Here is a 144,179-nt window from a genome sequence, read left to right on the forward strand (position 1 = left end):
ATGGATTCATAAATAAATTTAGCATGATGTCCTGGAACAGAAAAAGGTAATGAGGGCATAGGAATAATGTGTAGGCTTTAGTTAATAATACTATATTAATATTGGCTCAGGGGCTGGGGTTGTGGGTCAGTGGTAGAGCGCTCACCTAGCACATGGGAGGGCCTGGGTTTGATCCTAAGCACCACGTAAAAATAAATAAAATAAAGGCATTGTGTCCAACTACAACTAAAAAATAAATATTTAAAAATATTGGCTCAATAATTATAATAAGCACAGCATACTGAACTAAGATGTTCATAATAGGGGAATTGATACAAGAAGCATGGGAATTCTCTGCCTTCACTTTCCTTGCAAATATAAAACTGTTTTTTAGGGCTGGGGCTGTATCTCAGTGGCAGAGCGCTTGCTTTGCATGTATGAGGCACTGGGTTAGATCCTCAGCATCACATAAAAATAAACAAATAAAATAAAGGTATGCTGCCTATCTACAATTACAAAAAAAATTCTAAAAGATACTGTTCTTAAAAATGAAAGTGATTAATAAAAAAATAAATATAGTATAGCCATATCATGGAATAATTCTATGCAATGCTCAAGAAGGAATAAGGAAGCTCTTTTAGAACTGATAAGAAAAGATCTTCAAGGTTGTTAAGTAAGAAAAGCAGTTGCATAAGACCTTGTAGTTGCCTAAATAAACCCTGCATGTACATGCAGATACCTAATAGCAGTGGTCATCTGTCAAGGGGATGTGGAGAAAACAAAGTGGATGGAAAAGAGGATGAGCAGAGGGGCTGGGGATGTGGCTCAAGAGTAGCGCGCTCGCCTGGCATGTGCGCGGCCCGGGTTCGATCCTTAGCACCACATACAAAGATGTTGTGTCTGCCGAAAACTAAAAAAAAAAAATTAATAAATATTAAAAAAAAAAAAGAGGATGAGCAGAAAGAAGCCAGGAAAATACCTCAGGCCCTGTGAGCTGGGAATGCCTCTGTCTTGGTTACTTCGAATGTAGACTTTGAGGTTACACAGGCTCTGAGTGGGAACATCCCCTCAGCAACACAGACCAGACCTCCAATGGGAGGAGCAGACCAAAAAGCTAAAGTAAGATCCTTAAAATTTCAGGGCTCCAGGTCACTTTTCTCACCCTGCCCTAAGGGTAATACTGCTTCAGATAGGTATTGGTAATGAATCACCAAATTCTCTTTTCTAAATAAAAGAATAGAGAATAAAGCTTTCACTTGTCTCGGTCCTTTGGAATATTGCTTTGGAACACAGATTTTTTTTTATTGGAATATTGACAAATAGAGATTTAAAAAATGCAGTGATTTGTCTTTTGGCATCATGCAGTATTGGGATTTTCTGAAATTCAAGGTCATATGTAAAATAAAATAAGGTGATGTGGGTTGGTTCTTATTGTTTTGTGTGGTTTTTACACAGTATGTTATTCAAAAGATAATCTCTAGAAAGAAGGAATAAAAGGAGAGGAAGAATGAAAAAGGAGATTTATTCATCAGTTAATACTATTTTGAACTGTGGGTTTTTTCTTTTACAATGTAGATATATTGCATTTACCATAACACACACAAACACACACACACACAACACACACACACACACACACACATACACACCACCCAAAATCAAGACCTTATAACAGTCCCCTTAAGCAAATATAAAGGTTAGAACTTTGAATTTATTTATTGGGTATAGTCTTTTCATCCACAGATGAAACATTGCCAACACAACATATTAGGTAATGTGATAAATACAGAAACTCTATTTTTTCTTAATGGCAACATTCACATTTGAAGCAATCTGTCAGTAGCAAACAGCTTTGCCTGAGTTGCCTGGTTTAGCAGATGTCTTTGTTAGGAATGTGACAATTATCGCCATTATTTATTTCACTGAATATCAATTGGTACAGAGGGAAGCCAAGTCCACATCAATAGTGCACATGGTTAATTATCATGTATCTCCTCACATGCCTTATTCTTTGTTACTCGTTCTTGAAAATATCATAAAAAGACACCTGACTCTGACTCAAAAAGTGAATGAAGTTCAAAGTTAATATCACCTGTCACACAAAATTATGTAGACTACATAGGAAAAAGAAAATTATTTTTTCCAGACACTTTATTATATAATAATAATAAGTAACATTCACTACCTGCTTATTCTGTACCAGATAAGGAATAAGTACTCTATGAACATTCTCTCTTTCAATTATTATCAGAAACTCCCCTAATAAGCACATATTCTTTCACCTGCATTGAGTCTTCCTTTTAACATGCTACTATTTGTTATATTAGCCAATGACTTGTTTTGATATGGTGAATTTCATAAGTTTTTTGTCCACTGAACAATTCCTACTGTTAGAAATTTGAGTGGAGGGACTGGGGGTTGTGGCTCAATGGCAGTGTGCTTGCCTTGCATGCATGGGGCACTGGGTTCAATCCTCAGCACCGCATAAATAAATAAAATAAAGGAATTGTGTCCTACAGCTTAAAAAAAAAAGTAAAATTAAAAAAAAAAGAAATTTGAGTGGAAGCCTTAACATTACAATGAAGACCAGATTATTGATGAAAAAAAGATAAAAAAAAATTTCTCCCTAAAAATAAATAAAATTTACTCTTAATTTTACAGATTAAATCAAGGAAACCCTTGATATAGAATTCAACATTTCAATAAGCAATAAACACCTATTATGGGCATGCTTCACTTTCATTGGGTTGGGTACAAAAATGGACTACTCTGTTCCTCTCTTCCAAGCTTTAATGAAGAAACATTTGGGTGCCAAGACAGATTCTGGTAAGATTTTTGTTCCAGATATCAACCAGGTTTTTGATAATGTGGGGAGGCTCCTATTCAGATTTTGTTGATGGGAACAGAGTATTTTGGAGAATGATTTGAATCTGGCTTGGAAGGACACTGACCCTGGGGCTTGAATGTTTAAAGACCCTACTTTGGTCTTACAAAAACTGATCGGGGAAGAAGGCCACCAGACAGAGGCAATAGTTAAAGGAAAGGCAAGTAAGTACAAGGGCTATTTGGGGGACTTGTTACAATTAGGCTGCAAGAATGGGAAAGGAGGTAAGACTAGAGAGAGATGAATTCAGACAGAATCATGGAGGGCTTTGATTACATAGAGCCCAATGAACAGGAAATGAACGTCTTTGAGCTGCAAGTGTGACATGGTCATATCTGATCCTTAGGAAGATGAATCCAGCAGCAGTGTTTAAAAAGCAACATGTAAAGTATTGGTGGAGAAAGATAATTAAATAAGCCAAAGAATAGCAAAGTGCTTTCTAATATGCAAAATCACTTAACATGTGATTTCACTAAATGGAGGAAAGACAAACTGAAAGCAAGGAGAGGAAGGCTATTGCAGTAGCCCACACCAAGAGTTAATAGGCTTTTGAAGGGTAGTGAAAGGAGCAGATTGATTGAAAGATAAATGGTGGAAAGATACTTCATAGGATTGATTAGACAAGATAAAAACCACAGGAGTAAAAAGAAAGGCATTGAATTTAGATCAGAGTTTAAGGTGTCTGCAATACATCACTATGGTATGCTCAACATTTAGTCAGAAATAGGGATCTGATTAGGGGAAGACAGATGAGGGCATAAGGTACAGAGCTGGGAGTCATTCTTGCAAAATGTGATAGGTAGAGAGATTGAGCCAGAAGATAGGATGAGATTCCCAAGGGACTGTTGAGAGTTAAAACAGAGAGGACTGAGCAACTAAATCTTCAGAAACCCTACATCCCTGCATTTAAAGTTTTTTTTTTTTCTTTTCAGAGAGGAAGCAGAATCCTGGAAGGAAACTAAACAGGAGCAGTTCACAAAGCAGGAGAGCCAGAATAATGTAACATGGACATCTCTCTCCAACTGCCTGCACTGACGAGATGAGCTGGATTCAAAAGAGCTGGCTCAACACCAAGATAAGAAAATGGTGAAGAAATCATGCAACACATGGACATGAGTTTCTCAGGTCGAGTAGGACGGCTCTGTGACCTTAAGGGTCAGCTTCTACACCGGACAGTTCTGGGAAGAGAGCGTGCACCCGGAATCTCTTTATTTTATAGGGGGGACACACAAAGGAGCTTAGATGGAATGTTCTTTACCAAATAAGGCAGGAGTTAGGGTTTCAAAAGGGGAGTTGTCCAATCCCATTGGGTAATGCTCAAGTCCAGGGCTAGAGCAAACGTCTTTGCCGAATGAAGGTGGAGGCCACTTGCTTCGAACAGTGCATGGTGTGTGATGCCAGAACAAACTCCCCCCTTATTCAAGGCTGAGACAGGATGCTCAGCCCATGGGCAGGGTAGCCCCCCACAGACATCAGTGGAGATAAGAGTTCTAGTAAGGAAAGGATGGCCACTGTTGTCAAAATCTGCTAAAAACAGAATACAAGCTGAAAGCCTAGAAAATGTTTGGCCTTAGGACTTTACATAGGCTGATGGTGCTGAGAATTCAGTGGAAGAAGAAACCAAAATGGATGAAGTTTGTGGATAAAGAAGGAGAGAGAACACCATGGATGGAAATTAGAGTCATGAAAGACTTTCATTAGGGCAGAAGAGCAAAGGGTTGTATGTATCAAGGGAGGGACTTAGAAGCAGGGATGGCCCAGAAATATATGGGGAGTAGATTAATAGAGCAAAGTCATGAAGAACATGAGAAAGGAAGAGAACAAAAGGATAGGTTAAAAAAAAAAAACAACAACCCACTGGCTTTACAAGGAAATAGGAAAATTCTTCAAACAATAGAGGGAATGGGAGATCATTTGGACAAAATGAAATTTATAAGTATTCATATCAAATGACCTCTAGCTTGTCATAAAATAGATGGCAAAAGAGGTGGAGATAGGTGTAGAAAGTTAATGAGAAGGCAGAAGATTGATATGGTACGGTTATTATGAAAGTAAATCATGAAATAGCCAGGTACCATGGCACACACCTGTAATCCCAGCAACCTGGGAGGCTGAGGCAGGAGAATCACAAGTTCAAGGCCAGCCTCAGGAACATACTGAGACTCTGTCTCAAAATAAAATTAAAAGGGTCGGAGATGTAGCTCAGTGGTAGAGCACCCCCTGGGCTCAGTCCCTAATAAAACACACACACACACACACACACACACACACAAGTGGATCAGTACAAGGTGAGTTCAGGATGGAATATATTTTAGGGCATCCAGTCAGCCTGAAACATTCATCTGCCTAGAAAAGGGAAGAGAAGATACAGATGGATGGTTTAACCAGGGCAGAACAGGGGTGAGGGAACAGAGGTGATAGGAGTGAGCTGAGTCATGAAGATGCAGATGAGAGCACGTGGAAAGGATTGTCCCTGAGATTCAGGAGGGGTCTTATGATGTCCTGTAAGGCCAGGAAACCAGGTGGATCAGGAAAGGGGAAAGGGATTGCATCAAAAAGTGTGAAGCCTTTATGTATTTATAGAAAGAACCAATCAAAAATAAATAAAAAAAAACGAGTGAAAGGAAGACCAGTAGCATCAAGGAAGGACTATGCGGGAGGGAAGAGGGGAGAGAAAAGAATCCACCATATCATGTGAACGAAAATAAAATTCCATGCATGCATGATTTTGTTGGGATGAACCCAACTGCTATGTATAACTACAATGCTCTAATTTTTTAAAAGTGGAAGAGTGGGTCAGAAGGAGTGAGGTAATAGGTAAAGAGAGATAGGGAGTGATCAAAGGAAACTCAAAGCTTGAGTTTCCAGTGTGGATAAGTTGTGGGTAATGGTGAAAAGTAGGGTGTTGCTGGCTTCACAAAGGAGGAGCTGAGGCAGAATGCTGTGAAACTCCCAAAAGCCACCTTAAGAAACTGATAGGTCAGAGAGTTAGAAAGGACTTAACAAAAAATACTCTCATATATAGCTGAGTTTTATTTATTTTTTGGTATTACAAAAATTGTACTAAAATGGTATTAAAATGAGTGGCTACAAAAATACTTGGAAAGACATTCAACCTGTTCATTCAGTAAATATATATTGAGTGCTATGATGTGTTCGATGTGAAACTACATTCAATACACACTACATGACTGTGTCACTGTGGTATGCTGATTTTAAGTCCTTTGGGTATAAACCAAGGTGTGGGATAACTGGGTCAAATAGTGGTTCCATTACAGGTTTTCTGAGGAATTTCCATACTGCTTTCCAGAGTGGTTGCACCACTTTGTAGCCCCACCAGCAACGTATGAGTGAACATTTTTCCCCACATCATTGCCAACATTTATTGTTAATTATATTCTTGATAATTGCCATTCTGACTGGAGTGAGATGGAATCTCACTATAGTTTTAATTTGCATTTCTCTAATTGCTAGAGATGTTGAACATTTTTCAGATATTTTGACCATTCATATTTATCTTCTGTGAAGTTCCTGTTCACTTCCTTTGCTCATTTATTGATTGAATTATTATTATTATTATCATTATCATTATTTTGGTGTTAAATTTTTTGAGTTCTTTGTATACTACAATGACACAGCCACATCAATTCAAGCTATAGAACTGACCTAGGTGCACTTCAAAAGATGAGTGGATAAAGATAATGTAGTATATATTCACAATGGAATATTACTCTGCCATAAAGAAGGAAGTTATGACATTTTCTGGTAAAATGGATGGAACTGGAGAATATCATGCTAAGTGAAATAAGCCATTCACTCCCCAAAAACCAAAGGCAGAATGTTCTCTTTGATATGTGGATGCTAATCCATAATAAGGGAGGGTGGAGGGGAAGTATAGAAGTTTATTGGATTGACAAAGGGGAATGAAGGGAGGGAGGATGGGAACAGGAAAAAAGTAGAATGAATTGGATATAACTTTCCTATGCTCATATATGAATAGATATGAATACATAACCAGTGTAACTCCACATCATGTTCAACTACAAGACTGGGATCAAAATTGTAATGGATTGCACTCCATGTATACATAATGTGTCAAAATGCAGCCTACAATCATATATATCTAAAAATAACAAATAAAAATAAAATGTCTGCACAACAAAAAAATAAGCATGATATGGTGGATTCTTCTTTAAGTGGTGGTTTAATTAACTTTTCTGTCAGAGCACAATTTAGCACCTGATGGATGACCCTGCACTAGGAATAAAAATACAAACTGAATATTTTGAAGAAAAAGAGGGGAAAAAAGACAGGGAAACTAAACCCAGTAATTATGAAATATCACTCTACATGGAAATAGTCAAACCAAGTAAATAATACTGATTCCCAAGAAATTACTCATATTCATTATGAAATTGCTAATTGTTCCCTAATGTTTTGTTGTGGAGTATAAACATTCGCACTCAGAAACTCTACAGTCAATGAACCCAGAAATGCAGCCTGTCTCAACTACACTCCCCCTGGGTTGTCATAAGACTAGCCTGGTGGTGGCACATCTGGAGCCATTGAATGCAGGAACCACAACAAACTGGGCTCACTGGTCCTTTGTACCCCAGATGGGGACACAGCCACAATTTTTTGAAGTTTGCAAAATAAATAAGTTGTTATTTTTAGAGACAAGTACAGTGACTCTATTATATACACTCATTAGGAGATTGTGCAGAGTTTGGGATGTTGTAATCATCCAACTCAAAGAGGAATTGTTAGCCAGATGTTGAAAATATATGTAAATAGGCTCTGGGAGTACATGTTATCTTTAAATCTTCCCAAAGAATGTTGACCTAGTCCCAGAGCATCTATTTACACATTCTTTTCAATCTTTAAAGTAAAGCGCCCTAGTTTGCATTACTTAGTCCAATATAGACAAAATTTTAATTGCTAAGCTGGGTGGTAGATATGAGGGTTTATTATACTCTCTTTTCTTCATTGGTATATATTTGAAATTTTCTATGATAAAAAAAATCTAAAAAATTTAAAAGGTAGGGAGTGGATAAGTCTGTTTATTGTGCTTATATAGCTAGTAGTAATGAGGCTCCTTTCTTAGTTTTCTCCTTCCTGTTGATACCTGCTGTAACCTTTGAGAAGCTGCTTACTCCAGTTCCTTTTTCTCTAGAACAAACTTGAGTGCACTGAAACTAATATTTGGATAGGATTACATCATTATTATTCCTATGGTCCTCATGCTTTATAAAACTCTTTTGATGTACCATCAAATCATTTACTTCTGTGGAACCTAGGTACTCATAGGTATTCTCCCAAACAGTTCATTCATTATAAATGAAACAGGTTTTATCATTCAGGAAACAAAATTTATTGAGCATCTAGCATGTGCCATTATTTTAAAATAATTTTATAAATACATACAAATACATGGCTACATGTATTTGTAAGGAAAAAAATAACATCCAATAGAAAGCTTTGAATCGCTCAATAAGTATCTATTAAACATGTATTATCTGCATAGTAGATTCCAAGGCCTTGGCATGCTAGGAACTTCTGCAGAGAAGCAAGAGTAAGTGAAAAATAGTGAGGTGGCCCTTCTAAGTGAAGGAAGGGAGGCTTTTAAAATGTTGATTCCCAGTTACCACCCATAGGAGGATTTGAGTCTGGGGTGGTCCCAGAAAGAGTTGCAAACCACTAGACTAAGTCATCAAGTCTGAGGGGCCCACCAGATTCTAGTTTGACTGAAGCTGGCATTGCTTTCAACTTGGAGTTTAGTTGGCAGGTGTAGGCAGGATATGTGTTTAAAAGTGCATCCTGGTGCTGGAAGGAATATTAAAATAGGGTTAAGGCCTAGAGGAAGGAGTCATCAGGATATAGGCAATAGGTCAGAACTCAAGAGTTCATGGGGTGTAGTTTCAAGGCTGGGCTTTGGTACTGGTGGAATAGTAAGCAGAGACCCTAAAAAGATCAATTGTATATTCTGCCCCTTTTGTGTAGCACTATGCAAAGTTCTTTACTTGTATAATCTCATTTAATCTTCATGACAAGCTGTGTGACTTGTTGATTTGCCCAAAGTCAGAAAGTGTTGAAGCTCTGATTTGAGTTTAACTTCATTCTAACTGTAAAGGCCCTGCTCTTTCTGCCTTCCATAGTGTCTACAAAGATGGGCAAAGTCTTGTTGGGCTCATCCAGGTGATAGCTAGCAAGACCATTCAAGTATGAGGAAGAATCTGGCAGTTGACTATATCCACATTCCATTCACTTGAGGGTAAAATAAATTTTCAGTGACTCCTGACTTCCAGGGTTCTCATTTTTTTCAGCATCATGTCCAGGCAACAAAGGGAAATTAGAGTTTTTCTTTGTGTCCACCACCTTCCTGATTTTACCTGTTTCTTCCCCAATTCCTTAGGAAAGACCTATATGCTGTCCTCATGATCTTTACTTCCATTCACCTCATGTAACACATGTCTGATGACAAATAAAAGCATTGTGCTTTGGGGACCCTCTGCCTTTGAACGAAGACCATATGCTCAGAGGAATGAGGGTGACATGAAGAACAGGATAGAAAGACTTTGGATGATATGCTGAATTCCCTGAAATAACTCTTGTAGATAGGCTGGAGCCCCTTTGAAAACTGATTCTATTGATATCTGAAGAGAAATGATAAGATTTCAGGAGATGGGATGATCAGGAGTTCTGCTGCTTCAGAGATTCTCTTGAAGTACTTTTCCTACCACTGTACAAGCGGATTTGTACAAAGTCCTCAATTTTCACAGGGAACAATAAGTGTGTGTACACTTCTCACAAAGGCAGGTCATCAGTGGTCATAATCCATCAAAGCCTCTTTCTTTCAAAAACTAAAGTTATAGACCCAGACACTGCTTTATTAGTATTCCAAATACCAGTGTGCCCTACCCTACAATAAACAGAGTAAGCATAGTGACTCTGGTGCTGGTGGAATACCAGTCCACCACCAACATAGTCCACAGAATTTTCAATTTATCAATATCACTTGTGAGTTCCACATCATCCCAGCAAATACCTCTTACCAGAGGCTAGCAAACATATTTACATATTGTTCAAATTTAGAGGTGGTAGTGTATTTGCTGAGGGAATATATTAGTAATCTGTAAGTGATATTCTAAGATAATGTCAAGCTGGATGATAACTTTTTGTATCCTGTATACGTAACAGGAAAAAGTACTCTTATGAGGCAGCATGATAAAGCTGATCAAAGACTTGGCTTTGTTGCTTATTAACTGTGCAACTTCTGCAAATTACTTATCTGAATCTTGCTTTCTGCCATGACCAAACAAGCAAACAAAACAAAACAAAACAAACAAACAAACAAACAAAAAAACACCTTAATTATTGCTTTGAAAAGATTTTGTGAGGACTGGTTATAAAATATGTGAAGGGGCTCAAAAATATTTGTTGAATGAATAGGTGTTAATGCTTAATAAGGGTACCTTTGATTATTTAGTCTAGTGTGTGTCACGCTTTAGATACTTTCTGTCTACTCATGCTTCTCAGGGAGAAGATTTAATTTAAGAATTATTAAATTAAGATAATTTAGGAATTATTGTTTTCACTTTAAATAAACAAAAACAAAAAGCTGTTGCAAATTATATAAGTGGACAAATCAAAAGTAAAATATCCCACTGCTCAACCCATACTTTAGAGGTAACCATTCTTAAATTTGATATATATCCTTTTAAATATTTTTTTAGTATGTATAAATATAAAATTTTAAAACACAAGTTTGGGCTCTACTCAGTATTCTGCAACTTGAGGTTTTCACTTAACATTGTGAATATTTTTTTCAGGTCTAGTATTCTCTTCACATAGTTGAACTCTGTAATTTATGGCACAACTTTCCTATTAAGAGACGATTGATTAGGTTATTTCTTATTTTTTGCTGTTTCAACCACTGTTGCTGTGAGCATCCTTGTGTAAACATTCTTTGAGGTAGGTACTAGGATAAATATCTAGAAGAGGAACTCCCAAACAGTACACGTATTAATTAGACTTCACAAACTTGCAGAGATAATGTTATAAGATGAATTGTGTCCCTCAAGAATTTACATTTGAATCCCTTTAACAACACCCACCACATACCCCCCCCCCAACACTGTATGAGTCCAGATTTAAAGATGGGGCCCTTAGAAGGGTGATTAAGCCAAATTGTGATCATTAGTGCTGTCTTAATCCAGTCTGATTGGTGTCAGAAAAGGAAATTTGGATGCACAAAAAGAATCAAAGATGTTCAAGAACAGAGAAAAGACTATAAGAGGACATAGAGAAGATGCCCATCTGCAAAAAAAGGAGAAAAGCCTCAGCAGAAACTAAACTTACTAATACCATGATCTTGGAATTTTAACCTCTGGAACTGTGAGAGAAAATAGACTTTGGTTATTTAGGCCACCCACTCTATTTTATTTTAGATGCCCTAGCAAACTAAGAGTTCTTCTCAAAGCCTTGAAGGCCCTCTTTGGGTTAAGGCCCCTTTGATATAAAGGAAGCTGTTCTAGTCACTTGCACCCCACCTCTGTCCCTCCCTTTATTGTCCTTACCCTCCTTCCTTGTTACAGTTTATTTAATAAAGTATTTATTATGAAACTTGGAGACTCTCCAGGATCTTTGGGGTTTTGTGAATAATTTATTTTTTTAAAAATAATTTTAGTTGTAGGTGGGACACCTTTATTTTATTTATTTATTTTTCATGTGGTGCTGAGGATCAAACCCAGTACCTCACATGTGCTAATGCTCTACCACTGAGCTACAACCCCAGCCCACAATTTATTTATTTTTTGAAGTATCTCCTTTTGTCATTAGATTACAGGAAGACATTATTAAGATATTTTCCCATTCAATTATCCTTACCTTTCATTATATAAACTACAAAATAGTAAGAAGAAAATTAAGAAAATCTTTATCACAAAATGTCTCCCACATTTCTTTCTTTGATTGATGGGAATAAAGAGCTTACTTTTGTAGATCACTTTAAGTTCATTAAATAAGTCTTTTGATTCACATAATTAAATCATCCTAAATAAACCTAGTGACTAAGATAATGTACCCTTTAAATCTTAACACATTTCTTTTCCCTGACCACCCCTCTTCCCTCATTACTTTGAACCTTCGTTTGTGCTCCTTTGAGAAAGATGTAGGAAGGAAACTTAAAATTACTTGAGGATTTGCATTCTGCTCTGTAGCCATCCTCAGTAACCTTCACATATTTGACATTCTTGTGATTTCCTGAAGAAGTGACTCACCCAAAATTATAGCAAGAGTAAGTACTAATAATTGGTCTCAAGGTCTTCTGATATTTTTTTTTCCTTCAGCAATTCATTTTACCCATAAAACAAAAAACTGCTTTGCTGAAGATTATTGCATACTGGTGAAAAAAGGAGAGAAAGAGAGAGTGTACTTGCCAGGGATTGAGAAGAGGCTTTTTACTTTTGTGCTTGTTTTTCCCCCTTCTCTTTTCAGAGATCACTTTGGTTGTTTAAGTACCTTAGGTCTGTGAAGGGTTGTGTTTACTTTTCACTAACAGGTTACTATATCTTTTGGAAGCTGAGTCAGGCCTGCCTCTTATCTAGAACTGTGCAGGAGAGAGGACTTCAAGTAGCTGGGCTGAAAGGCAGATTTCTTTCCTTAGCCCACTTCTCCAATGGCAGAGACAGCTAAACCTTTCATTTGACTGAATGGAAATGGTGTGCGGGAGAGAGAGGAAAAAAAAAAAAAGCAGAGAAAACTGCCATTTGAAAACTGGGAGGAAATTATTTAGGAAAAATTTTGTCCGCCCCACCCCCCTTTTTTTCCTTTCCCCCTCAATATATTTCTTTCTCTCTCTGTTTTTTTTTTTTTTTTTTTTTTTAGTAGTAAGGATTGAACTCCAGGATGTTTAACCACTGAGTCACATTCTCAACCCTTTTTCTATTTTTTGAGACAGGGTCTTGCTAAGTTGCTTAGAGCTTCACTAAGTTGCTGAGGCTGGCTTTGAACTTGTGATCCACTTGGCTCAACCTCCTGAGTTGCTGGGATTACAAATGTGTGCTACCACACCCAGCCTCTCAATGTGTTTCTATGGATGTACAATGGAAATTGGGGATAAATGAAGGAACAAGGGCTGGGGTTGTGGCTCAGTGGTAGAGTGCTTGCCTAGCACATGTGAGGCTCTGGGTTTGATCCTTAACACCACATAAATAAATAAATAGAATAAAGCTATTATGTCCCTCTATAACTAAAGATATTTTTTTTAAAAAAGAAGGAACAAATATGAAAATACCATAATAATCTCTATTTTGTAATATTCAAGTTCTATTTTTTTGCCTTTTTGATGTTTTTAAATTCAATTTTCTAAGCCATATATGAATCTCTACAATAAATGCAATCATTTCCAATAAATAGGAGTGCCTACTATGTACAAGGAATTATACTAAATTATATTAGGTTCACTATATTAGATTCTGCATTAGACAGCTAAGATTTAGTCTGCCTCAGGGTCTGCAGTCTCAGTGAAAGTCATGCATGGTCATGGTCATGTGTGCTCACATGTTTGGAAAAACAGCTATTTCATAAGAGAAAACATTTTAATTGTTTAGTGCTCATTGATAGCCACTGTTGCTGATGCTTAGCTCAAACCCAAACTTATTTTAAAATAATGAACAATTAAATAAGCACTTTTATAAGAAACAAGGATTTCAGAAGAGTTTGCTCACTTGTATGCCATAAATCATGAAAGGGGGAGTTACAACCATGCCATATGTAGATCACAGAGCTACACAGTAATATCGTATCATCTGCAATACAGCTGCTTCATTTAAATTCAAATTCTAACATTTATAGCTGTGTACATGATACAAAAAAATCATATTTGAGGAAGTAGAAGATTTGGTAGGTAGCTGATTTAGAGTTAGAAAGTCTTTTCTAACTCTGTATCTTAGATTCTAGGAGGACATAAATATAGCCTTTGGGAATAACAACTAAAATGGAAAATATCTACAGTTGAACACTAGTGTTTAATCCTGTATTGCTACCATTCTGGATGATAAAGATAGTCATTATTTTGATTTCATAAAATGTTTATCTGTTTATATTGTTCTACTGGCAGGATGTTATTATTTGTAATAACATCCACAAATTTCTGGAAGCTAATAAAGGCAAAAAGAGTATTAATCAAAAACCATAAATAAGACATGATAATGATTTCTTCTATAGAAAGGATTATATCAGGAGTAACAATTACAAATACTACCATGTGTTCTTTTACTTTTTATCAGATGCTTATGTACCTCTTTAATACTGGATTCAATCAATATCAAATGATTAGAGGTATAGTATAAGAATCTCTGTTTCTGGGAGCCTCATGAAGGAGGGGAATAAGGACATACTCTTTTAAATATTACTAAGCATTTGTCCTTCAACAGTCAGTCTCCATGGTAATCCAGTGCATTTGTTTCACTTATGGCAAGCATATTAATCTGGCACAGGGATTTCCTTCTTCTCTGCATTTCCAGTTTTCCTGGATATGAGTTCTCTAAGGTTCACCTTCAGAAAACAGTCACTCATGCAGGCCTAGAAAAAGGACAATTGGAGAGGGCTGTTTTCTTACTGCTTGCTAAAATGATAGCCAAGTTCTAAGCGATTTCATCTACATAAAGTTACTTAAGTTTAATTCAATTCACTTTCAGGAAACTCTTATATAGCAGGAGATATTTAATCACTGCCAAAGTCAATATATTAAGTCTGGTTGTTGAAGGCAGCTAGTTTCCCATAGAACCATGTGTCCCTATTTCCTATTTCAGTCAGTTTCTGATTCAGTAGTAGGAAACACCAAAGGGAGTTGGCAGCAATGGCCTTTCCACTTATAATAGATTTTCTTTTATGTACTTTGGATTTTTCTCCAGTATTGTTTTCAGGGGTATTTCTACTGTGTAATCAGATTGGATAGCTCTACAGCAAGGTGCTGATTGGCAAGAAAACTCTGAGGTAAATGATTTCCCTCTTTTCCTTTACTCCCAGAAGCAAGTGTGTTGCCAGTCTATTACCAAGTATAGGAGTCCTCTCCAAGGCAAGTGGGACTGTCATCTGAATGAGAACTAAGTTTCCATAAAACTTGGAACTTCAAAACTCCTTTGGACTCCAGTGATAAACTGGGATAAATCTGACCTTCTGAGGCAGTCTGGCTGGTGGTGGTGGGGTTGGAGGGAAACCCTCCTGAGGTAAAGAATTTAAGAATGGGAGCTATTTATTCTAACTTTTTTTTTTCCTTCTTCTGTTTTGAATCTCTGAGCTTCAAGTTGCATGGTTCTTTGATTTTATTTTGTTATCATTGCTGTATCTTTTGTTTTTCTATTGTGAAGTTTGATCTCTGAACCTTGTCTTAGGCCCTTACAAAATTTTAAAATCTTAAATAAAATCAGTTTACTTCTCTTGTGGTTTCTTCAACTAAAAATGAGAATAACACCCACTTTACAAAATTTTATATGGATTAAATTAGATTGTTGTGAAATGATTGGCTGTAAAATTATCATTTTCATGTCAACTATGAGGTTATTACAGGTAGTCTTGGTGCTACCACTCAAGACAGCATTTTGGTCCATTTTTAACATAATTATCAAAATAAGAATATCTGTGTAACACTCTGTAGTTTACAAAGTACATCTACCTAAAAAATAGTTTTACTTATGCATACTTTGTTATTAACCCTGAGTTTTGATTGTTTTTAATTGAATATAATATAAATTCTGGGATTTTGGAGGAAATGTTTGAATTAAGAAATATTAAGATAGCTGGGAATGCAACCCAGATTTGAATTCATGCTTAGCTTATGTGAGGTCCTGGATTCAATCCCCAGAATTCTCCCTCCCATCTGATAATAAAAAATTAAGCAGCCGTATGCTAGAATTTTGGCAAACTGACATTCACTAATTATTTAACACATCTACACTGAACACATAGTGCTGTTGCAGCAATTATCAATCTTGCAGTCTCAGGACCCCTTTTCATTCTTAAAAATTACTGAGAAATGCAAAGAGTTTTGTTTATGTGTAATATAACTATTGATATTTACTTATTAGAAATTAAACGTTTAAGGATAGGATTGTGACTCAGTGGTAGAGCGCTTGCCTAGCATACGTGAGGCACTAGATTTGATCCTTAGGACAACATACAAAAATAAATAAAATAAAGTTATTATGTTCATCTACAACTAAAAATATTTTTTAAAAAATATTATTTACTAATTCATTTTAAAAAAGAATTCATTACAATTCGTTAAATACAACATGCACACATAAAGAACACATTTTTTTTTATGAAAAAATAATTGTATCCTCCAAAATTAAAAAAATAGTTTGAAAAATGGGGTTTACCCCCAACTTTTTTTGCAAATCCTTTTAATCTATAGCTTATCAGAAGATAGCTTTATTGTTTTGTGTTTTTGCATTCAATCTGTTGCAATTATATACTTTATGTAGCCCCTAGAAAATGCTAGTATGTGTTCATTAGAGAATGAGAATGAAAGTTTTCTTTTTTTAAAGTCTGGTATTCCAATTAAGATTGACCTTAAATTAAAGATTAATAATAAAATGTTGACTATAGGGACAACTGCACATCTCAAAGATACCTCTGCCAGGGTTCCCCCTTCCATACTTTAGCTACTTTTCTAGTACAGAGTATCCAGTTATCACTGAAAAATGGTTGCTGAATGAAGTAACAAATACCATACCTTGTGCAGGGGTTACACAGGTGAATGAGACAAGAGTCCCTGCCCATAAGGAGTTTAGCCTCCATTGCAAGAGAGGTATTTACAAAACTGATTTTAGTACCACTATAGGAATAAATACAAAGGTGTTATTGGACTCTTGGGAGATCAAGGAAGGCTTTTAGAGAAAATCATGGCTAAACTGACATTTAAAGGAAAAGCTAGGTAAGGAATATAAGGATAGAAATGAAAATGGAGTTCCAGATGGAGGCAGCAGCAAAGATTGCTATAGTTTAGAGACATGAGTCATAGTAAGTTGGCCAGAAATGTGTTATATATCATGTAAGTTTCCTGAAAAAAGTCTGAAGAAATTAAACAAGAAACTGAAATAGAAAAAGCATTGAAAGTATAATGTGAATGAGTTATAGGCACCACAGAAAGGTTAGGACTTGAGGCAGGTGACACTATTGGCTTAACTAAAATAGTAAAGATGGAGAGAAATGGAGATAGTAGATCGAGATAGGAAGGCAAATACAATAGGACTTTCTGATGGCTATAGGAAGAGGTTAGAGAGAGAGAAGGACTGTATAATATTCAAATTTTTGATTTACATAAGTGTTTTGATGATGATACTAGTTAGAGATTGGAAACATAAAAGCAGGCATAAAGAAAATGAGAGTTTTAGTTTGGGATATATTGTTTCAAGATATTGTGGAGGGCTGGGTTGTGGTTCAGTGGTAGAACACTTGCCTAACACATATGAGGCACTGGGTTCTATCCTTAGCACTGCATAAAAATAAATAAAATAAAGGTATTGTGTCCATCTACAACTTAAAAAATATTTTAAAAGATATTGTGGAACATCCAAGATAAACATTTTGAAGATAATCAGGTACATATACTTGTAATCAGAAGAGACAATTGGACTAGAAACTTAGATTTAGGAGACATTGGCACATATAATAGCATACTGAAGATAAGGAGAGCACAAAAGGAAAGTACAAAGAGATAGGGACAATTTGACTAGACCACAATTCTGAGGCACATTTACACTTAACTGACAGGCCAGAAAGAGGTCCTGGAAGGTAAAATAAAGAGGCCAGAAATCTATGAGGAAAAGTAAAAAATTGTAGTTTCATACTATCAAGGGGTGTGAATTCAGGAGGCCAAGGTTATCAAACTCTGCAAAGAGGTCAAGCAAGGGGTCCACTTGATACTCAAAGTTGCTGGTGGCCTTGTTGAGAATTTCAGTGAAGTGGCATGGACAGAATCCAGAAACTCACTGAATAAATAACCCTTTGAGCAAAATTCCAGGGAAGGCAGGAGGAGACAGAATGCAAAGAGACAGATATATGTACCTCAGAGGATGGCAGGGGATTAGGGGAGGTAGTTTATCCATAGTGCCAGGTACAGTGTGGATGCAGGTAGGTTTATGAGTGTGAAGACAGGGAATTGTTAGAGTTCCTCTTTCATAGTTTGTATTTTTTTTTGTTGAGAATAATGAGGAAGGAGTTTTGAGAATAATAAAGAAAATATGAAGAGACTGATGTAGAAAATGGGAAGAGAGCTAACTAAGAAAAGAAGCATTGCTTGGCAAAGTTGAAGGCTCATTCAATGTTGGACACTATAAATATGTAGTGGAAACAATCTATGTGGTTTGTCTGGAATTTCAGTGTTTATTTTTTTTTCTTTTAGACCTATATATGAATTAAAAGGTTAGGATCTAGGCTATATTTTTTAAACAAATGTAATCCTGTAGACTGTACAATATAGATATTTATTGATTGATTTTATACAATATAAAATCAATAAATTCTCTCATTCTTTGTATAACCCCAGATATAATTTACAACACACACACACACACACACACACACACACACACACACCCCAACACTGGCTATTAAACCTCTTTATAGAAAAAGTTCCACAGGATATCATCATGTTATTGTCTGTAATCCTTCATGTAATTTCCATGGAAAGTCGTGAAGTTACTGTGTGGGGTGAAATTTGTATGATAGCATGAACAAATTTCAGGCAAGTTACTTATTAATATTTACATTAAAAATGCATCCTTTTCAGAGCATAAGATGACAATTCATTCTCTCATACCCATTAAGAGATCTTTCTCAAATATTCAAGAGAGATGGGGGAGGGGACAATATTTTTTTCTTCACAGACTATTAAATTGTATCAGCAATAGTACATGATTTAATTTTATATTCTAAGTCAATCTATATGTAGGTAATATTATTAAGCATTTATTATGCACCAGGAACATGTTATTAGTCTATTCAACTCTTACAAAAAAACCTTGTTAGGCAAACATTATCTTCATTTATAGATAAGGAAACTAGATCACAAAAGGTTAAGTCACTTGTCCTTAGTCAAATGCCTAATAAATGGTGAGCTAGGATTTGAAACCAGGTATTCTAACTTCAGAGTCCATAGATTTACCCTCCCTACTAAATTGCTCTTTCAAAATAGAAACTTATGAAAGTTCCCAAAGTAAAATACTTTAAGTTTCAGAAATTTAACACAATGGTTGGGCAGATAAGTTCTAACAGACTAGATCAGCAATTCAATAAAAATGTAGACTTATGAAACAGCATATATCAAGACACAAGTTGTTTTCTTAAAAAAAAAAAAATCCTTCCTTAAAAAATTTACTTGGAGGGGCTGGGGTTGTGGCTCAGCGGTAGAAGGCTCGCCTAGCATGTGTAAGGCGCTGGGTTCGATCCTCAGCACCACGTAAAAAGTAAATAAATATAATAAAGGTATTGGGTCTAACTACAACTAAAAAAATAAAGTTCAAAAAAATTTGCTTGGAAATATTTCAAGCACACAGAAAAGTATAGAAAATTACAACTGAAAAACTATGTACCCTTCACCTACCTTTAACAAATCTTAATGTTTTGCCTGCTACATTTCCTGCAGATTACTTTTAGTAGAAAATAAAACATTAGAGATACAATTAAACCCTTCCGGTTACATTCCCTTCTCTTCCTCTCCGGAAGTAACCATTATTCTGAATTGATATGTATTCTTTCTTCATGTAACTTTTACAGTTTGATTTCAAGTTTTTATTTTTAAACTTTTGTGGAATACTACATATATCTTTTTGCGACTTGCTCCCCTCCTCATTATCAAGTTAACGCACTCTATGTTAACTAGTAGCTTTAGTTCATTTTCATTTTTTAGTATTTATGTATGTCATTTTTTCCAACAATGTAACTTATTTATCCATTTTATCAGAGGACATTTGTTGTTTCACTAATATAAACTATGTGGCTATGAACATTCTTGAGCTGCTCATGGCAACTTTGTATATATATGTACACAAAATTCCTTAACATGCGGTTGAATAAAGAAAGATCACACACATGCATGATCTTTATAACCAAGAGAGCCATCAGTTTCAAGAATGGTACAAAAGTCCATGAGTTGTTTTGGGCAAAGTGAGGCCACTTTCAGTAAGAAGCATCTGGGGAGGGTTCACATATAACAGTGATATCAATCGCTACAGTACAAGATCACACAGCCTTTCATGACTCTTTTACTGTTACTCAATAGTTTCACGTGTGCCCATTCATTTCCTCAACTAGAGCGTGAAGACCGAACCAGGCACTAACAAGGCAGGTCAACACTAGAGTGACCGTGAAGCCTGGAAAGGAGGCTGCGGCACCCAATCTGTGGCTGTGCCAGGCCACTAGAAACTGACAGCGAGAGGGAAGAGTCGGCCTAATTTCACTGTGTCCGGAAAGTCAAAAAAACGGGGATGGATGGGGGCATGGACACCTGCTTCTAATTGTCTCTTAACTTTCACAAATACGCCAGGAGGCTAGGGGCCCACATAGCCCCCGCCCGGAGGGCAGTTTCCCAGCCTGTCTCTTTCAGCGGCGCCTCTTTTTGCTTTACGCCAATTCCGTAAGGAAGAGCTGAGGCCAACCGGGCGGCTCCCGCAGTTACAAAGTTGACGCGAAATTTCGCGGGGCGGCACTGAAGGCAGCCATCTTTAATCCGGGCAAGACCCCACCCTCGTACCCCACCGACCACTCCTCAGTATCTCCAGGATTTTCACCGAAAAACGTAACGCAGTAAGCCTTAGAGGCACTGCTGAAGAAACTTATAAAGAGGCCCGACTATCCACAACCATGGAGATACCAAATGCGGCCAGCTGAAACATGGCGGCTAATCCCGAGCAGCGAAACAGCACTAACGCCAATGAAGTCATACTCGAAATGCGGTGAGCCGACGGGGTTGGGGAGGGAGTAATCTCGCGAGATTGTAGGCAGCCGCGGCTCGGCCCGGAAGCCTCGTCTGAGGGGGCGGGGGGCGGAGGAGGGAGCGGAGTCGGACTGGAGCCAGTGGAGGAGTCCGCCTGCTGTCGCTTGCGTAAGCGGGACGGAGACGTCGGGAGGCTACGCCGCGGAATTGGCGTAGGCGGCTTTGGAGAATCGGCGGGCTGCGCTGCGCCGGGGCTGGTCGCGGAGGGGGGAGGGGATGTCGGTCAGTGCGAGATCCGTTGCTGCTGAGGAGAGGAGCGTCAACAGCAGCACCATGGGTGAGTCTCAGCTTCGGGCAGCCGCGGCTCAGGGTTGGCGGCTCCGGATGCGGGGGGCTCTGAGACCGCTGTGCCGAGCTAGGGGAACGCCCTGAGGCGAGGCGGGGGGCAATGGCGAGGGGAGGGGAGGTGGGAGCGACGGCGGGCCCGGGGCGCGGCGGCGGCGGCGGGCCCGGGGGGAGGGGAGGTGGCGGCGGTGACAGTTTGAATTGAACGTGTGGAGAGCCCAGGCGGCGGCATTTCCTGTGCAACAGCGGGCGGGCCCGGGGCGCGGGGAGACGTGAGCCGCGGCCTCCACTGCCGGAGCAGCCAGAGCGGGGTCCTGTTAGCTAGCCTTCCCTCCCTCTCTTCCCTCAGCCTCCTCCCGGGCCCACAGCTCCCGCGGCCCTGCTTTCTCTAGTCACCGTCCGTAGCACCCTGGGCAGACGTCCTCTTGTGGGGAGTGGGCCTGGCTAGGAGGATGGGGATGTGTGTGCGCACTCGGGCGACGGTGCTGTGTGGGCCGGCCCCGGGAGGGCGGCGGCGGGGAGGGAGGAAGAAGGATGCACCAAGCTGAGGCTGCGGTGGAGGCAGCGGCAGCGGCTGTAGCAGTGGCAGTGGCAGTGGCAGTGGCGGCTGCAGCTCCCACTACTGCGTCGCCTACTCCCTTCCCTTTCCCTGCCTCTCGGCGTTGCCTTTCCCTGGGCGCAACCCAGAAGGCCAGTGGCTGGCTGGCGAGTATTGAGGACCGAGGATCCGGGGCTTGGCTCGAGGTTTGGGCTTAATTTTTAGGAAAAGGGGAAAGAGAATGTCTGGAAGGGCGCCCCCCGGAGGAGGTGGAAAGAGTGGGAAGGGTCCCTGGAAAAGGGAGGGAGTGGAGATAGGGATTGGTGAAGGTTAAGGAAATTAATTTTTGAAGTAATTTCAGTTATTTTTAGTTATTCTCTTAAGAAGTCCTTTCATTTCCTTTCCTCCCCCACATATTGGAAAAAGAACAGCCCATTTCATTCACATTTTCCACTCCTGAGTTCCATTTCATACTGTGTGTGTAGTATGAAATAAGCAACTGAGTTTTTTTGTTTTTTTTTTAAACACATTTCCATTTGCTAAGTTACTTTTTTAGAGTACACTGTTTCAGATCTGGTTTTTTATAGCTGTAGGGAAAGAATCTGTGATATTCGCGTCCAGGTGTTTGCTTAGTTACTGAAATGATAACTTATTACTTAAATTCTTGTGAGCGTATTGTTAAATAGTTCAGGTTTAGGAATTATTTCTTTTGGCTTTGTTTTTTTTTTTTTTTTTTTTTTTGGCTTTGTTTTTGATGAAATAAGAATATCTCCCGGAGTGCCCTTGAATCCAAATGAACAGGTAATCTAGATTCACAGGATTTCGCTTGTTTTACATATTTATATGTGTATAGGGGATGGGTATAATCAGCCCTCCCCGCCATGTGAAGATTATACATAGGTTAAGAGGAAACTCTTAGGCTTTAAATCTTGTCTCTTTTTAGTGATGAGATTTAAAGAATCCTGATAGATTGTAGGATGGATATAAACAATTACTAAACCAGTTACAGATGCCTGGATTTCTTATTTCTCCAAACAGCAGGGAGCTAGGGGTAGTATATTAGGTGGGGGGTGGGGAGCAGGAAACAGTCTTTCATCCCGCCCAGCTGTTCAGTGGGTGGGACTGAAGGAGATAGGGTTGAATGGAGTATGAAATAAACGTGGAAGTTACATAGATGGTTTACATGATAGCATTGTATCATTCTAGGATAGGACGATGTGATGGAGCCTCGTCCTTTTAATGGTTGTTAAAAATGTCTGTTTTAGGCTTACAGAATTGAAGTTAATAATTGATAACAGCAATTTATTTTGTATTTAAGTTGATTAATTTACAGAAAAGATGTTCTTCATACATATGTTTTCTTAATGTTTGATTATTGGTTTTTTAGTATTAAAAGATTTTGTTTCTGAAGTTTATTATAAAATTGGTTGTTTGGATTTGTGCATTTTTCTATAGAAATGATTTGAGGGAACATCTGAGCAAGTCTAGGGCAGTTTAAAGGGTTATGCTATAACAGCAACAGGAAGGAAAAAGAGTTAGATCTGTGGTTTTAAGGTCTTAGTAACGGGGAATGATCAGTTGAGGGGACCAGTCAGTGAAGGTAGAGGGAAAGAAGATTGATTTCAGACATATATGATGGTATTCATATTCACCATAAACTGTGTTCTGGTGGTAGAGTATTGTTAATTTACTTGATTGCCAGCAGAGATCCATGTTTCACATTTTAACAAAATAAGCTAGCTATCTTCAATTTTTTATTAGAAGTTGAAAATTTTTATTTTAACTTTAACGAAGCATTTGTTTACATATTTTACTAAGTTTTGAAACAAAAGTATTTGTATATTTTTATGTGCTAAGTTTGTACTGCAGATAACACAAGATTTATTGTATGGTGGGAATCTGGTGTACAAAAATTGTTTTATGGGTTTGGCTTGCTGGATGAGAGCATACTGTTAAATGTAGACAGTTGTACTCTACAGCAGTGTTTCAAAGACTGAAGGTTTGACCCATTAGTGGATCTTGAAATCAAACTTGTGAATTTCTACTGATACTTTTTTCTTAAAAAACAAAAATAGAAAATATCAGGATATTATACTTACATTGTGGGTTCTTTGGAAGGAAGTTGGATTTTTTTTTTTTTTTTACAACTATTATATTGAGTTGGAATGTAACTTTTTTGTTAGAATGTAACTTTTTAAAACTAGGGATTGTCATCAAAAAATGCAGTATGGATAGGTCAAATCTAAGGACTTTAATCCTTATGGTAAGGGTTGGTGCTCTTGGATTGAGGAAGGAAGACTTTAGTAGATGGCTGTTAAGTCTACGAGTGTTTTTCTTACTTTGGGTTAATATACCATGTGGTTAATGTTAGAGAGATGTGGGACCTATTCCTCCTTGAGAGGAGGTCATTCTCCCAAAGCAGGTAGAAACAAAGGTGTGTCCCAAGAGAAAATAGTAGCATTCAGTGAGTATTCACTGGGCTTTGAGGAAAAATGGTCTTTTGTTTTCTCTTGTTCTTTTGTATCATCATATATCTGGAGACTTAAGTTTTGAGCTTGAACCTGAAGAAGAAACAAGTGCTATGCCTGGCTCATTTGCACTGTTGGAGGCCTTAGGCCAGATACACAAAGTCTTTGTGACTCATTCTGGTTTTGTCTAGCTCTTCAGAAGTATATGTAACATACTGGGGCTTTGAGTTCAAAATCTTAATGATAATGGAAGTATACATTATAATGATTAAGAAGGTGGGCTTTGATGACAGACTGGAGTCATCTTGACCTTGCCAACTTACTAGACCTATCTGTCAGGATAGGTTAGTTCCTTCCTACTAATGGACTGTTTCTTTTCTTTTCTTTCTCTTTTCATTTCCAACTCACTGTGGACTGATATTGTAAAATATGTTTTCTAAAAAAGGCCAAAAAAATGTAAATGAAGATGGACTAAGAAAGACAAAATAAAAGCCCTGTCTTTTTATTAGACATAAAATTTTCTGAGAATCTAGGAGATGTGGCTCAGTGGTAGTATGCTTGCCTAGCATGGCTGATGTCCTTAATTTGTGGTCCTCAGCACCACCAGATTTTTTTTTCTATATTTCTCTAACATAAACTGATATACATTTCACACACTGACTCACTGGTCTATAGACTATACTTTTAATAGTTCTGGGTTAGACTATTCTGCAGTAACCAGTAGCCTTAGAAATCTCAGTGGGGTTAGCTAAGATGAGGTATTATCTGCCATGCTGAGGTTTATGTACTATGTTTTAAAATAGCATTTCTTAACTTCAGAAGTACTTTAAAGGCTGATAGGAGAATAAGTAAGTATACTCTGTGACTGAGAGTATAGCATGAGGCTGATCCCACTTAGGGTATTTTGAAGTTTTAAAAATCTTCGGTATTTATATGATATTTGTGTTTTATTCTATATTTATTTGCTTTATTGATAGAATGTAAAGATGATGATACCCCTTCTTCCCTACTAATCTAGAAGTAAAAATGGACTTGCTTAAAGATAGAATAGTTAATTTTGTTATTTTGTGCAACTCTGTAACCATTACTGAGTATTTTGGTAGCTTCACTTGAGGTGAGATCAGTTTCTCATTCTTGGTGATATTGACATTGAGTTTGGTGATATTGAAAATTGAGTTTTAATTCTTTGTTGGTTGTGGAGTGCTGTCCTGTATTGTAGGATGTTTACCAGGATCCTTAGCCTCTCTACCCACTAACATGCCATTAGCACAATCCCCCCTCTAGTTGTGAGAATGAAAAAATGTATGCAGACATTGTCAAATGCCATGTTGGCAAGCAGGGAGGTTGCAGAATTGTCTTAAGTGAGAATCACTGCACTGGTTGATGGAGAACCATTGAAGGATTGTAGAAGATGGGGAAGAAGTGTTTCTTAACCATATTAGTTCATAATTCTGTCTTCTGGAACTCCAATCATTTAATATTCTTAGTGTTTTCCAAAATTGAAAATTACAATCATCTAGCTAGATTTTTGTTTTTGTTTTCATTTTTTGTAATTGAATCATTAATGCAGATTTTTTTTTTTTTTTTTGTAAAATGTTATCAGTAATTACTGGACATTCAACATTATTATAGGTTAGTGTTTTTCAAAGTATAACTGATGACCCTCACCACATGAAGGATTAATCATGGCCTGGAGCAGATTAACTGGTTTCTACCACAGACCCACTGAGTCTCTGGGGAGAGGGCCCAGGAATCTGTATTTCTAAATGGTTCAGAAATTAAGTAACTTTATTGAGGTTTCATACAATCAAATGCACATATTATAAATATTTGATTAATGAACTTTGACATATAGATGCACATCTTATAGCCTATATTCAATCAAGCAAGATATAGAACATTTCTACTGTCCTGAAGTTTCTTTATGTCCCTTTGTAGTTATTCCCTGACTGTTCCAGGTAACCACTCATCTCTTTTGGTGGGGGTGGGTACTGTGGATTGAACTCAGGATGATTTACCACTGAGCTACAATACCCAGCCCCTTTTATTTTTATTCTTGATTTTGAGACAGGGTTTCACTAAGTTGCTGAACCTGGCCTCAAATTTGCAATCCTCCTGCCTGGGTCTCCCATGCTGGGATTACAGCATGAGCCAGAACACCTGGCGAGATCTGATTTTTATACAGCCGCAGATGATTATTATTATTTTTAAAAAACAGCTTTATTGGGATATATACATTAATTGACTCTTGAAGTGTTTTTTTCTGGGTATTTTTTTGAAGTTTTTTCCCCCTTCTCTAGCTTCTTTATTATATAAGATTTCACATGTGTATAAAACATGAATAGTTAAAATGATTCCTTTGGTTCTTTTAAAAGAATATAGATTTTATTAGTGTTCCAGAGTTTGGTAAATAGTAGGCTTGGGATGGGCTCCTAAAGATCTTTGATTCTGATTGTCTGTTTTTCAATAAAATAAAAAACATTTTTCCCTAGTTTTATTGTTCTTTGTAAAATATATACGAAATATTTCTGCGGGAACAGTTTGAGATTTTCATAAACCTTGTTCATGGATTTAGATCAGACACTGAATTAAGACAGCTATGTTCCTTGCTTTCATGGACGTTCTGGTGTTTTGTGTTTTTATTTCTGAAATTGTTTTTATTTATTGGCAGTTTATTTTTGAATAGGTAATATAATCACTTGGTTCAAAATGCAAAAGATTAAAAAGGGATAAAATCATATTACTTTCCTGCTTCTAGCTTCACATCGCACAGTTTCCTACTTTTAAGCAATCTATGGTAACAGTTTCTTCTAAAGGTTTTGTTTCCTTTTTTTGATGGGAGGGGCATATGAAAATAAAAATGCATGTCCTTCCTAGCCCTACCCTTGGTAGCATATGACAGATTCTTTCTTTTTTTTTAAATATGTATTTTTTAGTTTTAGGTGGACACAATATCTTTTATGTGGTGCTGAGGATTGAATCCAGTGTCTCATGCATGCTAGGCGAGCGTGCTACCACTTGAGCCACATCCCCAGCACCTGATGTAGATTCTTTCTTACCTAATTTTTTCCCATTACTCCATCTTGAATTACTTCATATCAGCATATAAAGAACATTCTTATTTTATACAGCTACATAAATTCATTTTATGGTGTTTCACTCCATTTGTAATGCTGCTATAACAAAGTTCCTCAGGGCAGGTAGTTTTTTTAAAATTTTTTTTTGTAGTTGACATAGTGCCTTTTTTTTTTTTTTTTAAAGAGAGGTGAGAGAGAGAGAGAGGGAGAGAGAGAGAATTTTTGATATTTATTTTTTAGCTTTCGGCAGACACAACATCTTTGTTTGTATGTGGTGCTGAGGATCGAACTCGGGCCGCACGCATGCCAGGCGAGCACGCTACCGCTTGAGCCACATCCCCAGCCCCCATGGGCAGGTAGTTTATAAAGGACAAAAATGCATTTCTTAAAGTTCTGGAAAGTGGAAAGTTTAAGAATGAACATGGGCAGGTTCAGTTACCTGCTAGTGGCCAAGTCTGTTTCCCCTGGAGGAGACAAATGCTGAGTACTCTCGTGGCAGATGAGGTAGGAAGGGGGAATAAATCCTGGTTTCTCTTCTATAAGGTTATTGATCCATGAATTCTATCAAATTGGTGATTAATTTTCAACATGAATTTTGGGGACATATACTCAGACCATAGCATATGGATAGCATATGATTTGTTTGACATGTCCTCCTTTTGAGAGACTTTCATTTATAGTATTGTGCTATTACAAATCATGACATAATGGGTAGCTTGGGGACAGTAGAAATAGAGGCATGGTGATAAAAAGCTTAGGTTATGGAGTCAGACCTGGATTTAGATGTCATCTCTAAAGCTCACCTGAACCTAGGGCAAATAACAGACTTCTGTTTCCTAGCATAAAGTGGGATTCATAAGGTTATTTTGAGAATTAAATGAGTTTATATGTGGAAAAATCCTTAGACTGATGACTGACATATAACAAGCACTCAGATATTAGATACTGTAAAAATATATCAGATTGTGTTGCATTTGATTTTTGACTTTTCTATCGCTACAGTAAATTAAGAACTGTTTTATATCCTTTTTGTATCCTCAGGCCTAGCAGGTACTTAATAAACAGTTATGATTTAAAGGTATGTAGTATATACCTTTAAAGAAAAGAAACATTTTAAGATTGAAATGTATTCATTTGTGCTTTGAATTTTTATGTCATAGCAGGTGAATTGTGAGCAGAATTGAAGGAAATTGGAATAAAGTGATTTGTGTGAAACTTGAAAGTTATCCTTGAAAGTTAGACCAGAGTCACTAGTTTCTTGTGTAGTACTAAAAAAATGTTTGTTTACTTAAAATTTCAGTTGGTACATTGCATAGCAGCAATGTTGTGCATTAGCACAACTAAAAGTTGTGCTAATGTTTCTTCACATGAGTGACATTTCATATCTTTATATATTATACAAATTGTTTTCAGATTATAATATAGTTCTTTTCTTTTTGAGGATGATTTTATTAGGTACTGTCAATCAGTTTTAAAGAACACTAAATATTTTGAGTGAGATTATTATTTGTGAAAGAGGAGGCAAAGCCGGGAATGGTGGAGCATGCCTATAATCCCAGCGGCTTGGGAGGCTGAGGTAGGAGGATCTCAAGTTCAAAGCCAGCAACTTAATGAGGCCCTAAGCAGTTCTGCAAGACCCTGTCTCTAAATAAAATATAAAAAAGGGCTGCAGATGTGGCTCAGTGGTTAAGTACCCCTGAGTTAAATCCTTAGTACCCTCACCTCCACCCCTGAAAAAAAGAAGAGGCAAAAATCTTTGTAGCAGTCTTACTTTTGTGCTGTTTATAATATTTAAAAAAATAACCAGGGTACCACCTCATTTGTTACATGTAGCATTCTGGGATGTAAATTGATCAGTACAAGAAGAAAATTCTTCAGTAACTAATATACTCTCAAACATCAACATTTTAAACCATTTTTAAGAGTAATTCAGAAAGCTTAATGAATACTTCCATGATTAATTACAAAACATTTCACCAGGAAGGGGAAAATTCCCTGAAATTCTTTTAATCATTTAAGGTTAATTTGTATTTTTTCTTAATGACATATATTTTTTCACGGTTGTTATTAGTGGTATATTAGTGGTTAGTGGTTCTAAACCCTAATTGGGCATTTGAAACATAAACATCCTTGGAGGCTCATTAATTTACTAGGTGGGAGGCATGGCCCAGAAATTTGCATCTAAAATGCTAAAGTTTTATAGGTAATTCTGGTGAACAGCCAGGATTGAGAACCTCTGTGTATATTATATTCCAAGGTAATATATGTAAATGTATTCTGTAAACTCTTTTAATGTTTATTTAAAGATATTCAATTGATATTTAATATAGTTTTGATGTATCAAGATATATGCAGACTTAAAAAATGTGTATATGATATTACAGTGTTATAATTTGTTTAGTAATTTTTTCTGGGCACTTCATAGTATTAGTATTTCAGAATAATAAATAGCATTTTTTTAAATGTATATTTTAGTTGTAGTTGGACACAATAACTTTATTTATTTATTTTTATGTGGTGCTGAGGTTTGAACCCATGGTCTTGCACGTGCTAAGCGACGCTCTACCACTGAGCCACAAACCCAGTCCAATAAATAGCATTTTTAAAAGTGTCTTTAACAAACCTCGTTATCCTTTTCTAGTTATTTTTTTTAATTTTATTTTTTTATTAGCTACACCAGTTATTTTTTTTAAGCTTGTTTTAATTTACGTATTATATTATATATAAACTGATTAATTTCCGTGCTTTCAGTAGAATACACTGAACTTTTAAAAACCATTATTAGGAATATTTGATTTTCTGCTGTTACTTATGATATGGGGTTATTAAATAATACAATATGAGTTTTGTTTTAAACCATATGTAGTTTTTCAACTGTTGTAAATGTACCTGCCTTCCTCTCAAAGTTTGCTGTTTAAAAAGTCTTGTTTTAGTTGCTCCTTTTTTTTTTTTTTTAATTTAGGTTCAGCCTTTCTAATAATTGTTGAGCTATTTTGTCATCTGGTTCCCAGCTTTTTATTCTGTATAATCGGTGTGCTTGGTGAAAAGGAAATAAATCTAAGTAGGAATAGTTACTATTCTATGGATGTATAAAATGATGTGTATGTAATTCAAAGGACTATCAAACGAATGTAGGTCATTGTTTGTAATTTGCAAAAACTGTAGATAAAGGACAACTTGTATGCAGCTTTCTCATTTTTAGGGAATGACAAATTGAATACTCTACAGTATACTGTATACTGTATAGAATTAGTCAGTCTTGTATTGGGGTATTTGTATTAGAATAAAAAGTTGGACTGATGTAGGACCATTAGGTGTTACTTGGGAGAGATGATTCACCTGTGAGCCAGCAAGATAACTAGAATGAGTTAGCTGGCTTGTAGCACCCTTCCGCTTAACACTTAGATTTGTGTTAGAGCATGGTGTTGTGCTCTTAGATAATTACCAAGTTATAGTCCCTTCCTTTTTGATGTTTTGAAATAATTTTTAGACTTGCTGAAAAGTTACAGCCTCTATCTTATGAAAGTTAAATATTTGGTTTAAATAAAGGAAATGCAGAAATAATTCCACAAACCTACTTTCATGGCATATGCTAGTATATCTCATATAACTGGTCTATGAGATAAATGCACTATCTGCATTAGTACTGGCCAGGATTAAGGGAAATGTCAAGGGGATAGGCATTTTATGCTTGATAGGAGCATCTTTTTTTCTTTTTTTAAAATTTTTCTTAAGTTGGTACATTGTAATTATACATAATGATGGGATTTGTGTCACATATTCATACCTGCATACCATATAACAATATAATTTGGTCAATATCGTTTCCTAGTATTTTCCTTTCCTTCCTTCCCCTCCTGCTAGTCCCTTTCCTCTCCTCTACTGATCTTTAATTTTCATGTGATCCACCCTTTCCCCCCAACCTTTCTTTTCTCTTTTTCTTTTCTTGATTCCACATATAAGAGAAAACATATGAACCATGACTTTCTGAATTTGGCTTGTTTCCTTTAACATAATGTTCTTCAGTTCCATTCATTTTCCTGCAAATGACATAATTTCATTCTTTTTCATGGCACAGTAAAACTCCATTGTGTATAATTACCACAATTTCTTTGTCCATTTATTCATTGTGGACACCTAGGCTGGTTCCATAGTTTGGCTATTGTGAATTGTGCTGCTGTAAACAAGGGTATGCATGCATCACTATAGTATGCTGACTTTAATAATAAGAGCGTCTTTTATTTGAATGTGTGTTGGAAGTTTTTTAGTAGACTTGGGAGGTTATACTGCTTTTTAATCGAAGGTTGGGTATTCTAAGTATAGTTGGTCACTTGGATTCTATTTAACAAATTAGAATGTAATGAAGATAAACACAGGACTTTCTTTCCTGTAGATTCCTCATTGATCTTATTACTTCCAATCTCTTCCTACTTTAATTAATAAATCTTTAAAGATTATTATGCCTACAACTATACTTTTATAAAATAAACAGGTTTTGCAGAACTTTAAATATTAATTTTTCTTATTTATAGTATGGACTTCTAGGGTTATTGTTTAAAAAAAAAAATACTGTTTCTTGGGCTATAACACCAAGATTTTGATTCCCTACTTTAGGCTGAGGCCCAGGTATGTGTTTTTATCAAAAGCTTCTCAGATAACTTCTGATTACAACCAAGTTTGGGAATTATTTACAAGATAACAGTCCAGCTGCTATCATCTATTGCACAACCCCTATAACAACTATAATTTATTTATCATTTTTTGTACTTTATACGAAATGTCAAACTCTTTATATTAGTTATTTCATGTATGCCCTACAGTAATCTGATAGGAATATCATTCTGGTATAAGACTCAGAAAGGTTGTATAATTTACCCACTAGAACACATCTCTCAGTTTCAGCAGATACTGAACTTCAGATTTCTGCCTCATATTGTCTCATATTTTCTTTGAAATGTTTATCGAGTCATTTTAGGACCTTCTTGATTTGGCCTTCTCCTAACTCAGATTGAATAATATTTAGTATTGCCTCTGCTTATGATGTTCTTAAGGTCCCATTATCCATTAATTGAAGGCCCCCTCATAATTACCCATTCTGGAAAATTTTCTCCAACTATATGAATCCTTCATTTACTTTGAACTCCCATAACACTGCTCTTTTAACAGGTAACAGCATAGGTGCACTATTAATTTTTATGTATTGTCAGTTATGTTTATGCTTAATGTTGTAGATGTTGTTGGGGTTGTATTGCAGAATTCTGACAAATGGCATGCCCTTTTGAGCTCCCATAGTCTCTAGCTTCAATACATGTAGTACTGACCTTGGATAGAATCTTCTTTTTATAATGAAATATAAGTTGAAGACCTACATTATTGGTAAAATTAAAATTTGCTATAGTGAGATAATCAAATTATTTTGTACTTCAGTAACTTAACAAAGCACTTTTCAAATCTTGTAGCTTAAATTTACAAACACAAAAACATTTATCATAGTTTATTAAGAATTTAAATAATATAATTTTGTTTGCTACACAGTTTTTTTTTGGGGGGGTACTGGGGATTGAACTCAGGGGTGCTTAACCACTGAGCCACATCCTTAGCCCTATTTTGTATTGTATTTAGAGACATGGTCTCACTGAGTTGTTTAGTGCCTCACTTTTGCTGAGGCTGGCTTTGAATTCCAGACCCTCCTACCTAAGCCTTCCAAGCCTCTGGGATTACAGGCTTGTACCACCGAGCCCAGTGCTACATAATTTTTTAAAAAGCATTTTCCTAGTAGCTGTTTCAGTGTGTGAGGGCTGCAGTAACAGTAGTAAAAATTGTGTGGCTTTAACAACACATTTATTTTCTCTTGATTCTGGAGGTTGGAAATCCAAGGTCAACATGCCTGTTGGTTGTTTTTTAATCTCTGATTTCTTTTTCTTTTCTTACATAGGAGTCTTATTAGATTAGGACCCCACCCTACGTCCTCATTTGACTTTAATCACTTCCTAACAGGCCTTGTCTCTAAATACTATAGAGTCACAGTAGGGTTAGGGCTGTAACAGAAATTTTAAGGGAACAATGTTCTAGTTCATACCATTTCAATTTTTTTGAATGGCATTATATTAATATAGAAAAGTTGTAGAAAATTTTGAAAGTACAGGGAACCACTAATATTTCACTTATATTTATATTTATTAGGTAGGTAATGCTAGGATGACTATCGAACATTTTATGAGCCATAGGATTTGAAATTCTGACAAAAAATAATTTTGATGTCTTTAAAAAGCTTGGAGGAATATATATATATATAAGGTAGTAAAAATAACTTGAATTCTCTTATGAAATTGGTAGGTTTTGTTCAGAATGCTACAATAAAATAAAGAATGCATATATATCATGTGAGGGCATAGAGTACAATAGTGACTGATTAAAATGGAATAAAGTTAATTTTGAGTATTGCTGGCTGATGATTGGCTCACAGCGGCCCCAGCAACATCTAGCTGATTGGCTCCTCGGCCCCAGCAACATCTAGCTGATTGGCTCCTCTGCGGTGATGCTCATTGGACTGTTTCCCTGCCCTTTCAGACCACGGAGCTGCTCACTGGGGGACTTTTTTGGCTCCGCCCATGAGACCCAGCCAATCGGCCTCAAGAGGAGGATTGTGGGAGGTGGAGAGAAGCTTGGGTGGGAGAGAGAGGCTTGGGGAAAGCCGGTGGTGGCAGTTGAGGCTCTGAGGGTTTTTCCTGAGAGACTATTTTGTTTGTCGTGTGTGGTTCTAAAAATAAAGTTAGTTTCTTTTGACAAGTGGCTCCTGATTGTGCCCAGCCAGACTGCGGCAGAGTATATTGTTGATATTTGAGTATGTCTTCTGTTATTTTCATGAGATCTCAGGATTGCAAATGCATTAAGTCATTTAGTTTGGTCATGCACACAGTACTTTAATTCCTCTGCAGTATAACTGCTAAATAGTTGTCTAACCCCAAACTGTCCAATAAGGTAGTTATGAGCATGTAGGGCTATTGATCACTTTAGATTATGCTAGCTTGAACTGAGTTGTGGATCATAGTTAGGATCCATATATTCCCATATAAATTATCTCGTGTTATAGTAATTGTATGTTGAAATAATACTTTGGATTTACTGAGTTAAAGAAAATATATTATTATAAATTAATTTTAACCTGCTTCCTTTTGCTTTTCTAATGAAACTAATAAAATATTTTAAATTATGTATGTGGCTTGCATTATATTTCTAATGGACAGAGCTGGTCTAACCTATTTTAGAAATTCAGTACCTTCTGAGGAAGCAGATTTTATTTTTGAAATTTCATTTTCATTTTCTGAAACTTTATTGCTCCTATTTTTAGATGGAGCCGAATGTTTGTATTCAAAGGTTCTCATTTGCCTCCTGAAACCAAAAAAGTCTAACCTCCCTATTTAATCATTTTAAGACAAATTGCAAGTCTTTCTGAGTCTTTTCATTTCCATTAATAATATTTATATGCAGAGGGTTATATCTCTCTAATTGTTGTTATACCCTTCTAAACTTTATTTTGCACATATTCTTGCTGACATCAGTAACTGTATATCTGTGATCTTAAAATTACAAATCTGTTGTTGAGATCTTGTTGGAATTATCTCCTATAAATGGTTGAGATCTTGTTGGCATTATCTCCTATAATTTTTTACTTGACAGTCATATGAACTTGTCAGAAGTAAAAATAAAGAACATCAGACTTACCCTGTTGAAAAGTAGACCCATAGTGATTTTTAATGTATATTACGTTAGTTTTTTTCTATGTGATTTTTTTAAAAATGGAAAATTAAAAAAAAATTTCAGATTTCTTAATAATTTTAACTTGGAAAATGGAGAATTATAGAAAACTGAATTACCTCTAAACTCAGCAAAATAACAGTGTTAAAATTTGGGGAGTATTCTCTTTCAGTGCTTTTATTTTATAGACTTTTTAAAAAGCTGTAATAAGATGGCTCATGATTTCATTTTTCGTAGGGAAATAATACTTGGGCTATGTTATATGGTAGATATATGTTTATCCTTTTAATAAATTGCAAAACTATTTTTTGATGTACTTGTAACATTTTACATCACTATCAGCAGTGTGTGAGAATTCTACTAGCTCTATATACTCACCAACCCTTGGAATGACCCTTAATTTTAGTTGTTGTAGTAGATCTGTAGAGGTAACTCATTGTAGTTTTAAATTGTATTTTCTTGGTGACTAATAATGTTGAGGATCTTCTTTGCGTATTTGCTGTCCATATATCATCTTTGGTGGTCTATGGAAATCTTTGGTCCATTTTTAAATTGGGCTGTTCATCTTACTGAGTTGTAAGAGTTCTTTGTATATTTTAGATGCTATTTTGTTGAAATGTGCAAATACTTAATTTCTCATTATTAATATTTTTACTTTCTAATTTTAGCATCTGTCAATAATTCTTGCCTGTGGCAGTTGTTACTTTGTTATTTGTCTTAATAGTTTCTGTTTATATCATGCTACATTTTAAGGGGATTATATTGTAAGGAAGAACTTTTATTCATTAATTCATCAATTATTAATATTAGTATGGACCCATGGATAGTAATTGATTGCTCTTTCACATTGGCTCTCATATCTTTTTAATGTGACCCTGTCATTTTTTGAGTTCTTCCTTATTTTCTGGCTTATCTTGATTTTTTTCCTGATTAAGGCTTGGAATCAACCATTGCCTAAGGTTCCTTTTGTTTGAGAATAGTATTTATATACTAAATCTGGGCATTAGAAGCATCCCTATTGGAGTATCATGCTTCTACTATTTTGAGCAGACAAAGGTAGGGAACACATGCATTTATGTACATAAACACACATTTTTTTAATTTTTGGTGGTGCTGGGGATTGAACCCAGGCTTTGTGCTTGCCTCACATGCACAACTGAGCTATATCCCCAGCCTCATAACCACATTTTTATTTCTGTATATGTATACAGTTATGAACCATAAATTCATAACTGGTATACAGATTCCCATCTAACATTTTAGGGTTCACGCTAGTATTTGTTTTTCTTATTTGTAACTCCTTTGTCTTTTAGAAGTTGCAGTACTTCATGTGTACAAGGCAAGTGTTCTACCGCTGAGCTACAACTCCAGCCCCTTACCTAAATATTTATAAAATTGTTATACAGCTGGGTGCAGTGGCATATGCTAATCCCAGAAGTTTGGGAGGCAGAGGCAAGGGGATCTGAAGTTCAAACCCAGCCACAGCAATTTAGCGAGACCCTGTCTCAAAATTAAAAAGAAAAAGGATGTTATACACAGATAAAACTTCAGAACTGCTCTAATACACGTTTACTTATTAAGTATAGTGTTTGTGTATACTTCTTTTTGTTTCTAGCCTTATACCATTATAGTCAAAATACTGTTTTCTGAAGTTACTTATCTTTTCCTTAACTCCATTCAGTGTCTTTATGTTCTTAATCTGAAATACAGTTTCACTTGTTATTTTTTGTATTCCATTTTGGGTTCTTCTCAAATCCTGGTTGATTTTGATTATTTCGTTGTTATTGTTGGGATATATGAAACATGGTGTTAATAGTCACCTCTTTATAATGAGTGTACTCAGAAGTATACTTCCCTCTTTTTTTTTTTCCCCTGTTCTCATTTCCCTTTTCTTTCTACCACTTTGCAGTCTGTCTGTAGAGGTAACCAGCTGTATAAGTTTCTGGCTTTTTCGTCCTGTCTTTTTGGATAAATGAGAAGATAATGTGTGAGAAAGGGGACATTTACCTGAGAGGTAGCAGCATATTATACAATACATTCTTGTTTTTATACCACCTATATTGAGATATAATTTATATACCTTAAAACCCCTTTTATGTGTACTGTTCTGTGTTTTAGTATATTAAGGGTGTGCAACCATTGCCATTATCTGCTTTTAGACATTTTCATCACCAAAAAAGAACTCTGTACTCATTAGTAATCAGTCACTGGACCCTCTCCTTCTCAGATCCTGGCAACTACTAATCTACTTTTTGTTTCTATGGATTTGTCTATCCTGGACATTTAATATAAATGTGGTCTTTTGTGAGTGGCTTCTTTCACTTAACAATGTTTTTTAAAAAAAGATATTTTGTTTTCATTGTAGTTGGACACAATACCTTTACTTTATTTTTATATGGTGCTGAGAATTGAACCCAGCGCCCTGCACATGCTAGGTAAGCGCTCTACTGCTGAGCCATAACCCCAGCCATAACATAAGCCATGTATAATGTTTTAATGTTATCCATACCTTAGGAGTACTTTATTCTATATTATTGTTGGTATTATTCCACCGTATAGATAATACTTACATTTCGTTTATCCATTCATCAGTTGGTTATAGGCATTGGAGTTTTATTTATTTATTTATTTTTGCTATTATGAAAAATGCTGCTGTGGACATTTAAATAAGTTTTTATGTGGACATATTTCCAATTCTCTTGGATATGTATACCTTAGAATAGAATTTCCCAATTCTAGGGTAACTCCATTTCAATTTTCTGAGGAACTGCAAACTATTTCCTAATTACCACCAGTTTATGGGAATTTTAATTTCTCTACATTCTTGTTCATACTTGTGATTGTCTCTTAAATTTTACTTATCTTTGTAGGTATGAGGTGGTTATCATTGTGATTTTAATTTGCATTTCCCTAACAGCTAATGATGTTTGACATATATGTTTATCTTTGTAGGAATATCTGTTAAAATTTCTTGCTCAAGTTTTAATCGTGTTATTTGTCTTTTATTAAGTTGTAGGAATCCCTTATGTTCTGGATATAAATTTGTTATTAGATGGTTTGCAAATATTTTCTTTAATTTTCAGTTTTCATTTACTTGGTGGTGGTATGTGAAGCACTAATGTTTTTAGTTTTGATGAAATCCAGTTTATCTGTTTTTAAAAAAAATTGCTTGTGCTTTTGATGTTCATGTTTAAGAAACTTCATCCAAGATCATGAAGATTTACTCTTTGTTTTCTTCTAAGAGTTTAATAGTTTTATATCTTATATTTAAGTCTTTGGTCCATTTTGATTGTTATATGTGATGTGATCTAGGAAATCTTTTTATGTAGATATTCATGCCTTTTGATAGGCACAGTGTTGAATTTATAGATCAATTTCCTGTTTATAAGATCATGTCATTTGCAATTAGAGATAATTTTACTCCTTATATTTACAATTTAGATACCTTCTTTTTATCTTGCCAAATGCCTTTTCTTGAACCTCCACAAAGTGTTGATTAGCAATGACATGAGTGGACAACTATGTCTTGTTCTTGATTTTAGAGTGAAAGCATTCAATCTTTTACCATTAAGTATAATATTGTGGGTTTTCTTAGATGCCTTATGAGTTTGAGGAAGTTCCCTTCTGTGCCTCATTTGTTAAGTGTGTTTATTTTGAAAGAGTATTGAATTTTTGTCAAATATATTTTCTTTTTCTACAAAGATGGTCATATGGTTGTTGTGTGTATTTACTTAATTTAGTGTGTTACATTGATTAATTCTTAGATGTAAATCCAGCATATTTATTCTGGGATAAATCCCACTCTGGTCATGGTGTAATTTCTTCCATATTGCTAGAATCTGTGGCTAGTATTTTCATGATGGTTTTGGGGTCTATATAAAGAGCACTGGTTTGTTGTTTCCATTTGTGCATTTGGTTTTGGTATCAGTATAAAATTGGTCTCATAAAAGAAATTGAGAATTGTTTCCTCCTCTTGTGTTTTTTGGAGTAGTTTGTGAAGGATTGGACAATCTTTAAACATTTGGTAAAATATACCAGTGAAGACATCTGGGCTTGGGTTTGTCTTTGTGGGCAGATTTATGCTTTTGTTTAATTTTTTGTTTTGGTTATCTCTGTGTGTGCACACATGCATGTGAGAGAATTTTTGATTCTAATTTAATCATTTATTTGTCATAGGACAGTTCCGATTTTCTGAATTACTTTTGTTTTTGCAGTGCTAGGGTTGGAACCCAGGGCCTCTCACATGGTAGACAAATGTGCTAACACAGAGCTACATCCCCAACCCTTTTGTTGATAGACAGCTTGAGTCAGTTTTGGTAGTTTGTGACTTTCTAGGAATTTTTATATTTCTTCTAGGTTATCTAATTTGTTGGCATATAGTTGTTCATAGGTTCCTTTGAAATATTAAAAAATTTTTTTTTCTAAGAGGGTAGTGCTTTTTCCTTTGTTATTAAATAATTTGAGTGTTACTTTTTTTTTTTTTTTTTCGTCAGTCTTGCTAAATTTGTCAGATCTGTTGATGTTTTCAATGAACCAAATTAGAGTTTTGTTGACCGCCCCCCCCCCCCATTGTTTTCATGCATTTCTTTTATTTCGCATCAAACCTTTATCATGTTCTTATTTTTGTTTGTTTTGGGTTTAATTTGTTGTTTTTCTAGTTTCTTGAGAAGAAACAACTGCACATGGTCAGTTCCTTCTGACTTGCTTTTTTCAGGGTTCTCTTTGTCTTTGCTTTCTTTTTTGACAGTTTGAGGTTTGGGTCTCATTTTATCCTGTTTGGCATTTACTGATCTTTTAATGTGGAGACTAATTTTTTTCCTAACAAATTTGGGAAGTTTTCTGCCATTGTTCTTCAATACTTTCTCTCCCTTCCTCCCCCTCTCTTCCTCTCTTCTCTTTTTCTCTCCTACTCTAGGAATTCCCATTATACACATATTGGCATGATTGGTTTTGTTCTGTGGATTTCTATGGCTCTTGTCCACTTTTCATATTTAACTTAGATTGGTTAATGTTATTTGATCAATTTTCAGTTTTGCTGAGTTTTTTCTTCTGCCACATCTAGTCTTTTGAGCCTAATGAAAAGAGGAAGCCAACTCCACATCATTTTTAATAAGTGTAAAATGTATTTTATCAGTAAATAAATATTAAAGTGATGGCTCAAGCACAACTAAGAAGACGAGACTTAAACTTATGAAAGACTTTACACATAGGTGCTAAAAATATTCTGGAATGTCAGTTTGGAGCAGAAAGGAAAACTGAAATGTCAGATATCATCTTTAACAAACAGAAGAAAGCAGGAGTGTAGTAACTGACAAACTTAAGAAGCAGGGGGAGGAAATATACTACTATTAAACAGTTTTTTTTAGAAAGCTAAATTCTAGCTGTCCAATAGAAACATAAGGTGAACCACACATATTAACAGTTTATACAGTTATATAGTCTAGTAGACACATTAAGAAAGTAAAGGTAAAAAGGTGAAATTAAATAATAAAAACTTTAATATTTTATGTTACCAAATGCAATCCATAATTCTATCATTTTAACATTCAGTCAATATAAAAAGTTAAAGACTTTATTATTCTGCATTCTTTTTATTTGTAGTAAACCTCTATAATCTGATGTACATATTAAAAACTTTAGAACACCTCATTTGATGGGGGTAGGAAAGACAGTGGAATGAGATGGATATCATTACCTTAAGTACATTTTTTTTTAAAGAGGGAGAGAGAGAGAATTTTTTTTTAATATTTATTTTTTAGTTTTCTGCGGACACAACATCTTTGTTTGTATGTGGTGCTGAGGATCAAAACCGGGCCGCACGCATGCCAGGCGAGCGTGCTACTGCTTGAGCCACATCCTCAGCCCCTTAAGTACATTTTTGAAGACATGAATGGTGTGACTCTACTTTGTGTACAACCAGAGATATGAAAAATTGTGGTCTATATGTGTAATATGAATTGTAATGCATTCTGCTGTCATATATAACAAATTAGAATAAAAAATAAAAGAGAAATTAGAATTAAAAAATCATTTGGAACTGGTCACATTTCAAGCCAGGTGCAGTGACTCATATCTGTAATCCCAATGATTTGGGAAACAGGAAAAAGGATTGTAAATTCAAGGCCAGCCTAGGCAATTTAGTGAGAGTGTGTCAAAAATAAGAAAAACGTGGACATAGCTCAAGTGGTTATCGTGCTTAGTTCTCAAACTGCTTCCCTCCAAAAGAGAGAGAGAGAGTGTGTGTGTGTGTGTGTGTGTGTGTGTGTGTGTGTGTGTGTGTATATGTGTATAACTAGTCACATTTCAAGTGCACAACAGGCCCATAATATAAGTGGCCAACATAATCAGCACAGATAGAGAACATTTTCATCATTGCCAAAAGATCTGTTTTGAGAGAATAAATTGAAATGAATAGAAGGACCCAGTACTGGCTGAGAATGTAGAAATGTAAGGTACTCGGTTACATGATTGTCAGAATTTAAATGACTTACTTGAGGAGCAGTTTGGTTTTGTGGACCAAAAGCTTAAATCTTCATTCCCTTTAACTCAGCAAATTCCAGTTCTACAAATTTATAATCTTGAGAATATGTAAGATTTAAATAGCAGCATATTTTTAAAAAAAGCCCTGTTAATAAAAGTGAAACATTATAAAACAAGTTCCTTGAACAAGTGAAATAAAAAACATTATGGTATGTCCATATATCAAATGCCATGCAGATATAAAAGCACGGGTTTAGAAGAATAGACATGGACAGATAAGGGCATACTGAATAGAAGAACCATTTTCAGACATTTGGCAGAGTGACAGTCAAAGAAATTAGATCTCAGAAAATTCTCTCCACCACTAAAATCAATGAGAAAATAGGCAAGAATGGTCAAAATTAACTTTCTTAGAACTCCTGAAATTAACCAAAAGCTTGTAACAATTCAAGGAATATTTGGAAAACAAAGCTGAATTTTCAGGAGAAAAAATTTTATTTTTTTGTAAAACAGTGTGTCATATGTGCATCTACATATATATTTAATTTTAAAATCCAAAGGTGGAAAGACCAAATGTTTATCATTGAATTTGAAAGTAATTGATATAATCCTTGGATCTGTATAACCTGATTTTTAAAAATCGTAATTACCAAGAGGTGAAATAGAATTCTAGCATATTAAGGAAATTTGGGTTGTATGTTATTATTTCTAACCACTTTGATTTTTTATTGGAATCTTGTTTTGTGAAGATTGGGGGAGTTGAAGGTTGATGAAAATCCTTCCAGGATAATTTTTATTTTTCCTGAGATTTTGGTCTTTATTAGGCTTGCATTCTTTTACAATTCCCCTTGCTTAATTTTTTTTTATTGTTGTTACCAAAAAGCATGTTGAGCAAATTTCAAAATATGTTGTGATTTTCTACTCTGATGGAAAGATTTGTTAGAGCAAATATAATACCATACCTTTAAATATAATGATGGGATTTTAGGTATCAAATTTTAGTGACTTTATTCTGTGTAACAAGAACATGGCAAAAGAACATGAAGAATTCTTGAAAAGTTTCAGTTATATAAGCATCTTTTTCTTTAAGTAGTTTTGATTTCTAGAAATAAGGTTAGATAAGTTAAACATTGATCTTATTCCACATTTTATTTAATTTCCAGCAAGCAGTGGCATTGTAGTTTTTTCTTCTTTCTTTCTTCCTCCCTCCCTCCCTCCCTTTCTTCCTTCCTTCAGGATTGAACCCAGGGCACCTAACCCCTGAGCCACATCTTGAGCAGCCTCCCCTGCTCCCCCTTTTAAAAATATTTAGAGACAGGGTCTCGCCGAGTTGCTTAACTCGCTAAGTTGCTAAGGCTGGCTTTGAGCTTGAGATCCTCCTATCTCAGCCTCCCAAGCCTCTGAGATTACAGGCATGCCCTACTGTGCCCAGCTCTAGGTTTTTTTTTTTTTAAATATAAATTTTCGCAGAAATAGAATATAACTAAAAACTATGAATATATTCATCTGGAAATAGTGATTAAGGTTTCTTTTTACAGAGCTGATGTTTAAAATCAAAGAATACTTTCAAGACCTTAAGGTTTTAGGTAGAAGCCTGGGTGAATATACATTTATTTATAATTCTCATAAATACCATGGTTATATCACTTACATCTATAAATAATGTTTCCTTATCCAGCAATTATATTTCCCAACTGGCACTGTGAACATTTTGTTTGTTCAGGAAAAGAATCAGTGGGTGGTTAAGTCTTCAGAATTACAAGCTGGTTATTTTAGAATTTGGGGTTAGGAAAGATTCTTATGAGATATGAAAAGTTTGTGCCTTAGTCAATCAATATTGTGAATAGTGTACTATCTAAATAGTATTTGGAGCCAGGTAGCTTTAGACTTTTATTTTTCTATTTGATGGGATACTTTTATGCAAATTCTGTGATAATTTATTTTACAGCAGTAGTCAAACCAATTTGTCTTTGATTTTTGAACACTTTTTTCAGAAGAAATGATTCTGAATATGCAGTCCTCCACCATTTTTGGTTATCAACTCTGTAAATGACACTTTGCTAGTACTATAGAGATGAATATGACAATTCTACCCATCTAGGATATCGGTCATATGAGGGAACCATAAGTGTTTCAAAATCATTTGATTTTTGAAATAACAAAATGTTTTAATAAGTAAGTGCAAAGAATTATCTACTGTAAACCAAACTAGTCACTCTTCTTACTGTGTAACAGTTACTGCATTTCTTAAAAGTTACTGGCAACTTTACTTTCAAATTTTAGAGTCATATTTCATTTGACTTCTTTTCTGTAGCATTCCACACAGTTGATTGACTAGTCCATCATTGAAATGGCTTTGGTTTTCCTCATACCTTCTCATTGTCTAATCTTTCACATCCTAACTATCAATATTTTAGGGTTATAGGGCTCTGAATTCCCTTCTTTTTTATCTATAATCTCTTTTTGGGAATTTAGTCCCTTCCCAGTCATAATCTGTATTTACAACACTAACTAGTCTTGGAATTTCTGGAGCCATGTATTTAAAGCTGCCTACTGGACATATCAAATAGATAATAGGCACCTCAAACAACCATTTCAAAGCTGTTTTTGATTTTGTGTTTCACCATTCAATCTTTTCTTCTACCATTACTCCTTTTTCCCCTAGGAGATGTCAGTAGCCATTGAGTTGTTCAAGCCAAAAATCTAGAAATTATCCTTCATCTCTTTTTCCTTCACTAATCACATCCAGTCCATCAGCAATATCCTCTTAACTTTATCTTCAAAATATTTTGAATCCTTAATCTGTCATTGTTTCCGTACCATTTTAGTTCACTATATCTTTCTTTTCTGGACTATTGCAGTAGCCTCTTTACTAGTTTCTTATTTCCACTCTTCACCTTGCAGGGAGAACTATCCTTAAAATACTAATCAGGTCACTTGCCTGTGGAAACCCTCCAGTGGCTTCCCATCTTACCTAAAATAATATTTAGACTTTCTGCTTTGGCTGAGTCCCACATGATCATACCCTGCCTACTTCCCTGACCTCATTTCCCATCACTCATGTCCTTGTCCATACCTTCCTTTGTTCCTTTATCTTCTTTTCTACCTCAGTTCATATACCCTTTTTTTGTTGTTGTTGTTCCTAGAAATACCAAGTTTATCTCTAATTTAGGGTCCACTTTTTACCTAGAATACTTTCCCCTCTTTTCTTAGTATGTACCAAAGACTATTCTGAAGCTAAAGCAATGAATAAGACACAGAGCCAGGCTCTTTAGATGTTTTTGTTATGTCTTTTGTCTGGTGGATTCTTTGAAGATGCAGACTAAAATACCATAATTTCTGAAGTTTTTCAACTCTCCCAGATGGCTTCTTTTTTGATACTGCAATTTATGTAATTCATTTAATCTCTGCCCTGATGGAGCTTACAATCTTGTTAGCAATGGGGTAGAGAAAACTAATAAACAGTATGATTAACATACATGTTAGATGGTGGTAAATTTAAGTACAAAGCAAGCAGCAAAGTACTAGGTGAGGAGTGGATTAAATAGGGTGGACAGGCACATCTATCTTTGAAGGTGACATTTGTGTAATGATAATCTCTTACAGAAAGAAAAAGCAATGAGTGTAAAAGTCATGAAGTTAAAGCATCCTAGTGTGTTTGAAAAGTGGTTAGACATTCACTGTGTCTGGAAGAAAAATTAGTAAGGCGAGTTGTAGGAAACTAGGCCAGGATAATAGCAAGGCTAGATCTTGAGGGCCGGGCTGCTTGTCAATTGGTGGTTCTTAGCTCTGGCTGTTCATGGGAACTATCTGAAGAGCTTTAAAAGTACTAATGGGTGAGTCCTACTCCTAGAAATTGATATAATTGATCTGGATGGAGTATAACCAGTGCATTGGTATTTTATCAAAACTCCCCAGATGATTTCTAAGATGCAGCTGAAGTTGAGAACCACTGTAGGTCTTTTGTTAGGGATTTGAATTTGACTTTTGAGGGAGAAGTCATTGGAGGGTTGTGTCATGGGGAAAAATAATTTTGTAATTAATTATGTTTCAAAGTAGATTTTCATTTACTAAATTGAATTAACTATAAAACTACAGTAATGCCTTAACTCTCTCAGATTGGTAGAAATAGGTTACAGATTTGTATTTGTGTAAATATGTACACTTTTCACAGCAAGTTTGTCCAGTGATTGTCTTTTCTTCTCTGTTTCATTAATTTTCACAGCTCACAGTTTATCCTATCTTGCCATATGTTGCTGCTTACCATCTTAACTTTCTTCCCTTTCCTGTATCTAGTCTACATTTCTTTTAACTCTGAATTTCACTTTAATAGAATTGAAATGTAGCATTGTATGAGAAGATTTTTAGTTAAAACATTTAGGTTTGTCTGATTTGGGCTGCTATTAATACAGTGACTGACCCAAAAAAAAAAAAAAAAACCCACAAGAAAAAATAAACTATGAAAATATTTATATTTTTTTTCCTTATTGAAAATTAAAAGCTTTCGCCTGTGTATCTTCCTGAAACTATACTTCTGTCATCTTTCAACCATTTCATGTGGAAGACTTAAGATGCAAGGCATAGTAATTGGCCTTTATAAAAACATAGGAGTCTTTTGTTCTATATTTCAGCAGGATAACTATTGAAAATGAATTTTAACTCACACTACAGGATAATAGCAAGGCTAGTGTGAATTTTAACTCACACTACTTGATGTCCCGTAAACACACAAAAAAAGACCAAAATGTATAGAGAAGTCTGTTCTCAATTTATTTGTGATTTACATCTATTTTGTTGAGTTACATGTAAGTAACTTTTATTTTTCTACCTTTTGTTGTGTTCCAATGGATTTGCCACTCCTGTTTGGATTGAATTGTCATTACAATTCTTGGAATTCCTCCTTTACTGTTCCCCTGTGAATTTGTTCTGTTTGGAATCTGGAACACTGGAATGATGGAAATGTGTTCTTTACAAAGTAGCTGTAAGTATACTACATAATTTATACAGAGACATTTTTTCATTCTAAGTTTACTTAAATTTAACTCACAGTTGGATGAAATGTATACTCAGGAAACCTTAAATTTAATACATATTTTAGCTGTACTTATAGTAAGCTTTCAAATATTGACTTTAAAATGCTATGTTAAGATGAGTTTCCTGATTATTAGCATTAAAATTAGCTTTTCAATTTAATCAACTGAGTTGGCTTATCAATACTTGGATTAAAAACTATGAGTGAAAAAAGATTATTGATAAAATATTTTGCTACATATGTGATTCTAGTGAAGAATGTAGATGACTTTGTTAAATACAAATGTGTTGAATTAATGCTTTGATCTCCTGAGTTTTTATTAAAGTACTGTTGTAAAAGTGGCCAAAACTTTTAAAGAAATATGTATCTCTAAGTAGTATTTGCCATTATATTGTCATAATGAATAAGACTTAACCTCCAAAGTGAAATTAGCCAGTAAGACTCTACTCCCTCAGATGGTCTAAACTATGGGCAGTGTTTCTTACCAATGGGCAAGTTATAACTCAGACTTATTTACTATACCAATTTAGAATTAGATTTTTAAAAGTTACTTATTAAATAATCATTGAGGTCATCGGAGAACAAAAAACTCATATAGCAAAGAAATTATGATGTACTTAAAAATCTGGATAAATTTGATTTCCTTGAAGATTGGCAAGATCATGTGAAACCTTGAAGTGGCATAATTGGACCTGGCATAATAGCTTGAAAGTTATTGTTTGTTGATTGACATTGATCATGAGAGCTTTCAAGAATTTATGAATAAATTGCTTTAAACTAAACTTTATTTCATTTCATGATTCAGAAAACAGATTTCAAGAGACTCATACCTGTGGTAATTAATCAGTGAGAATAAAGGTTATAGTTAAAAAATATTCATAACACATTTTTAGGGGATTTGAGTTTTTGTTAGTAAAAGTGCTTTTTTATTTTGTTTGGATTAGTTGGTTAGAATCTTCTTACTAATTTATCATCAATTGAAGTCTGCTCTGAGGGAGGTCTAATTTTTATGTCATTCCCTTGGGGTTTTTGTAATTAGCCATTATGTTATCAATCAATTTGAGCTCTGTTCATTTCATCCATTCTGCCATTAACTAATACTTTTTATTGGTATCAACCTAAAAAAAATGGATTTTCTATGAATAATATTTTGTATAATTTTAAAAGTAGATTAGTAAATAAAACTTGAAATGTCTGATAGGATACTGTTGTTGATACATGAATAACTTGCCTCTTTTTACCTTTCTCAGCAACCGAAGAACCTTGAAGGCTACGTGGGATTTGCCAATCTCCCAAATCAAGTTTATAGAAAATCAGTGAAGAGAGGGTTTGAATTCACACTTATGGTAGTAGGTAAGATATGATTTTGCACTAAAATGGAGTTTTGGTTTCAGTTAAAATATTGATTAGCTCTGAATAAATTTAAGACAATAATAAAAAAATAGCGCAAATAACTACAGTGAATGTATGTTATCGTTTATTTTTTATATGGTTACATTTTCAAATTTAACTTAGTGGTATAATGAGATTTATATATCTTATCTATTGGGAACCAAAAGTTGGAAATGATGGGCAGTAGAGGTGAAATAGAACCCAAAAGAGATTCTCTACAATTGATATTGCAAAAGAAAATAGTGTCTGGTGGTTACTTATTACTTTAGGATAAGTTTGTTCTGTGCTTTACCTACTATAATGAAGTCATGTCACATGAGCGTTTAACAGAAAAAAATATGTGCTCTAAATTCAGAGATCGGGTGAAGAAGCATAATCCAAATGATTATGCTTAGAATTATATCCATTTTGAGTATGAGCCCTTGAGTGAGTTAAATATTACCCTTCTTGTTCTCTAATTCAGTCTCATTTTTTTCTTTTGTGTTTTATGTCATGAATATCTTATTCTGTTTTATAGTCCATTTGAAGATTAAGGACTATTTTGACTGTAGTTTGGTAATATTATTACGTATAAAGAAACATATTCTGCATTTTACTATGAGTAAGATTAGTAATTTAAAGTGATGGTTTTATTCTTAAATGACTATTATTTTTACCTCATGTAGACTGACTTTAGAACCTTTCATGAGTATGATGCAATTTTATTGTACTTTTATTTATTTATTTTTAAAGCAGGTAAAAAGGAGAGTAGTGGATTAATTATCCTTGACAAATAAAATTGATTTAATATTGGCATGGGGGTAAAAAAGATGGTGGAATGAGAAGGATATCATTACCCTGAGTACATGTATGAAGACATGAATGGTATGAATATACTTTATATACAACCAGAGAAATGAAAAATTGTGCTCTGTGTGTATAATATAAATTTTAATGCATTCTGCTGTCATATATAATAAATTAGAATAAAAAATGATTTAATACTGAGCTTTTAAGGTAGTATTTATCAGGTTTTGTTAATCATGTTTTACCATGTAGTATTTTTATTTTGGTATTAAATTGAATTCATTGAATCAGCTATGAAATACTCCTTTATGGAGGGGAGAAAATATTTTACCTGTTTGTCAGTTTGTGGCTGTTTGGAAGTTGTACACATTGTGACAGTACATACATTTAAAACTTGGCTCAAAGTTGTAAATTTGTTGGTTAACTTGCCCCACTATGGTTTGGTAGAAATATAGTATACCTAGCTTGCAAATTCCTGCTGTGGAGCAGAGTTGGGTCTAGATATATGGATAAAATAAAGGAAAAGTGTGCCTTTTTTTCTGGAGGTTTATAGCATCATCATTATATATAAAGAAACATTGGGTCTTACCTTAGTAGCTGTAAATGATAAATTGTTATAGTTCTCTGATATAGGTCCATTAGGAGAATTATAACAATAGAAAAAAATTTTTTTTGATATTAGAATTTTAGTTTGAACAATAAGTTCTTGAACTTAGTAGAATAATGTGTGGTGATCAAGGCCAGATGTTTTAAAATTTGTCAATTTTTCAGATAAAAATTTGATAAGCTATTTTTTTCTTTCTTTTTGAAATTTAAGTCATCGTATATATTTAATTTTGTTCTTTAACAAAGCCATTATTACTATATTTCCTACTACTTTATTGACCTATGTAGGAAATCATTGAAAAGTATTATAAAATCTGATAAGTCTTTTGATCTTGCTTTTTTAGACTAAATATATAGTTTGTAAATATATCTTCTCTATAAGCTTTTATGATAAACCCTTCTGGGAAATTCAGCTTTTTTTTTTTTTTTTCCTCCTTCTTAAACCTCAACTGAGGATAAAGGAAAAGAGATATCAAAGTCCTTACATCCTTACTTCTGCACCTTGAACTTGTCTTTTTTTTTTTTTTTTTTTTAAGTATTGGAGATCAAACCCAGGGCCTTATGCATGCTAGGCAAGTGCCCTACTACTGAACTACATCCCCAGCTCTTGAGCATTGTTTACTTAGCTATGTTTATATAGACTTGTGTGCGGAGACTAAATCTTTTCATCTGTGTAGTAATTGTGCCTAATATATAGTCAGTCATCTTTTAAATGTCTCAGTATGTTGATCTGTTTTTCAGACTTAGACTGAGTTTTACAGCATTAATCATAGTAAGCCAAAAATTAACCTTTGTTTTAATATTCTTGACTTAAATAAAACTATAAGCAATTCCTTAGAAGTCCTCATTTTTGGGATCTAAATTCAGAACATTTCTGACTCTTAATAATTCTTAAGACTTAAACATTGATTATGTATATCTATGATGAACATCTATAACATTGATTATGTATATATCTCTATATGATAAGTCAAAATACATTCTACTGTTATGTATAACTAAAAAGAACAATAATTAAAAAGACTTAAACATTGGCACAAATTGAGAATCTATATCAGTGATTTCCATCTAAAACTCTTTGTACTTCGTTGTAAAGCCTTTGTGCAGTAATCTTGCCTCAGATAATATATCCTGAGTACTTACTTGAATACCTTTTTTTCCTATTTAAGAGGTATGGTGTGAGTTCCCATATTGTGAGTCTTAAAAGGAGCATATAATTGGCATGAGAAGATAAACTACACATAAAGAAAATAGGTGGCATTTCCAGAAAATGAAGATAAGTCAGTAGACTCATACAAAAATTGAAAATTTGTAGAAGTTTAAGAATACAGGAGAGTTTGCCCTGGTTACAGATTATTAATGCCTTATTGTAAGATTGGGGTAGAGGTTTTTTTTTTTTTTTTTTAATTTAATGTTTTTTTAGTTGTAGATGGACACAATACCTTTATTATTTGTTTTTATTTTTATGTGGTGCCGCGGATTGAACCAGTACCTCTCACATGCTAGGCAAGTGCTCTACCACTGAGCCACAACCCCAGCCCCTTAGGGCAGAGTTTTGAGAATAGAATTGAAGTTGAGATCAAGTGAGCATTCTAGTTTTGAAAATAGTAACCCAGCATAAAATTAATGTGGCATACAATGTTTATTATGGCTATTGATATACTCAATAAAATGATTTTATGAAGGAACCCAGTTTAGAGATGAAGAAACCAAAGTATTAGATTAGCCTTTTGTTGCATAACTAGCAGGTGACAGAAGCAAATTCATTTTGCTCCTTAGTTTGTTTTGTTCTTTTTTTTTTTTTTTTTTTTTTGAGATAGAATCTCACTAAATTGCCAGGCTGGCCTCAAACTTGTGATACCCTCCCCTACCCCATCAGACTCTTGAAGTAGCTGAGACAGTGGTGCCCAGTTTTGTTATGTTCTTAACCATGATTCAGAGGGTCATTTTGGAATACTGGTTCTAGTGCACAATTCAGTAGAGGGCAACCATAATGCTTTGAGCTCACATGAATTCAATTACACACTTTTGTTTCCCCTAAAAAAAACTGTGGGAAGGGGGAGAGAGAGAAGTGTGGGTATATGTGAGAGTGGGGTCATGATTTAAGAATGAAAACTGTAGAACCTTTTATGATGTCTTTTTTGATGTCTTTTATGATGTCTTTTTTGATGTCTGCCTAGAGTGTCTTGAAATGGGAGAGGAGATTTACTATCCCACTAGTCACTTTCATCTTCCACATACTTTCATAGTGTATGAGCATCACCTTATTGAATATTAATCTGATGACAGTATGCCACCCCTTTTTTTTGTGGTACTTGGGTTGAAGCTAGTGCCTCAGGCATGATAGGCAAATGTTCTACTACCGAACTACATCCAAAGGCTAATTATTAAATCCATTCACTGTGTAACTGCTCAGAGGAATAGTTACTTATTTTAGTGCAGGAAGAAAACAAGTTGCTAGATTATATTTCATTATGCTGTATGGGTGATAAGATTAATTTTCATTTCACATTGACTTTAGGATCTGACCCCTAAGTTGTGACGTTATCTTTGAATCTTTGTTTTTGTATGCTTCCTAATTAGATTTAACTATAATGCAGAATAAAATGTTAATTGTAAAAATCCTGATTTTACTATAATCCTTGAAGGAGGCAGAACTCAGAAAACTGTACATTGCTATGTCTCTAAATATTTTGAAAACAGGTGGTATCAAAACTATTAATTTCTTTGAAGATAAAATTCTAATTTTGAGGGTTGGGGCTATAGCTAAGTGGTAAAGTGCTTGCCTAGCACATGTGTGGGCCCTGCGTTCAATCCCCAGCACCCCATAAAAATAAATAAATAAAGTTGCTATGAAGAAAAATTCTTAAAAAAAAATGAAAAGCCATCATCAAGCCACTTTAAAGAAAAAAACCCAAAATTTGATTATTTCTGTAATTTTGAGATTTGCAGGATTTCTATGATAGAGATTTTTTGTTTTAGTTTAATGATATGACATGTATTTGACCTATACCAAATATCTTTAGTAGCAGATTAGCATTTCTATTTTTTAGTAGGAGAATGCTTAGAACATTGGTTTAGCCATTTTTGGAATTCAATGTTTATCATAAAATGTTTTTTGTAGATATGCTTTATTAGAGATAGTTTATGAGGTAGTCAGTGTTAGTATATACAGTGACTGTCATAGTTTCTGTTTTTCTCCACCATACTATTGGTGTTTGAAGTGATTTTAGCTTTTTCCGAATACTAAAAGGTAGGTCTGAGAATGTAAGTCAGTGGTAGAGCTTGGACTTAGCATATTAAATGCCTTGGGTTCAACCTCCATCATCTCAAAAAAAAAAAAAAAAAACACAATAATAGCAACAAAAAAATCCTCACCCAAACCAGAAAGGTAATACTGACTCATTTTATATGTAGGCTGTTGGGTAGTTAGTGGTATTTTTAAGAGATTAGTTTGTTGGAATGCTTTAAGTAGTGTTTAAAAAAATTCTTCCTTGAGCTCTCTATTCTTATTTTTAAATAAAATAACTTAATGACTGTACAGCATTCAGTAAATATACTGAAAATCACTCAATTGTTTAGTTGATAAAATAGTGAATTTTCTCTCACTTAAAAAAAAGTAATTTATCACCCATACAGCATAACAAAACATAATCTAAGAAAAGAAAGTTCAGAGGAAAAAGCAATCGTGAAATTCCATGCATCTACTATTTTAATTTTGTGCATTCTTTCCAGGTGTTTAATCTGTTTCATTGAGGAAATTAGGAAATGCAGAAAAGCAAAATGGGAATAAACATTACCATTTCACCCATCATGACACTTGAGTATAGAAACATGTAGTATTCCTGTTTGTGAGCGTCTGTAATGTTCTATGATTGCTTTTTTAAATTTAGCAGTAAATTGTGGTCATCTTGCACTGACTGTGGGTCAAATTGTGTTTTTTAATATTCATTTTATTTTTTTGAAAAAGGGCTAAGTAATCATCCTAGAACTCTTTATTACAAACTTGATTTTTGAAAACATAGATGCTTGGTTTTATCTTTCTCTCCCTTTGGTTTAGTTTAGTTGTAAGAGTGTATATCTATTATACTTGGCCATGTTGTCAGAATAGTTATACTTGATAGCTAATAGTAATACCAGAGTAAACATGATTATAATTGTGTTTTTGCTTGCATTTGCAGTTATTTACTTTCAGTTAAAGCTTTGGAAGTGTGAATTGCTGTTTTTTAAGGCCATTTTTAAAAGGGGTTTGATACAAATAAAAATTGCCCTAAAATAGATTGTACCATTTTACCTACTCACTGTTATTAATACCTCTTTTTCTGAATACTGCCAACATTGGATATTATATTCTTCTTTGCCAATTTAATGCCCCAAATAGGTGTCTTATTACCATCTATATTTCATCATTGCTATTTTTTAAATGTTTATTTATCTTTGATATTGCTGTATTTGCTTGCTTGTTTGTTTTTATGGTGCTGGGGAATAAACCCAGAGCCTTGAGCATTCTAGACAAGCACTGTAGCACTGAGCTCTACTCCTAACCCCTTGCCCTATTTGTAAATGATATACAGTAATAACATACAGGATGAGATCTTTCATAGCATGCTTATCATAATTCAGAAAATAGATTTTAATTGAGAACAGATTTTAATTCAATTAAAATCTATTCTCTGAATTATGATAAGCATACATACACTGCATAACAGTAAATGCTAGGAATTCTGGATCAACTTGGATGATATAAAAATGAAAATGGTTAATTCTACCTTCAAAGGAATTTCCAGGGAAGAAACACACACTACTAATTGCAATGTAATAAGTGATATATACACATGTTCGTGTGTGTGTGTATATGTGTGTGTGTGTGTGTATGGAAGTTATTTTTTGGATTTAATGGTAGTAACATCTTACTGGTCTGATAGATATATTAGAATCCCTAAAGTAGTAACTTATTATTGTGTTTAAATTTGAAATATACAAATTATTTTGGAAATTTTATAACAGAACTCCTTATACTCATGTTTTGGTTTACATTTTTCATGAAAATTAGGCATCTGTATTTAAACAACTTTTAAAATTACCTTATAATACCAAGTACAGCAACTATGATACTTGAATACTGTACTTATTCTAGTTTTAAACTTCAGAGCTATATAGCTTTGGATAGATAATTTCAATCTATTTCCTTCTTACAGCAAATTCTTATGTAGTCTTTTCTAAGCCAGGCACTGCACAGTGATGCAATAATAATAATAATAATAATAATAGCAACAACAACAATAATGATAATAAAAGAATTACAGCATTAGGGTGCCTTCAGCACCTGTAAGTATTGGATGATGGTGAAGTGAAGACACTTGTGTGACCATAGTGTAAGTAATGGATAATGGTGGAGTGAAGACACTTCTATGACCATAGTGTGTTCTGTGTGACTACCCCACCTCATAGAGGGCTTGAGATAATCACATATGTTAATGTATATACACTGTATATAGAACGTACATACTAAGTTAAGTGTCAATTTTATACCCAATTTTTTTATTATTAATTTTTAAAAATTTATTTGTTCTAAGTAGGTATATGTGACAGCAAAATCTATTTTTATTATTACTTTTTAATGACAGTTTTGAGATCTACAACTAGAAATGAAAAAAGAAAGACAAGGGATGCATTGTATCCCTGTATACAAAATATGGTGTTTTTACTTACCTATTATGTATAGATTAGGGTCCGTAGGTCATTTTGGAATATGAGATTTATAGAATCCTTAGAAATGGAAAGACTGGGTCATTGTTCAGTTAAAGACTGCCCCCTTCTAGGTTGAAAGCCACTCCTTAGCATCACTGTGTAGAAAAAAAAAAAAAAAAACACCTTCCTCAAGAAAAAATTGACACCTTGTTTCCCCTCTTTAATCCTTTAGATAGGCAAGTAAAAACATTTCTTTAGTATTCTCCTATCACCTTTCCTGACTTCCCTTTATTTACCTCCTCATTTTCCCAGTGGCCTTTAGCGGATCTCTAGCTTCATAGAGCCTTCCAACTTTATTTCCACAAAATCTCTATGTTCTTTGATTCAGATAAACCAAAAGTAGCCCTGTTTCCCTTAAACTAAAATTTAGTGAATGCTGACCACAACTAAAAGTTAGAGGGAAAGTCTTATTTTTTCCAAAATCTGAAAGACTAAGAGCATTCAAGAGAATACTGGATTTTTAAGGAAGAAAGTTTATTGAATAAGCAGTTACAACTTCTGGTAATAATAGGAAGAATTTAGAGTAACATTAAAGGAGAAACAGTATCCAAAAAGTTGATTTCATCACATTTCAGTTATGTAAAATAACTTATATTTGTTATGAAAGATAGATCAAATCAAACAATATTTTTAGCCTAAATCAAACAATATTTTAACCAAAAAATGGTGGTAACCTTTTTTAAAAATAATTAAACATGAAGAAAATGTTCCAAGTAGCTGTTTTTTTCTCATAATATGAGGATTAAAAAATGTAGCTATCCATGTGAACCAGGCTATATAAAGAGTACTTTTTATCTCTGAATATACTAAGAAAGAGATAGCAAATGTACTAGGCCAGTGGGGTAATTACTGAGTGTCTGGTTGGACTCTTTGCTTCTAGTTAGGTAGAAGAATTGTTTGTTAGATCTTAGGATTGTTGGTCAATTATTGTAACTCAAATGAACTTACTTTAGGATAATTGTAGAGTCAGCTCATAGAAAACCTTATTTAGCTTATATTTGAAGAATAGCATGTGTATCAGTCTGCATATTGAAGGCTACCTTAATAGAATTTAAGGACGTGATATAGTCTTTCAGCAAATTTCAGATCACATATTTATGGAATGTCTTGAAAATAATCAGTGTCTAATTATAGTCTGTTCTTGAAAATCTTTATCAGATAAGCATATTAAAAAGCAAAACAAAGAATAGTATCCTTTCTTGAGGACACATCTTTATCCCATGGGTGGTATCTTTTCTTTTACAGCTAGATGAAAGGAAGGATAAATCTACTTTTTAATTTTGCACCCATACTTAACTCCTTACCATTTGGCTTCTTCCTTTATTTTATTTATTTATTTTTATGTGGTGCTGAAGTTCAAACCCAAGGCTTCTAATGTATTAGGCGAGCGCTCTATCACTGAGCCACAACCCCACCCCTGGCTTTTTCCTTTAATTTAAAGCTGCTTTTTACTAAAAGTTAGTAGGCCTTTTTCTTGTACACTAATCACTTTTTCTTTAACCTCTTAGATGACATTGTTGACCTTGTTGTTGTTTTTTTTTTTTCCCTTGAAATTCTTTCCTTTGAAGAATTTCTAAGAATTTGTGGTTAACTGGTTGTTTTAAAGCCTCCTTTATTAAGATTAATTTTCCATTGGCCATCTTTATGTTGCTATAATTTGGCATATTTCCATGCTTTCTTCTTTGTTAGATTGTCTTAATTGTATCTGTTGTTTGAATCATTTGGACTGCTTCATCATCATATACCCGAAAATATTTGCCTGGATATTATGGGCTTTAGAGGTCTGGGGTGTGATATAGTCATTAATTTTGAAGTAGGTCCTTAGCTATTAAATGACATCAATATGAATTCTGTTAAAAACTATAGTTTGCCCACAGCACCCCTGTAATCCCAGCTACTTGAGAGGCTAAGGTAGGACAATATGGAGTTCAGAGCCAGCCTTTGGAACTTAGCAAGGCCCTAAGCAACTTAGAGAGACTCTGTCTCTAAAAATAAACATAAAAAGGCTGGGAATGTGGTTAAGTGGTTAAATACCCCTGGGTTTAATCCCTGGTACCAAAAAAAAAAAAAATTTTAATGGAATAAAATATTCTGAAAAGTCCTTAAATCAAACTATAGTTTGATGCTGTTTCATCTCTACTTCAGTTAAAATGAACACCTGTATCTTAATAATAGGTAACATTTGAGGTATTTTTGTACTTATGTCAAACACTGCTAATTTAATAAGTTTCTTATTGAAGTCCTATACTTGTATTGTGATTCAGTTAGGATTTGAATTAAACAAAACTGTTTTCAAAACCCAGGAAATGTGAGAGAGGGAATCTGAAGAACAAAATCGAAAATGGTGTACAATGTGGTCATCATTTTCACAAGCACCACCAGGCATTTATTCCATCATGACCAAAAATCTAGAAGAACTGAAGATCCTGCTTTTAAACATTCTTTGCTTTCTTTCCCACACTATTGCAAGATGATAAAAGTAACATCTTCTAACCACAAATATAGTAAAAAGTTGAAATGCTTACTGAATTGGCACTCCCATCTTTCAAAGCCTCATTGAAATGTGCTCTCTTTTCCAGACTTCTGTGATTTATCAAGTTTTTGAAATTCTATTGCTCTTGGTTATATCATTCATGGTTTAGATCAAATTCTGCATTGTGTTAGTTTATTTGCATAGCTTACATTTCCTACCATTTTTGAGGGCAACAACTACATCATATTTTGCATTGCCTATTTATGTGAAAAAAATTTAATGATCACTTAAAAAGTATCTTATGCTCTTCTAGTCCCTGAAGATCTTATGGCTGCAAACTGAGGAGATGCTAAACAAAACAAAAATAAACATTTGTCTTTGACTTCAGGAGTTTTCAGAATATGTAATTCTATAAATTTTGGGGTGGGGAGAGTAGTAGGGATTCAATTTAGGGGCACTTAAGTACTAAGCCATGTCCCCAGCCATTTTTAAAGTTTTTTTTTTAGAGACAGGGTCTCACGGAGTTGCTTAGGGCCTTTCTAAGTACCTGAGGCTGGCTTTGCATTCACTATCCTCCTGCCTCAGCCTCCTGAGCCATTGGGATTATAGGCCTGTGCTGCCACACCCAGCTTGTCCTGTGCTGCAGACAGTCTGGCTGGGCACAATCAGGAGCCACTTGTCAAAAGAAACTAACTTTATTTTTAGAACCACACACGCCAAACAAAACAGCCTCTCAGGAAAAACCCTCAGAGCCCCAATTGCCACCACCGGCTTCCCACAAGCCTCTCTCTCCAACACAAGCCTCTCTCCACCTCCCACAATCCTCCTGCTCTTGAGGCCGATTGGCTGGGTCTCATGGGCGGAGCCAAAAAAGTCCCCCAATGAGCAGCTCCGTGGTCTGGAAGGGCAGGGAAACAGCCCAATGAGCATCACCGCGGAGGAGCCAATCAGCAAGATGTTGCTGGGGCTGCTGTGAGCCAATCATCAGCTGGCAGTCTGAAAGGGCCGGGAAACAGCTCAATGAGCATCTCCAATGAGCATCACCACAGAGGAGCCAATCAGCTAGATGTTGCTGGGGCCGCTGTGAGCCAATCATCAGCAGGCAGCTGGAAGTTTGCTGGGGCCCCTTCGGCTGTGGCTCTCAACAGTCCTATAAATCTTGTAGGGTCCTAAAGGATCTTAATCCCAAGGACCTGAAAGAATCTGACCTTGACTCTTATAAGTAAATATTGCAGTTTTCTTCAAAATCTCATGTGTAGACATTTCATGAATATTTTATTCTTAGACTAGAAATTTAATATTCTTGAATATGGTAGAATATACATGGCTTTCATGGGCTAGACCTCAAAGATGAGAAAGACAGGTGATTTTAACCTTCTTAATGTTAAAGTACATGTGTTATATTACAGATTTTAGGTACTTTTATTTCATAAGGCATTTAACATCTTAACTCTTAAGTAATAAAATATTTTGTTTTAGCAAAGACAAAAAATTAATCCAATTATTTCCCCTTAAAGTCTAACAAAACAAGGGAATGATAATGACTTTGTTGTGCAGCATATATATAGGGCATATCAAAGTCAAGATAATATAAAATAGACATTGATTTGAATCAGTAAACAGATCATCCAGAATTTTAAAAAATATTTTTTATAAGGAAATATAAAATGTTAGATTTACTATTATATTTTCTTAAATAATTTTTCTTAAGCCAGAATATATAATTCCAAACTTTATTATTATTAAATGTTTCTCAGTAGTGCAAAAGTTAACTTGATTAGGATTGTTTTCACAAATTCTTTGTTCAAGTAGTGCTTGAGTTATAGTCAAGAATATACTGTACTAAGATATGGTTCTAATAGATAATTTCTTTCTCAAAACAATTTTGTGATGTTGTAGATATTACCTTTATCTCATTTTATTGATAAGGATACTGAGGTGTTGAAATTGTGGTTTGCTGAAGGTCACAAAATCAGTTTAAGATGGAAGCGGGATAAGAAATTTCAAAGACATTTTAAGCTTTAATGGACTGGTATAACCTTTGCCCATAGCCTTTTCCAAAGTTATACAACTGCTTTCTTAAAACTAGGCATACTTTAAAAAAAAAATATTGTTGAGATAATTTGGAGTATGGGTACGTGGTACTGAAGGAAGCATTGAGAAGGCTGGAATGCACTTAATTACAGACTATTTCTGTAATATTTCTCAGGTACTGTATTAACTGGTATACCAAATAAATGAACTACTTATTTATTACAAAATAGCTTGTTCTTAGAGTTCCCATATCAATGTCACATTGGTCACAATGATTTGAATTAGGTGACCTTGCTTATAAACTTTATTTTATCAGTTTTATTTGAATGACATTTTGGTAACCTCTACAGTATAATAGAATCATTAAAACACTACAGTAGCCTGCTAATCTCATTTGTCTGAGCTTGCTTATTTTTCTTTTTTCTTTCTGGTAGTACTTTAGAAGAAAGTTCACTGAAACAGTGTTACTCTGGCTGAGTATAATTATGTCTTGTAAAGGTTCTTTTTTCTCTTTTTCTTCAGCCTGCTAAAGGTTCTAATTTGGGTCCACTTCAGATGTGGAATTTGATGCTTGGGTAGGTAGAGAGTATTTAGTCTGAAGAGATCAAAAGCTGTTTAGCTTTCTCTTTTCCCCTTTTAAATTTTGAATTGCTTTGACCTTTTCTTTTCCCATTCAAAACTCTTTGGGTCTGTTCTCACTATTAAGGCTATGTAGGCCAAGACAAAGAGAAGAAGCATGTTCTTTAGTCTCTTCAGAGTATGGGCAATATAACCTGGTGGTTTAAGAAATAAGCTTTGCCATTCAGGGTGAGATGTAGCTCGGCTATTTGACAGATATTTGTCTTTGGTAGGTTATTTAACCCCTCAGAGTTTTTGTTTATTCATCTGTAATATTTGGATAAGAACCTTAATAGAGTTTTGATTAAATTTTTATTGTTTTCTGTCCTGAATTCTTTCTTTTATGTATCCTTTCTTAATGTTGCTAAGTTTTATTTATCCTTCATGATTCACCTTTGTTGTAACCTCTCCAGACTGTCTAATCCCCTCTGCAAAAGTTACGGTTCTGTTTTCTACCATCTTAAATATACATAAATATAGAGCTCGTGGTATTTTTCTTATCTGCCTACCTGCAAGTCTGTGGTGTAAGTTGGAGGTCTGTTCTGTTTGTACTTTTAATTTCATAACTGATAAAAAGTAGGTGATTAATTAGTATTTACTGAATGTATTTTATGCAAAGTGGTTTCTCTTTGCCCTATGAGAGTGTTTTGTATTCAGAATTTGGCAGTGTTTTCAATTTTCAATGTGATTATGCAGGGTTTGTCATGATAAGTAAAAGAAAATTATTATTAATTTCTTATTGGCTACATGTTTATGGATATTTGGTCTGTGTGAGACCTTATTTGTGAGTTATTGATTGTACTCTTGTGAATTTTGTTCATGATGAGGATGTTTAAATATCTCAGAGCAGAAATGGCAACTTATCCAGTTTTTTAGTGACTAGAAGTTAACTTATAACTATTTCTCTGTAAAGCATATTTGGCAATACTTATTGATTATTTTGACTATTCATAAAGAGGAAAATACATGTTCCTTTTAGAAAGTTTTGGAAATAGAAAAAGTTGATGTGAGGGAAAAGAAAACTAGGTCTATAGTACAACCTGGGTTCCCTTTCATGTCAACAATGAAACATCCCCAATTTCTTTAAGAATCTGTAGTAACACTAGCCTCCTCCATTTCTCATATTTAATCTTCCTTTTATGCAGAGTTGGGTTCTCTCCTGTATTTTTAGGCTCTCATCCCTTGCTCAGCCACTCTACCAACCTCTCCATGATTTTTTTTTTATTATTAGTTGTTCAAAATATTACAAAGCTCTTGACATATCATATTTCATACATTTGATTCAAGCTCTCCATGATTTTATATGGATCTCCCATGCCACATATAACACATTCCCTTAGTTTGAATAATTCTTCTTTTTTTTTTTTTTCCTTTACTCTTTTTTAAGACTTTTTATGTTTTTTTAGCCAGGCATGGTTGCACACACCTGTAATCCCAGTGGCTCAAGTGGCTGAGGCAGGAGGATTGTAAGTTCAAAACCAGCCTCAGCAACTTAGTGAGACTCTACCTTAATATAAAAGTGGAAAAAAAAAATTAAAAAAAAAAATGACCTGGGGATTTGGCTCAGTGGCTAAGCACTGCTCAGTTCAATCCCTGGTACTGAAAAAGAAGAAAAAGGCGGGGTGGGGGGGAGATTGCTTTTAGAGCAGTTTTAGGTTCACAGGAAAATTGGGAAGAAGATACAAAGATTGTTCATATACTCTTGTTTTCCCACACATGCATAGCTGCACCCTCCCCTCACCTACCCACAGGGTTACATTTGTTAAATTGTAAACCTAAATTGACACATCATGATCAACCAAAGACATAATTTACCTTTTCACTCTTGGTATTGTACATTCTGTGGATTTGGACACATATAAATGGTTTTCATCATTGTAATCTCTGTTTAGAGTATTGTCACTGCCCTCAATATCCTCTTCTCTTCATATTTATTCCTGATTATTTTACAGTTTCCCTGGTTTTGCCTTTTTTATAATGTCATAGAATTGGAGTCATACAGTATGTATCATTTTCACGTTGACTTTTGAAATTTAGAATGCGCATTTAATGTTACTCCATGTTTTTGCCGTGCGGGGGATTGAGTGCAGGGCCTCATGCATGCCAGGCAAGTGCTCTCTCTCTCTCAGCCACATCCCCAGCATCTTAAAATAGCTCATTTCTTTTTAGTGCCGAAGTTTTCTATTATCTGGATATACTAGTGTTTGTTTATTCATTCACCAACTAAAATACATCTTGTTTGCTTTCAAGTTTTGGCAATAATAAATGGAGCTACAATAAACATTCACTTGCAGGTTGTTGTATAGAAGTAAGCGTTCTACTCCTTTGGGTAAATACCAAAGAGCATGATTGCTGAATTGTATGGTAAGAGTGTGTTTTAAGAATCTGCGAAACTGTCTTCCAAAGTAGCTGTAGTGTACATTTCTATCAGCAATTATTGAGACTTTTATTACTTCACATCCTTTCCAGCATTTGATATTGTCACTGCTGACTTTGGCCATTCTGATAGGTATGTATTGGCTTACTGTTTTATTTTGTATTTCCCTAATAACATAGGAAGTGAAGCATCTTTTCATATACTTACTTGCCTTCTCTTTATCTTCTTAGGGAAGGTGTCTGTTAAGGTCTTTGGTCCATTTTTAAAACATGTTATTTTTCTACTGTTGAGTTTTAAGACCTTTTATATTTTGCATCTTTTATTTTGCGTCTTTTATCAGATGTTTTCTTCTAGTCTGTGTCTTGTTCTCTCATTCTCTTAACATTGACTTTAACATAAAGAGCAGAAACTTTTTTTTTATTTTAATGAAGTCCAGTTTATCAATGATTTCTTTTATTAATGTGCCTTTGTGTTACATCTGAAAAGTCATTGCTATATTCGAGGTCATCCAGGTTTCCTTTTATGTTATCTTCTAGGAGTTCTGCAGTTTTCATTTTAAATTTAAAATTATAATCCATTGGGTTTTTTTTTTGGGGGGGGGGTACTGGGAACTGAATCCAGGCGCCCTTAACCCCTGAGCCACATTCCTAGACCTTTTTAAAATTTTGACACAGGGCCTTACTAAGTTTCTGAGGCTTGTCTTGAGCTTGCAATTCTCCTGCCTCAGCCTCCTGAGCCACTGGGATTACAGGTGTGTGCCACCACACCCAGCTTTTTTGGGGGTATGTTTTTACAAAGGGTTTGAGTTCTGTCTCTAGATTCATTTTGTTGTATATGTATATACAGTTCTTCTGGCACCATTTGTTGTAAATATTATTTTTTACTCCACTGTATTGCCTTTGCTCCTTTGATCAGATCAGTTGACTATTTATATGTGAGTATATTTCTGAACAAAATATTCTCTTAGACAAATTAAGAATAAGAAAAAATCAATGTTTTTATTTTACTTATTCTTTCTTCAGTGCTCTTTCTTTTTGTAGACCCAAGTTTCTGACTATTATCTAAAGAATTTCATTTCTCGCAAAGTATATTTATTTTCAACAAATTTCTTCAATTTTTGTCTTGAAAATCTATTTCTCCTCCACTTTTTTTTTTTTTTTTTTTTTTTTTTTTTTTTAAATCTAGGGGCAGTCTACCAATGGACTACATTCCCAGCCCATTTATTTGTTTGTTTATTTATTTATTTATTTATTATTTTGACATAGGGTCTCACTTAGTCGCTCTAGGGTCTCACTTAGTCGCTCAGGCTGTACTCAATCCTGCCTCAGAGGCGTCCACCACTGTGCTTGGTTTTATACTTTTGAAGGATAATTTCATAGTTTACAGAATTCTAGGTTGGTTGGTTTTTGTTTTTTTCTGTCTCTCCTGTCCTCTCTTTCTCTCTCTCTGTGAACACCTTAGATTTTTTACTCTATTCACTTACTCACATGGTTCTGAGAAGTCAGATGTGATTCTTTTGTTGTTATTGTTGATAAATAGTTTCCTCTCACCCTGTATTTTTAGTTTTTTGCTTTCTTTTTACAAATGATACACCTTGTTTTAGTTCTTTTGGCAGTTATCCTGCTTTGGTGTCTCTGAGCTCTCTGTGATTTGGTGTCTGACATATTTTGGAGATATTATCAGTGATTATCTCAAATAATCTGTTCCCCTCTTCTTATATTCTCATTATTCATAGTTGTACCTTTTGTAGTTATGTCAGTCCTTGAATAATTTTTTTCGTTTATAAATAGGTCTTTTGCCCATTTAAAAAATCTCTTTGGTTTTCAGTTTTGGAGGTTTCTATGGAGATGTCCTCAAGTTCAAAGGTTTATTTTTTTCATCTGTGTCTAGAGTCTACTTACAAGCCCAGCCAGTCATTCTTCATTTCTGTTAAAATGTTTTTGATCGCTGACATTTCTTTGTGGCCTTTCTTCGGAATTCCGTTTCTGCTTATATCGCCCATCTGAATATGTAATAAAATATTATCTATTATGAAACCTAATCAAATTGATATGGAAGAGGTAAGACATAGTGTAGTAGATGAACATTTTGATTCTGAGACATTTGTTTTTAAATATGTTGTTGGGGAAAATGTGTATCTTAAAATTGTGGAAATTGTGATGTTCTGTGAATCTATCATTATAGTTTACTTTGCCCAAATGAGCTTAGAAATAAATATAAATAACTTAGAAGAAATAACTGCAAGCATAAATTTTGGAGATAATAGAGAAATACTAGTTCTATGTGAGTACTCTTAAATGGAATTCTTAAATTATTTTTTGCTTTACCAAATGATAACCCTGTGTTATTTGAAGTTTTATTTTGGTAGAGATCACCTAGTTAGTATAGTCATGGTCCATATCGTAAATATATCTTAAACATATGAAATATAGAGAATAAGTTGGTAAAATAGTAAACTTAATTGTTCCCCTTTAAAATGTTGTTTTTCTACCTACTAATTCTTAACTCTTTTTTGGAAACTTCCATAAAGCTTTGATAAAGTTTCTTGAAATAATACTCTGGTTTTGAGCAACATAGCATGTCTCTTCTTTATATATCCAACCTTAGAGGATGTCACATGCGAATTGATTTGGGAGCTTTGGTCTATAATTTCAGTATAAGTAATCCAAGAACTGATAGACATCTGTTGACATGACAGAATTGCTCATAACTTAGTTTTAATTCAGAGGGTTTCACATAACTAATCTAGTTTAAAAGTTTCAAAAAAAAAAGAATTTGGTAGGAAAAAATTTATTTTTAAGTGAAAATGTAGTTTGTTATTTTTAAAAAAATTTTAATTTGTTATATATAACAGCAAAATGCATAACAATTAATTACACATATACAGCACAACTTTTCATATCTCTTGATTGTACACAAAGTAGAGTCACACCATTCGTGTCTTCATACATGTACTTAGGGTAATGATATCCATCTCATTCCACCATCTTTCCTACCTCCATGCTCCTCCCTTCCCCTCCCTCTCCTTTGCCCTATCTATAGTTCATCTAATCCTCCCATGCCCCCCCAACCACATTATGAATCATCATCCTTAAATCAGAGAAAACATTCTCCAGCTCCATCCATTTACCTGCAAATGACATGATTTTATTCTCTTTTATTGTTGAGTAATATTCCATTGTGTTTATATACCATATTTTCATTCATCCATTGAAGGGCATCTAGGTTGGTTCCAAAGTTTAGCTATTGTAAATTGTGCTGCAATAAACATTGATGTGGCTGTGTCCCTGTAGTATGCTGTTTTTTAAGTCCTTTGGGTATAGACCCAGGAGTGGGATAGCTGGGTCAAATGGTGGTTCTATTCCCAATTTTCCAAGGATTTTCTATACAACTTCCATATTGGCTGCACCCAGTTTGCAGTCCCACCAGCAGTGTAAGAGTGTGCCTTTTCCCCTACATCGTAGTCCATACTTATTATTGTTTGTATTCTTAAATTCTGACTGATGTGAGATGAAATCTTAGTTTTGATTTTCATTTCTCTAATTGCTAGAGGTGTTGAACATTCTTGCATATATTTGTTGATTGATTGTATATCATCTTCTGAAAAGTGTCTGTTCATTCCTTGGCCTATTTATTGATTGGGTTTTTTGTTGTTGTTGTTGTTAAGATTTTTGAGTTCTTTATATATCCTAGGATTAGTGCTGTATCTGATGTGTGTGTGTGGTAAAAAAAATTTTCCCAGATTGTAGGCTCAGGCTCTGTTTTCACCTCATTGATTGTTTCTTTTGCTGAGAAGAAGCTTTTTAGTTTGAATCCATCCCATTTGTTGATTCTTCATATTAATTCTTGTGCTATAGGAGTCTTTTTAAGGAAGTTGGAGCCTAAAGAGTATTTGAAAAACAATGTATATATGCCCTTCCCATTCATCCATGTTGTCACAAATGGCAGGATTCCCTTCTGCCATAGATAGACAGATTGATAGATTCCACAGTTTCTTTGTCCATTCATTCATTGATGCATATTTACCTTGATTCCAAATGTTGACTGTTGTCAGTGGTGCTGCAATAAACACAGGGGTGCAGAATTTCTTTGACATAGATTTCATTTTCTTCAGTTATATCCCCAGTAGAGGGATTGCTGGAACATATAGTGTTGTAGGGACAGAGGAAGCAGGGCACCAAAGATAGCAGGAAACAGTTTTATTTGTAGCCAGGTTCAGAGGGTACAGCTTTAGCTATAATCAATTAATCCCCTGAACCCTGAGTTCAGGAAGTTTCAGAACTTTATATCCAGCATGTAAGAGGAAGAAGTTCACAGTCTGCAGAAGTTCACATAAAAGCAGCTTTTTCTTTCACTGTTCTGGGCAAGTTAACCCTTCAAGGACAACATCTGAGAAGGGGAGACCTTCTCCCCTTTTTTTTCTTCTCCTTGCCAGCAGTTACCATGGAGTGTAATTGGTAACTTCTTTTATCTTAGAAATGTAGACATCTCTGTGAAGCTCCAGCTCAAGGCCAGAGGCCTTGTTAAAGGATTTCTCTCTCTCTCTCTTTTTTAAGACCTTTATTTCATCCATTTATTATTATTTTTTTAATGTGGTGCTGAGGATCGAACCCAGCGCTTCACACATGCCAGGCAAGTGCTCTACCACTGAGCTACAACCCTAGCCGAGGATTTCTCTTAATATTTATTATCACATTTTGCATTTGTAAACACACTTCTACAAACTACTATACTGGATATATGTTTGTGAAAAACTAGTAAAGGGGCATTCAGGACCTGGAGTGCTGATTTCTTCCAGGCCAATGGCCAAGTAAAATAGAGCAACAGGGAAATACAAAGTTTACAGTGTTTGATTGGGTTGACTCTTTTGCTGATAGTCCTAAAATCAATTATGGTGAAGATTTCTGGAGAAACTTAGTTAAGATTTTCTGTGGAGGAGGGGGTGCCACTACAATAGTCATTCTAGTTTTATTTGTTAGAGGAGCCTCATGATCATTTTCTAACCATATTTATATTTCCAACAGTGTGTAAGGGTTCCTTTTTCTAAATCATAGCTAAACTTATTTTTTATTCTTTTGATAATAGAAATGTTAACAGGTGTGAGGTGATAATCACATTGTGGTTTTAATTTGCATTTTCCTTCTTGATAAGTGAGGTTTAGCATTTTTTCTATGCTTATTGGCCATTTGTGAATCTCCCTTTAAAAAATGTCTATTAAAAGGTCTTTTGACTTTTTTTTAACTGGGATTTTTTTTCTATTGAGTTGTTTGATATTAAGTTGTTTAATATTTTGAATATTAAGTCCTTATCATGTGTATGCTTCGCAGATATTTTCTCACATTCTGTATTTGTGTCTTTGTTGATTTATTTAGTTTTATTTCCATGCAAACACTTTTTTAATTTGATGTAATTCTCCATCTTCTCTAGACCCCCCCCCCCCACTCCCACCTTTTTTTTGCCTTGGTTGCCTGTGCTATTTGAGGTCATATCCAAAGTCATTGCTATGACCCAGGCATGGAGTTTTTTTTTTTGTTGTTGTTTGTTTGTTTGTTTTTCTTAATAGTTTTACAGTTTTAAGTCTCACATTTAAATCTGTAATTCATTTTTTTAATACAGTATGGGATGTAGGTCTACTTTCATAATTTTATGTGCAAATACTCAGATTTTAATAACATTTATTGAAGTCACTATCCTATCTTTAACGTGTGTCTTGACATCTTTGTTAAAAATAAATTTAATTTTTTGTGAATTTTATTTTGGGCCAATCTATTCCATTGGTCTTTATGTCGTTTTAATGCTAGTATGTTGTTTTCTGTTTTCTGCACTATTATAGCTGTATAAGATATCTGAATCAGGTGGTATAATGGTTCCTGCTTTGTTCATTTTAAGATTTCTTTATTTGTGGTCTTATATGGTTCTGTGTGAATTTTAAGATTGTTTTATCTATATCTGAAAAATGTCATTGGAATTGTAATAGGTATTGCACTTATGTCTAGTTTTCTTTTTTTCTTTTTAAGGCAGTATGGTCATTTTATCAGTATTTTTGAATCCATAAACACAGGTTTTCTTTCCATTTATTTGTATCATCTTCAATTTCTTTCTTAATTGTTTCAGAGTTTTATTGTAGAAATCTTTAACTCCGGGTAAATTTATTCCTAAGTTTTACTCTTTTGGTAGCTACTGTTAAAGGTAACCCCCCTCCCCGCCATTTCTTTTTTGGGTAGTTCTTTGTTAGTTCATAGAAATACGACAGCTTTCATGTTTTTTCTAAGTATAAAATCATGTCATCTGCAAATAGGCAGTAGAAATGATGAGAGTGGACATCATGTCTTAGGTTCTTAGAGAATGTTATAAACATTTTGCAGTTGAGTATGACATTAGCTGTGGGCTTGTCATCCTTTCTTTTTAATTTCTTGGAAGAATTTCAGGAGAATTGGTTTTTAATTCTTTAAATTTTTCGTAGACTTTACCAGTGAAGCCATTTGGTCTAGGACTTTTTTTTTGTTAAAAGGTTTTTGGTTACTGCTTTAATCTCCTTACTATAATTATGATCTTTTTATATGTTGGGGCGGGGGTGTACTAGGGTTTGAACCCAGAGGAGCTTTACCACTGAGCCACATCCCCATCCCATTTTTTTATTTTTTACTTTGAGACAGTGTCTCGCAAAATTACTCAGCCCGACTTGAACTTGTGTGGTCCTCCTTCCTCAGCCTCCCCAGCTGTTGAGATTACAAGTGTGTGCCACTGCACCTGGCTAATTATGGATCTTTTACATGTTTTCTTTTTCATCATTCAGGCTTCATAGGTTATATGTTGCTGGGAATTTGTCATTTAGGTTCCCAATTTGTTGGCATGCAATTACTCACAGTACTCTTTCTACCTTCCTAGTAATGTAAAATAGAATTAATTTTTAATTTTAGTAATTTGAATCTTTTTCTATTCTCTTTCTAGTTAATGGTTTGTTAATTTTGTTGATCCTTTTGGATAACTGACTTCTTATTTTCATTATTTTTTTCTATTGTTTTTTAAAATCTATATCTGCACTGACCTTTTTAAAATTTCCCTCTTTTTGATGACTTTGGGTTTAATTTGCTGTTCTTTTTCTAGTTCTTTGTAGTATAAAGATAGACTCTTGAATAAAATCATTATTTTAATGTAATCATTTTCAACTATAAATTTTCTGTCTTAACACTGTTTTCTGCATCCTGTAAGTTTTGATATGTGTGTTTTCATTTTGATTTGTCTCACTATATGTTCTATTTTCTCTTATGATTTCTTCTTTGACCCATTTATTATTTAAGAATGTGTTAGTTAATTTCCAGTAGGTATAAATTTTTCCAGTAGGTATAAATTCATTGTTACTGAGTTTTAGTTTCATTTTATTAAGAAGGAATAAAAATTTGATTTTAGTCTTTAGTTTTTGTTTTTTTTTTTTTTGTTTGTTTGTTTGTTTTTGGTACTGGGGGTTGAACCCACAGCACTTTACCACTGAGCTGCATCCCTGGTCCTTTTATTTTTGGTTTTGAAATGGAGTCTTGCTAAGTTACTGAGGCTGGCTTTGAATTTGCAATCCTCCTGCCTCAGCCTCCCTAGCTACTGGAATTACAGGAATATGTCACCGCTCCTGGCTCTTTTGGCTTTATTAAGACTTCTTTTAGTCATTCCTGAAAAATGTCTTGTGTGCATTTGAGAAAATTATGTATTCTATTATTGGATTCAAAGTCCATTTTTACCCATAATATAATAACTTCAAAGTGTACATCATGTAACCAAAAGATTAAATCTAGCCAGATGCATTGGTACATACCTATAATCCCATGGCAGGAGGATCACAAGTTTGAGGCCAGCTTTATTGAAAAGTTTTTGGTTACTGCTTTAATTATGGATCTTTTTATGTGTTTTATGTGTTGGTTATTCTATTCATTATTGAAATCAGAGTATTGAAGTTTCTATTATTATAGAACTATTTCTCCCTTCAGTTCCATCAGGGTTGGCTTCATGTATTTTTAAACATATTTAAACATATTTTTTTTAAAATTGTATATGGACACAATATATTTATTTATTCTTATTTGTCGCTTAGGTTAGAACCCATGCCTCACGCATGCAGGTGCTCTACAACTGATCTATAACCACAGCCTGGCTTCATGTATTTTGAAGTGCTGGTGTTTGGTTTATGTAGATTTTATGTCTTCTTGGTGAATTGATACTTTTACCAACATACAGAAAGTCCTTTGACTATCATAACAGTTTTTGACTTAAGTTTATTTTGTCTGACAGTAGTAACATGGTAACTCTTTTAGTTACTGTTTGCTTGGAATATTTTTTTATTTCAATCTCTGCTTTCAACCCATTTGAGTTCTTAAATCTAAAGTGAATCTAATAGATAATATGTAGTTGGATATCTTGTAGCAGTTTTGTCCCTCATTTCCATCAGTTTTGTGCTGGGCAGTCAGTCCTCTGCTAATAGAGTGGGCATGGCTGGGCATGCTTAAGCTTAAGGATCATCTCAAGGTGAAAGCTTAAGTTTTTAGGACTTCTCTGAAGGTAAAAATCATAATTTCCAAAAGACTTTCACCACTGTTTCTTCTGGGTCTTTAGATGATCTGTTGTAGCTCTTTACTATAGTCTGTGGCCCCAGGCTGCAGACTTGTAGTTTCCTTGTCATTTTCATAAATGGTTTAAGTACCACTTCTCCCACCTGAGATCCAAATTAGGCAAGATATGGATCAGTCCTTACAGAGCTAAGACTGATTAAAATGTTAAAAGAAAGGTCAACTCTTTTCTCTTCTCTTTGAAGGGAAGGAATTCATTCTACAAGGCTTTTGTTTTTTTGAGACCCAGACAAACCTATGGAAGGGTTGGAACAAGAACTCAGAAAAATGCCAAGCTCTCTTTTGCCTATAACTTTTTCTCAATTGGGCATTTTTTATTGTTCCTATAGGTCTTTCACTTTTTAAAAAATATACTTTTTTATTTTTTAGTTGCAGTAGTTGGACACAATACCTTTATTTTATTTATTTATTTTTATGTGGTACTGAGGATCGAACCCAGGGCCTCATCCGTGCTAGGCAAGAGCTCTACTGCTGAGTCAACCCCAGCCCCTCTTTCACTGTTTTTTATCACTCTTATAAGGTCAGTTCAGCTGATTTTGTTTTGTTGTTTCTATGAGGTATAAGAGCTTGGAGCTTCTTTATTTGCCATTTTGATGTTTACACTTGAATGTTTTTTAATTTTACAAAAATAATAGAATATTATTAAAGGAAATTTAGAACACACAGAAATGTAGAAAGCTTAAAAAAACAACTCCCTCTCCCCAGCACACTTCTACCATTGTTTTTGGATTCTGGCTCATGAAGGAGAGATATACTTAAACTCATTGGTATGTGGGTAGATAAATTAGAAAATATTTTTTGTGATTTTAAGTTTTATACTGAGGTGCATTGTGATTAATTTTTTTTTGTATCAGCAATTTTCTACTTTTATAGCTACATTATTTCTTACTGAGGATATTCTTTTTTTAATAATAAATATTTATAATTTTCTAGATTATTTCACTGAAATAACAATATATAATCCAACTAGGATTTTTTCCATAATGATCGACTTTGGTCTTTAGGAGTACATTACTGTTAAAATTGCCAGTTATAGCATTTGGATACACTACTTTCTAATAAAAATAATTTTATTTTTATTGGCACATTATAATTATACATAATAGTGGGATTTGCTATGCCATCTATGTACAATACAGTAAAAGACAAATGGGGAAAATTATTGAACAATTATAAAAGAATCCTTGAATATATAAATTTCATTTAATTAATAACAAACTGAGGACAAGATACTTATTCTAATAGTGAGTTTTTGTAATATATTTTTTAATGTTATTAACTTTTCCCATCAAGAACTACTTGCATGAAGTAAATTTGTTTATAGTATTATGTATACATTGATTAAAGTGGTTGAGTTTGATAGACTTCTCTCATTTCTTTTAGGTGAATCTGGACTGGGAAAATCAACATTGATCAACTCATTATTCCTCACAGATTTGTATTCTCCAGAGTATCCAGGTCCTTCCCATAGAATAAAAAAGACTGTGCAGGTATGTAGATTAGTATTATTAATTAATGATAAGCTGAAATAATGTTAACACAAGAGAGAACTCATGCTGTATCTTTCATTCACCTAGAAGTAGGATGCAAATTTGACTTTAGCCAGTGTGTAAAGTGAGAAACATGACTGTCATAAAGTTAAAAAGAAAACTTAAAAGTACAGCTCATCAAAGAAATTGTCTTGATTGGGACCTTCCAGAATTGTCCTGAGGACTCCTAGAAATGACACCATGGCTCTCAGTAACCTTAGAATTGTTCTGTCTAGTATGGAAGCCCCTTGCCACATGGGACTAGGTTTAAATCAATTAAAATTAAATTAAAAAATGCAGTTTCTCAATTGCAACAGATATTTTAATCTGTTATGTGCTCAGTAGCCATAGGTAGCTACCATTTGGGGTGGCACATATATAGAATATTTTAACCATTGCAGAAAGTTCTGTTGGACAGTGGAAAGAAAGCATAATTTAAACAAAGTATTTAAATAAAATATTATACAGAATTTAAAGGACCATATGATGATAATGTCATATGATAGTTGAATGGCAATAGCAATTAGGTAAGACTCCTGAGCTATGTTTTATTTAATTTAGTGATTATCAGTGTTTAATATGTGTCTAGATCACCTGGGGATCTTGTTAAATTAGTTTCTATTCTAGAAGGTCTGAGGTAGGACTGAGTTTCTGTATTTCTAACAAGATATCAGGTGATGCCAATAGTGCTGAGTGGTGGACCACACTTTGTATTAATTATTCAGCAAATCAGAGTCTAGGCTCTAGATTTTTACTTTTCACCACTGCAGCCTCTTGAGCTTTTGAAATGAGAGTAGTCCAAGTTGAAATGTTCTGCAACTATAAATTCTCCCTGGTTTTGAACACTTGTCAGATACCTCATTAATAATTTTTATATTGATTATTTGGTTCAGTGATAACATTTTGGAAACATTAGGGTCAATATATTTATTTCTCTGATTTCTTGTTTTAAAGTGGCTACTAAAAAATTAAATTTATGTGGCTCACATTGTATTTTTATTTGGTAACACTGCTTTAAACTGTTGTTTGAAAAATTTGTTGGTGAACTGATTCAGTACTACACAGTACATGAGCAGAGAAGAAGGAAGTGAACCGTTTCTGAAGCAGGCTTTATTGAGGTGGTAAAAATTAGAAGTGGATTTGGAGAAGTCATGATTATTTCATTGTCCAGATGGAAAAACAGTTTTCATAAGTTGGATAGAAACTCACATATATCAAACTGCAAGATTCAGTTTAGTAATTAGATCCCTAGGGAGTAATTTTTGTGAAGTAAGATTTTTATTTTTGCCTTATTAAATTTTCTCTTAGTCTTAGTTTCCTTTTTTTTTTGGTAACCTTCATAGGGCTTGATTTAAAATTACTTGCATAAATGTTCTCACATGGCTTATTTTGGGATCAACATTGAAAATTTTAATCCTAAGCAAAAAGATGAACTTAACGTCTTAATTTTGGTATTTAAGTTCAAGATCAGCAAACTTTCTAAGTTCTTGTTATTGTTCTAACCTATGCATATTGCCAGACCTATATTAACAATAAAAGTTAACATTTAGTTATTATTTTCTGAGCACTTTAGATGTATTAATTTATTTTATTAAAAAAATTTTTTAGTTGTAGATGGACACAATATCTTAATTTATTTAGTTTTATGTGGTGTTGAGGATTGAACCCAGTCCCTCACATGCGCAAAGCAAGCGCTCTACCATTGAGCTACAGCCCCAGCCCCCTTACTTGATTATTGAAAAAAATTTTATGTAGTTGTAGTAATGTTATTCTCAGTTTACAAGTGAAGAAATTGAGGTACAGAGATGGTGATATGACTGAAATCATGTAGTTGGTCAATGGCAGCGATAGAATTCAAAACCAAGCAGTCAGGTGCAGTCTATACTCTGTCAAACTGTATATAGTATGTATCTAAACCTTAGCTACTTAGTGAACTTAGTGAAATGGTACCTGAATGGATTAACCAGTTCTTTTTTTAAATTTAACAAACCTTACCTTTATTTAAGATTATTTCTCTGTCCAAGTTTTCTAAACTGGGCCTTATCCTGGGAATTTTATTATCTGTTTCAGAAAATTATGGTCTTTAAGACAACCAGTTCTTAATAAGTAGATTATTTTTTCTTTACTATTTCTTTCCCCTATCGGTAATGTTTAATCTTACAAATTACCACTTATGTTTTGGTTTATTTTGGATTTTCCTTTTAAATTCTGACACAGTGACATAGTTTTCCCAACAAGGCAGTTTAGACAAAGGCAAAGTGAGTTGATTAGTGAAGTCATCTCTTCATCATAGGTATATTACGCATGAAGGTAATTAAAAGAATATAGAGCCAGACATGGTGGCGCATCTTTGTAAATCCTAGATACTAGGGAGGCTGAGTCGGGAGGATTACAAGTTCAAAGTTAGCCTCAGCAACTTAACAAGATTCTGTCTCAAAATAAATTTAAAAAGGCTAGGGATGTAGCTCAGTGGTTCAGTCCTCCTTAACTCTTTTTGGTATGGAGAGTTTAATTCCCTGTATCAAAAAAACAAAAACAAAACTCATAGAAAATACCACTATAGGCCACATGACTGACCTGTGTCTAATGCTACTTAGTGAAAGATACTTAAAATAGATGGGACTTCTATGTTTTAAATCTCAGTTGGTACACACATGAGGTTTAAGGTTTGGGTTTGGAAGCTGACTTAGGGGAATGTCTTGACTTCCATTTAGGTACTAGATAAGAAATTTTAGTAAATTGCTGGGTAGAGGACGACAATCACTGAACTCATAAAAGCTTTGAACTTTACATGTTTTATTTTCCTTTTTTTAAAATTAAAACAATAGAAGTACATTTCAAAGCTCTTTTGATTCACCCATGCAGTAACCTTTGCTGGTATCTGAACATGTATTTATTATCTCAGTACTTCAACACATAGAAATCTAGTTTGTTGTGCACAACAAAATATTTACTCAAATAATGAAAGATTGCTTGTAATATCATAAGTGTGCTTATTCTATCATGGTATACATATTACCATGTATGAAATTGTCATCACTGATTCTCTACATTGTATGATTATGAATATGTTTTTCCTTTTTTTTTTAAACTCAGTTGTATAGTGGACATTCTTTTATAATCAGAAAAATGCCTTTTAGGGAAAAAGGGGTACAAATTTTAAGCAGATTTATGAATTTTCAAATATGTAAACATATACTCATGTAACCACCACTTAAATTAAGATATAATACATTTTCTAGCATCCTAGAATGCTTTCTTGAGTTTCCTTTCAGTGTTATATCCCTCAAAATAGACATGTTGCTGACTTCTGTCTCTGTAGATTAATTTCACCTGTTTTTTGAATTGCATGTAGACACTTGTAGCTGGTTTCTTTCACCAAAGATTAGTCTGTGTTATTTATACATGTTGACTATAGTTGTAAGTTTTTTTCATTATTCTATAATATCTTTTGTAGGATTATATCACAGCATATCTCTTGTTTCTTATTTTTATTTTATTTCATTTTAATGTTGTGGTCCAGGTGATTATACCCAGAGGCCCTCTACCACTGAGCTACCCCCTCAAACCATTTATTTATTTATTTAAATTTTTGAGACAGGTGCTTGCTAAAGTGACCAGGCTGACCTGTTACTCGTGATCCTCCTGTTTTGGCCTCATAAATTGCTGGGTTTACAAGTGGGTACCACCACACATGGCTTCTCTCTGTTTTAGATAGCCTGTGGGTTTTCAGGTTCTTAGTAATAGAAACATTCTTGTATATGTTTTTTGGTGAACATAGCCCTTGCATATGCATAACAATATAAAAGTGTCTCATCATGTTGATATATTTCTTTCATTGCTAATGAGATTGAACTGGTATTTTCTACTCATTTAGTGCTTCGGTTTCATTGAATTGCTGTGGTTGTTTTAATATTTGATATCTTTTCCTTACTGATTTACAGGAGTTTCTTACCTAAATAGTAATCCAAATCCCTTACATTTTTGGGCATTATATGTATCTTCTCCCAGCCTAGCTACCTTTCTAGAAGATGTGACACGCTTAAAAAATATATCATCTAAACTCAGTTTGCCTTCCTTTAAGAAACTTTCCAAATATATTTTCCTTTTGTGACTATGTTTTTGACTTTCCCATCTTGAGGACAAAGGAGTAATGGGATTTGAGTATATCCCTGGCAAGATCTTTTAAGGCAGAGGTGTTTGTTTACCACTGTCAAATCTTCCTTCTTTATCAAAAATAAGACCTCTAATACTGAGAATCAGAGTGATCCTAACTAGAATCCCAGAGAAGTATCCTTTCCTGACTGAGTCTTATAGATATTCCTTTATATGCTAGGAACAAATTGAAGATCATCTGTACTCTTCTGTTCACTTATCCAGGAAAAAGCCTGGCATATGCTAGACTGGAATCATTCAAGAGACCTAGAAAGTAGATTATGATCATCTTTTACAGTTGACTGTCTCTTCTCTAGCCTAGTAGTCTAGCAGATAATCTGCCCTTGGAAGCCAATGAATTCTTTCAGCAGGGAAGCATGATCACCAGACACATTAAACATACAATTTTGAGTTTCAGAAGCCAGTCCTGACCTGAGGCTTTCTGGAATACTGACGTCTGTCAAAAACAAAACAAAACTAAAAACAAGGAAAAAATCCTCTCCTGCAATGTGCCCAAACAGGGAATGAAATTTTCATAAAGACCACGATTTCATATTTTCCTTTCTAAGGATTATATATTTACAAAAGACTTGTATCTTAAAGAGAAATTTGTTCACATTTATAGTCTTGGAAGACAATCATGTATTACACTGAATGGACAGCTAATTCTAAGACTCCTTTTTATCAGTAGTTCTGTTTTAACTGTTAATTATGAAGCTCTCTGAGATTGATTCTTAACTTTCTATCTTGAGCGTAAGGACACTGAGATGTGCATTTCCAGATGTGAGCTGATATCTCAAACACCAGTGTGCATCACGGTCTCCTGGAAGGCTTGTTAAACAGGTTGCTGATTTCTTTCCACAAAGTTTACTATACAGTTGGTTGAAGGCAACCTCCCTCCATTTACATTTATTATTTTGCTACCACTGACCTGGGTATTACACTTTAAGAATTCTTGCTATGGAGTTTTCTTGGCCTACTGCAAACTGGTATTATCCTATCTCTGTGGGAAAGGAGAAGGGGGAAGTGTTTTGTCTTACTTCTTTTGGAATATTTCAAATTGGATGAAAAAGTTCCATGTTCCTTATTTGGAGATATATATCTTTTTTTCCCCCAATAGCTGACTAAAATGAAGTGTGAGAAAAAAAAATTGGACATATGAGCTCCACATCATATTCTAAATCTCTTGTATAGATCCCTGGACAAAGTTATTAAGAAAAGCATCACATATGTTGTATCTGTGATAACAAATTTTATCTCACAATTTTGTTGTATTTGAAAATCATATGTTAATTCAGTGAAAGAATTGTCAAGTTGACTTTCTTTGGGAAAAACTTTTATTCAAGATTAAGTCCATTTTAATTTTATCAAGAGAATTCATGGGGCTAGGAAACTGGGTTCAATTTCTAGCATCACCGAGAGAGGGGTGGGGGGGGCTGTGGGGGAATTATTTTGTGAAAACTACAGTGTTAAGATTTTTTGTTTGTTTTGAGTTCTTAGTTGGCAACTTTATGTTGATCTACTTTAAAACCTTTTCTTGGTCTATGAAGTCCTGTAAATCACTACTTTAGATTAAGTTGGTACAAAATTTGTGGAAGTAAGAAAAGGTGAAAGCAGTGTATCCTAGTCTTAGAAAAGCATGTTTTATAGATGCCTTGAAAAAATTTACAGACTCCAATTAGAAAACTCTCCTGCAGTTATAAGTGCAGTTTTGATTTTTTGAACCAATCAAGACATTTGAATGCTTTTATTATCAGGCTTTGTGGTTACAGTAATGATGAACAGATACAGTTCCTTAAGTTCTCAATTTAAAAACTTACATAAACAATTACGATTTAGTGGGTAACCCGGATGCTACTCTCATGCTAAAGAGATGACCTGGGTATAGTAGATATTAGTGAAGTGGGAAGGGGATGGAGAAGAGGAGGCAGTGGGTTGAGAAGTGAAGATAAGTGGTAGCTATCAAGAAAAGGATGAGAGAAGTATGTGTAAAGAGTTGAGAGAGTAGTGTGGTTATTTCAAAAAGACTCAAGAATAGTTATATTCAGTTTCTGAGAGATGAGAGGTTGAATATACAGGGGAAATAATTGTCAAGATGATTAAAACATGGGAAGTTATCAGATCCCCAGTATGGACTGAGAAATTAGCTTTAAGAAAAATCAAATCTCTTTCATTGAATAGTAGGGAGGACTCAATGCTGATTCAAACAGGTTGAGAATGCTCTATCTTTAAAAGAGGGGCAGGTATTTTGACCAGCATAGTTGACAGACATGGTAGAGAAGAGGACTTTAGGAAGACCGTTCTGGGAAATGAGAAGCATGCGACTAAGAAGCATATAAAAGGAATATTAGAGGTAGCCGATTGAGGTTGACACTCATGAATTTTATGGTACAGAAACAGAAGGGTGAGTAGATAGACTAATCCAGACCGGAATCGGAACTGGAAAAGGAAAGAAAGGTTTTAAGAAGTGGAGATTGCTAATAGAAAATGAAAGGAGCATGGGATTTGAGGTCTCAGAGTAAGAAGACAGAAATAGTGAGTAGTGGTTGAGAGAGTAGAGGCAGAATTAGAAACTTGGTATCAACTTTCTCTTTTATAAACTAAAATAATTCTGGGTCTTGATGAGAAAGAAGCAGTCTTTACGTATAACTATTATACTGTAGGTCATTTCTACTTTTCTGTGGTAGATTTAGAAGCATTTAAGATGATATTTATCTTAATAGTTCTTATGTTTGAACTCTGTGGAATACAAAGTTTTTTCTGAGCTTTGGTCGTAATGTCATTTACAGAGCAAGTGTTAGTAAGAAGTGAGCTCCTGACAAAATTGTAAACTTCTCGCCAAAATTTTGTGCATTTAATTAAATAATGATTTTAATTTACTCTAATAAATGGCTTATAACCAATAGCTTAAAAAAGTTTAGTGTACTTAGCAGTCTTTTGGTTATGAAATGGTAAACATTGAAAGTTTGATTTTTTTCCCCCTCTCAGATTGAAAACTAAATAGCATTAAAAAGGAGAGAACTTTAGATTTCTGAAATCTAGGAAGCCAGAATAAACCTCTAATGGGCTTTAGTTTTATTTACTCTTCAGGGAGAAACCATTGAAAATGTCCTTGCTTCATTCCTTTGGTATTAAATTATGCATTTAATCTTAGAATTCTGAGTGATGCCATAAAATATGCTGATGTGACTGACCTGCTTAAGGAAAGTGCATGGGAAAGTGGCCATTTGGAATAGATTTGTTAAGAAAAGTTTGAAATTCCTGGACTTGAACTAATTTGTTTTCCATGGATCTCATGAGGATACTTGAAAAACCAGATGATAGGATACAGTTGGATCCTGTGAATGGCACTTGTTTACAGTTAAGTTTTTTGGATCTCTTCCATATGTTACTGACTTTGTATTTGACCATGTATGGATATACAGAATTTGATAGGTGAAAGAAGAAAAGAAGATTTATAAACCCACTCTTTAAAGTACATATAATATTCATTTTTCTTATCAAGTCAATAGACAATTAGATTGAACTGATTTTGTTCATTCTTTCCTTTTTTGGGATGGCGGTGGGCTGTGTTGGTGATCAACTCCATGGTCTTATGCATGCTAAGCAAGCACTCTGTCACTGACTGATCTACACTCCTAGTCCCTTTTTTTACTTTTTATTTTTTTTAAAATAAGAAATGTCTTAAAATTAGCCTGGTACAGTGGCACACACCTGTAATGCCAGCCTCAGGTGTAGGACTTAGCAAGACCCTATCTCAAAATGAAAAGGGCTAGAGATATAGCTCAGAGATAAAGCACCCCTAAGTTCAATCTCCAGTACCCTGAAAGAGAAAAAAAATTAAAATTTAAGTTGTTGTATTAAGGTGTGTAATATGTAGATCGCATTTGGGTTCTGTTTATTAATAAGGAAAACAAATGATTTCAAATAAAACTGAGAGAATATTCATGTGGAGTAAATATTTTTTAAATCAAGTAAAAGGACAATCTGATTATTTAATATGTTTTTGCTTAGTGACAGTTATTAATAAATGACCTGTCTTTATGAAGGATCTGGAAAATAATCCAATAATAATAATATTTTAAAATGTAGACTTGACCAGGTTGTCCTTTAACTAGAGGACCACTAGATAAATAAAATGTGGACTTCCTAAGCCAGGAGAGAGAGCACAATTTAAAAATTTGTTTTAATACTTACGAATATTATAACTTATATTGATGTTTGCCTTTTAAATATGCAGATAAATTAATACTTCATATTCAGATTACCAGTTTATTAGATTAATATGCTTGTATTTGGGATGCTCAAAATTTTTACTGATAGCTTATGCCAAGATCAAAGCAGTTTGAAAAATCATTGATCTAAAAGATAAGACCTTGACTTCTTAATTGTCTAAAAGATAGGAAGGTCCTCCAGAGACATGCATGTCTAAATCTTATAGATTGTTTTCTTTTCAAGATTTAACAAGTTTTTTCTTAATAATAAACTTCTTTTATTGGTAGTCACTAGCCACATGTGACTATTTAAATTTGAATTAAATTCAAATAATGTAAAAATAAACATTTAGCTCTTCAGTTGCACTAGTCACCATTTTATGGGCTGAGTAGCTACATTACCAGGTGGTTACAATATTGGACAGAGTGGATACAGAACAATTCCACTATCTAGGTATTATTTTCTTGGTACTATTGGGTATAGTTGCTGCAGTGTTCTTGCTCTGCAATTTTAATCTGAGCTTCTTAGTCTCTTTGTATGCAAGAGCAGGTATCTAAAAATGCAACAGAGAAAATAGAGTTCTCATTTCCATATTCTCTAACAGTATGCCAAACTTTTTCTACCCAGAAATTAAACACTTTCTTTTCAAATCCTTTTAGTCATCGTATATGAAGTTGCTTTTTTCTTGGTCATGATCACATTTTATCCTTTAATTGGGTAGAAAACAAATTGTGCCAAGAACCATTGTTGTATAAGTTTAAAGCCTTTAATCAGACAGAACATATTTGAAAATTGGAAAGATAACTGAAGATTTTAATTAGTAAAGTTTCAGTCTTATGAGAATACATTTTCACTACCTGGGCCTTTATTGATTGTGTTATTCAGAATATGGAGCATATAAGTTGACTGACTGAAAAATATTTAGGGATGGCAGTAAGTTTGCTTGAGTAATTAGTTTGGATAAAACTATATGGAGACTAGTCCAGGAAGTTGTTTATTATAAATGCTAGATGAAATATGCTTGTATAATTAATCACATTTGAACTCAATAAATTACCAAATTATTCAAATAAATTATTTATTTATATTGTTTGTGTATTTGGGTCACATAGTATTTAGCTCTAGTGGTTATTACTACTTCATTACATAAAGAAGGAAAGTTCCTCTTTCCTTCTTTATGTCAAGTATGAACCATAAACTCAGTATGAGTTACCAAGAGAATGGTATATTATATACATACATGCTTTTCTTTCAAGTATTGAGGATTCTAATGGCTGCAATAATTGATTCTAAAGAAAATTGTGGAAGAGAGTAGATTTAATTTGTAAATAATTGCCAAATTGGTTTAGAAAAATTTGATTGTCACTGTTTATATCCCTTGTAGGAAATACCTGGTGTAATGCATGATACTAACATCTGCACCAAATGACTCTTACAGGTGGAACAATCCAAAGTTTTAATCAAAGAAGGTGGTGTCCAGTTGCTTCTCACAATAGTTGATACCCCAGGATTTGGAGATGCAGTGGATAATAGCAATTGGTAAGAAGTGTTTGTCCTCATTGCTTTCTAAGGCTTTTGAGATATCAGCATGGTTAGACTTCTTTTGCTTACCACTTACGTTAGCAAAGAGCATTGAACTTTAAGTGATGTGACTTGAGTTCATATGTCAACCTTGCCACTTATTTGAAAATATTGTTTCCTATAAAATGGAGTTAATACCTGTCATATAATTACTTTTAACACAAATCTTAAGCAACAAAGGTAAGAATTTTCATCATTGTAATAAATGTGTAATAAATAAGAATTCTCATTATTGTAATAAATGTCATACTTTCCCTTTACTATAATTTATAATTGTATAAATTATTTTCTAAATAATTAGCTAAATTACCCAATTTTTAGACCTTCAGTTTTAAGTAAATTAACTTATGGAATTCTAGTCTTAAGTAGTTATCGTAGTTTTTTTTTTTTTAAACCTCTAATTAAACCCAGGGGCACTTAATCACTGAGCCACATCCCCAGCCCCTTTTTGTATTTTATTTAAAGACAGGGCCTTAACTGAGTTGCTCAGGGCGTCACTAAATTGCTGAGGCTGGCTTTGAACTTGCTATTCTCCTGCCTCAGCCTCCTGAGTCTCTGGGATTACAGGCACCTGTCTCTCTTAGTGTTTTATAAACAGAATTTTTTTTTTTAATTCCACATTGTTTTTGAGGTGATTTTCTCTCTTAAAACGCACAAATAAGTTTATCCTAATGTTTTAATATTAATCTCCATTTTTAAATTGTGTATAATTGTTTTCATATTGGAAAGTATCTTAGCATTTTTGTAGTTATCAATCCAAGTAATTTGTTCATAATTAACTAGGTCTTCACACTTACTGCATTTTAAATCTTTTGAAATAATGAACAAGTTTTATTCAACATAATTTTTACCTGTTTCTGAATAGAAGTAGAATAGTTTGAGATCCTTTTATTAGTACATTGGTTTTTACCTAATTAAAAATATTGATTATTATCTTATGGTTATCAGTTTTTCATTCATTTATAAGATTGCAACTTAATTGTGTTGTTTATCTGCGTTCCACAGTTGGCAGCCTGTTATTGACTACATTGATAGTAAATTTGAGGATTACCTAAATGCAGAATCTCGAGTGAACAGACGTCAGATGCCTGATAACAGAGTGCAGTGTTGTTTATACTTCGTTGCTCCTTCAGGACATGGGTTAGTACCTTGATTGTTCTGATGCATTTGTTGTTGTTGTTTAGTATTTCTCATCTTTATGTTCATATTTTAGAATCCTTATTCTAGGAAGCACATGTAACTAAACTAGACCAATGATAAAGGACCAAATTCCATGCAGAAATGACTTACAGCAAACTTTTTAAAGTTCTAAGTAAACTAACAAGTGATTTTATCCCTTAGGTCCTCATGTGTAAGTATCGTACCTGCTTCATGGAAAGTAGCAGGGTTTTCACCATGGTTTGAGGTCTCAACGTGACTAATTCAGTGTTTGTTTTGACCATACTTTGTCACTAACTAAACTACCAAATAAGCAGGAGTAGCAATAACAATTGTCTTTCGACTTATGCTAAGAAATTTTAAATAATTTTGCCATTTCTTCAGTAAGTCCATTTGGCTTCTGTTTCATCTTAGCTACCAAAGTCACATTATTTCCATTTCATACCCATTAGTACTAACCTTCTTTTTATTAGGAGTTAGGACCATGTGTCTAGATGTACATCTGATTTGATTATTCTGTTTGTTAGTAGTTAGCCTGTAAACTCCTCACCCCTTTTTTCCCCTTGGTACTCTTCTGTCATTTTGAGTAGATGTATGTGTTATTATCAACTGCAGATGCTTTTAATTACTCTTCTTCAATCTTTTTGTTTGAGTCAGTAACTCAGGGTAATTCAGTCACTTAATGATAACTCCACCTCTTCACCAAAAAGAACTAGAACCAATGATATTATGTAGTATAACATTTTCCTTTGATACTCAAATTGCAGTAATGTAAAGCAATTTCCTTATAAGCCATGTTGAAATAATGAACAAGGTTTTTGGTTTCTCTCTCCATCTTTTCCGTAGTCTGATGTCCATTTTCTCTATTGGTAGAGCAGGGAACCTTAATTATATAGTCAACATTTTTGCACTAGCAGGTTAGAGAGGTGAAAAGTGTACCTTTGGATATTCTACATTGTTCTCAGAAGTTTTTAAATTTATATCATTTAAATGACTCATCTAGTTAAAAGGCTCAAAAAAGGTAATCTTAAAAAAATAGAAGACTGTATAAAGTTTTTTATAAGTACCTAGGCAGCTACTTCTTGAATTTAATTTTTTAAAATATTTTTTTCAAGTTGTAGATGGACACACAATATCTTTGTTTATTAATTTAGTTTTTTATGTGGTGCTGAGGCTCGAACTCAGTGCTTCACACATGGGAGGCAAGCATTTTCCTACTGAGCTACAGCCACAGCCCCTTAATTTTTTTTTTTAATCAACCTAGTTTAATTTGTTAGGACTTAATCCTGGAAGTCAGCTGAATGAAATTTTAAACCTGCAGTTAAGTCAATAGAAATTAGTAAGCTCATAACCAGTTTTATTATTTTAGATCTTTTGGACACTCTCCAAGCGTTAGTATTTCTCATGAAATTACATTCCTCCCATCCCCCCTGGGGAAATTTATTTCTTAAAATTGCATGGGAAATATGAAGGTTCCCCCAATGCCTTATTTTTTTTTTTTTAAGATAAAGTTTTATAATTGAAATGATATGTAGAGGCTTTGAGCTGTTTTTTGTTTGTCACAGGAATGGGAGTTAAAAATTTTTGTTTCCTATATGCAAAAATATGCTTTTGAACAGTTAGCTTAATTATTTTTAGAAATGGAGCAAAGTTTTGCCCATTATGTGATACCATAAACTAAGTAAAAGAATATGACACTGAATTTTATGTAGAGTTCTAAATCCTCTGCTCACTCAAGACTGAAAATCCATGCAGTTTAGTAAATGAATCAAGGCTTTTTTATCTTGTTTGAGTAGTTCCTAGATTTATTTTTTAGAAGGACTCCTTTTTTGAAGAAGAAATAAATTGGTCTAGTAGCGTATTGATTTTATTGTCTTCTACCTCATCCTACCAAGTGGATGAGGATATAGGCGTAACTTCTTATTTCAGTTATTATTGTTCCATTTTTTTACTCACTGTTAGGTAGCTGCTGTTAAAATCAAACTCAGTACTTCCATTTTAAAATCGTCTCATTCTTTTAATACTGACCACCACTATTTTAAAAAAGTAAATATAATTCAGTGAGCTTTATACAGAACTTTTTTCTTCCTGAGAAACATACTGTACTTTATTTTGTGTGTGTGTGTGTGTGGGGGGGTGTGTTTATCATTTCCCCTGTGGTCAGTGATTTTGCTATAAATAGGCTTTGAGATTAAATAATCTTTTCTCTCTAATGGGGGTTTATTTTTTTAAATTTTCACAAAGGACTTTCTGTTAGTTAAAAACAAGATTTAAAAATTAAATTTGTTAATGGACAGATATACCTGTTCAAAACTGAAGGGACAGAGGAAAAATTTCAATCAGCATGAATATAGTCAACATTGAATGAAACGTTTTTCTGCTGTTGTCATTTTGTAAGCATGTGAAATTTGTATACTAATTTAAGAAGAGTTTTATTGAGACTTTTATAAGGTTTTACCTTTTATCCTAAAGGAAAAACTGATTTAAATGTTCATTGGCCCTCGTTTTATACTTAGAAAATTGACTTCCCTGATTCCCTGTCATGATTATTTTTAAATACCTTTCTCTTTAAAGTTGGGATATTATAAATAAATACTCAGTTTAAAGTAACAATTAAAACAGAACTCTCAAGGGATAATTTTGCATGTTCATTTGCAGTATATTATTCATAATAGCTAAAACATGGAAGAAACCCAAGTATCCATTGACAGATGAATAGATAAGCAAAATCTAGTATAGCCACATGTTGAATATTATTCTACTTTAAAAGGAAGAACACATAGATTTATGGTGCAATATGGATGAACCTTAAGAATATTACATTAAGTGAAGTAAGCCAGTGCTGTGGTCTGGATTCGTTCCCTCCAAAACTCATGTGAATGATTCCCCTCATGAATAAATTACCAGTGTAATAGAAAGCCCTTTGGAAACTGAATTGCCCCCTCTAGTATTCTGCCACATAAGGAACAACACTCCTTTTATATGGGGGATGCAGCATTCAAACCATCTTAGAAGGGGAGAGCGGGCCTTTACTAGACACACCTGTGTCTACCTTGACTTGGGCTTCCCAGACTGCAGAACTGTGAAAGAACACATTTCTTTTTTTTTTTTTTAATAAATTACACAGTCTCAGGTATTTTATTATAGTAGCATAAAATGGACTAAGACAGCCAGTCATAAAAAGACAAATACTGTATGATTCCATTGAAATGAAGTACTTACAGTGGTCAAAATCATAGACACAGAAGTAGAATGGTAGTTACCAGGTGCTAGGTGGAGGGAGAAGGGAATAGTTATTGTTTAATTTGGTATAGAGTTCCAACTTTACAAAATGAAGAGTTCTTGAGGTAGATGATCACACAGCATTGTGAAATATCGCTAAACTGATCACTTAAATTTATGTTATCTGTAAAATTTAAATAATTTTATCTGTATTTTAAAATATACTAATCATTATCTGGTTTTAAATATAAAATCTAGTTAACTTGTATTTTGACTTTAATGTTTTATATTAAATGCTCTTAAGATTTCATAAAAAAATTAACTGAATTCTGCCTTTAACACTGGTTTATATAAGCCTATCTATATAGCTTAATAAAGCAGAGGTAATTTAAACTTTTCATGGGTGTAAATTGGAAACTGTACCATATGTATTTAGAAATCTGAGATTGAATAAGCAAATTTTAATTTTTTCGCAAAGATGGATAGGTTTGGTTTTTTTTCTGTTAGTATTAGTGAGGTAAATACACTGTTATACATAGTATAGTGTTATTTCAGCTATACTCTTTCCCATGGTATTTCCTATTCTCTGAATGCCAGTAATGAATTCCAAGGAACTCAAGATAGAGAGATTTGCAATAGGAGGTAACCATCTTAAATTTTCATATTTGTATCTTCTTTTCTCTTTACCTCTGTTTTTGTGCTGGTGAGCCTCACTACCACAATGAGGTATAATAGTTTTTGTTAGTATAAAGGAATATCTTATTACTCTCTGGACTCCTATCTTTCCAATTTCAACTATTTATTTATTTAAAAATAGTATCAATGTAATTATTAAGTCAGTATTAGTCAATAGAATAACAGACCTTTATTCCAGTTTCTCTTATTGCTTTATAAAAATTAAGGAATATTACTTTAGAATGGTATTGCTATGCAAAAATATTTCTTATTATCTTTACTTACTTCTTTGGAACATTAATATTTAGTCTTAAGTAGGATGTAGGTGTAATATTTAGTCCTAAGTAGGATATAGATTTAAGGACTTTCTTTGATTTTTCACTTATAGTTCCTAAATAGCATAGAGAAAATTTTAGTAATTTACTTTTTTTGTTCATAAATATTTGGGCCCCTTCACAAGTGTCCAACATTGAGCTAAATGCTGAGGATACAGATGAATGAGATAAAACCTTCACTTGAGAAGATCTTTTAGTGAGAGGATGGGCAAAATGAATACATATTCAGGAATTAATATGCAGTTCATTGAGTGTTTACCACTTAGAAAATGCGTAGTCGTAGATTAAAGAGGATTCCCAGAGGAAATTGGCCAGATTCAAAATGAAAAGTAGGAATTAAACCAAATAGGAGGAAGATGGGATTGAAGGATGTTTCAGGTAAAGGTGGTAACCTGTGGCCAACAGTTGAGTTATGGTACTTTCAAGAAATTGTGAAAAATTAATAAAGGATGACACATTGGAAGTGGGAGATGGCAAAAGATAGGCCAAGAATGCTGAGAAATGAGTCCAGATGGAGGATCTTTGTCTTTACTAGCCCTGTAAGCCACATAACCTAAGGAATGTGTCCTTCAGTAAGGCTTTTAGTCAAATAATGATTTAAATCAGATTTGGATGACTGCAGTGTAGATGGTTTATAGGGAAACAAAAAGGCTCATGTGGCTCTCCATTCCAGAGGTCTTGGTGGCCTGAACTAAAGTAATGGAAATGGAGGTGTGTGTACCTGTGCATACATATTTGTTTGAATGTTTTCCCCTGTAGCAGATCTTGGTGAATCTTCAAAAGTGAGAATTAGAAGAGAGAGCTATTCTAGATTTCAGGCTTGAGTAATTGGTTACATTCACTGAGCTGGGAAGCATACAAGAGGAGGAAATACTGAGACTCAGGTTGTTTTAGTTTTTGCATTGCTGTGAAGAATATACCTGTCAGAAACAATGTAGAGGAGGACAGATTTATTTTGGTTCACAGTTTCACAGGTTCAGTCCATGATAGCCAACCCCATAGCTCTGGGTCCAAGGTGAGGCAGAACATCATGGTAGAAGGGTGGAGTAGAATAAAGCAGCTCAGAATGTTACAGCCAGGGAGGAAAGAGAGATCTCCAGTTACTAGGGACAAAATATAAACCCCAGGGTCATGCTCCCAGTGACTTACTTCTTCCAACCACAACCTACCTACCAACAGTTATTGTCTATTTAATCCCTATCAGTGGATGATGAATCTACTGATTAGATCATGACTCTTATAATCTAATTATTTCACCCCTGAACATTCTTGCGTTTTTTCACGTGAACTTTTGGGGGATACCTCATCCCACAAAATCCAACTCTCATAATCTAATTATTTCATCTCTGAACATTCTTGCATTGTCTCTCATACATGAGATTTTGGAGGACACCTCATATCTAAACCATAACATAAAGCTTTTGATTTGAAGGAGCCCATGAGATGTCTCAGTTTAACCATTGGGTAAACAAATCTGGTCTTAAGTGAGATCTAGATTGTGTAAAAAGATTTGGGAGTTAAAGGTCTGTAGAGGAAAATCAAAATCTATTGAATGATGATAATCATACAGAATATAGAATTTTTTAAAAAGGGCCAGGTAGAGAATTCTAAGGAATGTACTTCTTTAAAGGACCAGCCTTACACAGAGGATCCTATAAAATACCTTAAAGGATCATAGAAGAGCTTATGAGGGGGTGATGACAGATATACACAAAGGGCAATTTGTGATGGTAAGCATCCATATGGAAAGATTTGTGACTTGAAAAATACAATGGCAAAGTGATGGCAGCAGCCAGATTGTAATGGACAGAATGAATTTTGAAAGTTTTCTTAAGTATCTTGTCTGAGAAGATTGTGAAATTTAATAAATAGCTGATTCTAAGAAATTCTACTAGGAGCCTTTCTGGTTTTTTTAATTCTTTATTAGGGCCAAAACCCTATGAACTGGGTGTTCAAGGGCAGGAATCAAAAAGCCTTCTTAGTCACTCCAGTGTTTCTTGATTGAAGTCCTGTTCTACCTAACTGTTGGCTGGCCTAATACCTCATCAGAGAGTGTTTCTGATAAGTAAGTCAAGCAGTTAATTGTATTTACTGGTCATTGGGAATGTGAAGAATCTGTTTCCCCAAATTGGTCAGTTCAGTCATATTAAATACTATGTATTTCAGACTTAAACCATTGGACATTGAGTTTATGAAGCGTTTGCATGAAAAAGTGAATATCATCCCACTTATTGCCAAAGCAGACACACTCACACCTGAGGAATGCCAACAGTTTAAAAAACAGGTGAGCAAAATAAGTTAACTCCTGGGTTTCTCCCATTATTCATGTAATTTGCAGTTTTTACCATTTTTCACATAATTTGTTGCAATACATTTCTCTTTCGGATTTACAGTATTGTCAAATTGTATTAAAATAACTCCTGAAAATAATCTTCTGCCTTAGTTTTCTTCTCAAATTTTTATCCATTATCATAATAACCTGATGCTTTGTCAGTTTTTAAATAAGACTGTTTTAAATAACTCCCATCACCACCCCTCCTCACACCTTATAGAATTATTTTAGAATGAATTGCCACAGCTAGGATTGCTCATTGAAAGTATCTGCTTATTTTTATAGCCCTTTAACCCTGACTCTGCATTTTGTATAATGTTTTCCCAATAAAACAAACCAAATTTCTATAATGAGTATATTCGTTTCACTTAATCTTACCAGCTTTTAATTTTACTTTTCAGAAAGACTGAACATTTTTTAAAGCAGATATGTTCATTTTAAAATTTCTTTCATGAACTTCTTGTTCAAAACCTTTGTACTTTTTGAAGAATAATATTAAGTATTACCTGTATGTATTTATTATAGATTCTTTTTATTTTGGATATTTAGTTTTCTCTCTTCCTCTCCCCACCTCCCTTGCCTTGCATGCGTTTCTCTCTCTCTCTCTCTCTCTCTCTCTCTCCCTCTCCCTCTCCCTCTCCCTCTCCCTCCCTCCCTCCCTCCCTCCCTACCTTCTTACTTATCTCTCCCTCTCCCCCATCCTCTCTCGAACCCAGAGGCATTTAACCACTGAGCCACATCCTCAGCCACCAACCCCCACCTTTTAAATTATTTTGAGTCAGGGTCTCACACAGTTGCTTAGGGCTTTGATAACTTGCTGAGGCTGGCTTTGGACTTGCAATCCTCTTGCCTCAGCTTCCTGAGCCATTGGTGTACGCCACCATGCTCTGCTAGTTTTCTCTCATTTTTACTGTGTATTTTCTTTTTTCTCTTTTGCTCTTTATATTTTAATTTTTATTGCATTTTATGGAAGACATGTTTTCCCCATGTATTAGAGATATATATGTTCCATAGTTTAAGCTTTTATCTAAACTCATACCCAGTTTTATCACTAATATTGAGTTAAATAATGACACATTTTCCTCATTATCTTGTCTTAATTTATTGTACATGACATTTTATGAAATGTAGGGTCAATTTGTGGAATTATCTCCCATTCTAGTAGTTGTAGTTTCTGTTTTAGGCCTGTGTTGTATTTTTTTAAAACCACAGAAACTTTGTATTATATCTAAAAAAATAAATTTTTGAGTTATTATCTCTTACTGTTGTTATAGTTCTCTTTATTAAAAAAAAATACCGTTCTTCACTTTTCAGTATGAATTTTAGATTACCTTGAAATTTTTTACAAAAAGAAAAACCTGTTGAAATATGCTTTCAAGTTGTGTTAAATTCATGTAAATTTTGAGAATATTTTGTATATTGTTTTTACTAGACTTATTTCCATCAGGAATATGTTTTTGTTTGTTTGTTTGTTTTCCATCATTCCTGTTTTTGTCTTATACTGTGGTGTAAATTTCAAATACTAATCATGTAATACATTTCTCCCTTTATCTTGCATTATATCTCTGTTGGGATTTGTACCGAGAACTTAGAGATAAAAAAGACAAAGAAGTAATGATCTCTACTTCCAAATTGGTCACATTCTAGTAGTTGCACAGTTCCCTTTTTCTTTTTTTCCTGTTTTTCTTTTGGGAATTGGTAATTAAAGCAAGACCGCATACATGCTTTCGCACTGAGTTATACTTCTAACCCTAGTGGTTGTTATTTTTCTTTTTTTTTTCTTCTTTTTTTTTGGGGGGGGGTATGTTTAGAATAATGATTTCTATCCAGGAGTCTATCAAAATCATCTAGAGAACTTTTTCAAAATGAGTTGTTGGGGCTTATCCCGACCAGTTATTACTGGCTTTAGTATTTATTTTGAAAATGCTCTCTCAGTTCATTTTAATATACAACCTGTACTCAAGAACTACTACTCTTAGAGCTTGATACTATGACTTCTTTTTGTGTGCTAGTCATTTATTTGTCATCTCATCAATTTTTTCTACTCTTTTTTTCTATGTAGGACATGTCCCATTTGTGAAAGATATGTGGTCCTGTTTTTTTCCCCCCAGGGGCAATTTTTACTTCTTTTTGTTTCTATCTAGTATAGTAGCCATGTAATTTACTTTGTTTACTGTCTGTGTTATTAAGAATACCTTCCTTGAGAGTAGCACCAAATGTAAGCAAGGACGTGAGTTCTAGGTACATTAGCTGTTTGTTGCAAATTCAAATACGGTAAGTAGTTGAAAATTATTTGGATGTCTGTGTTCCATTTTGAATTTGAAGTCAAGTTGTCTTCTTTGATCTTTTCATTTTTGTTAACTCTTGAGCTTCTTAATTTCTAGGGCATATTTTCATCCTGTGGGTTGTCCAGTCTTGTATATGTTGCTTTTTGATTTGTGTTACACACTGTACATGCAAGGATATTTACCTATCAGAGTGTAATTTTTCTCTTGGAACCAATGTTATATTTAGTTTCACTCATTCTGGCCACATAGTATAAAATTTTTAGGTGAGTTTTAGTCTGCTGAATAAGATAGTTGGTGAGTTATATCTAGAATAAGAATCTCAGTTATTGTAAATAAATGGCCTAAAGCCATTATGGTAGAAACCAACTGGTGAATCCCTTTCTGGTTTTTATAGTTTTGGAACTCTTGGTTTTATAACCAAATGACTTTTACATTTTTAAAAACTTTTATTAAATTTTATTATATTTTTAGTTGTAGATATTTTTATGTTTTGCTGAGGATTGAACCCAGTGCCTCACATGTGGAAAGCAAGCACTCTACCGTTGAGCCCCAGCCCATGACTTTAACATTTAAAAAAAATTTTTTTTAGTTGTAGTTGGATACAGTGTCTTTATTATTTATTTTTATGTTGTGCTGAGGATTGAACCCAGTGCTTTTGCACATGCTAGGCAAATCCTCTACCACTTAGCCACAACCCTAGCCCCAACTTTTAACATTTTTAAAGCAATTGAATTTTGGGTTTTATTTGTCAACATAATAGTTGTCTAAAAAATAGAACTTGGGAGGCTAAAGCAGGAGAATCACAAGATCAAGGCCAGCCTCAGCAACTGGTGAGACCCTGACTCAAAAACTAAAAAGGTCTGAGGATGTGGCTCAGTGGTAAGGTGCCTCTGTGTTCAGTCCCCAGTACTAGGAAAAAAGACTAGCATAGTTTTTTTTTGTTGTTAGTTTTTTTTTTTTTTTAATTACAGTTTTACATCATTGAAAAACAGTAAAGAACCAGAAGCTATGTGGTCTCGTGTAAGAATCCAAGAAATTTACTAAAAATAGGGCCAACATACTAATTATGTATGGAGCTCTTTTGCTAACTGTTTCTTCCATTTTAGATAATGAAAGAAATTCAAGAACATAAAATTAAAATATATGAATTTCCAGAAACAGATGATGAAGAAGAAAATAAGCTGGTTAAAAAGATAAAGGTAGATTAATTCATATATTTTTATATATGTACATAAATATATATACATGCATGTACATGTGTGTGAAAATATTTGGGAACCTTTTCCACAGAAAAGACCAAAAATATCAATGTTTTAAGGAGTTGGCTTATAAAACAAGATTGTTTAATGTTGAATTCAACTTTGGAGTTAACTTGGTTGATTAGCTGTTACATGTAAATAAGGCATTGCTTAAAATAGGTGAATAGCACATTCATATCTTAAATGATTTTAGGTACCCTGGACTTAAAAATGGTATACCAAATAATGGCATATGTAGGCTAATAACCCAGTTATCTTTGAATTAATGAACAATGTAGAATTTCTGGGGTTTTATAAAATAGCTACTTAGGTATTTTTGAAAGCCCCAAGAATTTTGAAAGTTTTATTCTCCGAGTTAATGTGGGTGAACACAAATCAAGTTTCTTGGATATGAAATTTTGAAGTTAGAGTTTAGCAAATAAAATATTTCTTGTTTCTAGTATTGTATTGTTTGTTGGTTTATGATAGGGCAGATACAATTAATCACAAGCTTCATTTTTTCTTCCCCTAAATATCAATATATTTTTTATTCTTTTCCCTCACAGTGTGGGCCAGTTTTTTGGAGTGACTTTTAGCAAATAATTTGATAGCATCTGCCTTAGTATTTTTAAATTTTCAGAAAAGATATAACTGTATTCACTGATTACCTTGGTGGTAATATCCTATAATCTCAATTTATAAATATTTATTAATGGCCTACAAAAAATGTTGAATTATTATCAATTTTCTTGTTAATTTGTTGAGTAATATAACTTTATTCTTGGATTTGTGAGGACTACCGAGATGTATTTGAACAAGAATACTTTATTTTATAGGACCGTTTACCTCTTGCTGTGGTAGGTAGTAATACTATCATTGAAGTTAATGGCAAAAGGGTCAGAGGAAGGCAGTATCCTTGGGGTGTGGCTGAAGGTAAGGTTTTCTTCAGTGAATGACTTGTAAGATCTCATAAATGCAATAAAACTTTGTATTTATAATTAGTATAATATGCATACTACATTGAAACAATCCAGATTTTCAAGGATAGTTCTGATTTTATTTTCCTTTAGTCTTGTTTTCTTCAGAAGTACATTATGTTTTTCAAACTTTCTGTATTTTCAAACCTTTAATACATACAGGGAACTATGTGTTAAATTCTAACATTGTAGTAATACTTTAGAAGTCAGTTGTCAATGCCCCACCCCATTTTTTATCTCATCATTAGGTCAATTTCTGTTTTCTTGTTTGAAAACATTCTTATAATTCAGGACTTCTATACTCAGGGCCAAAAGATTGCTTCCAAGAGTTCTGCTGAACCCTCTGAAATAGAACAATTTGGAGAGAAAACCCATCACATTTATTTTAGTCTCAGATGGGTCGTGTATCCTCAAGAATCATTGAAAATATTTATAAACTCAGTTCTCAAAGCAGAAATCACTTTTTTTTTTTTTGCCATCACATCTTTACAAATTATTATAAGAGATCCTTTTTACTAGTTTTATAAAAGCTTTTAAATGCCAATAAAATGTTATTGCAGCAAGCCTTAGAATATCTCTTAGCAATACAAGTGTGTCCTCAAATTTATGTTTCTTATATTGGTTTGATCTAATACTTTCTGTGAATTTTAGTATGTCCTTCCAGATTATTGTCTAGATATCCCACCAGTGACCCTGTCCTTTGTTCCTAGCTATCTGTTGGACCCAGTGAACCTCTAGTTGCTGGCCTGAGACTTTAGAACTTATGCTTATGTACCCCTTAGAAATCTACACTGGAGAAATTGTATCTCTGGTTTGCTGCCTCTCCCCTCCCTCCAAGTGGTGTTCTTAATACACACACACACACACACACACACACACACATATTTATTTGTTTATAAATATGTATATATACATTTATTTATTATTATTTTTAAAATAAAATAAAGAATCTTAAGTTCGTGGCTCATCTTTTTATTCTGTTTACCTATGAAGAAAGTGTTTATGAAATGACTCTCCCCTCATCCAGACTACTAACTTTTAAAAATATATTTCATCACAGAATAAATATATTCTTTACCAATGAGAAAAAACATATTTTTCCTTTCAAATTTTTAGAATTGTATGTTTCCACATAGCTCATGTATTAGGTTCACTTATCTATCACTGAGGATTCAACTATAGTAAAGTAATATTATAATGCAATTATTTGTCATTCCACTGAGTGCTATATTAGAATTTTACCTTAATGAAAAATTGATCTAAGCAGTTCTACATATTCTTTCATTGTTTTTACCCCCAAGTTCCTGTGAGATTTCCTTTGGAAAGACTTGGTTTAGTGGAAATAATATATGTGGTCTATTTTTTTTCTTATAGTTGAAAATGGTGAACATTGTGATTTTACAATTCTAAGAAATATGTTGATAAGGTAAGTACAAACAGTGATGAAAATAGCATAAGTGTTTTGTTTCCTTAAATAGAGTTGTACAGATTTACTTTTTACCTCTATAAATGTGGCTAATTTAAATTGGTATTTTCATCTTAGCAATGAAGTAAGTACTTGATGTAGACACCTTGGATTCTTTCTCCAAGGTTTGTTTTAGCAAAAATACAAAATAAGTTGCATGACTAGGGATACAAAGGAAAATCAGTCTATCAACATACATTATGTTGAGGTTTAGAACTGAAAGTAAGGATAAAGAGTGGAATATACAGGAAAACTGTAAAAGCTAGACTTTGAATGTTAAAAGGTGCAGAGTTCAGTAGCTGGTGGAATGAAACAGTTTTTATACTGTAACACTGTGAACAAAACCAGTCTTCCTATCTGGTGAAAAAACAGCCCTAACTTGTGCATTTCATACCTGTTGAAAGAAAAGCAAAGCCTAGGATGTTGAGGTCATTTTGATAAGAGGCCCAGGGACTTGAATTAGAAAAGCAGCAGCAGGAGGGTTGGGAACATAGCTCAAGGTTGGAGTGCTGGCCTAGCATGTGTGATGCACTTGAGTTCAATCCCTTGATTGCACCCCACCCTCCTCAAAAAAAAAAAAAAACAGCAGTAGAGAGAAGAAAATATTAATAGTGCTAGAGACATTAGCAAGAAAATGGAACAGAATGAGCTACAGTGTTGTTGAGACACATGGTTTCCTCTCTCTACCTAATCCCTCTTTCCAGTGCTCCTCCCTTTCATCTTACTTTTCCAGGCTCTCACATCATATTCTCTTCAACCACCAGTTATGTCCCTATAATTAAATAGAAATAAAGACTGCCCACTTTCCCAGTGTACAGGAATCTTTTAAGCTATTTAGAGACAGTAATATACACATGGGTGATAATTGGAAATCATGGAATAATAAAAAGCCCACTCTTATAAATGAAGAGGAAATTTTAAGAAAGTGTGATTACTATCTCAAGAAATACATTAGGAAAAATAGTAAACTAGAGAAATTTTGAAGTAAAAGAAATTGGCATATAATTGGTATTTTTTCAAAGGAGAACATAATCAGATGTTTCTGATAGAAAGTAGATGATAAGATTGATTAAACCCTTGCGGTTGCCAGGCCTCACCTTGTGAGAGGGTATCCTCAGGGTTTTGAGAACACAACACTTCAGGTTGTGTTACAAGCTATTCTCTTTCCCTTCCATTCTTAAGGTATGATTTTAAAAGAGGTAATAATGCAATCTCTCGTGGCAGTCTGTGTGTAGGAATTGTTTAATAAATATTAATTGCCATTGTATTTCCTCTGTTTTAAAATCTGCTGTGGTGCTTGACACAGTGGTACTCTATAAATTTTTTGTGTACTTTGAAAATATATAATCAACCATTATCTATATTCCTTTACCAAGGGAAGGCTAATTTTACTGAGCCAGAAGCTACTTAGTTTTGTTTTGTCCAGGGCCTCCCAACAAGCAAATGCTCTGCTACTGAGCTAGACCCTTCAGTCCAGAAGCTACTTGGAATGTTTACAGACTGGCAGCTGGTGAGGAGAACTCTCTAGTATAAAAGTATTATAGAGCAAATTGACCATGTCTATAGGAACATTTAATCAACAAAGCAGCAAGACAGTATGCATGTATGAAAATATGAAAAAAAAATCTTGAGATTATGTGCTACCAGAGAAAAGTGTGTATTTTGTAGCTCATGTCTTCAAAATAAAAATACTTAGTGAATATTTAACAGATACTTGAGAAATAACAATACTAATATTGCTGATGTCTATAAATCTTAAGTAATTGAAATCTTGCAGACCAAAGATAGGAATAGTGATTGCTTCTAAGAAAGATTCAACCTCAAAGAAGTGTCATTTTGTTACTTAAGAGAACTGGTTGCTGCAGGCAAATCAAGGAAAACGAGAAAGAAGAAAATGTTGCAAATATTTTGAGGGTGTAGGAACGGGATGGTACAGAAGTAACAGAAGGAAAAAAAAGAGAGAACACTTTGAGATCAGTAATGGGAAATGGAAACAACATTCCTGAAACTAGGGAAAACTATATAGCTAATTATCAAATTGTTTTAAGAATGGAGAATGGATTGAGACTTAAAAGGATAAAGTAAAGCATGATTAAATAGAAATAAAGGCTTTTATATCTGGCAAAAGTTAAGAGCTATAGATGTAGTTCATTGATAGAACACCTGCCTAGCACATGAAAGGCCCTAAATTTAATCCCCAGTATTGTCCCCCACCCAATAAAGTCAGAATTATGCAATCATATAAAAGATTTACTGCAAAGGAAAATCTTTCATTACCTAAAATGTTAAGTGAAACTAACAAAAATAGGTTAACAATAAGTTTACCTTGCTTTTATTTTATACATCTTGTATTTTACTATACTTTTCTTCAGGTGTTTTGAAGATTTTTCATTAATAGAGTGACATGTGATGTATAATAATTAAAATTATAAAATATTATTTTTATATTGGCACAATTTATTTTTATTCTCTGCTTACCGAAGCTAGTAACAGTAATTTATTCCCCAAATCAACATTAGTTATATTTTAGCTTCATTCTTTAATTGTCAGTTTTTTTTTAAGTTACTATGTGTCTATAGTCAGGGTACAAAAGAAATAACATGTTTCTGGCAAAATGGATTTCATAGTAGAAGAGGTAAGATAGTATCACCTATGACATGTATGTTCCCAAAAAGGATTGGAGTGCCTTTACTTCTAGGCTGGGAAGAAAGTAGAACTCTTCTAAGGATCCATAAGAAATTAGCAACCAGTTTCACCTACCAGATATGCTAGGAATTAAGAGCTCTCTGACTTGACTGTAGAACAGATCTTTAAATGTAACTGTATGGCTCAAGAGAGTATGAATTATCAAGGGACAGAGTATTACAAGAGATTAGTACACTATCAAAGAACTATGGAAATGTCAGAAAGAAGGAGGTGAATCAGTAGTTAAATGTTACATTCTAAAAATACTTTGCAAAACTGGGTGGTGAAGTAATCATACATATTTTCTGGATATAAGGAAGTTCGTATAGCATATCTTTATGTTATCTTTAAGGGAAATGTGATAAGTGGTAAGGATGGAAGATGGCAGATGCAAGAAATTAAAAAGTAATGGGTGATGAGAAAAGAGAAGATTGGATAATAGAGTACTATGATACCACATATCTTGTGAGAACACTGTTGGTAAATGATATCCATAGAGCAGCTTCAGAGTATCTTCATTGAACTCTAAAGAATGATGAAATTATTTCATATAAATTGTATAGTTTATCTTCTATGTATTGATTTTATATCTGAAACAAATATGGCAAGAAAAATTTATTTAACCAAATAGGTCATCATTGGAGAGTTTGAAAAAACAAAAATTTACTCTAAAATGATTCCCCTGTTTGAAAGCAACTTGAAGTGTCCCTGTGTATTAATCTGGTAATAGTTGCTTAAAGAAAAGCAATCTCTCTTAGATTTTATGAGCTAATCTCCTTTCCCTTCTCTAGTAAAATTAAATATGTACCATCAGGGTCAGTACTCTCAACAGTTCATCCTTCAGAAACTGCTTTAAGGGATTTGTGCCTCTTAAAATCTCATTTGGAATCTAAATTTCTGTTGCTTAAGTTGGTGTATTTTACCTTGGTCTGCTTTAAGTATGAATAAAGATAGATAAAAAAAATATCTTCATTAAGAATAATCTTTTGCTTTATTTAAGTATGAAATTTTTGTTTGGGTAAAACTTGCATTAGTAAAAGCAAACTCTTGCTATTTGTTTATGACAGAACACACATGCAGGACTTGAAAGATGTTACTAATAATGTACACTATGAGAACTACAGAAGCAGAAAACTGGCAGCTGTGACTTACAATGGAGTTGATAACAATAAGAATAAAGGGCAGCTTACAAAGTAAGTATATATACTTTTTCCTCCACAAAAGTTATTACATAGTAAATAATTATACTGTTTTATTTTCATCAAATTCCTTCTTATTACTCATTAGAAAATTTGGATAATGTTCCCTGTGAACAACAGCAGAAAATTGTGTTGTTAAGCTTTGTTTTAGTAGTTTTATATATTGTTTTTTAATTGTTGGAGGCTTTTTTTTTTTTTTTTTTTATTATATTGCTCCTTAAAGAATCATGCATTCTCTTCTGGTCATTTGCCATCATCTTACTAATGCATACACCACACATTTAATAAAATTCCAGTTAGAAATTAAACATCTTTTAGCAAATAAATTTTTTGGGGAAAGAAAATAGTTATCTTTAAGATCTCTTAAATTCATTTTACTTATTTTTAAGGTAAAGATTCGTTTTTTTTTTTTTTTGGCCATTACTTCATATTTATTATGGCATTCAAAATGTAATGTCTTCTCCAAGTATGGTGGCATACACCTATAATCTCAGCAGCTTGGGAGGCTGACGCAAGAGCAGTGCAAGTTCAAAGCCAGCCTCAGCCACTTAGCAAGGCCCTAAGTACCTTAGCGAGACTCTAAAAACCATATCTTTAAAAAAAAAAAAAAAAAAGGCTGAGATGTGTCTCAGTGGGTAAGTGCCCTTTAGTTTAATCCCTGGTACCCCCCCCCCCAAAAAAAAAAAAAAAGAAAAGGAAAGAAAGAAAAATTAATGTCCTCAGAGAAGTGTGTGCCTCTGTGGGAACTGGAATCAGGTATTGGCGCCCACCTGTGGCTTCAGTTGTGCACAAGCAGTAACTCTTCCTATATTCTCTTTAAGGAGAGTAAACAACTTCTGTTAAAAGGAAAAGCTTTAAACACAGCATTTTGAAAGAAAGAACCAAGTTTATTTGGACAGGGCCAAACAAAAATATTTTAATGAATATAATCTTATTACCTTCTGTATTCATATTCTATTGTGTATTCCAAGAAGTAAATTAGCTAGCATTTGGATTTCTTGTTAGTGAGAATAGTGTGACTACCAAGCATGTAGCTTTGCCTTACTGATTGCATATTGCAAACCGTGATGGGTTTTATGATGGAGGTGTGGGGAGATGTATGAGAAAGTAGGATTTTTGGTAACCATGTCTATACCTTATGCTTCCTTTATTTGGATTGTTGAAGACCAAAACTATAATGAAAACTATTTTAAATGATGTACATTGCAGCTAGATATTATCTTATCATTTGGAGAGAATCCTGAGGGATCATACATGTAAATAATGAGAAAAGTTCTTAAAAAAAGGAATAGTGTTGTTTTTGTAGCTGTCAATATTCCTTATAATGGAATAGAAAAATGTCACTTTTTCATATTTAAAAATATAAAATCCTATTTGAGATAGGGTTTAGTTTTTTTTCTCCTTCACAAAATATATGTGAACAATTTTAACACAAAAGGATTTACAATAGTGAATATTCATAAAATTTTAATCTACTTTAAATGTATTTTCTTTAATTTGGGGACTTTTAACTATTTAAAAGAAGCATACACAAAGCTACTGATGATTTTATATAATGTTTAAAGAAAAATGTACTACCAATGTATTTTTCATTAAAGGTATGTACTTAATGTTAATTTTTAAAAAATTAAATAATTGTTTGTATCCTTAACATGAGAAATTACTTTTCCACATTTTAAATTTAAGATTTTTAAAGTAGTACAATTGGAATAGTCCTCCTATTAGTTATAGGTAAGGTAATTCAGAGAAAAATAGTAAATCTTAAGCTTTGATTTAAAAATTTTTTTTAATGTATACAAAATTCTGTTCTTTGGGCTTAACTTGATGAGTTCAGTTATGACCCAGGAAGAAAGCATAAAAAGTAGAAGTAGTATAAAAAGAATACTATCAGAAATCTATGTCAAGATGAGTCATGACAAAAGTTTACCTGTGGGAATAAAAAAAGAAAAGTTTGCATGCTAAAAAGCAAATTGCCCCAGAAGCTAGTAAGTAGAAAAAGAAATGTTTTTAGAGATCAAACCAATTATAGAATGACTATAATTGTAAAAGATGTTTGATACAATTTGATTAGAATTTATTACCTCATTGAGTATGACATACTAAATTTTAAGGAAGTCATTGAGACATATTAAATCTGAAAGAAGTCACTTAAAAGTTCATCCATTAGTTATATGTTATCTTGAAAGTTTTAGCAATTTCAAAAAGCATAGTAGCTAAATTTAAAAAAAAATAGTATCAGCAGTTTATGATGCCTTTATTACAGCTAGGTACATATCCATGAATAACTAAAAATAAAGACTAATGTTTAAGTATATGAAGTATGAGTTTAGGCTTCTTATTGAAGTTCTTTTTGGATTTCTCTAATGGGACTCTCCCTCCATAGTGATGTGTTCTTTGACAGTGATAGCAGGGAGAGGTTGAGGTTGCTTGGAAGAAGCAGGATTGTTTAAAAAAGAAAAAAGTTGCCAGTACTCCAACCATCTCATTTTGTATAAACTTAGAGCATCTGAACATGGTTCAAAACACTGTTTCTAACATCTAAAAACATGCTTTTCCCTTAATAGAAACGTTTTTAATATTGGGAAACGCAGATGCTTTATGGATTTATTATTGAAGATATACCTCAGTAAATGAGATGAAGGGGAGTAGGTTCTTCTTTAAAGCGAGAGAAGGGCTATCTGCAACTTGGGAAATTTCAGGCAGATCAGTTTAACTAAGAATTTGTATGGAAGTTGAGGATCTGGAAGTTGATTCTCTTAAAACTACTCATGCTTAAATAACTTAAAAGACGTCATATAGAGTCCCAATTTTAAAGATAATTCAACTAGACAATCTCTTTGGTCCCTTTAAAAAATGTTGGTGATAGTTCTTTTTAAAAATTACTTTTTATGGAATCTAAATAGGGTTTAATGTAGGCAATTTGAGAAAGAAAGAAAATTGATGATAATGTCAATTATTCATTTATTGATTGCTGAGGAACCTGTTTTTTTCATTACCCAGTAAACAACATTTCTTCATACACACATGTATATGTGTGCATACTCACATTTATATGTGTGTGTACTCACATTTATGTGTGTATACATACAAGAACCCCTATTCAAAATTTATAGTTAAAATAACCTTTATATGGCAATACACACTTCATAAAGTGCTAATCATATTTGGTTTATAAGCTAAATTGTTCAAAAAATGTTAGGCATTGGATAGTATTAATTTATCTTATTTTTAATTTTCTGAGGCAATTTTTGGCAAATAGAGTGTGCTTAACTATGGAATAAAAATATATTTGTTTTGCATATCTGAAAATTGGTCCTAAAATAATTGTTCTGGAAGGACTTAAAATCAAGAATGAGAATGTGTGGTTAAAATCTGAAAGGTAGCTGAGGTTGTCTAGTTAAATACTAACTTGTCTCAAGGCTTTCTGGACACTCAAGAAAGGGTTACTATTCTTAACAACTGGCCAGGTATTACCTGTATCTGACAAATAAGTTATCAGTTTTTTAGTACTTTTTTTTTCGGGGGTGGGGGGTGGTGGTAGTGCTGCTGGGGATCACACTCAGGGCCTGTACATGTGAGGCAAGCACTCTACCACCTGAGCTATATCCCCAGCCCCACTTCTTAAATTCTCAGGGAGAGTGTATCTTGTGCATTTCTGTATGGGGGATGGTAGGTTGTTGGAAGCCACAGAAAGTGAGACCTCCCCCATCAAACACATTCAATAAGGGGTTGTAAAGGAAAGGGGAGAATAGTTCCATATCCAGATTACAAATCTCCTTAAAGAAAGAAGATGATCCCCAATAAGGGGAGAGCTATCCTTTTTTGCTAATTTGTTTTTTAGAGTTTTATATGCTGCTTTCTTCCTTGATTTTTCTTGTACCTTTTACTTAAAATCACTGTTGATTGTCTCTGAACTCTAATCTATCGTTAGCAGTATTTAAGATGGTTGACAACATGCTCCAGGTTTGAGGGCACACCCTGTTAGCTCTTTCCTGCTTGTCAGTTCATCTCTCTTTTCTATAGCCTTCTTCATCTCTGGTCTTAGGATAACTTTACAAGTAACTGAGTTCCTAAAAATGCAGGTTTCAGAGTTGATCCTAGAACTCTTTTCATGAAAAGGTTTTCAATTATAAAAGTTTCCCCCTAAAATTAAATTTATTCAGTTATGTCCCTCACTCTTTGTTCAAATGTACTTTTATAAAAATAGTAGTTGGGATTTTATTTTGTTTATGATTGGTTTTAATGCTCTCATTTGGCAAAATTGACAAATGACAAATGACAAAAATGACAAATATTGTTTCCCAAAATTTTTGAAAATTTGTTCGTCTTTGAAATCTGTTGAAATGAAATTCTTTTGGAAAATTTTACATGAAAACTATATGTCAGATATATAGTGACTAACCATTGGAGTGAAAGTATTAAATGTACTAGCTTAATGTATTCTTCAGGAAATACCACACATATAATTTGAATGAAATGTGGGTCATGAAATACAACCACGATAGAATTTAGCTGAGTCAACTTCATGTGGCCCTTGTTGTGATTCTGTTACTGGACACCAAAGGGTGAATTATCTGGTGGTTTTAAAGAATTCTAACCAGGGCTGGGGTTATGGCTCAGCGGTAGAGCGCTCGCCTTGCATATGCAAGGCCCTAGGTTCGATCCTCAGCATCACATAAAAATCAATCAATAAATAAATAAATAAAGTTAGATTTAAAAAAATCTTCACATGAAAATAATATTAAAAAAAAAAAAAAAGAATTCTAACCCTGTTAAAGAGAACCCTGAAAGGAAATATTATATCTATATTATATCTTTGGGGATTTAGTTTGGTATTCAGGTTATGTGATAGCCTTTTTCTTTTCCTTTTATGAGACTTTTTCATTTCTTTGACTGGGTTGCTATTAATTTCTTTGACAAGATTGGGTTTGCAAAGCTTTTAGCATATCTGTGGGGTAGGGGAATTTCCCATTAAAAAGCAGACAGGCAATAATGTAACTTGGTTTTTCCAGCCACCCATTTTAGTTGGGGGGAAAAAGAAATAATACTAAATGTGATAATAAAAAGTAATCCTTTTTCCTGCATTTTCTACATTGTAAGCACAATTTTGTATTATAGTTTTAAAAGAATCATTTTAATCAAGATAACTGGAAGTGGAATACTGATTCATTTTAAAAATTAAAGAATTTAAAGATCCATTTTAGGTATGCATGAACATTTTTTTCATAATATTTGAATATCAGTTCATTTGGTCAGGGATCAAGCATGACCAAGGATGAAGAAGTATCTCAAACATCATCTATTGCGGATTTTCTTTTGAAAGTAAAGACATATTTAATAGGTTTGGAACTTTGGACAGGCTATCAGAAGATAATTGCCTAAAATATATATTTTCATAATGATTTGGAATAGTTATTGATAAGAGAATTGGGGGAATAAATTAACTCACTGTAACAAATTTTACCATAAGATTTTTAACTTAGGGCACATACCTTAATTATTTAATCCTCAAAGCTATACATTTGCCTTTATTTGTTGCTTTTAGTAGTGTTTAAACATGTTCATTATTCATTTTTTAATCTTTTAGGTCAGCATGTAAAGGATTATTTATTTTTTGAAAGATATAATCAGTTCTTGTTTACTATGCACAGATTCCTAATATTTAAAATTTGGATTCAAAAGCAGATTTCAAATGATGGTGAAATGAGATGAACATCATTACCCTAGATTCATACGTGACTGCACATGTGGTGCAACCCTACATTGTATACAGCCAGAGAAAGGAAAAGTTGTGATCCATTTATGTACAATGAATCAAAATGCATTCTCTTATGTATAACTAATTAGAACAAATAAACAACAACACCAAAAAGCACATTTCAAAACATCATTGTTTCTCTGTAGTTTGCTATTTTTCCTCAAGAGTCATTTAAATAATGATTTAGGTGAAATGGTTTACTCTTTGTAAACTGGTAGATAGCCTTTAATGTGTATGGATTACTATAAATTCTTTTTTTTTTTTTTTTTAAGAGAGAGAGAATTTTTTTAATATTTATTTTCTAGTTTTCGGCAGACACAACATCTTTGTTTGTATGTGGTGCTGAGGATCGAACCAGGGCCTCAGGCATGCCAGGCGAGCGCGCTACCGCTTGAGCCACATCTCCAGCCCATGTATAAATTCTTTATGTGAATTGCCTGATTCTTCCCAGAGATAAATAAAATTAGCATTAGGTTATTATAAGTATGAATATGTGTTTAACATTAAAATGATTATTATTCTCTCAAATTCTAATTCAGTATATTTACAATATTGAAATATTTGTTTTTGAATCATGGCTATATGTTAAATAATATAAGTTGCTTAAGTATACATATTCAATTATTTAAGACTATCAACTCAATAATAGTTACTAGATTATTGTATAGAGTCTAACGAGGAAATTTGGGGAGTGTTTGAGGAACTGAAGTTAGAAACCCTTTGAAAAGCTAACAAAAGCTTTGGGTCATCTCACCAGTAAAATGAACTTAAGCACACATCTATTTAGTATGCTTACTTCAAGGCAGTCACTAACACTCTGCGCAAGAGATCTGAGATCCCTGTGTTTTAAAAACCCCTGCCAGTAGCTGGTATACACTCCTATATTCCCAGTGACGAGGAAGGCTGAGGCAGGAGGATTGTAAGTTGTGCAACTTAATGAGACCCTGTCTCAGAATTTTAAAAAAGAATATTGGGTGCTCCCTTCGGCAGCACATATACTAAAATTGGAACGATACAGAGAAGATTAGCATGGCCCCTGCGCAAGGATGACACACAAATTCGTGAAGCGTTCCATATTTTTGGGGGGGCTGGGATGTGGCTCAAGCGGTAGCGCAGTCGCCTGGCATGCGTGCGGCCCGGTTCCATCCTCAGCACCACATACAAAGATGTTGTGTCTGCCGAAAACTAAAAATAAATAAATAAATATTAAAAATTTCTCTCTCTCTCTCAAAAAAAAAATTAAAAAAAAAAAAAGAATATTGGGATGTAGCTCAGTGATTAGTGCCCCTGGGTTTAATCCCTAGTACCATAATTTTTTTTTAAAAAAAATTAAAACGCCTGCCATTAGTATAAGAAATATAAGAAAATGCCGTTTTTGTTACTGTTGTTCTGTAGGATAGTTTAAGGTCTGGTATAGTGATACCATCTGCTTCACTCTTCCTGCTAAGGATTGCTTTTGCTATTCTGGGTTTCTTATTTTTCCAGCAATTTCATGACTGCTTTTTCTATTTCTATGGGGAATGTCATTGGGATTTGTATTGGAAGCATTAAGTCTCATATAGTGCTTTTGTCAATATTAAGTCTGCCTATGCAAGAACAAGGGAGATCTTTCCATCTTCTAAGGTCTTCTTTAATTTCTTTAGTGCTCTGTAGTTTTCGTTGTAGATAGAGGTCTTTCACCTCTTTTGCTATTTTATTTATTTATTTATTCATTCATTCATTCATTTATTTTGAGGCTATTGTAAATGGGGTAGTTTTCCTTTCAGAGGATTTGCCACAGATATACAGAAATGCCTTTGATTTATGGGTGTTGATTTTGTATCCTGCTACTGTGCTGAATTCATTTACTAGTTCTAGAAGTTTCTGGTGGAGTTTTTTAGGTCTTCTAAGTATAGAATCATATCGTTGGCAAATAGTGCTAATTTGAATTCTTCTTTTCCTGTCTGTATACCTTTAATTTCTTTTGTCTGCTCCCAAGTTTTCTGATGTGTCTAATCGCTCTGGCCAGTGTTTCAAGAAGTATTTTAAATAGAAATGGTAAAAGAGGGCATCCCTGTCTTTTTCCAGTTTTTTGAGACAATGCTTTCAATTTTTCTCCATTTAGAATGATGTTGGCCTGGGGCTTAGTATAGGTAGCTTTTACAGTGTTGTGATATTTTCCTGTTATCCCTAATTTTTCTAGTGTTTTGAACATGAAGGGGTGCTTATTTTGTCCAATGCTTTTTCTGCGTCTATTGAGATGATCGTATGGATGTGATGAATTACATTTATTGACTTCTGTATGTTGAACCAACCTAGTAACCTGAGATGAACCCCATTTGATCCTTGATCGTGGTGCACAATCATTTTGATATGTTTTTGTATTCGATTTGTGTTTCGATGGTCAAAAGGTGCCACTTATGCAGTCCAGGGGGAGAAATAAAGAATGTCCACATGCTTCTGCCCTTTGCAATGCTTTTTTCACTCAAATCACTCATACAGTTTCACTCTATAGGTTCTTAATCAAGAAAATGACAATCCTTAATGCTAGGCACTGCAGTAGACACAATGAATTCACAGCAAACAATTCAGGATTAATTAATTCACAGTAAACAATTCTAGATTAATTCTAAGCACTGCAGACACACTTAATCATGACCAGCTAATGACAGACATTCTCTCTGCACACTAAGTTCAAGTGTCAGATCAAAAGTCTCTAGCCTTAGGCTTTAAATCCAACAGATGCACACTCAGATCACGGTGATCAGATCAGGAACCAAGGCAGGCTTCTGGGGTGGAGCTGATGGCTAGCTGAGGAGAGGATCATAGGGAGAAGTTGTGGCTCTTACCAAGGTCAAGTTGTGGCTGTAGAGTTTGAGAGCAGTGAGGCAGATGCAGAGGATAAGCAAACAATGAAAAGTGTCGGGATGTCAGTCCAGGTCCTCATCAGGCTCTCAGCATGAGGGCATCAGTATAGGCTGGCTGAATGTATGTTCATTTGCTCTTTTACTTATACTAAATTTTGGGGCTTTTGCCCCTCCCCTCCTTTTAATCCTTATCAACTGCCACTGGATTTCTTAGTGACATCATTTACCCTGGGGTTAAAACATCTGGTCCGGTGGACTTGTTTGTGCTTGAGGGCCACAATGGAGGGCTCTGTTAGCCCTGCGTGATGAGATTGCAGGTTTCAAACTGGAGTATTTAAAATGGAGTTACTTAGGCTCAGGCCTAAGGGCATCCTCATAATTTGCCAGAATTTTATTGAGAATTTTTGCATCTATGTTCATTAGAGATATTGTCTGAAGTTTTCTTTCTTTGATGTGTTTTGCCTAGTTTTGGAATCAGGGTGACATTGGCCTCATAGAATGTATTTGGAAGTGCTCCCTCTTTTTCTATTTCCTGAAATAAATTGAGGACTATTTGTATTAGTTCTTCTTTAAAGGTCTTGTAGAACATGGCTGTGTATCCATCTGGTCCTGGGCTTTTCTTGGTTCGTAGGTTTTTGATGGCGTCTTCTGTTTCATCATTTGAAATATATCATCCTTATTCAATTTGGGCAGATCATATGACTCTAGAAATTTGTCAATGCCTTCAATATTTTCTATTTTATTGGAGTATAAGTTTTCAAAATAATTTCTGGGGCTGGGGTTGTGGCTCAGTGGTTGAGTGCTTGCCCTACATGCGTGAGGCACTGGGTTGGATCCTCAGCACCATATAAAATAAATAAATAAATAAAACAAAGAAATTGTGTCCATCAACAACTAAAAACAATTAAAAACTAATTTCTAATTATCTTGTGTATCTCTGAAGTGTCTGTTGTGATATTTCCTTTTTCATCACGTATGTTAGTGATTTGGGTTTTCTCTATCCTTCTCTTTGTTAGCATGGCTAAGGGTCTGTCAATTTTACTTATTATTTCAAAGAACCAACTTCTTATTTTGTCAATTTTTTCAATTGTTTCTTTGTTTCAATTTCATTGATTTCAGCTCTGATTTTAATTATTTCCTGTCTTCTACTGCTTTTGGTGTTGATTTCTTCTTCTTTTTTTCTAGGGCTTTGAGATGTAATGTTAAGTCATTTATTTGTTGACTTTTTCCTTCTTTTAAGGAATGAACTCCATTCAATGAACTTTCCTCTTAGTACTGCCTTCATAGTGTCCTAGAGATTTTGATACATTGTATCTATGTTCTCATTCACCTTTAAAGATATTTTAATCTCCTCCTTGATGTCTTTTGCAACCCATTGCTCATTTAGTAGCATATTATTTAGTCTCCAGGTGTTGGAGTAGCTTTTATTTTTTATTTTATCATTGATTTCTAATTTCATTCCATTATGATCTGATAAAATGCGGGTAGTATCTCTACTTTTTTTGTATTTGCTAAGAATAGCTTTGAGGCATAATATATAGTCTATTTTAGAGAAGGATCCATGTGCTGCCGAGAAGAAAGTGTATTCTATTCGTTCATTGAAGGATGAAATATTCTATATATGTCAGTTAAGTCTAAGTTATTGATTGTATTATTGAGATCCATATTTTCTTTGTTCAGCTTTAGTTTGGATGATCTATCCAGTGGTGAAAGAGGTATGTTAAGTCAACCAGAATTATTGTGTTATAGTCTATTTGACTCTTGAACCTGAGAAGAGTATGTTTAATGAATGTAGACACTACATTTTGGGCAGCATATTGTTGGGTCTTTTTTTTTTTTTTTTTAATCTAATCTGCCAGTCTGTGTCTTTTTTTTTTTCTTTAAGAGAGAGAGAGAATTTTTTTAGTATTTACTTTTTCAGTTTTCGGCGGACACAACATCTTTATTTTATTTTTATGTGGTGCTGAGGATCGAACCCAGTGCCCCACGCATGCCAGGCTAGCACTTGAGCCACATCCCCAGCCCCAGTCTATGTCTTTTGATTGATGATTTTAGGCCATTAACATTCCGGGTTATTATTGAGACATGATTTGTATTTCCAGCCATTTCTGTTTATTTTTTGGTATTTAACTTGAATTGGTTTGTCCTTTGATTTGTTTTTCCTTTAGAGTAAAACCTCCCTTTACTGATTTTCATGGATTTTCTTTCTGTAGTGCAGGCTTTTGAGTTGTAAAATCTTTTAACGTCTGTTTATCATGGAAGGTTTTAATTTCATCATCAAATCTAAAGCTTAATTTTGCTGGATGTAAGACCAGCCTTTATTTTATTATGTTTTTTAAAGTTTTGAGAAAGGGCTGCACTAAGCTGCTCAGACTGGTCTAGGACTTTTCAGTCCTCCTGCTTTAGTTTCCCAGGTAGCTGGGATTATAGGAAACACCACTGCACCTGGCTGTCATCACCTTGTAATGAAATAATGGTACACTTTAAAATTTCTTCAACAAACACTGCTTTATAAATGCAGGCTCTTGTTCTAAGTTAGTATGTCTGGTTTAGTTTTATTTTCATAACTTCTGCTTAGTTGTTTAGTTGGTAAAATACACTGTAAATTTCCAAATAGAAGGAAGTTTTCCTTTGGAAAGAAGTATTCTTAGGTTAAACACTTTACATTATATAAACAAATCATCTTCATCAAAGCAGTACATATTTATTCTTCCTTTTTGCTAAGAAAAAATGGTAGTAGCTGATATTCTGTCTCATGTAGTATTTTCTGTCTAAGCTTTTTTGTCGTCCTCCTTGATAGGAAAGAAGAGAACTGTGTATGGTCAGAAATACTCAGCCTAATGAGAGGTCACCATAAGAGTGTGACATATCAAGGTTAAAGTGATTGGCCCTTTAAATTATTGGGGAAATAAAAAAAATTACCACTGTTGAGATAAAATCACCCATTTAAGTTGTAAATTATTTTTTATAGAGTCAAAATAAATAAATGTGTTTATCAACAAAATCAGAAAAGGGCTTGCCTTCTTTCAAGGTGCTTCAGTGTATTCATTAATTTTCAGATATCTACAAAACAACAGAACCCACTCATCATTCTCCCCTGGATATTTTGGCATTCTCTCATATGTTTAAATATGCTAGCTTTAACATAATTTACCTGTAAATATTGGTAAATATTTTACAATATGAAAAATGATAACATTATTATGCAAAGAGATTTGAGCCCATGGACTTTCATGCGCGTGTTAAATAAACTGGTTTTTTTATTATTTTTTTTATTTAACTCTGCTTAATGCCTATTCTGGCATTTCAAAAATAAATATCAAAATATTTGATCCTTATTATTTCATGCATGCGTATGTGTATGTGTATAAGCCGTTGAACAGTTTAAAACTTAAAACACTGAAACATTTGAAATAAAGATGAATTTTCAAAACATTAAAAAATTTTAAAAAGCCTAGAAATATTTTCTTCAAACCTGAATAGTGTTCTAAGTATTGACTAGTAGTTGTTTTTAACAGTATCAGTTCAGTTATCAAATAGTTGGAATTTTTGTAATAAAATGTAATTGTGATATCAGTAGTCATTGCAGAAATTCCTCAAATTTTAGTGGAACTAAAAATATGCTTCATATATTAACTCACTTTCTTCATGCTTTCAGTTTTTCTTTAAAGAAAATTCAAAATTAATTTTTTTCCTATTTTTTCATTTGGTGAATGTATTTGGAAAATGTTTCTTATTTTCCTTTTACAGGTCCTTTTATGTGTCATCATTACAGTTGATGTTCACAAAGAACCATCTCATAGTTGCTTTGGTTATTTTAGTTCTTTTCTTATAATAATTATGTACTAGTGATTGAGGTTTATTGGTAAATTGTCACAGAAGGAAGTTCAAGTTTAAAATATCACGTTTCTGAGGATTTTATCTCATTTGTTCATGAATGAATCCATGTCATGTATCACTTAGAATGATGTAAGTAAAATATTTCAAAAATTATTTGGTACATATAAATAATAATGGCATCTGTAGCATCTCGTGTTTCGCCAGTTCTTTTAGACTTTTGTATTACAATTTTCATTTATAAATGTTTAATGATTATTCTTAATGTTCATGACAGGAGCCCTCTGGCACAAATGGAAGAAGAAAGGAGGGAGCATGTAGCCAAGATGAAGAAGATGGAAATGGAGATGGAGCAGGTGTTTGAAATGAAGGTCAAAGAAAAAGTTCAAAAATTGAAGGACTCTGAAGCTGAGGTAATCTCTTACAGACATAGTATTCTTTTTAAAATAATAATACAAACTTTCTGCATGCATTTTTTTTCGAAATTAATTTCATGCCCTAGTGTAACAAACTGGGGAAATCAAAACAAGTATTATATTTATTATAAAATAATATATACTCAATATTGAAGTGCTTGGGCACAGTGTGCTAGGTAGGGAGACCTAATATAGTAGGCAGAATACTTATAATGAATTATATTAGAATTACAATGAGCAATGAAAAGCTTTTTTTTAATTATGAAAAATAAAATATAAGCCATTCTATATAATCAGTATTAAAAAAACTGAAGGTCAGAGTTATGAATGAATGTAAGAATAAAAACTTAGTGTTAGGATAATAATAATTGAACAAATTTATTTATATGTGTATGAGAAAGAACCTTAATTGAATTAAGGGCATGCCTGAATAAAATGGACAGTGGCCAGGGAGAAAATGAGGGAATATTATTTTCTAAATAAGTTGGACTTACTTTATACTGTAGTATCAAAATAATTTCTAACATTGGTACACAGTGGTGCCAAAGTATCCCAGCACACATATCTGCTGTCTTGAAATCCCTCTAGATGTTGAGTCTTACATGTAGTTTCTATTAATTTAAAAAACAAACAAACAAAAAACCTTGCAGAATTTACTTCATTAAAGTGACAAAAAAGAAAAGATGGAGAAAAACATACACTTAAGGTAAGAATCCTTAGAATAGTTGCTTTGATAGATGTCTAAGAAAAGAAAACTCTTGGGGCTGGGGTTGTGGCTCAGCGTTAGAGTGTTTGCCTAGCACATGCAAGGTCCTGGGTTCAATCCTCAGCACCACATATAAGTAAATAAGGTAAAGGTATTGTGTCAACTACAAATAAAAAATGTTTCTGGATTTAAAAAAAAAAAAAAAAGAAAGGAAAAGAAAACTCTTAGCCCAGAATAAGTAAGTCAGTATAGGTTTGCTCAACATAAATTACATTGATCTATAATTAAAAATTATAAAATAATAATTGTTTTTAAATATATGAAATGACAGTAACAAGAAATATTTTAAAAATAATGTTTAGTGATAAAATTTAGCAAGATCCCTTTCTGTGTCTTCACCAATAATGTTTGTATATAAATATATTTTAAAAGATATTCAGATCTCTTGTGTTACATCCTTACAGTTGATCTCATTGCTTTTGTAATTATTGAAGAAAATACTGAAACCTTTTTTTTTTTTTTTAAAGGTTTTTAAAGACATAACCAAAAGTACTCTAATCCACAGATAGAGAGTGACATAAGTATCCAATAACTTCAAGGAAATGTTTTTAATCTGAAACATTTCTCCTTCATTACTGGGCTTTTCTTGTAATTTCTTATGAAAACCTTTATTATTATCATATTTGTTGTGAGTTTAATTTATAGGATAATTCCTCTTGGTTTAAAACTACTGAGTACTGCAGGACTAGTATCCCTGTTACCTGCCACTAAATGCCAATAATAGTGCCCTCCGAATTATTGAGCCAATCAAAATGTGCAGGCATATACCCTTACTTAAGAATTAATAATCTCTTATGGTTATTATAAGTTATTAAGATGATATTTTGGAGTTAAGTTTATTCTTTGTTTATCAGCCTATTATTTAAGTAAATCCTTTTGAGTCTTTACCTCCTCACTAATGGATAATATGAAAAATCCATATCCAGAGAAGGGGGAAAAAGTAATAATAATGAGCCAACTAGTTTATCTCCACAATGAGATTCCACTAAAAAAATCTAAATATAGTTTAACTTAATTTAATGTGGACATAGTTTAGGATCTGTTCCTAAGAGTAAATGTCATAAACAGGCAATTGTGAAACAGTAGCCAAAGAACCCTTCTGGAATTTTCATAATTACTGTGAATGGTAAGAGCAGTTTTGAGAAATTATTTTTTGAAAGACGGAATCTTAGCATTGAAAGGGACCTAGGAAGAGATCTGAGCCAAGTTCCCCCCTATACTCTTAAGTCTATTAGATAAATAGTGTGCTCATTCCTCTTGTTTCATGGAACTCCACTCCAGGATGTGCTTACCACAGTGATGTTGGTAAGCACATCCTGGAGTAATAATGTATATAAACATAATATAGATTTAAAAAATAAAACAATTTTAGCCTTGCTTAATACTGTTTATCTCAAATTCATTCTCCTGGAAATATTTGTGGGTGTAGCCACTTATACCTAGCAGTACAGTGTGTTAGGTATAGTACCAAGCATCTCTTGTGTATTATGTCATTTAATCCATACCACATCCCTAAAAGGTGGGTGTTACTGCTCATCTCCTCTTATAGATGAGAGGAAGGTTAATTAACTTGGGTGTGCTACATAGTCATAAGCCAGCATTTGAACCTGCTCTGTGCTTAAATTTGCTTTTAATCACAAGACAGGTCCACAGTCCTGTTTTCCACAATTTCAAAGTGTAAAATGCAATGTGAACTATGCGGTTTTTTTCCTGCTTTTGTGAATATTTTCATATTTTACAGCAAAAAAAACAAGATATTTGATTATAGTTGTTGCCCAGATAGCCCAGAAGGTTTTTAAATATCATATGCCTCTTCCTAAGTAGTTATCGCTTCTTTAATATCTGAAAAATTCTGAACTTCAATACACATTTGACCCCAAAGGTTTCTTGAGGGGAAGGGATTATGACCTATACTATTTTTTACATGCAGTTAGCACAGAACATAATTACTTATTTGTATTATAAATGTAAGTTTACGAATAATGAATGTCTATGAACCTATTGCCCAGCTTAAGAAATAGAACCATATCATTTAAATCTTTCATTTAAAATCTTTCCCTTATTGTTGTCCCTCTCTTTCCTAATACTAGAAGTAAATAGTATCCAGCATCATTTGTTTATGCATGATTCCCTGGCATTTAAAAATAACTGGAAGCATGTTCTTATGTTCCTATTTTCTGGTTTTTTTCTTACTAACTTACTGTCATCGGGAAGATTTCACCTCAGATTTGACTTATCTTTGTTTAAATGTATTGTAGGTGACTTTCTTTTGTAGGAATTGTTTGAAGTGTTTGCAATAGCAAAAAATACGACATTGGTTTTTGTGGATTTGTAAAATAAGAAAAATTGTATACAGAATTATAATCCAAATTCAAGGTGTTAACTCACCAGTTAAATCTTCAATAGAACATAATTTCTGAACAATTGAAGATGTTGAATTGTCCTTGGGCATTTGGTATAATAAGATTCAATCTGATTTTTTTATTTATTGACTATTCAGAAATAGATTGAATAGTTTCTTATGAAATTATTATTTACCTAATGATCCATTAGACTTAAGGTCTTTGGCTCTGAAGTTAATTTGCATGAGTGTTTTCCGTCTCTCAGCCAGCAGTTCTTTACAGCATTAATTCTTAGTGTAGTAAGGACGATCTACATTAGAATCACTGGAGCTTATTTATAACCTATATTTCTAGACATAACACCCAAAGATTCAAATTCAGTATATATGGATAGGTTCAGGATTCTGTTTTCTTAAAAAGCACCCCAGATGATTCGTATGAAGACCAGTATTTGAGAACCACTTCTTTACAAGAATTAGGGGATATTACCCATTACTGGGATCTTGGGGCTCTTAGGTCCTTAACTATCTTCTTTCTTTCCCCCTGTCTCAGCTTTCTGAACTTGGAATTAGGAGACTTAGGTTCAAGTCCAGTATTGTCACTTTCTGGCTAGTGATCTTGAGCAAGTCACTTAAATTCTGCAACTATTTCCTCATCTGTACAGTGGAAGCAATGATGTTTTTCCTGTTCAGCCTCCAACATATTTGTGAATAAAGAAAAATGAGATAATAAGATAATAATTGTCCATTATAAAGTGCTACACAACTGTAAGTTTGTTGCATTTTTTTTATGTCTCCCAAGATTATTTTCTTGGGTCACTGGTACTTTGGGTGGCAGGTCCTATAATAGGAGGAATCCTCACCAGTGCTTTCCAGGTGGCACTCTGAATTTATAGCAGTATGACTCAGTGCCCATACTCTTAATATTAGGACACCTGGATGGAACATTCTTCTGCCTCTGATTTCTTAAACAGTTTTTATTTATATATCATACTGTGATTTAGCTGCAGCGACGCCATGAGCAAATGAAAAAGAATTTGGAAGCCCAGCATAAGGAATTAGAAGAAAAACGTCGTCAGTTTGAGGAGGAGAAAGCAAACTGGGAAGCTCAACAACGTATTTTAGAACAACAGAACTCTTCGAGGTAACTCATATCAAATTCTTAAGAAATATGTTTATTAATGTTTTAAATAATTATTTCCCTATTTTAAAAACATCAGAATACTATTTTAAAAGTTATCACCCACTATCATGCATTCTCACACACAGTTGCTTTCATGGGTCTTTTTATATGCATGGATTCATTAGTGTATTTTTCCAGTATATTTTCCATGACTTAATCTATAATTTATAATTACAATTTTAAAGCACCATAAATGTTCTCTCCAGTTAACTCACCTTAACTGATATCTTACTTCCCTCCCCCACCCCATTGTTGGATATAATTTTTATTTTCAGAATTTGGTATGCATGGAAAACAATGATGTTACAAAGGTTTTTATACATTTAGGTATGTTTTAATTGCATCGAATGGCTTCTTTAAGATAAGCTTAAGATATGAGGATGTACATCTAATTTCTAATTCTTTTAATTTATTCCTCCTCCTTAATTTTACTGTCTTTCTACTAATTATTGGCTCAAAGATAATGAAAAATATATTTGAAAAAGCAAATATACTTCATAATGTAAATAGCAGCAGGAGAAAAGGGCACCACCCTTAGCTGAAGTTTTTCAAATATGGTATTTCATTTGGGAAGAATTGTTCTCAATATTAAAATTATTAAAATGGTTTTATTATATTTTTAATGCTTATCCTGAAATTTTGTCTAACATTTGATTGTTTAAAAGTATTAATATAGAGTAGCATTATCTTCATAGTTTACTCTTCCATATCTTATAATTTTTTAAATGACAAAGTAATGTTTGAAAATCTAACATATAGTTAGATTAGCAATTGCTACCATATTTTGTCTTTTATATTTATAACATGGTCACTGGTCTCAGTTGTTTTCTTCTAATCACTTCTTAGGACCTTGGAAAAGAACAAGAAGAAAGGGAAGATCTTTTAAACTCTCTATTGACCACCAGTTATGTATTAGTTGCCAATATGCCAGCTTGGACATCAGTGTTTGTTGGATCCGTTTGACCAATTTGCACCAGTTTTATCCATAATGATGGATTTAACAGCATGACAAAAATTATTTTTTTGTTGTTGTTCTTGATGGAGATTAAGATGCCTTGAATTGTCTAGGGTGTTATGTACTTAGAAAGTAACAGCTCTAAGTACCTTTCTACATTTTCTTTTTTTTTTCTTTTTTCTTTTTAATTTTTATTAAAAAGATATCTTCAATTTAATGCAAGAGAACATTTTACTGTTGTACAATCATGTTCTGGTGGTTTGATTGTTTACAGGATATTCCAAAATAAAAGGACTCTGGAAGGTTTTCATCGAGGATAAATTGCCATAATTTGATGCAAACTATGCTTCTCTATGATAATTATAATACAAAGGTTCCATTCAGTGCAGCCTATACAATAATGTAATTTAGTCTAACACAGTTGACCCTATTTTTTGACACTTCCATTGTTTAAAAGTACACATGGAAAAAAAAAAAAACCTATATGCTTACAGTGCACCTAGAGCTTTTTTATAACAACCTCTTTTTTGTTTGTTTTGGATTCTTTAAATATGTATTATTCTCATTTAGTGCCCTCTTTAGCCAGAATCTCATTACTGCTTCATTTTTGTAATAACATTTAATTTAGTTATTTTCCATATATTTGCCCTGCTAAAATAGAATATAGCATCTTTCATATGGTAGGAACCAACAAGGAAACTTTCCTTTAACTCCCTTTTTACATTTTATGGTAAGTAGCAGGGGGAAAATGCATTTATAGATCATTTCTAGGCAAATTGTGAAGCTAACGACCAACCTGTTTCTACCTATATGCAGTCTCTTTATTTTATTAGAAATGGGCATCATGTCCTCTTAAAGAGAAAAAAAAAGTCACCATTCTGCATCTAGCTGTATTCCATATATTGCATTTCTGTATTTTTTGTTGTATTGTAAAAAATTCACATAATAAACAATGTTGTGATGTAATAGAGTGCAGAGTCTTAAATATTTTAAAGTTGATATAAAAGTAGAATATGTTTGGGAAGAAAATTTTCAACTTGAATTTGCCTCCACCACAGTGATATCTCTGGTGTTGCTTGTCTTGTTTAGAATGCGTATATGCTAATTTTCTAATTTAAGGATTATAGCATCTCTGTCTCACTAATAGTCATTTCTTGCAGAACAATTTCCAACCCATTTGGATTAGGGCGTACTCTCAAGTTTCTGGAAACTGGTCTTTTTTGTTTAAAAAAAAAAAAAAAACTGAAAAGAAGTAGATATAATTTATTTTTACTAAGGTCAAAATGTTTCACCACGTTTGTTTACTTTTTTGAATTAATGACCCAAGCAGAAGTAAGTGACCATTCTAATTAGCCACTGTTTTTAATTCAGAGGCTGAAGTATTCAAACAAATGAGTATGCTTGAAAGATACTTACTACTTTTCAAAGATATTTAGTTCTGAATTTTAAACATATATTACTAAAATCACTCATAGAATCTTAACTTTACCTAAACCCCACCTCTCCAGGCATTTTTTTAAAAAGTAGATCTCATGAGGCATTAAAAATATGATTTATAAGACTTTTACATTTATCTTATTTGATGGCTATGACTGGTTAAAAATTGCTTTGGAAGTTTTGTTAATCCTAAAATGTCATCTGTTTATAGAAAACATGATGGTATAAGTGACTTTGGTTTTGTTTTTTGTTTGGTTGGGTTTTTTTGTGTTGGGGGTGGTACCGGGGATTGAATTCAGGGGCACTTGGCCATTGAGCCACATCCCTAGCCCTATTTTATATTTTATTTAGAGACAGTTTAGTGCCTCGATCCTCTTGTCTCAGCCTCCCAAGCCTCTGGGATTACAGGCATGTGCCACTGCGTTCAGCTATGTGTGACTTTTTAAAAAATAAATCTCAGTGGGATTATATGCTTACTAAATATGCTCAGAAGTATGCAATGCATGTCCCATGCAAGGTAGAACTGTGATTCTCCTCCCCCACACCTAAGTGTGGCTGTTATTCCAAGACCAAAATCATATGTTCAGGAATAACTTTCAATAGCAAGATTTTTGTTTGTTGGAATTTTTTTTTTTTCCTTGTGTTAAGAGGTTGGGTTTACCACCCCTAGCCACAAAGGTTTGGTTTTAGGGTATTAGGAACAATCTACTGAATTCGGAGAATGCAAAGTAAAGTTGTTATAGACTTGCTTGCCTAACTGGTGAAATACTGCTGCCTCTGGAATATAGTTGCCATTTTAAAATTTTACATATTATGATATATTGTTCAATTACCCCACCCTAATGAAACTTCGTTACATCTTTTATCCATGTAAAAGATGTATCCAGGATACCTGAGTTGATATAAGGACCTCTGTAGCTTTATTGGGTCTTTTGATTATTGACTCCAGGATTTTCAAGCATATGGAGGCTATTTTCACTAGACAGTCTAAGGATTTCAGTGATTTTCTTTCTGCTACTCAAGTAGGGTTGACCGGGTAGGCACTGATCTCATTGAATTGCTGGAAACCTTGTGGTAGGGTTTTACTGCCACCTACTGGAATGGGATCTGTTTCCCTATCCGGTTTAACTTTAACAGTTTACATCAGTCATTAATTTGACACTGCTTAATTTGTAGTGTGGGTTATAATCTCGAAATCTGAAGATAGCTGACTTTTTCCTCTCAGACTCATTAGCTTCACATTTGCTACATTGTAACCTTTTAGAGAAACTGAACTAGGAATAAAGTCAGGTAAGAAAAAGAAAGAAGAAAAATAGCACAATTATCATAGTGCAGCAAGAGCAGTGTTGACCAGACAATTGCATGGATCACTGTCTCCAAACTTGACCCTTTTTGTTAAAATATTTTTGAGAATGTATCCATAATTATATGTATTGATTTAAAATACATAAATGTACTGCTATGTTACCATGATCATTATGAAATAGTTCTAAGCATGAAATTAAAAGGTCAGCACTCTTCCCAAGCTCCAGTTAATTATTAGTACTCTTCACCTCATGGGTCATTGCTTTCAGTAGTATGGTTAACATTCAGTTATTGCTGAATCCCTAAGGAAAGTCCTAATGAAGACTGCTGTGAGAGCCTACTTGATTTGGAAGAAAAAATTGGTACTCCAGTAAATTGAAGTTCTTTCTAATAAATAGCTTGCTGGTGTAAGCAGAAGTCCCCTATCATTCAGGATTTTTTCCCTGACCATTTTGTCATCACTAACTATAACACTGTTTTAGACAGTTAGCTAAGTAATTTGCATACATTATCTTTAATCCTTGATAGAGAATCCTACAGATGTAGTTGGGAGATGTTTGGTGACTTAACCAATAAACAATAATGGACAGAATTTGAACTGGTCTTGGTGACAGAGGGGCCTGTATTATACTGCCACACTCAATAAATATGAGGTTCTAGAGTTGTTAGCAGAAGCAGTTGCTCACTACTTAGAGTGGTCAGCCTGAAGTAGAAAACACTGTGTTCAAATCTCAGCTCTGTGTGAGCTGGGCTTGTTACTCCCTTTTTTGGATATTCATTTCTTTAGCAAACAAATAGAGCCCATACCTCTTGCCCATTTTGAATAACTATTACATTGTGACTGCTCGCTTGAACATAGTCCCTCCTTGAATGGCAGTGGAAATGATGATCTGAGGCCCTGGCTGAACAAAAAGAATGGTTTCTTCCCAGTTTAGAGTGATGGATGGTTCATTCGTTTTCAGTAAGAGCAAGTGGTGCTGTGATGCTACCAGACCTGCTTCTTTGTATACAGATAATAGCCTTTGGAGTCAACATTAGGGCACTATGGAAATAAGGTAACTGGTCAAGAGAGGAAAGGTGTTAGGAATGGGATTTAGAAAATATGCCATTCGTGGTTGAGGGTTTGGTTCACATAAGGCCCCAGGTTCTGCCCTCAACCCTGGGGATGGGGGGAAGCCATTCTTCTTTGCAGATAATGTTGAGGTGTTTTGTTTTTGTCAGTCATTGCTGCTTATAAAGAAGCAAATTTGGTTTCCTGTAATTTGGTATTAATCCATAGAATGTTGGAAGTTGAGTGTCAGCCATTTGCAGCAGAAAGTAATGGTCAACAATTTCCTGTATTCTTTAGAAGCCTTTCAAAGTTCCATGGGAAGAATGAAGACTATTCTTGGCCTGAACATTTGCCCCATAGGGCGCTGAACCCAGCCAGCCAGCCTTGTATTAGCAAAGGCGGGTCAAGTAAAAGGAGACCTTGTTCTGCTCCCAGCTCTCAAGGGGGTATCCTGAAACACTACTGGTCATACAACCTCTGTTTTAGAATCTGCATTTATGGACCTGATAGAATCTAATGCCACTCATGCTTCCTGAAATTCTTTGGGGTAGTGACAGCAGGTAGTTGACCCCTTTGAGAGCAGAGATCTGTGACAAGTAGCAGAGGATGGGGGGCTAGCTGAGGTAGGAGGGCTAGACTCTGTCAACAAACATCTTTCTTTTCAAAGTAGACTCCACTTAGCTCCCTGACTAAGCAGGAAGTCACTAGGAGCAGCCTTTCACCCTGGTTATTTATAAGTAAAAAGCAGGACACACAATCCCCTTGGGTGAATGTCTTTATTAACTATGAAGTAGTAACTGAGTTACTCTGGCAAAGACAACTTTTTTTCTCATTTAAATCCATTGTCTTTGAATTTTGCTGGTCTCTTTCATATTTAAATACATGCTTCATTACAGGGCAGGCACAGAGAAGTTTCCTGTATTTTGAATAATCCAGGGACTTCAGCAAATTGGCAAGTGGTAGATGAATTGATGTGTACTGTGGCATGGCCCCTTGTGTTAATATGAGCTTTTTTTCCCCTGCTTTTCACAAATCAGGGAATATGTTGGGAGCAGTGGGAACTGTCAACTTTTCCTTCCCAGGGGTAAATCTGATGTGATTGTATAGATCTATATTGTGTTTTACTTAAAAACAAATAACATTGTAATCAACATTTCAGGAACACAGTTCTTTCAGACACCAAAATGACATCCTTTATCCTCAAGTTTGCGGGGCAGAGGTTCCTGGCATTTTGATTGGCATTTTTCTCACCTGAAGCTCCACTTCCTTGATACCCAGTTAGACTCCATCCCTCAGGAGAAATGGAGTGGAGACCACTGCTGATAATTCACCTTTTGTGACTTTGATTTGGGTTATTTGGCCTGGTTACAGCTCACACCCTGAAGAGGAGATGGTCTTTCCAATTTATACTGCAAGAAATGATCTTAACTCCAAGAACTCTTCCTACTGAATATGAATAATTTAGACAATATTCAAACTGAGAAGGACTCCTACATATCAAGGGAGATAAAAGGGAAGGGAACAAATCAGAAAAATACAGTAACAAGTGTTTGTGAAGTATCTGCATGCACTAACTAAACTCAAGAATTGTATGACATGGCCATTTTGAACCCCTTTGTAAGCAAGCAGACTAAAATTTTACTGTATGATTACATAACATTAGTTATCCATTTTTGCATAGCAAATACCCCTCAATCCTGGCAACAATAACATTATTTCAGTTTTTGCTGCTCTGGAATTGAGCAGTTTAACACGTTCTGGCTGAAGATGTTGGCCCAAGCTATAGCCAATTTACACGAGGCTGGAGGATCTGCTTCCAGGGGGCTTTCTAATGTCACTAGCAAGCTGACATTGAGGACTTAGTCCCTTGCCGTGTGAACTTAAATGAGGACTGCTTGTGTGTCCTCCTGTCATGGTAGTCAGCTTTTCTTCCAAAGAAAGTGATCCAAGAGAGTATAAGGCACAAGCTGCAATGTTCCACTCAGCTTTAAAAGACATACAATATAATTTCCCAATTTGCTCTTGCATTTGCAGCTCAGTCCCTGTTTAGTGTGGGAGGGGGCTGTACAAGAGTTCAGAATAGATGGCTGCAGCCACAACATTGTATCCATTTTTCTGGTTAACAGTTTCATAGTTTTGCACATAATGCTACAGTGAACTTTTCTATACACATCTTGGCCAAAGCAAGAGTTTCTATAGGCTTTTCTATAGAAAAGTTCCCAAATCAGTTCTTACCAAGTTTTCTGGGATGTATCATGCAGAATGTTTTATCCCCTGCCCTCTGCCCACTTATGTCAGATGTCCTCATAGACAGACCCTCAGCTCTTGGTTAACCCCAGATTTACAATCATAAAAGAGAACTTGGTCTTCCCTCTGCCACAGCACTTGATAAACCCCAGGAAAGTGTGGAGGATGGTACAGACATGGTCACTAAGAACCGCATGAGCCAGACAGCACCTTCCCCCTGCCCTGCAAACTTCTCTACCCTTTGGGTTTGTGGGTAAATGAGATTCCAGTTCTGCAGCTAATATGAGCCTTTGAATCAGTTTGACTCACACCTCAAGTATCAGCTCCAGATCTAACAGGTGAGCAATCCTGGGACTTTGCCTGTGTTGGCTTGTGGCTTGTACCCCTTCTTCCCACACTCAGGCAGCCCTTGAACCTGAGCCCTCCTGAGACTCCATTTCTCTCCTTCCCTTTTCATTACCCAATCTGGGTGTAGGTTTAGGCTGGCCCCTAATCCACAGTCCCTAATCTACCGGCCATGGGTGTACCCAAAACCCAGCATACCCCCACCCCGGGGTTGGCTTTCTGCTGGTACCCACAACAGATTGTCCAATGTCCAAGAATTTTAGACTTAAATGTTGCCCAAAGTAATTTTCTTTTTAACTATTTTTGAATTATTACACTACATTCCTTCAAATGAATTTAAGGAGGGTTATCTCCAGTCCTTGAACCTGGGTTTATTAGGTGCCAATAAACCCTGTAGGTTCACTTCTTTCACCATCAAGTGGAACATCATTTTAATTTGTTCATTCCTTCATTCCATTGAATCTTCTCTTAGTATTGGGGCCATCGCAGGGTCATGGGGAAGGCGTGGTTTGCATGCGCAGGCTCTGCTCTGTGCGATGCTCCTGCCCCCATAGCAACCCACGACCTCTGAGAGAAACAGGCACAAAGCATCCTGGGGGACAAAGGGCAGGGCCACAGTCTGCAGAAAATCGGGTTCGGTCAACATCTGCAAACCTTTCTGAGGGCCAAGACAAGACTAACCCTTCAGGCTCTAGTCCCGACGTCCGAGGCGGCGCTGGACTCCGGTACCCTCTGCCGGCGCTAAAACTTCTGCTAGCCTCTTCCCCGGATGGCTCCGAGGGTAGGGCGAAACCACCGAGGTGGTGGACTCAGGCGAGCGCGCTCCTCTGCGACCCCTGGCGGCCGCCGCCAGCGCAAGGGCCCGGTCTCCAGCGCCTCTCTAGCACTTGGGCTCCCCGTGTCTTGGGGACCTGCAGGGGCTTGGATCTTATCTCGTCTCACAGCTCCTGCCCTACTTCTCACGGGCTGCGGTTCGAGCGTCATGCAGGCGGTGGCCATGGGGACAGGAGGTCCGCGCGTGCCTCCTGCACCACCCAGTCAGATTTTATTTCAGTTCAAATGTATTTCAGGACCTTAAAAATAAATATATACATTTAAGGAAGAGGTTTAAGAATATCATAAAAGAAAATGAGTGTCAAAACAGAACATATGACCAAGAATAAGGAAAACTGATAATTTTGATTCCTTAAAAGGGTAAATGTAGAATTTTCATATGACCCAGCAATTCTACTCCCAGGCTAGGTCCACAAAAAGTGAAGGCCTGGAGGGACCAGAACAGGAGACTTCACATACCTCAGCGACACCATTCACCATAGCCAAAGGGCAGTCCACCTGCCCATCGAAGGATGAGTGGATAAACAAAATGTGGTCTATCCATACAATAGAATATTATTGAGCCTTTTTTAAAAATGAGGGCCCAGCCCCATGATACATGCCTTTAATTCCAGTGACAGGGAGGCTGAGACAGAAGAATCCCAAGTTCATCAGCAACTTAGCAGACCCTGTCTCAAAATAAAAAATAAAAACAAAATAACAACAAAAAGTGCTGGGAGTAAAGCACCCCTGAGTTCAATTCCCAGTATTAAAAAAAAAAATGAGGGTCCATACATGTTGCAACATGCATGAACCTTGAAAATAGTATTCTAAAAGTGAAAGAAACCAGACACAAAAAGACAATTAATGTATGATTGCACAAATGAAATATATAGAGTAGGGCTGGAGTTATAGCTCACTGGTACAGCACTCGCCTACCATTTGTGGGGCACTGGGTTCGATCATCAGCACTACCTAAAAATAAATAAAATAAAGATACTGTGTCCATCTACAACTAAAAACATTTTTTAAGCAAAATATGTAGAGTAGGCAAATTTATAGAGATGAGGTAGATTTGAGGTTAACAAGGGCTAAAGCTGGGTAGGGAATTATTGCTTAGGCAGAGTTTCTGTTTGGGAGGATGGAAACCTTGGGGGGAAATGGTGAGGACTCTACATTGTGAATGCAATGAATGCTGCTAAATTGTACACTAAAAAACTGGTTAAAATGGCAAATTTTATCATAATAAAAAACAGTAAAAAAAACAAAAAAGAACACACTAAGTTTACTCTTTGCTTCCCATTCTATCTCTGAGGCCAAGGGCAGTTGAAAGGTTTCATTGTAGGCTTGCCAGTAGGAGCCAGAGTTGAGCTGATGGCAAACCCAATAAGCTCATGGAGGGCAGCCTCCACCTGGCCTGGACACCTGACCTGGACCAGTCTGCACATGAAAGCACATTTCATACCCACCTCCCTTCATGACCCCCAAGCACATTGCCTGACACAGTGCCCTGCACTGCTGAAGTCTCCAAAAATTTGAAACCGAAAAAGATTAAATTTTGAAATTAAAAAAGAAGATATTAAGTTATTATCACAGGAAACCAGGGTTTTGTTGGACTTGCACTTGTTTGCAGTTTAAAATTGTGTAATTATTGAATTGGGTGGGAGTGGGCAGTACTTATCTTTAAGGGTTTAACAGCCTATGCATCTCAATCTGCCCCCCCACCCCGCCCCCTGCCTGCATATGGCTCATCCCTCTTTTACCAACTTCTCACTCCCATGGGTGACTGAGAAGAGCCAGGGAGAGCAGAAGGTGGAAGCCTTCAGCCTGCCCCAGGGAAGTTTGCTGACTGTGGAAAGGGGAGCAGGGCAGCCAGAGGGGACTGTGGAAGTGCTTGGGGAGGGTGGGACTGCTTCAGGGGGAAGCTGAGGGTGTGACCAGTGTGGAGGGAAGGGGCGGGAGGCAGATCACCATAGTGGCTCCCATTTGGGAAGTAGTCAAGGACAAGAGGCAGGGGCATCAGTTCCCTGGTGACTTTGAAAGAGGAAGCACTAGCCCCTTCTCAGACCCTGTCCTTGGTGGATGGAGGACCTCTCTGGAACAAGACAATCTCAGCTTGGGTTTGACAGACCCTTGTGGACAGAACTTCTGGAGTTGTGACCACACACAATGGCCTCTCACCAGAGTTATTCTGGCTCTCAAAGCCTGTTGGCACTGTGTGGCAGGAAGTCTGGTTATGGGCATAGGAGGGTGTACCCTGCCTACCCACTTCTTCCCATTTAGATGGAGCGTGTGAGTCTGAAGAAAACGAGGAGGAGGTTAAGTGTGGACCCAGACTCTTGGGAGAGCTGGGAATGCATGCGCATGGGCGCCAGGGGGCAGTGCTGCTCCAGTGCCAGGCCCTTCACACAGCCCTCCTGGGCTCCAGCTGCAGGAGCCCTGGATTCCTAGGCCCTTGTTTTTGAAGTTTAAGAAGTTAAAATAAATTTTGAGAGCCATGAACTTGATGCAGATCCTTGCAGTCACAGGTGGAAAAACCTAGTCTGGGGAATAAACATGAGACCACGTTCTGCTCTCCTGCTGTCTGGTGAAAAGCACAATTTTCATCTACTCTTTGCCTCAGTTTCTCCATCTGTCAGACTGAAACGCCTCTTCCCACCTACTGCTCAAAGATCTTTTATGCAAAAAACAGCAACCAATTAGAAATGATTTCCTTATGTTAGAGGCAGCTGGCCCAGCCACTAAGTCCCTCTGGTGAAGAAACAAGACAGCTAGGGTGGCAGAACCCTGACAGAGCTGTCCTTTGGAGTCATTTTCCATAGAATGGAAACATACAGTGTAGGGGAGATGCTTCCTGCTTCTACCAGTTAACCGGGTCAAGGACACTTTAGCAGCCTCTGGGAGTCTCTCTTGTGGGTGCATCGGAGTCAGCAGTGGGAGATGGCCCATGGCTACCCATTGCTGGAGGTCCAATTCCAGAGCCTTCCCTTGACCAGCAAGTTCTATGCCTCACGATAACCTGTTCCCTGAAAGTGAGACTGGTGTTTCTGGTGACTGAACTCCTTGTCAAGCTTTTCTGAAAGCACAGGGAGGCCAGCACAGGGCAAAACAACCACAGGATGAATTCCCAGAGCTTTAGCAGAGCCAGGTTTTGAATATATCCCCTGGGGAAGGGGTATGTGCAAGCAGAAAGTGCCAGAATAACCCAATGAGGCCAAGCTTGCTTGCTGAGTCATCCTTACTTTTAGCCAGAGGAAGGTTTTGCAGCTGGAATGTGACTTTCTAAAAAGCATGAGGTTATATAAAGGTCTTTTCAACCCAGAGTATTTACATAAACCTCAACTCTAAGCCACAGGTAGATGGCAGTTTTGGCTCTACTGCTCGACCCGGAGCAAGTTCCTTAACATTTTTTTTTTTTTAAGTCTTATGTTCCTGATTTGGAGAATGGAGACTACTTTCTCTATCTCACAGCATTGTTGTGAAGATAAAATGTGAGTGTATCTAGCTAGCTGCCTAGCAGAGCATCAAGAGTACACTATATGCTCAATAAATATCAGTGCCACAGGATGTTGAGTGACTGATTGAGAAGGAAAAAAAAATGTCTTTTTACTTCTTAAAATCCAAAAACACTCACATGGGTCCAGGAACCCACAGCTCCTGCAGCTCCTCCAGGGGTGCTGTGCTGTGTAAGTCCTTCTGTTCATTCTTGTGGGATGAGGAAAGAGTGGGCTTATGGCTTATTAAGAAAGATTGAGGGCTGCGGCTCAGCGGTACAGCGCTTGTAGTATGTCGAGGCCCTGGGTTGGATTCTCAGCACCACATAAATAAAAATAAAGGTATTGTGTTCAACTACAACTTATATATTTTTTTAAAAAAAAGAATGAAAGGTATTTCCCCCTTCCAGAAGACAGACAGATTTACTGTTCCCAAAGTCTTTGGTTAATGTTTTGTTTCTGTGGTGTTTAAGACTGAACTGAGGGCCTCGTGCATAATTAGGCAAGCACCCTACCTTTGAGCTATATCCCAGCTTCTATTCTCAAGGTCTTCATCCTATCTTGCTATGGCCAGAAAAGAAAAGTAGGTGCCTTTGTGGTTTTAAGATGAATCCCTATGATGGTACAAAGAGGCAAAACAAATGCCCTGTGTATTGGAGACTTGAAAAGGGACTGCAGCCCGAAACTGTCCTCTGTCTCCCCAGAGTCAGGGAAGAACAAGCAGAAAGCTGAGGGAAGCCGGCAAGGTAAGAGAATAAGATGGGTGCTGCTCCTTGGGGTCTGTGGAGGCCCAGGCAGGCCCCAGGTGGAGGGTGTGAGTGGCCCTGGAGCTCCCTTCTTGGTAGAGGGAGACCTGTGAATGCTGCTGAGTACCTGCCCTGACCTGGCGACCCCAGGTCTGAACACTTGGGGGACCTCTTCAGAGCTCTGAGACCCCCACCATGATCCAGGGATTTTGTAGGATCCAAAGGAAGAGTGCTCAAGCATCTGATTTAAATACCTACCAGCTTCATGAGTGAAAGCTGGAACCAGTTCACAATAAACCAGAGCGGGTAACAATTGACATTATTTGCACCCTGAGGAGACTAATTCTCTGTGAGACACATGCAGAGGTAACATGGGTAACATTTGCCTAGGTCTTGGGATCTCCACAAATCAGCACCAGCTAAAACTGCTGAAGTGCTTGTCCTCTTGTGGTTTTGGTTTTCTTGACGTGAAACCGGTAGAGGCATGAAGAGTAACGAACCGTGGCCACGCACAGCCACCAGTGAGGAAGGGCAAATGTCCACCGCTGTTCACTTGAATTACAATACGCGTGCACACACAAGGAAACCTGAGGACACATCTCAAACACACTGGGGAGGGAGAAGAGTGTGGTGACAAGTGAGAATCCATAAGCAGAAGCAAGAGAGAGCTACTTGCCCTGGCAGTGATGATGGTGTCCCAAGGTTGAGAGCATGATCCTCAACCTCCCTGCAGAGGTGGCTTGCAGAGGTGAGAGAATGGCGAGCTGTAACCGTGGAGGGTCTGTCCAGGCACCCTCAGAAACACAAGCAATGCCACAAGACTTCAGGAAGTTGTTGGGTACACAGAGAGATTTCTGCTCCTGTGCCTGCCCTGGCCTTCATTCTGAGGGTCCAAGGTTGACCTCTTTAGAGTACAGTACTTGGGTGGGTCCACACTGGCTCACCTGGTGCTTTCTCAAGTTCCCCAATCCGTGAACAACCTGTGTCTGATAGGAACTGCCTCATTGACTTCTTTCAAGATAGACATTAAAATTAAAATTTTTCTCCTTAAATGCTGACTCCTGACACATCCACATTAGGAAAACTAATTTTTTCTGTAGCCTCAACCCTATCAGACTTTGTGGGGTTTATGGAAGAACCTCAACAGAGGGCCATACGCTGGACAGTCCTGGCCACGTCTGGCTGCTGACAGTGAAGTGCTAGAGATTGTCAGTGGATTGTCCTTGTTGGAAAGCTGGGGTGTAACCGTAACTCTGGTCAACAGTGCTGGTGACACACAGCATTCTCCAAAGAAGTACATTAAGAACTTAGTGCTGTGTTCTCCAAAGAGCTTCCAGTATCTTTCTGGGAAGTGGTTGTTTATAATAATAACCAGACAGTGTAATATTTTGTACTTATGGAATTATTCTTATTGACATGGAAACATGCTAATGTCACATCTATCTAAATAACATTTAGGGAGTGCTTGTGCACAGCACACAAATGATTGGAGAGACATGCAAAAGCACCAACAAGCCACACAAAGAACCTACTAGAAAGAAATCTGGCAGGACAAATTGTTTTCTATCCCACAGCTGATTGGTTTGCTTTTCATACCTCATGGGCCAGAGGAGATCAGCCCAGGATCATGCAGAGGGAGAGGTTCATTCCTGGCAAACCACAGGGCGACTGGCTATCAGCGATTGAAGAGGTGATAGCTCCCCAGCCAGGTCGTGGGCAGGGTTTTATCTTCCCACATTCTAATGCCCCTGGCCTTAAGGTCATTTCCAACAGCCTCTGGACCCTCGTCTATGGATTAAAGAACACCAGAAGAAAACAGACATGAGGGGTATTTGAATATTTAAAAGAGTCCAAGAAATCCAGGAAGCCAGTGGGATCCTCATTTTCACCCCACAGAAGGGACCATTCTCTCCTCATGGGTGGAAAGGCTGTTGGAAGCTCTGTGGCAGGGTGCCATTACTGGTGGCCATGGGTCACTGAGCAGGGTTGGGGTCAGCCTTACCCACAAACCCTCCAGAATACCCTCATCCCATGAGGCTATGATTTTTTTTTTTAAAGGCATTCATAAATTGTCTTAATTCTGAAAAGGGCTTGACTGAACAATAAGTTTCCCAGAATAGAATTGTAAATTACCTGTAAAGTATGAGTTCAATTTTATTTATAGCTCAACATCCAAATAGACACCTAGAAAAAAACTTATAAGAAAATGGACTAGCATATTAAATACTTTCCTTCCCTCTGTGTGATGGCTTTAAGATAAGTTAGTTTTCTTAAAAGCAGTTTTAATGAGGTGTACTTAACATTGAACTTTGTTTTCTTTTTTCCCCCTATTTTCTCTTCTGACTTTGTTTTAAGCAAACCAAAATATGAGCATTAGGATTTACTTTTAAAAATTAGGATTGAGGTTGTGGCTCAGTGGAAGAGCACTCGCCTAGCACATATAAGGCACTGGGTTCGGTCCTCAGCACCACATAAAAATGAATAAATAAAACAAAGTTATACATACATGGAATATAACTTATAAAAAAAATTAGGATTGACCAGATGTGCTGGTTCACATCTATAATCCCAGCTACTCTGGAGGGAGGATCACTTGAGTTTATGGGTTTGAGACCAGCCTGGGCAACATAAATAAAATAAAATCCCAAAATAACATAAAACAAAATCAATAACATGAAATAACAAAAATAAAATAAAATAATAAAATAACAGCACAAAATAAAAAAATAGTAGTATAAGAAAATGAGATTAAATGCATGCTGATTGAAAAGGAAGAAGTAAACTATCTCTATTTGAAGATGATATTATCTTGTGTATAGAAAATCCTAAAGAATCCACTAAAGAACTATTAGAACTAATAAATGAGTTAATTAATGTACAGATTACAAGCACAATATGCAAAAAGAAATTAAATTTCTGTACATTTATGATGAAAATTTAAAAATCAAATTAAGAAAAGCAATCTCCATTCATAATATTATACAAAGAACAAAATACTTGGAAATAAATTTAATAAAAGAAGTATAAAACTTATCCTCTATAAACTATAAAATATTGTTGACAGATGTCAGAAGATTTAAATGAATAGACATCCCATATTCATGAATTAGAAGACTAAATGTTGAGGTGGAAATCCTTCCCAAATTGGTCTATAGATTTAACACAATCTTTGGAAGGCCCCTAGCTGGCTTCTTTGCAAAACTGAGCAAGCTTGTACTAATAGTCACATAAAGACTCAAGGGACCCAGAATAACTTAAACAGCTTTTTCCATTGAGAAGGAAGAACAGGAGCTGGGGTTGTGGCCCAGTGGTAGAACACTTACCTGGCATGTGTGAGGCACTGGGTTTGATTCTCAGCATCACATATAAATAAATAGGTAGATAGATAGGTATAATAAAGGTCCATTAATAACTAAAAACATATGTTAAAAAAAAAGTTGGAGATTCACATTCCTGATTTAAAAACCTACAAATATGTAGTAGTCAAGATAGTATGATACTGGTATAAAGACAGACATACAGAGTAAAGGAATAGAATGGAAAATCCAGAAGTAAGTCCTTGCTTTTATAGTCAACTGATTTTCAACAAGAGTGTCAAAACAATTCAATGAGAAGAAATAGTCTTTTCAACAAATGGTGCTGGGACAACTGGATATCTAAATGCAAAAGAACTAACTTCAACTCCTAATTAACTCAAAGTGGATCAAAGACCTAAATATAAGAGATAAAACTAGAAACTCTTGAAAGAAGTCAGAGGGGTAAGTCTTCATGACCTTGGATTTGGCAATGGTTTATGAAATATGACATCAACAACATGAATAACAAAAGAAAAAATAATCTTCATCAAAATTAAAAACTTTGGTGCTTCAAAATACACTGCCCAGAAAGTGAAAGTCATTATACAGAATGGGAGAAAATACAGCATATCATATATCTGATAAAGGACCTGTATGTAAAACACATGTAACTCAATAATAAGATAAAGAACCGAATTAAAAATTAAAAAGTGGGGCTGGGGCTGGGGCTCAGCAGTAGAGTGCTCGCCTAGCACATGCAAGGCCCTGGGTTTGATCCTCAGCACCACATAAAAATGAATAAAATAAATATATTGTGTCCAACTACAACTAAAAAATAAATATTTTAAAAAAAATTAAAAACTGGACAAAGGGTGTCAGACATTTGTCTAAAGAAGATGTTCAAATGTACAAATGCATGAAAAGATGCTTAGCACTACTAAGGGAAATGCAAATCAAAACCATGAGATATCATTTCATACCTGCTGTGATGGTTTTAATCAAAAAGCCAGATAATAACAGGTGTTAGGCTATGGAGAGAGCATACATTGCTGGTAGAAATGTGAAATGGTGCATCCACTTTGGAAAATAGTCTGACAATTTCTCCAAAACGTAAAGATACAATTTGACCCAACAATTCCACTTGTTAAACGATAAACCTGGGCTCATTAAAATTTTAACAAGTTTGTTTGAGCATTCAGTGATTCATGAATTGGCATGAAGTTCAGCAAGAGGTCACAAGAAGAAACTTTTAGAGGGTGTTCAGGGAAACAGGACAAAGAATAAAGTTGATTGGTTAAAGTGGAAAGTCCCTAGTTGGAGGTTAGTTGTAGCTTTCTGATTGGCAAAGTCTCTAGTTGAAGAGTAGTTGGTGATTTCTGATCAGTGGAACTCAAGTTTTCCTTTGCTGTTTACATTGAGTTATGTTTAAGTTAGCTTATTAAAGGAACCCAAGGTACTGGGTATGTCTCAGCCTAAGGCCTCCCAATTATTTATTTTAACACATTCCTAGGTATATACCCAAGAAAATGGAAAGCATGTGTACACAGAAAAACTTGCCCATAAACATTCATATTAGCATTATTCATAAGAGCCCAAAGGTAGAAAGAATCCAAAGTTCATTAAGTGATAGGTGAACAAAATATAATATATTCCTACAAGGGAATATTATTGTCACAAATCAATCATAGAAAACCTTGAACACACTGTGCTAAATGAAACAAATCATTTGCAAAAGACCACAGATTTCATGATTCCATTTATATGAACAGTCCACAACAGGTAAATCTATAAGGATAGAAAGAAGATTAGTGATTGTCTACCACTGGAAAGTGGTAGCTGAAGGGTGCAGGGTTCCTTTCAGGGGTGATGAAAATGTTCTAAGATTGATTATAGGATGGCCACATAACTGTGAATATACCTAAAACCACTGACTTGCACATTTCTTTCTTTTGGGGGGGTATCGGGGATTGAACTCAGGAGCACTAGATCACTGAGCCACATCCCCATCCCTATTTTGTATTTTATTTAGAGACAGGATCTTACTGAGTTGCTTAGTGCCTTGCTTTTGCTGAGGCTGGCTCTGAACTTGAGATCCTCCTGTCTCAGCCTCCTAAGCCACTGGGATTACAGGCATGGACCACCTGGCCAGCAGACTTGCACATTTCTAAATGGATGAAGCATAAGGCAAGTAAGTATCTTGACAAAGCTGTTTACAAAAAAATTGGGGAGCTAATTACTTTAAAATAATTCATAGTGGAATTCATTAACTTCAAATTTAATAGATGAATTTAAAATGTGGTTCAATTCCTACACATTTAAGGCATGAATTGCTCGAAGAAGGGTGGATACATGTGTGGACCAATTTGACTCATGAGCTGTCTGGAGCATGGGTGCAAAAGGTGTCAATTCTTTAATTCCGTCAACCCCTGTGTATGAAAATAAAACAAAAATATAGTCACATACTCCTTCATAAGTGCCATCTCCCCAGCGGAGTGCCACAACCCCTGTGAAAAGAAAAGAATGTCGGTCAGGTGTGTGTCAAAAATATATTTTCAGAGATCTTTTCTAGGCAGCTCCTCAAGTTGGATTCATGCTTTTGATGCTCTCTTTTCTGCCAAGCCTTGAGCAGGACACAGGGACCTGGCTGAGCTCAGGGCCACTAAGAGTAGGCTGAGCCCCAGTCCTAGTGACAGGTTAAGTCACACCAAGGATCTAGCTTGAGGATTCCCTGAAAATTCTTTCCACTTTGCTGCTGCTTTCAGCCTCTCCTGAGGCACTGACTGGAAGTTGTCAAGCCACTTTTATAAGAAAGGTAGGGAAGAGGTGAGTCCCAGGGCCCAACCTGCCAACACAGTACAACAAACTCGTGGTCCAGGAGGGTTTTGTAAGGAAGAAATAAGTCAGATATTTTAAACAACAGTCTAAGACTGCAGGAGGCAGGGAGACAGGCCGCTCAGACTCAAAAGTAATCACTGTGCACTGGCTTATCAGTACATCCACCCTAGAACACAGGACTCCACTGGAGGTAGTTTTAGTTCCACATAACAGGGGCCAAAGGTCACACCTCTGCAATAGGGACACTTCTATTCCTCATCCACAGGATCTGGGTAGGGTTTTGCTTATTTGTTTGTAGGAGCAACATTGTTTATTTCTCCTTGAATTTAACCTGAAATCTCTTTAAGCCCCACTTGTTGGCAGTTGCTTTTTCACAAGGCTTATGGATTCAAATAGATCACACACGTGTATACCTATATCTGATCCTCCATCCACAGACTGCCGGCTCTGTCAGTGCCTTTCCTGGGCACTGAGGAATTCAGAATTGCATTTTAGAGAGGAGATGAAATTTCCGAACCTCAGATTGATCTGAATCAGACTCAGGTAGTGGGGACAAGTGTGCCACAAAGACAATGCTTTCTGTACCCAGGAGGATTCGGGAGACCTGGATTCTTAGGCCTCCCCACCACCACCCACTTCCCATTTCCCAGCAACCAGACTCACTCGGCTTTCTGTCTCTAAAACAAAGACCATCTTACCTGCCCAGCCAGCCTCACCGATCTGGGGAGGTCAGGGATACAGAAGTGCTTTGCCAGTATCACAGACAGCCTGGGCTGATCTTGAAGAAATTGCTTAATTCTTGCTACTACACTTAGATTTATAGCAGGTGTATAAACACTGTGGTCGTTTTTGTCAGCATCATTCCTCTGCTCAGAATAAAGAAAATGCATTTTGGAAGCAGAGAATGGGAAAGGCAAGTTTGGAAAATATAGAAAGGGAGGAAAAAGCATCATGGAAACATGGGGAATCAGAAGGAAATGGCCTTTCTGGAGCGCAGGGCTGAGGAGTCAGCAGGAGTAGGACAGTGAATGCCTCTTAAAGCTGGAATAAGACCTTTGATCTCAGTCCTGAATGTATCCGGCTCTGGAACTGCTTCAGCGCTGGCCAGAAGGCAGGGCACCCTCGCTGGTGATCGCTGCAGCAGGAGGAGCTTCGGGGCCGGGGCGGGGCCGGGGGCCACCAGGGCCAGTTGGGTCTCCTGGCTTTGCTGAGGACTCCCGTGGTCAGCCCCCCAGGTCATTGGCTCCCTGGACATGGTGCTAGCTAGGTTCAGGCTCCTATTTGTTTCTCAGTGGCCCCGCCTCCTGGAGAGATCTGTCACCATCAGGTCCTCAGGCATCATCTTATGCCCTATGTATTTATTTTTTAAAAAACAATAGATGATTATTATGGTGAAAAGTATTCAGTTCACAAAGAAGAAAATAAAAACAGTAATTTCACATAGTAGTCCTGATTACTGCCTTTTCACATCTACAGTTTAAAAACAGTTCTGTAATGTGTATTTTTCATTCAACAAGAGATCATGAACATTTCTTCAACTCATGAACATCCCTGTACTATCTATTCCTAAGGATCACTCTGTAACCTTTCACATAGATTAGATGAATTAGTATGCATGTAGCTCTTAAAACGGGGAGTGGCCATTGGTAAATCACCCAGTACATCTTCATGATTATTATAATATGGGTGCACATGAACTATATGTATAATTTAATCAGGTTTTTATCATTGGACATGCAAATGATTTTTACTAATATAAGTAACGCTCCAGTGTGCACCTTGTGAACAAATGTGTTCTCACGTCTGATTTCCTCAGGATAAATTCCTAGCAGTAGAATGGCTGGATCATGAGCTACTGAGTAGCTTTGCTGAGTACCAGCACAGGTTCCTAAATCACTCTATCCATTCAGATAGGCTTTAGGCTATTAAAAACCTTTTTTTTTTTTTCTCTTCGAATGAGGCTGCAGTTGGAGATGGCTTCTCCCCCGGGGGTGAGGAGTTCTGTAGCTGACAGAAATATTAGTGTCCCATTTTATGACAGCCGCTGGAAGGTATGATAACCCCAAAGGCCTGAAGCAAAGCTCAGACCAGCTGTCACACATCTAGTTATGAAGCTTTGGGAAAGGTACCCAACTTCTTTGCATCTCAATTTCTTGACCTGTAAAATGCTGTTAATACCTACACTTATAGTGAGAAATTTAAACAAGAATTCTAAATCTCTTCCTATGGGATTTGGCTCAAAAAGGGGCTAACACATGGAAGTTACCATCAGGAGAATTTAGTGCAGTTGGTGCTAGAAATTGTTCTAGTAGCAGTAGCTGTTGCAGCAAGAACTGAAGAGCCCTACAGCCCTTAGGGCTGGCTCCTCCCTGGTTCTTTCCAAGTGGAAATAATATTGTGTGCAGAGGGCCCTCCACTTCCCAAGCAATCTGGGCCAGAATAGAGAGCTCACTATTTTAAAAATATAAATATTTTTCATACAAATGTTATTCATGTTAGCACATGATGAGTTTGTTATTTTTCAATGAATTAATACATATTTTTAATATCAATTTTAACTCAATATGGTAAACAGAGATAGACTTCACTCACACAAAATCTCTTTGGGGTCCTCTAGTGTTTTAGGGTACCAATGATACTGAAGTTTAGGAACCGCTGTTCTGATATATAAACACGACATCTTTCTCAGATTATTTACATCTTCAGTAGTTTCAGTGAAGTTTTATAATAGTCACCACTCAACTCTTGCACATCTTTTATTAGATTTATTGCTGGATATTTTTAAGTATTTTTGATGCTCTTATAAATGCCATATTTAAAGTTACAATTAAAACTTGTGGGTATGTAGAACTATTATTTTTCTGTCTTGTGTCCAGTAACTTTGCTACAATGCTCTTATTAATTTTCATATATGTGCTTTGGGATTTCTTTTTTTAAACAGGCAAACTAGAAATAGAAGGAAATTTTTTTTTTACTTCTGACCTTTTAGACTATAAGCTAATACATAGTGTGTTATTCTAAGCCATTAAAATTTTTGTGATTTGTTACAGTAGCCTTGGGATATTAATATAGGTGTGCACTACAGATAGTTCTGTAAAGTCCTGTTTTTCCCCTTACAGTTATGGGAAGATACTTTTAGACCACACACATTTCAGATTTCTTTTTTTTTTACTTTTATTTACTAAATTTATCATCTATTGACTTTTGCCTGAACAATTGTTATGACTGTGGTGTCTGCCACATGGTGATTTCCTATTTCTACCATTCTTTCTATCTTCATTAATTGGACTGCTACTGCAGTATCTTAGGGACTTAGCTTTTTAAAATATATTGCCACAATACTCTTGCTATAGGTAAAAATTAACAGTAATCCTTCAATAACATCAAGTATCCAGTCAGTGTTCAAATTCTCCCATGAGGTTGTTTAATAGGTTTTTCTTTTTCTTCTTTGAGTTGCACCTTGGGCCTCTCAGATGTTAGGCAGGTGCTTTGCCACTGAGCTACATCACCAGGCCTGGTAAGTTTTTTAAAGTGTGGGTCTGTTTGAAAAAGGTACTAAACAGAGTTGAAACACAGCATTGGACTGATATGTCTCTTAGCTCCTTTAATGGATAGTTTCCCTCTTTTGTTCCATTGCTAGTTTTTCCTTTTTTGGCAGGATGGGGGGAGGGGTACTCTCCCTTGTTCTTCAGATGTTGAAGAATCATGGTACGTTCTATAGAACTCTCTACATTCTGGAGTTCCTGATGGCATTCCCATGCTAGTGTTTAACTTTTTCCTGGTTCCTTTGTATTTTATGTAATCTGGAATTAACTTAAGGGGTTTGGTAAAATTTCAGTTTAGTTTTGTGCAAAACCTCTTCATAAAGAGTGTTGAGTGCCCACAGTTGTGCACACCAGGTGCACATAATTGTTGCTCTTTTTTGTTCAGTTTGACCAGGGTTCAAGTGCTCTCAGCCTGATCCTATATTGTAACAATTTTTTCATCAACTTTTGCCAAGTGATTTCCATAGCCATTGGTACTCACTAAATCATTTTTCAACATACTGATTTTATTTGTTTCTTTCTTTATATTTTTAGGGAAAGAGTGTATGTACCAGTTAGAAAGCAGTTAGAAAACAGAGACTTAAATGAATATGCAATTATTTGTTTATTTTTCTCACTTAAGAAGATTAGAGGTAGGCAGTCTAGAATTGATGTAGAGGTTTAATGGTGTCATCAAAACTCTCTCCATCTTCCAAGCTTGGTGCTTTATAGTCACAAGATGGCTGCACAGTTCCTGAGATCACATACTCATCCAAGATAGGAAGAGAGATGAAGAGGTAGTCCCAATTGTTTCTGTTTTTTAAACTAAGAATGTAAAAGTTTTCCTGAAGTCACTCATTGCTGCAAGAAAGACTATGAAAGTGAGTTTTTAGATTTCCTAAACTTTATAAAGGAAGATAACCAAGGAGAAGGAGCTTGGGAATGGATGTTGGGTCAGTCAAATAATGTCACAACACTGGAGTCACTGGATAAAGATTCATGATAAAGATTCACTAACATAAGTATTATGGTTTAGAGTCATATCCCCCCAAAGCTCACATGTGAGACAATGCAAGAAGGTTTGGAGGAGAAATGACCATTTTATAGCTTTAACTTAATCAGTGAATGAATCCATGATGGGATTAACTGGGTGGTAACTGGAGGCGGGTGGGGTGTGGCTGGAGGAAGTGGTTCATTGGGGGCGTGGCTATAGGGTATATATTTTCTTTCTTTTTTTGTTAATTTTTTAAATATATGACAACAGAATGTATTACAATTCATATTAGACATATACAGCACAATTTTTCAGATCTTTGGTTGTATACAAAGTATATTCACATCAATTCATGTCTTTATACAAGTACTTTGGATAATAATGTCCATCACATTCCACCATCATTTCTAACCCCATGCCCCCTCCTCCCTTCCCCTCCCACTCCTCTGCCCTATCTAGAGTTCAAGTAATCCTCCCATGCTTCCTCTGCAAATCCCACTATGAGTCAGCCTCCTTATATCAGAGAAAATATTCGGCATTTTTTGGGGGGATTGGCTAACTTCACTTAGCATTATCTTCTCCAACTCCATCCATTTACCTGCAAATGTCATGATTTTATTCTCTTTTATTGCTGAGCAATATTCCATTGTGTGTATATATACCACATTTTTTTTATCCATTCATCTACTGACAGGCATCTAAGTTGGTTCCACAGCGTAGCTATTATGAATTGTGCTTCAATAAACATTGATGTGGCTGTATCTCTGTTGTATGCTGTTTTTAAATCCTTTGGTAGAGACTGAGGAGAGGGATAGGTGGGTCAAATTCCCAGTTTTCCAAGGAATCTCCATACTGCTTTCCATATTGGCTGCACCAATTTGCAGTCCCACCAGCAATGTATGAGTGTGCCTTTTCCCCCCACATCCTTGATAACAGTTATTATTGTTTGTCTTCATAATAGCTGTCATTCTGACTGGAGTGAGATGAAATCTTAGAGTGGTTTTGATTTGCATTTCTCTAATTGATAGAGATGATGAGCATTTTTTCATATATTTGTTGATTGTATATCCTCTTCTGAGAAGTGTCTCTTCAGGTCCTTGGCCCATTTGTTGGTTGGGTTATTTGTTTTTTTGGTGTTTAGCTTTTTGAGTTCTTTATATACCCTAGAGATTAGTGCTCTATCTGATGTGTGAGGGGTAAAACTTTTCTCCCAAGCTGTAGGCTCTCTATTCACCTCACAGATAGTTTCTTTTGCTGAGAAGAAACTTTTTAGTTTGAGTCCATCTCATTTATTGATTCTTGGTTTTAATTCTTGCACTTTAGGAGTCTTATTAAGGAAGTGGGGGCCTAATCCCACATGATGGAGATTAGGGCCTACTTTTTCTTCTATTAGCCACAGGTTCTCTGGTTTAATTCCTAGGTCCTTGATCCACTTTGAGTTGAGTTTTGTGCATGGTGAGAGATAGGGGTTTAATTTCACTTTGTTGTATGGATTTCCACTTTTCCCAGCACCATTTGTTGAAGAGGCTGTTTTTTTCTCCAATATCTGTTTTTGGCACCTTTGTCAAATATAAGATAATTGTAGTTTTGTGGGTTAGTCTCTGTGTCCTCTATTCTGTACCATTGGTCTACCGTCTGTTTTGGTGCCCATATATGTGGTATATATTTTCTATCTGGATAGTAGTCTCTCTCTCTCTCTCTCTCTCTCTCTCTCTTCTCTTTCTGTCTTTTCTCCTCTGTTGCACTGCTGTAATAAAGATCTCTTGGTTGCTCTGAGTGTTGTGGTCACTTTCCTTTCATGATTAATTTTACCAAGCTGCACATTTAAACGTTTAAGATAGTAGATTTTATATTATGTGTACTTTGCTGACATTAAAAACAATTTTTAGATTGGGGACACAAAGCTCAGAGCAGAATTCATAGCTAACTAAAGGGTCAGGGTGCCAGGAAAAAATACACGAAGGACAGTATCTGGCAGGGGCCATGCTTAGCTCCCTTTGGGGAAAACAGCAGGACAGGCTGAGGAGGGGCATAGAAATAGTATGCAGCCACAGGGCGTAGATTGAAAACATGGTTCTGAATTTAATCTGCGGGCTTGAACCAATTGTGGTGAGTTTCAAAAGTTTCAGGCACCTTTTCTGTAAGGTGACTGGGATCAAAGTACCAGTTCTGCCTACTGCACAGGAAGGACATGAGGCATCGGCCAGAAAGTGAAATCCGATGAAAAGTTGAGTTTTCCCACTGAAAACTCCACAGTCCTACACTCAAGCAGACCAAGTCACTGCGAGGTTAAGCTCCTGCTCTCAACTTGAAAACACTGGGTTTCAGTTCTGATCCAACCAGTGGGGTGGGATTCCATCTCAAGGCCAGGGACACAGAAGAGGGGTGCACATGGGAGGAGACAGCCTCTGTCTGGCCCATTTCCTTTGCCTCCCACTTGCAGGTACAGTCATCCTTTGGTACCCGTGGAAGATGGCTCCAGAACCTTCCTGCCCCTACAAAGGACACCCAAATGCTTGGATCTCAAGTCTTTGATGACACTTGAGATCAAATATGACTAAAGAGGGGGTAGTATTTGCATATAACCTAAGTGCATTCTCCCATACACTTTAGATCATCTCTGGATTATGTATAATACGTAATCTAATGTAAATGCTAAGTATATAGTTTTCATGATGCATTGCTTAAAGAATAATAATGGGAAAAAAGTCTGCACGTGTTCAGTAAGATGCTATTTTTTTTCCAAATTTTTTTTGGAAATTTGAATCCATGGGTGAGGAATCTGCAGAAACGAAGGGCTGACTGTACTTGGGAGGCCGTCTGAATGCTCCAGAAGTTCACACACCCTGTCTAGGCCAGGTTGGAAATAGCATTCTGTCCTACAGGAGGCAAGTTGATATTTAATGGTTTTGCATTTCTTTTAAGTGTCTTATAAACTTGCATAAAACAAACTGCTGAAGCCTTTGTTTCTTGAGCTGTGAAAATCAATTGAATTAAAACTTTGAAGATGTTTTAATTCTTTTAAAACATAAGCTCCCAGGAGCAGAAATTATACCCCCCAAAAAGTCTCACAATGTAAACACTAACTTAATATAACATATGGAAGTATTTTAAAAATAGTATCTTTTTTTGGTACCTGGGATTGAACTCAGGGGCACTTGACCACTGAGCCACATCCCAGCTCTGTTTTGTATTTTATTTAGAGACAGAGTCTCACTGAGATGCTTAGGGCCTCGCTAAGTTGCTGAGGCTGACTCGCCATCCTCCTGCCTCAGCCCCCTGAGATGCTGGGATTACAGGCGTGTGCCACGGTGCCCAGCTTAGTGTATCTATTTTGGATGTGGAGTTTAAGAACAAGAGCTTCTGACTGCTGGGTCTGATATGGACAATGACTGCCTAATATGTGGCAAGTGGCTTACAGGGATCTTGATGCTACCCAGGATGGATGGCTCTTGGTTACACGGCAGCTGGTCATTCTGTCTATGGGTGATTGTTTATGGCCCTTTTCTCAGACAGTTCTCTAGGTTGACATATCTAACAAGTAGTGGAAGTAAGAAAAGATGGGAAATCGGGTGGACATTACATGTAATAGTTTCAGCAGACGTTACATAAGATTGAAATCACTATGTTCAAGGTCAACTATTTGAGTCATTCAGATTCCCATGATGGCAGAAACTGCTGTGTTAGCTCCAGGCTGTACTGTTGTCAACCTAGAAGAACGGTGCTCCTCACAGTGTGCACCAAGGATGGCTAATGGTCCATGTGAACGATCCAGGAGTTAG

The 144,179-nt window shown here is 35.1% G+C and overlaps 1 protein-coding gene, 1 long non-coding RNA gene and 1 other non-coding gene across 9 annotated transcripts; 2 read left to right on the forward strand and 1 right to left on the reverse strand.

Annotated features, from left to right (window-relative positions):
- The first annotated feature begins 20,573 nt into the window (after nt 1-20,573).
- Nucleotides 20,574-119,276, forward strand: Septin7 (septin 7). 4 transcript variants are annotated; one of them, XM_058584449.1, is made up of 14 exons: nt 46,245-46,451; nt 47,753-47,855; nt 48,627-48,758; nt 72,538-72,644; nt 82,492-82,592; nt 83,640-83,774; nt 90,191-90,308; nt 93,751-93,843; nt 94,719-94,815; nt 96,234-96,285; nt 100,077-100,202; nt 112,927-113,062; nt 117,177-117,316; nt 118,202-119,276. In XM_058584449.1, the coding sequence occupies exons 3-14, from the start codon at nt 48,740-48,742 to the stop codon at nt 118,239-118,241; spliced, it is 1,164 nt and encodes a 387-aa protein (XP_058440432.1). In that variant the 5' UTR covers nt 46,245-46,451; nt 47,753-47,855; nt 48,627-48,739; the 3' UTR covers nt 118,242-119,276. The 4 variants fall into 4 exon arrangements, with proteins under 4 accessions (XP_058440430.1, XP_058440431.1, XP_058440432.1 ...); XM_046460604.2 differs by lacking the exon at nt 48,627-48,758 and having other exon boundaries at nt 46,246-46,451; XM_058584447.1 differs by lacking the exons at nt 46,245-46,451; nt 47,753-47,855; nt 48,627-48,758 and adding an exon at nt 20,574-20,823.
- LOC124103990 (U6 spliceosomal RNA) lies at nt 106,941-107,047 on the forward strand. The gene has a single exon (XR_006855344.1). It is a non-coding gene; the product is annotated as a U6 spliceosomal RNA (small nuclear RNA).
- A 6,498-nt stretch (nt 119,277-125,774) lies between the features above and the next one.
- LOC124103962 (uncharacterized) lies at nt 125,775-137,002 on the reverse strand. Of its 4 annotated transcripts, none has more exons than XR_006855335.2 (3): nt 136,578-137,002; nt 131,882-135,470; nt 125,775-131,536 (listed from the first exon to the last, which is right to left on the reverse strand). It is a non-coding gene; the product is annotated as an uncharacterized LOC124103962 (long non-coding RNA). The 4 variants fall into 4 exon arrangements; XR_009228330.1 differs by having other exon boundaries at nt 125,775-126,197; nt 131,345-135,470; XR_009228331.1 differs by having other exon boundaries at nt 125,775-126,201; nt 131,345-135,470.
- Between the last annotated feature and the right edge of the window lie 7,177 nt (nt 137,003-144,179).

Source organism: Marmota monax, unplaced genomic scaffold (genome assembly GCF_021218885.2).
Source record: "Marmota monax isolate L192 unplaced genomic scaffold, Marmota_monax_Labrador192_F-V1.1 WCK01_AAM20220418_F8-fsc00107, whole genome shotgun sequence".
NCBI classification, from domain to species: domain Eukaryota; kingdom Metazoa; phylum Chordata; class Mammalia; order Rodentia; family Sciuridae; genus Marmota; species Marmota monax.

What these genes read in the sequence shown, in the direction of transcription:
- Septin7 (XM_058584447.1), top strand. Translation starts at nt 20,745, where the DNA reads ATGCGGCCAGCTGAAACATGGCGGCTAATCCCGAGCAGCGAAACAGCA. An exon ending in AGCTGGTTAAAAAGATAAAG is followed by an intron (nt 93,844 to 94,718) that starts GTAGATTAATTC and finishes TTTATTTTATAG; the next exon opens with GACCGTTTACCTCTTGCTGT. An exon ending in CTAAGAAATATGTTGATAAG is followed by an intron (nt 96,286 to 100,076) that starts GTAAGTACAAAC and finishes TGTTTATGACAG; the next exon opens with AACACACATGCAGGACTTGA.